This window comes from Megalobrama amblycephala, linkage group LG14 (genome assembly GCF_018812025.1).
Source record: "Megalobrama amblycephala isolate DHTTF-2021 linkage group LG14, ASM1881202v1, whole genome shotgun sequence".
Taxonomy (NCBI): Eukaryota; Metazoa; Chordata; class Actinopteri; order Cypriniformes; family Xenocyprididae; genus Megalobrama; species Megalobrama amblycephala.
Window position 1 is genome coordinate 29,379,470 of NC_063057.1, and position 119,706 is coordinate 29,499,175.

Here is a 119,706-nt window from a genome sequence, read left to right on the forward strand (position 1 = left end):
TTTAGAGGAGGCCTCAGAAAGTGATGGGCACATATGGGGCACAGAGCTCTGGGAGTGAAGTGAGCTAAACCCGAAAAAGGGCTCAAGAGTGAAAGCTTGAGCAAAAACTCTAGCTCCAAGGCAAAAAAGTCTGGGCTCAGCTCTGGAGGAATGGAGGCCCCAACAGGAAGAAATTCCACCAGAGGGGCCTGCAACACTCGACCCCGTGACTTGATAATAATCAAGGAGCTTTGGGTGGAGAGATTGCTCCAAGCTCAAACTAGACAAAGCTACTACCAAAGCTCTAGAGAGCGGAGACCTCAGCATAGTGCTTTCCATTCTCTAAATGAGAGGAAGTCTAACAACGCTTAAGTACAATCACAGGGGAGGCTTTCAACAAAAGCCTACAACACCTGGCTATTTGTCTGCCTGACACCACTAGAGAACTGAAGCTCAGCAAATCGCTTATACTCTAATATCAAGAGGAGCCTCAGCTCAACCTAGGCAAATTGAGGAGGCCGCAAGGCCTGCTACTCGCATTAATAGCCTAATACAGAAGGCGGCCCCCAGCCGGGGGCGACTCTCACAAAGAGAGGAGGCGTACTACGATCACTAGCTGCCAGTCTCAAGCTGGAGAGGCTCTTCTAGGAGTAGCCTACTCAGAGCTACTGCACGCTAGGAGGCGGAAAGCTACAGCCGAACCGCCTCTGTCTAAAAGACAGGACTTAGTCCAGCGCTTGAGGACATCGACTACCTGGAGCTCAGTGGAGCAGAGGCTTCAATAAAAAACTCTCTAAATGAGAGGAAGCCAACAAAACATCAACTACCTAGAGCTCAAATTGAGCGGCAGCTTCGAATAGAGACTCTCAAACAAGAGGAAGCCAGCTCACTCATCACAGGGTGATGTCAAGATGGCCCAGAGAGGGCCGACACCTACTTTCATGATCTATCTGGAGCTCGGGGAAGTGGAGGCTTCAGGATATCGCCTTCTACTTTCTCAGCAAGAGGAAACCACTTCACTCGTCCTACCGAAGGTATCAAGGGGGCCTAACAAAGGCCAACACCTCAAACCGTGGCGGTGGCTTCAGCAAAACGACTCTCTTCAATGAGAGGAAGCCAACTCACTCAACCAGAAGGATTATCAGGGTGGCCCCGGAGGGCCGAGCACCTGACATATCGACTATCTGGAGCTCAGATGAGCGGCAGACTAGAAAACCGTCTCAGAATGAGAGGAGGTCATGCCATTCACTACAGGTGATATTTGTTCTAAATGTTACCCACTACATAAAACCTCACAAAGAGAGGTGGCACATAGTTAGGGTCTCACGATAACCTTCCACAGAGCGTAATCTGTTGCCACGTATGTCCTGCCATATACGAGCAGGACCAGAGCTTTCAAAACCTGCATAAATTACACGCTGATGTAAACAGATACGGGACCAAAACAGATTCTTTCACACCCTGTCGATCTTAAAGCAGAGATCAAAATAGAAAGGAAGGCTCATATATGCAGGTACAGATAAACAACACGCGACTGGGGTTGCCATGGGAAACACACAAAGCTTTGAAATTGAAAGAACTACTTTCAATTTTTGAACCACTTTTTATAAATATGAACTTTGCCGTAGATTTTAGCGTACACACACTCTATGATCTAATCTGTGAATATGCATGTTTTATAATTGAGGGAGCACTTACTATAAATGCTTCAATTCAGTGTTGTTCAGTCCAAAGTCTGTTCAGGTTCTGATCTGAAGCTTTTACTGCAGGCCTGTTTAACAGCCTGAATGTCATTTGTGCTTCTGCACGTGTCAAAAATATACTTTCATTATTGATTAACCACTATATAGTTTATGGTGGCTTATACACCCTGACGGTACCTGAAGAAAAACAAATAAAAAATAATCTTTCAACATAACAAATTCAGACATGTCAGTCTAGTAGATGTCAATGTACACATTATCAAAAGTGGATATAGTTGATTCTTCCACTTTCCCATAACTTAAGAAGATATTCTTGCATGTGAAGGAAAACCACAAATATTTATTATTTTTATTTATTATAGAAATGTCGGAGGATTTTGAAGGAGAAGCTTGAGTTTGTGGCCGAACCCTGTTTGTTTGAACCACGAGAGGCGTCAAAGCTACTCTCTCAAACCTTACAAAAACAAGTCCATATTCAGACATGTAATTCTATAACTAATGTCGAGCTTGAAGAAGTCATTCAAATCATTTATTACATAGAAGGATAAATATTGGTTGATAACTCATTACACATCTCTCAAAGCATATACATCTGAAGTGGCAATGGATTTCAGAATCCAACCCTTCATTGCCATGCCTAAATATTTATTGTTTATTTTTTTATATACATGTATATGTTGATTATATGATATATATATATATTTATATATATATTTTTTCTGTGCATTTTCTTGTACATTTGTTATCAGTTACCTCTTTTAGACTTAAATGGACCAATAGTGTCAACGGAGTTACTATCAATACTAGTCACTCCGTTTGTAAGAAAAACACAAAGTATTGATAAAAAAAACTAAACCACTTAGTGATTTTGCACCATATGAATCTAAATAAACAGCAATGGCAAACAAAGGGTAAAATATGAATAGGAAATAGATGTGCACAAACAAGCAGTAGTATTACATATAGTGCAATTTTAGATAGACTACTCTGCACCAAGTATATGAACCGAGAAGGACTCTTAGATCTTCTGACTCTTTTCTTCTAAAGGTACCTCATAGTAGAACTAAAAGATTCGGTGATGCTGCTTTTAGCTGTTATGCTCCTCACCTCTGGAACAACCTTCCAGAGAACATAAGATGTGCTGAAAACATTAATAGCTTTAAAAATAAATTAAAAACATATCTTTTTAGTCTGGCCTTCCTGTAAAATCTTATAAAACCTTTTTATATTTTGTGTTTTGCTTTGTTTTTATAATGTTGTATTTTATTTTTCATATTTTGATTTTTATTAATTTTATTCTTTTTATGTATCTTAAGGGTTCTATTTTACTTTTTTAATTGTTCTTTTAATTTTATTAATTGCTGTATCCTTGTCCTTTTCCTTGTATTCCTTGTCAAGCACTTTGAATTGCATTAATTTGTTTAGAAAAGTGCTATATAAATAAAATGTGCTTGCTTGCATATGAATGTTTATTTTAGATGCCTTTTTGCAACACATATTTAACTAATTTATTAAATATAATACATTGCATACAAAGAAAAAAACATTACACCAGAAAAAAAACATTACTGGTGTGAATCTTGAGACAAAACAAGGGTACTGATTTATTTAAAAATATGTCAGTGTGAGGTGTTTTCAGTTAAAACAGCTCAAACATACATTTTAGTCTAGGACTAACTTAAGCCTTGTCTATGAAATTGGGGGATAGTGTGTTAAGACTTCACTCAAGAACACACCGCAGAGAAGTCTTCTGACCAAACTGTAATTTAAAATGCTTATAATTTAGGCCAGAATCGACTTACTTTATCTAACCTGAGAATAATAAATAATAAGATAAGGTTTTAAGATCAAAACACACTCTGCGAAACAACAGCTCATATTATGGTACCATAAAAGTTATTGTAAACTTTATCAGAAGTGCATAAATCCAATTTCCCATAATCTAGGGCATTCTTACGGGAAAAGTTGTAAATCAGGTTAATAATTATATTTATTGTTTTTATACATGTCATTAAATTGATTTAACTTGACAAGTTTTGTGTTGAATAATTATAGTGATTTTTATTTCTTTAGTATATTTTGTATATAATTATACAGTAACAAAAAGGAAAGAATGAAATTGATTTTGTCCTCAAATTACTTTCTTTGTAATTATTAATCCATGCATTTATTCAGGTTTATATCTTGTTGATAAAAGTTGCTTATATCTTGTTGTTGCATGTGAAAAATAACATTTAAAGGAATTTTGTGGATTCAACACAAGTTAAACTCCGTCAGCAACAAGCTTCAACATATATGTAAAGATAACTTACTAATTTTTTTTCTGTGTACATTCCCCCTTTTTTTGTCATAACATAAAGCAGGTAAACCTGGTAACTTTTGTAAGATATTCTCATGGATAACAGAGAGTGGAGTGACCATCTATATCAGAGATCAGAATAATCAGTGACACGTGACAAAAGCTAATGTATTTAATTTAAAAAAAAGCCACTCACACATGGACGTACATTTCGAGGTAATAATTCCTCAGTCACACAGCCTGTTTTAGTTAGGTGCTATAAGTACTATTGAAGTGTAAAGAGAGTTTAACCTGCGCTAGCGTGCAGATCAGACGATCCATTCACATTGAACGGAGGTTTCTGCGATCCAATAATATTCTGTGATTTATCACTCCGCGTCCTATAAGGTTGCTGACTGCTGATGTACATAAATAAAAAGAAAAAAATTGAGAGATCATTCAAAGTTAATTTCTGTTGATATCAGCATAGTGCCACAAATGTTGTGAATAAAGTTAAACATCTACTGAACCTGGAACATCCCTTTGATTATCATTAACTATTAACTTGAACTACTGTTTTATCTGAAGCAATGTAAATCGAGTACAAAAGGCAGGAAATCAGGACACTATAAAAGGAACATGAGAGGCTGTGAGGATGACAGAGCAAGAGCTGGAAACAAACATCAGTGAAGAATGAAGGCTTTAGTATGTATACTGCTGCTGTTGGAGACCTTTGTGTTTGTCGTCCAGCAGCAGGTAGATGGAGGACTCAATGAGAATGAGATCAGTCAACAGATCAGCTCTGAGGACGGAAGACAGAATCCACCTCAAACAGACACTTTGAGAGCTGAAGCTTCAACTGACAGACAACAATACTGTGATCTGGGCATCCCTGACATCCATGCAGCACTGAGAGAACTGACCGCCACCGTTACAGAGCAGAAAGGAAACATCAGAGAACTGACCGCCACCGTTACAGAGCAGAAAGCAAACATCAGAGAACTGACCACCACCGTTACAGAGCAGAAAGGAAACATCAGAGAACTGACCGCCACCGTTACAGAGCAGAAAGGAAACATCAGAGAACTGACCGCCACCGTTACAGAGCAGAAAGAAAACATCAGAGAACTGACCGCCACCGTTACAGAGCAGAAAGAAAAGAACAGAGCTTTAGAGACACAACTCAGGGAACAACAGATGTTTATCCTGGAAGAGCTGAAGAAGAAAAATGATGGTACCTCACAAAAACATTTACTCTTTTATCAATGATCCTCAAAATAAAATACCAAAGTAATACATTAAATAGTGTAAATGTTAGTGTAAAGTTGAGTGTATACTGTGTAAATTGTGTTCCCTTTCAAAAGGGAACTCCTTCTGTGTTGATTAACGCTTTGGGGAACGTCACGTGTCTCGGTCAGGTGTCTGAAAGCAACTATCCAATAATTCCAATCCCTATTGGCCAGCGATAGCCTATGACATAATATGACGCGACCCGGACATATAAAAGGAGCGCCTGGAGAAACAGAAGACATCTCATCGTCTTTCAGTCCTGTTCTGTCTGATAGCGACTATTTTGACTCCAGTAGGGTTTTTATATATGCCTTACAAACATTCAAGAGAGTGTGTTCATCCGTGTCCCAGGGTTTGACACTTGATATACACATTTTCTGGGCATTTTCTGTCTGGAGAGGAGCGCGCATAGACAGTGCTTGAGGGCGCTGTCTGTGTGTTTGTCTATTGTTTACTGCCCTATGGGGACTCTCCGTTCTCGTTTGGCACTCTTCTCGAGGGAAGAGCTGTCTGCATCTGTGCCTGGTGATTCTCGACGAGCGGTTCCTTTCTGTCCATTAATGCGGCAGCTTCCATGACTTTCCATTCCTTTCTGATCTCTGTGTTTGAGATGGGGAGGGCATGGAAAAACCCCTAGCCGTTCAGATTTATATCTGAACCCAGACAGACGGGAGGAGGAAGAAGCGAGAGTGAGGTGGGTGTAAACACCATTGCGTTTTTAATCGATTCCCCAACTACATAGGGACGATTTATATCTACCCTCTCCTCTTCTTCTTCCACCTCCTGTATATATATATATCTGTATATATATAAATTTATATAGTAATTGTTGGCCCGCTATTTCTGTTTGATAGTAAGAGGATCTTTTAGGCTTAAAAGAACCTTAGATTCTATCCTTTCATGTAAAAAAAGGAGCATTAGGAGTCTTCGGTCTTTGAGCCGCAGGACGGTCTATATTTGAGATAAGGCCTTATTTTCCTGTATAGTATTTCTGAGCATGTAGTCAGAGAAATTAGGGTTTTTTTTTGGGCAAGTTGATAGATTGGCTAGAGTATATGTTGTGCAGGCCACAAAATGGCCGCCTCCTAGCCATCTGTTTAGAGTAGCTTCTCATCTGCTGTTTTCTAGAGTAGTTTGAGTTAGCACTTGTCACTTCAGTTATTATGCATGTTTAGGTCGGCCTTAATCAACCGCCTGACATTGTTTGCTTGTGAGCTTCACTTTCTTTCTCTTATCCATGAGATTTGGAGGTGAGACCCAGGTTTCACTTTGCCTGGCAAGTCCAGAATGATATATCTTCTACAAGATATATCAGTCTGGTCAGTCCGCCCTCCGTCGCGCCTCGAGTCAACTCCAAACCGTACTGTGCAATCAGATTTGTTTATTTCGGTGACGCAAACAGCGTCACTCTAGTGCGGCGAAAGTCCCTTCAATATCAACAAAGGTTGCGCACGTGAGACCCGAGAGTTTGTTCTATTCAGCCGTGAATTCAGTTTTAAAGGTCCCGTTCTTCGTGATCCCATGTTTCAAACTTTAGTTAGTGTGTAATGTTGTTGTTAGAGTATAAATAAAATCTGTAAAATTTTAAAGCTCAAAGTTCAATGCCAAGCGAGATATTTTATTTAACAGAAGTCGCCTACATCGAACGGCCAGTTTGGACTACATCCCTCTACTTCCTTCTTTAATGACGTCACTAAAACAGTTTTTTGACTAACCTCCGCCCACAGGAATACACAAAAAAGGTGGTCTTGTTGCGCTCCCACGGAGAAGAGCAAGAGTTGCGTTTGTAGAGTGTGTTTGTCGCCATGTCGTCGAAACGCTGTTATTTTCATCCCGCAGTCCAATCACCTTTGTTTGGCCTTCCCAGGGACACTGTACATAGAGGTCAATGGTTACAATTTATGTTTAACTCGGTTCCTGAAAATTATAATCCACATGTAAAACTATGTGCAGCACTTTCCGGGCAAGGTGCGCTAAGCTGCTGTCGAATCACAACACAGGAACCGCTGGCACAATCAGAACTCATTACGTATTTCTGAAGGAGGGACTTCATAGAACAAGGAAGTCATCAGCCCGTTTTTATGACAGTGGAAACAGCGGTATACAGATAAGTAAATTATGTGAAAAATACTGTGTTATTTTTACACGCGAAACATGAACACATGTTGTATTGCACACTATAAACACAATCAAAGCTTCAAAAAAACCACGAAAAACGGGACCTTTAAATGACCAAAAACACATTCATTATTTACTTTTCGCTGTTGACTGTCTTATCGCTTTGCTAACGTCATATCCGCCCTTCTCTGATTGGTTTACTCCGCTCCCTGTTTGCTCGGATTTGCTCCTCTCTAGAAATCGAATTGATTCAATGGCGAGCAGACTCATCCACTGGTACAGTGGTGAGGCTGCTGGATTTTCCAGGCAAGGTTTCACTAGGCTTGTGGCCCTGTAAGAAGGCCCATAGCTTATCGGCCAGGCTAGAGCTAGGTTAGGTGTGTTATTTACTTATAACCCTATGTATACTATGTATACACCCTTGTCAGGCTGTATAGTTCCTAGTTCTGGCCTCCTCCCGAGGGAGTTGTTAGGCCGTGTGCCCATTTTCCCCTTGCTATGTAGGTGCAATTGTTGAGTTTAACAGCTAGGTTGTAGACTGTTTTTTAGACTCCCTGATGCTGTTATCTCAGGTGGTAGGCCCGTATCTTTGCGTAGATATGTTCATGCTGTGTGTATTAGGCCCCACTTTCTAGAACATTTATGCTATGGAAAAATGTGTTTTTCCTCTGAGCTACTTGTTTCTTTTATCAAGTTTGAGTTGACGTTGCTAATGTTTAGCATCCGTCCTCTATGGCTCAGTACAGATTTGAGAATCTGTAGGGAGAAAATTATTTTCCTCTTTGAAAATACCATATACATCAAAGCGTTGTGTTTGCTTTGAAGTTCTGGACCTTTGCCCTACATTATATGTGAGCTTTCTTATGCTGCCACAGGTTAGCACCTTTTCTCATAATAGCAGGCTTTTTCATGTAGCTGCTATTAGAGACATTGGTGACCTAATATTTCCCATTTGTAGGTTTATTGGTGTTACTGAGTGCATCACCTGTTGGATTGCATACTCAGGGTAGTATAGAACCACTTTTTGAGAAAAGATGGTTTCTATTAGCTCCCTTTTTGTGATCTTGTTAACAGCTATATTGCATACAACTTTGAGTGTAGGCTCTTATGGTTAATTAGCCTCCTTCTAGTTAGCAATTGTATTTCTAACAAGTGCTGTTAGCTGATCATGGTTGCTCACATAGTTTACACAAGCTGAAGCCACGTGTCATTGGAATGGTAGGCCTAACAGGCCTCCTTTCTAGTTCACATGTTGGCACAGTTTGTTTTATATGGACAAATGGGCTGAATGCCACTTGTTGCTGAGATTGTAGGCCCTATAGGTCTCCTTTTTAGCTGACATACTGGCAGGATGCTTGTGAATCCAATACCACCATCGGCCACGCCCCACCTCTGTTGAGTAGGCCTTAAGCAGGCCTCTCTTGGAGTATGGGGCATAATATGCATTTCCCTTTAGTAACTAAATCTTGAATGCATGGCCTGATGGTTGGTATGATTATGGTCGCCAATAGCTGATGCCACATGTTTACTAGGGTAGGCCCTATGGGCCTCCTGTGCAGCATGTTGGAGTTCAGTTATGTACTCCTCTCACCTGAGAGTAAAAAGGTGCTTTTACCGAGTACTCTTCTGAGTGGTTGACCTCTCAAGGGAGAGTTTTTGTGGTAAAACCTTACTGAAGTTTGGTTTTAACTACATCAGCCTCCTTGAGTCTGGGAGCTAAATAGCTACCTAGTATCTTGGTTGGTTCTATTTTTTGCTCCTAGAACCCTAATGGTAAAGTAACACTGCCACGAGCTGATGCCACGTGTCTGCTGAGGTCATAGGCCAGTCCTTAGCGCGTGTTGGCGTATGTTGTACTCCCCTTTCTTTAAAGAGTAAAAAGGTTCTTTTACCAAGTACACTGCTCGTTGAATTGTGTTAGGTAGATTGTTATGTGGGCACTTTACAGTTTAACTACTGTTACTAAGTCATATGTAACCTGCGCCCAGCAAGGCAGGTGTTCAAGGTGGCCCTCACAGGCCACCAGTGATTGTCCTTCTAATGTGGCGAAATGTTTTTTGAACATGATTATGTGCCCACAGTATGGTCTACCTGTTAGGATGAGCTTTGTACTTCCCTGCTAGGGTTGTTTGTGTAATAGTGCTTAGCTCCCTAAGCTGATCATGGGTGGTAGGCCTCCATAAGGCCTCCTCCTGAGGTTCAGCCCTAGGCTGGTTTGTGCTTTTCTAGCGCACAGCCTCCTCAGTGCAAATAATCAAGCACTGAGTAGATCCTAGGATGAGCGGATTATACTCCCCTCAATACGAGGATTCATGGCACTCAGCTGAGTTCTGCTCTCCAGGATGCTAGTCCTTACGTGGCCACTAGACTAACACCGTATGTTTGCAGGTATTAGGCCCTCTGGGCCACCTTTTGTACATGCTGGTGTATGTAATAGTGTAGAGTTTCAAGTATTTTACTGAGTACATTTCTGGTTGGCCAGGGCCCCAGGTGATAATTTAACCTCCTTATGGTACGGTTAGTTGTCCTTCCTGGTGCTGGAAACACTGCCACGAGCTGACGCCTCGTGTCTGCTGAGGTCATAGGCCCGTCTTTGGGGCCTTCCTTAGTGCGTGATGGCATATGTTGTATTCCTCTTGCTTTAAAGAGTAAAAAGGGTTCCTTTTACCGAGTACACTGCTTGTTGGATTGTGTTAGGTGGACTGTTACGTGGGCATTTTTACAGTCTCATTTTGCTGTATACTGAAGTCATGTTTCTTGCTTCCAGCAAGATGGGTGTTCAAGGTGGCTTTCGCAGGCCACCATTGAATGCCACATAGTACTACTAGCATGAGTAGGCCCTTTCTGCCCTCCATGGTTATATGCCCACAGTATGGTCTACCTGTTAGGTCGAGCTTTGTACTTCCCTGCTGGGGTTGTTTGTGTAATAGTGCTTAGCTCCCTAAGCTGATCATGGGTTGTAGGCCTCCATGAGGCCTCCTCCTTAGGTTCAGCCCTAGGCTGGTTTGTGCCCCCTTGTATCAGGGTTTCTAGCGCACAGCCTCCTCAGTGCAAATAATCAAGCGCTGAGTAGATCCTAGGATGAGCGGATTATACTCACCTCAATACGAGGGTTTATAGCATTCAGCTGACTTCTGCTCTCCAGGATGCCCGTCTCTACGTGGCCACTAGACTAACGGCGTATGTTTTACAAGTATTAGGCCCTCTTGGCCACCTTTGAACATACTGGTGTATGTAATAGTGTACTCCTCTCACTGAGAGAGTTTCAAGTGTTTTATTGAGTACATTTCTGGTTGGCCAGGGCCCCAGGTGATGATTTAACTCTCTGGAGTCGGGTAACGCGCCGGCGCGTTTTGCAGGATTTTTTTCACATTGCAGCAAAACAGACTTAAAATACTCCGTCATTTTTTGTCATAGAGACATAAGTAATAGATCAATTGAAACTATAGTTTGTCTTCTTTTATTTGTGTACACTCAGAGTAAAAACAAAATGTTGTGCTTTTTGTAAAATAAAGAAAACAAACATGATGCGTGATCTCTCGTCTCCCTGTGAACAAAGTCCAATCAGATAGTTCTCAGAAAATGAACTGTAACTTTGTGAATACTAATCACAAAAAAATTAGACTAATGTCTAAAAAAAAACATTGAAATGTCAGGTTTTAAATCGTGTAAGTCAAATTGAAAACAAAAATACTGTGTTTATGTAATGTGTATGAAAAGAGAGCCATGTCAGAAGTCCGTGATTCAGCTCATTACCAGCTAATGCGGCCACGCCCACGGAGCCAGCGCTATTCAGACGCAAATTCTGAGTCAATACTTTTATACATCGTCTCAATCGTATATTTATTGTCTTGAAAAGTGTTTATCTGGATGTTAAGCCATGGTTAGCGATCTCTAGAACAGTGTTTCCCAACCGGGGGTACGTGTACCCCTAGGGGTACGTGAGCAGTCCCCAGGGGGTACGTGGGATGATTCTCAAAACATTATAATAATCATGTTATAATATGGAAACCATTCAGTTAAGTCACCCTGTCCTTCCCCCCAACTGATTCTCAGCTCGCTTGTCCGTGGCCGCGCGCGTGCTGCCGGGCGGTAGTGTAACCATAGCAACAGGCAGAGAGTCTAGCTTTGAGTAAAACAGAAAACACTAGCTAGCTATGGATCAATGGCTAAAAAAACGCGCCGCTCCAAACAGCAGCAGTGCTAGCGGCAGCTCAAGTGAACCAATGGAAAAAAGAAAGAAAGCTGATAAGTCAAAGTACCGTCAATTTCATGAACGGTATGTCGTTTTCGGTTTTACGTCCACATCTACTGAACCGCCTCAGCCGCTGTGTTTCCTCTGCGGGGATGTGCTCTCTAATAATAGCATGAAACCAGCCCATTTACAACGACACCTAAATACCAAGCATCTTTCCTGTGTCGGTAAGACAGCAGAGTTTTTTCAAAGAAAACTATCGGAATTTAAGGGAAGTCAAGAAAAATTAAAAAAAGCGACTGCAGTGTCAACCAAAGCATTGGAGGCTTCATATGCTGTGTCGCTACTTGTGGCTAAATCCAAAAAGCCATTTACTGTTGCTGAGGAGCTAATTTTGCCTGCTGCTGTAATTCTTGCAGAAACAATGATTGATAAGAAAGCAGCTGATGCACTGAAAACGGTACCATTGTCCAATAACACAGTGTGCCGGAGGATTGATGACATGGCCGTTGATATTGTCGATCAAGTAGTGGAAAAGTTAAAACTGTCTGGTTCATTCGCGCTGCAGTTGGACGAATCAACAGATGTTAGCGGGGAAGCCCAGCTTATTGCGTTTGTGCGATACAGAGACATTTCTGAAATTAATGAGCACATTCTATTCTGCAAGAAGCTAACGGGGAGCACTACCGGTAAAGATGTGTTTCACGTTATCGACACCTTTTTCTCAGAGCACAATCTGGATTGGAAGTCCTGTATTCATGTGTGCACGGATGGTGCTGCATCAATGACTGGGAGGGTGAAAGGATTAATAGCGCAGATTAAGAAAGTAAACCCCGACGTTCAGTGGAATCACTGCATCATCCACAGAGAGGCACTGGCCAGTAAGAGAATGAGTCCCGAGTTACATGAAGTTTTGAATGACGCAGTGAAAGTGATAAACTTTGTCGAATCGCGGCCTCTGAATCACAGACTGTTTGAAAGGCTCTGTCATGACAGTGGCGCTGAGCACCAACAGCTACTTCTTCACACTGACGTACGTTGGTTATCGAAAGGGAAAGCACTACAGAGGCTTTTGGAGCTGCGCAACGAAGTAAGCGCTTTTCTGGCAGAACACTCACATCCCCTTGTTGTTATGTTGGAGAACACAGACTGGGTAGCCCGCCTTGCATATCTCGCTGATTTTTTTAGCAAACTGAACAACCTGAATTTAACTTTGCAGGGTAAAGACACACACATCCTAAACATGTATGATAAAGTGTGTGGATTCATGAAGAAGATCAAACTGTGGGAGAGTAAATGTGAAGATGGGGACACAAGTTGTTTCCAGCAGCTCAACAGTTACCTTTCTGCAGGTGATGTTGACAGAGCTCCTATAGTGCAACTAGTAAGCACACATTTATCCAGACTCAACAGTGAGTTCAACCACTACTTCCCTGAAATTGAAAGCAAGTCTGCCAAACTTGACTGGGTCCGTAATCCTTTCATGACTGAAAGTACGGATAACAACATTCCAACCAGACTACAGGAAAATCTGCTGGATGTGTCCTCAGACCGTGGACTGAAGATGAGGTACTCAGAAACAAACCTGTCACAGTTCTGGTGTGATGTGGAGAAGGAATATCCTGATTTGGGTAAACATGCACTGAATGAACTCCTGCCATTTGGATCTACATATTTATGTGAAGTGACATTTTCATCCATGGCCGTAATCAAGTCCAAGCACAGGAACAGACTCGACTTGGAGAAAAGCCTGATAGCTGCTGTTGCCACACTGCCCCCAAGACTGACCAAGCTTATGAGTGAGAGACAGGGTCAAGTTTCTCATTAATTGGCGAGTCCTTTTGTGTCATACACAGGTCTAAACATATTTAGAGTAGGCTGCTACTATGTATATAAAATGTGATCTTTGTTTTTGTATAATTGGTCTGGACATGTGAAGATGTGAAAATAAAAGTCATACAAATATTGAACGAAGACAAGTATGAGTTATTATAGGAAGTAAAAATATTATTATTTACAGGTAAATTAGATGTTACACTGTGCAAACCTAAAATTTACACCAAATCTAAAAATCACACCGATCACATGCGCTTGTGGGGGTACTTCAGGAAGGATAAAGTGTTTTGGGGGTACAGTCCCCTAAAAAGGTTGGGAACCACTGCTCTAGAAGACATGCCGTTAGTTCCTGGTTCCTTTTCTTCTTTATATGAATTTGTGGCCTGAAGGTGCACAGAGCGCCCTCCGGCTGCAAGTATGAATTGAAAACACAGTATCCAGCACTCATAGTGATGACAATAAATATTGAATAAATATTACTCCTCTGTATAGAAAATTGACATAAACATATGAGAATCCATCAATATTTCTCCAAATGTGCATGCTTTTAAGCTAAAAGCCTATATGAAATGCCAGAGAGGTAACATAATTGTTCAGACACTTTGCATCACAGAAATACATTATATTTTAAAGTATATAATAGAATACCATTATTTTAAATTGTAATAATATTTCACAGTATTGCTGTTTTTTCTGTATGTTTGATTTACACCATGATTGCTTGAGACATGATCACAGAGGGTTTTTTCACAGCCTACCGGACTGAAAGGCCTCATTATTATGCAAGTCATCTCAGGTCATTATTTTGTGATTCTTTTGTCTTCTCAGGTGTAAATTATTCATGATGATTCACGCCTTCACGCATACTTTGTTTCTTGACAAAAAGTGTCTTACAAAAACTAAATCATTATATTGTTAGTAGGCAGCATCATTTTTACATCATTCTGAAGCAAAAACTCTAGTCTACAACCTCCAATACCCAGAAGTCTTGTGAACACAGATTTAATATACTTTTTTGGCCTTATTTCAGTGACTTAAGTTTTTTGTTTTTTCAATAACCACGCATAAACTTTATTCCTTCAAAAACACAAACATGTACATACATGTTCCTCACATATTATTGTAGCCTAGTTTGTGCTGAATACAGTGTAATGACACTTTTTCCATTAATATGTTTATGAACAACTGAAAAAAGCACAAATGTCAGGGCATGTCAAAACTTCTCCAGGCCCCATATCAGCCTCAGACTCCAGAGTGTTAACCTCCTCATGGTTCGGTTATTTGCCCTTCCTGGTGCTTGAAACACTGCCACGAGCTGATGCCACATGTCTGTTGAGGTGATATGCCTGCACGGGCCTTCCTCGACTATGTGTTGGCGTATGTTGTACTCCTCTTGCTTGAAAGAGTAAAAAGGTGCTTTTACTAAGTAGACTGCTCGTTGGATTGTGTTGGGTAGATTATCATGCGGGCGCTTTGCAGCCTCTTATGCTGCCATTGAAGTTGTCTGTCTGCTAACCAGCAAGACAGGTGTTCAGGGTGGCCCCTCCAGGCCACTTTCTGAATATACTTCTGTATCATATTCAGTTACTTTCATGCTGTAGGCCCTCTTGGCCTCCATGAGTATGTGCCCTTTGCATGGTCTACCTGTTAGGTGAGCTTAGTACTTCCCTTTCGGGTTATGTATGTAATAGTGCTTAGCTCCCTAAACTGATCATGGTGGTAGCGCACAGCCTCCTCAGTGTATTATTAAGTGCTGAGTAGATCCTAGGATGAGTGGATCATACTCCCCTCAATATGAGGGTTCATAGCACTCAGCTGAGTTCTGCTGTCAAGGATTCCCGTCTCTACGTGTGGGTTTGAGTTGCTCCTGCCCTTTTGCAGTCACTTTTACCCGCTCTCTTCTGTGAAGGATGCGTCTTTGAGGTGTTCAGACAGGGATTGGCCAAGACTAAGCTTGTCTTATGATAGACCAGGCCTCCCTGGTGGCATTGGGGGTGACTTCGTTCCCCTCTAGTGACTAGTCGGGGTTCCTTTCGGTTCCCTGGCCTCATTACCTAGAAGAGACCACTTTGCTTTTGAAAAGTTGGTCTCAGATGCTCTAGCGGTCTTATTAGTCCTTCTCTCTCTATAGGTAGGCTCAGCTTGGGCTGTTGGCCATAGGGAATGCCGTCACTGACAGCCTGGTGTGACCCGAGGGTGAGTTGCTAAGCGTTTCCTTCGAAAGTGCTCAATGTTTGTCAGCCATATTTTTTGGCATGCACTCTCCTCAAGCATGGCAGCGTGGGTATATCGTTCTCCAAATCGTTAATCAATGCAGAGCGAGTTCCCTTTCGAAAGGGAATGTCTCAGGTTACGTATGTAACCATAGTTCCCTGGGAACCAGGGAACGAGACTCTGCGTTTCCTTGCCATGCTTCGGGTTACCTGCCTGCAGAACAGTCCCTCAAGATGATAGATGTCTTCTGTTTCTCCAGGCGCTCCTTTTATACGTCCGAGTCGCGCCATATTACGTCATAGGCTGTCGCTGACCAATAGGGATTGGAGTTATTGGATAGTTGCTTTCAGACACCTGGGTCACGTGACGTTCCGCAAAGCGTTAATCAACGCAGAATCTCGTTCCCTGGTTCTCAGGGATCTATGGTTACATACGTAACCTGAGATGTTTTCTATTACAATAAACAGTGTAAATGTCATTTAACAGAATCTTTATTCCTTCACAGAAATTTCAAATCTTACTCTGAGTCAAGTGGAGGAGTTGAAAAAGGAAAATAGAGGTGAAGTGTGCTTGAATGATGTTAAATTCAGTGTATACATTCTCAGTGTAATACAGTAATATATCACAATATTGTTTTTCAATAACAGACAGAGAAATAGCTTTTTCAGCTGCACTGACACAATCAAGCACTGAATATATTGGTCCTTTTTCCACTGAAATCACACTAACCTACAAGAACGTCATCACCAACATAGGGAATGCCTACAACCCAATTACAGGTAATTATCAATGAAATGGAGTCATAAAACTCAGTTTATAGTAATGAAAACCCTTCTGCTCCATTCAGACCTCTCTGCAGTTGTGTAATGTGTATAAGAGAATTGAATGATCTGCCATCTTTCTAAAGTATTACACAGTGTGTTTGGTAATTGAGCAATCATACAGGAAACAGCTGATTCTTTGTCTTGTTATTTGATTTAGGTGTTTTCACAGCCCCACTGAAAGGAGCGTACATGTTCAGAATCTATGTATTTGGTCACGGCCCAACTGCAGCAACTGCATCCATTTATAAGAATGAACAGCGTGTGGTTATAGCATACTGTTCTCGGCCTCAGAGTGATTTAAACTCCTCTAATGGAGTTGTGTTGATCCTGGAGGTTGGAGATGTTGTCTATGTGAGACTTTGGCGTAACGGGAGGTTGTATGATGACCAGAATAACCCCAACACTTTCAGTGGTTTCCTACTGTTTCCTTTAAGATAACATGAGCTTTTGAAGAACCTTCAGGATATGATTTAAGATGAAAATCATGAAGAATCATTAACATATGAACTTGTATTAATGAGGAATAATGTGTGTTTGACATTTGCAATAGATTACTGTATAAAGTCAGTATAATTCACTATACTCACAAGTTCTGATCTGTCTATACATGTAAGTTTATATAATGAGTTTCAGCACTGGTCCAGACAGGACCCATGAATATCATATGTGACCCAAAAGCAGGGCTGTCACAATTCCTTGATTAAATTTGAGTACTCTGTTTTAAGAAAATACTCGATTGCAATTTACCTGTGTTAAATACGCGACAAAATACCAGAAATGGTGCATATCCTTGGACGAGAATCCACGAACTGCATTATTAAACCGTTTTCTAAGGGCTCGTTCACAAAGAAGACGTGGGCAGTGGAACGGGAATAAATCTCAAGATGCATTTTTTAAAAGTTGAACTGATTTTAACTTGAGCACCGCATTTTTTAGAACACCATGTCATGCGTGAGCTGCACAAGACACGAGCGCAACAGTTTTACACATCCGTCTAGCGCGTGTTTACATAGAAAAGCAATGGACAAGTAGTGCATTGGAAAAGATCTCATTTTTTGGGGCACTTTATCACAGGATTTTGTTGTACAGTATGTAATATTTCTGTAATATTCTTGCAGCACTGTGTGGTATTACTGTCATATTTCTGCACTATTTACTACAGGATTTTGTGCTGTACAGTATGTAATATTACTGTGATATTATTTTGGTACTACTGTCATATTACTGCAGTAATACTTGGAATTTCCTGTAATAAACCTTTGGTCCTTAATTGTGTTATGTAGTATTCTGTGGTATTCCTGTAACCTTTTATTTCTAAAATATTATGGTAACATTATAAGATATTCCTGCAAGAAAAGTGTTTTTTGTCCATGATAAACCTGTAAAATTATTTACATAATAGTCATAATCTGTAAACATACAGTGTGTAGTACACATGCAAGACAAGGCTTTAGTGATCACAAGTTGATATACAAAGTAATTACTATGGGAGGTCATGTTAGAATGTGACATACCATATACACTTGTGTTATTACATTTTATTATTTATTCACAACACACATTGCATGTTCACAAACATCTTTATTGCCTACAAACTAGGGTAAAAGCACAATGACTCAAAGAATCAAAATGGAACTATATATATTGAGACAATACTTAAATAAAATGAATACATGCTAAGACCACTAATCTTTCTCTCATTTGAGAGTTTGTTGTGAGCTTCTTCTTTTAAGCACCTTGAGTCCTCATCAGGGAAATCGCATCTCATCTTTCCTGTGAGGGAAATTAGGACAGCTTAGCTGAATGCCACTGCATAGTTTAACAGAGGAATAAATGGTAATGGGTCATTGAATTAGTGAAATACTCATTTTCAGTAATTATACAGTCTGAAGTAATTTATTCCAATAATACCACACCATTTTAGGTTTATGTCAAAACTTTTTTCTAGGTTTTTGTCCCTAAAATGGCAGGTCGGAGCACAAGCTGTTGCTGTTATAGCCACTAAAGAAGCTATTTGTATGTGTGTTGCGAGTAATACATCATTGGATCACAGTAGTAGGTTTTTTTTTTTTTTTTTTTAAAGCTAGATCATCTTGTATGCCCTCTAAATTGAGGTCATAGCGTCTGTTTGTTGTTCTCAGGGTCCTTTTTGCAAGTGTTAGGGCAAACTGAGTGAGAGCAGTCACCTTAACGCAGCTCTCACAAAAACCCCTCGCTCTTTGAGCCACTGTTGCTTTCAGATCCAGTCACGTCCTTGTCTAATGCCCAAGTGGGCTTGAAGATTTCTATCCTGGCCCTGGTAATATTTTAATTTACTTTGTACATACTGACACCTAGTGGTGACTTTAAGAACTCTACTAATTTTTAGTAATACAGCAGCCATATTGGATTTTCAGAGCTCATGGTGCAGTGTAGAGGTGCATCCACGTCCATCCTTGTTGTTTTGCTCTTGAAAAGGCACAATCTGTAAGTTTAATCTATGCAGTAACATATGATTGTTTATTTTTGATAAGTTGTGCCATTTTGCAACTTCATCTTTGTCAAAAAATCCTAACGGATTCCAATAAGAACAATACAATATTCAAATGATTAGTTCACTTTCAAATGAAAATTAGCCCAAGCTTTACTCACCCTTAAGCCATCCTAGGTGTATATGACTTTCTTCTTTCTGATGAACACAATCAAAGAAATATTAATAATATCCTTACGCATTCGAGCTTTATAATGGCAATGAGCGATACCAACAAGAATGAGCTGAAGAAAGTGCTTCCATCCAAACGCTCTGGGGGATTAATAAAGGCCCTCTGAAGCGAAGCAATGCATTTTTGTAAAAAAATATCCATATTTAACAAGTTATGAAGTAAAGTATCTAGCTTCTGCCAGACTGCCTTCCATATTGAAGTTACGAAAATGTAAACTGGCGTCGCATCAGTTACACTTTTTCCGTAAGTGGAATGGGGAAGGTGTAGGACGTAGCATAAGCGTTTTGAACTGCAAGAGTTTTACACTTTCTTCATATGTTGAATACGGAAGGCAGTCTGGCGAAAGCTCGATATTTTACTTACACTAGTGATAAAATAGCACCATTTAACAATTTTATAGTTGTATGATTTAACTGAAATAATTATATTACGAACGCTCGTAGTAATGCTATAACATAATTTTCAACACACTTAAATGTATCTAATATGATAAACAGTGTTGCTTTACCCCACACACGTTCCAACATCATTCAGTCCTGCTCTGATTCATACTACAGTAACGTTAATAATCTCATCCATGAACATGATTTCTGCTCAAGTCCCGTCCCAATTCTTTTACACCGGCTGTGAGGTGAAGACCACATCCCCCATGATTTTGAGCTTAATCTCTGCATTATCAAGCTACGGCTTTATTTTGAATAGGCGACCTCTAGCGGTGAAAATTTACATAGTGTGCCTGTAAATGTTGTTAGAAATTTATTCAGGAAATTCCTAAACACTGTTAGTTCAATGTCACTGTGTCCACTCATGTGTGCTGTCGACTTTCATCAAAATTTCAATGCTGATCCAACACACTTTAAACATTGAAACAATCTCAACCAAAATGATGGTTTGGATTAAAACAGACATTGTATCAATGTCACCATGCTATCTGGTCACCACCAGCCCATGTTTCGGCTTTCTGACATAGAACCTGAAAACGCTGAACTTCGTTCACTACAAACAGTTCAAATTGTTAAATAAAGTCATTACTTTTGTTTTGTTTTTGCACACAAAAATTATTCTCGTCGCTTCATAACATTAAGGTTAAACCACTGTAGTCACGTTGACTATTTTAACAATGTCTTTAATACCTTTCTGGACCTCAAAAGGTGCAATGGCATTGTTGTGTGGATCAGAAACCCTTGGATGTCATCAAAAATATCTTAATTTGTGTTCCGAATATGAATGAAGGTCTTACATGTGTGGGGCGACATGATGGTGAGTAATTAATGACAAAACTTTCATTTTTGGGTGAAGTAACCCTATAAATCGCAAATGATCTTGAAATTGTGTGCAGTTTTATGGTTTTTTTTGTTTGTTTTGTTTGTTTCCTGGTTACAAACTTTCAGCAAAATATCTTCCTTTGTGTTCAACAGAACAAAGAAATTTATACAAGTTTGGAACAACTTGAGGAGGAGTAAATGAAGACAGAATTGTCATTTTTGGGTGAACTATCACTTTAAGGTAAAAGTCTTTTTAGAACTGATAAGAAAATATAGAGTAGGGAAATTTACATTTAAAGACCCAAGAACCAGATATGATAAATGAAGACTAGAAGTCAGAGATGTAGGCCGCTCTGTTTACAGTCTCATTTCCACAGCAAATATACCTTAACACTATGTCATTATTCAGGTTGAAAGATTCTGATTGGTTAAAGGATTAGTTCACTCAAAAATGAAAATTACCCCATGATTTACTCATCCTCAAGCAATTCTAGGTTTATATAATTTTTTTCTTTCAGACGAACACAATCAGAGTTATATTAAATAATGTCCTGGCACTTCCAAGCTTTATGATGACAGTAAAAATGAGATTTTGAAGCATCAAAAAAGTGCATCAATCCATCATAAAAGATATCCACACAGCTCCAGGGGGTTAATAAAGGCCTTCTGAACATCTGAAATGTTTGTGTATCTCTTTACGTGCACATGAACTTTAATGACATCTCATTCTTAATCCATAGGGTTTAATATGGAGTTGGTCCAGCCTTTGCAGCCATCTTGGTTGAGTTTACTGGAGTTCAAGGACATGAAAAGGCAGACAGCTGAAGAGTCGATTGCCTCTTTGGAAACTGATACATCAATCCCTCCGACTCCTAGAAGCCCAGAGCTGACTACACCTTTGATTCAAAGCGTGATTGTTGAACTTTATACTTTGATGGTGACATTTTATTTGCCTTTACATTTTTGTTTATTATAAGAATAGTAACCAATTAAAAGAAATTTAACTGATTACAAAAACTGTCTAGCGAAGCTTTGATCTACTGAAGACTTTAATCAAGAACCAGAGAAGTCTTCTGACCAAACTGTAATTTAAAATGCTTATCATTTAGGCCAGACTCCACTTACTTTATCTAACCTAAGAATAACAATAACAAGGTTAAGGATGATAAGATCAAAGTTTACACCGCAAAACAACAGCTCACATTATGATACCATAAAACAAGTTATTGTAAACTTTATCACAAGTGCATAAATAACACAATTTCCTAAAATCTATGGCATTCTTGTACAGGAAAAGTTGTAGATCAGGTTTATAATTACATTTAAACGTGCTAAAGAGGATGTTTTGTTTTATACATTTTTGCAATATTACTTGAAACTGTCTTTACTAACTGATAAAAGACTATTAGGTGCACTGAAAGGAATAATATTAATATACATCATCTGTGCACGAGGTAGGGCCTTAAAAACATCAGCCAATCGTTTACGCGATCATCGTGTAAACGATTGGCCCTCTGGCTTGTCAATCACTGCTGTGACGTTCCTTGTGAGAGACGAGCGCGGCTGCGCGCTCCAGTAACTTTCCACACTCCACAGGCGCCGCATGCAATGTTTTTGTCAGGAGACAGGAGTAACAACTGCAGATTATGAGTTACCTGCGGTGAGTCCGACATAATGAATGAATCCAGTAACACGACACAGCGAATGCCGGTGGTAAACACTCGTGTTCTAATACGAGTGTTTACGAGTTTTGGGAGGCGTTCCTTTGAAATGAGCTGTGAAGGAGGGGGGATGTTCTTGCGCATGCGCTCAATTCAAAAACTCACTAACAGTCTTTGGTTTCTCAGTCGACGAAAAGATCCTCTTTAGCATCTTTAATGCTTTTATACATGTCATTTATTTTATTAACTTGACAAGTTTTGTGTTGAATAACAATATTGAGTATACCCCCCAGTTTCACAGACAAGGCTTAAGATAGTTCCAGATTAAAATGCATGTTTGAGCTGTTTTAACTGAAAGTAAAAGTGTTGGCTACTCATCAACTCACACCACTCTGCTGTCGTTTGCTGATCTTCGCGCTGCTCCATCGGACCTTCTACATAGCTGGCGGGTGAGTCTCCACTCCCTCGTTTATCTATTGTGGACAGTATTTTGGATGGTTGGTAACCCCCCCGCCATTCAATCTGACTAAAAAGGTCCCCGTACTGCGCTGATCGTGCTCAATTAGCGACAAGAGTGCTGTGGCTCTCTTGTGTTTTACTGCAAGAGAAGTTTGTTCTTCAATCACCGGTGATGTTGTGTTGTTACTTCCTGTCAGTGATGGTAGTGCCTACCATCGCTCGCAACGTCCCAGTATCTGCTCTGCTTAGAGTTTTAACTCTGGTCCTATTATTCAGCTGTGTCGCAAACATGACGCTCAACTACTCACTGTCTCAACTGCGTAGCCTGAAATCGCACCCCTGTCTCGACCCGACTACATGCAGGCTCTGTTAGGAGCTTGGGATTGCTCAGCGTCCGCGTTATGTTCATTGTTCTTGTCGTCACTATTTCCATTTCTCGTCATCCTCATCTGTTACATCAAATCTTACTTCATTAATTACTGTATCCTGTGATTCACCTCTGACTGATCTACATACACGCAATGTGTGCGAGTTTCATCCCGCATTTGCGTTGTTTAACTGTCGTTCTCTCACAGATAAGGCCACTGCGCTTTCCGCGTTACTAACAGAAAAAAAACCTTGACTTCCTGCTGCTCACTGAATCATGACAAGTTCCTAACGACTATTTCCACCTAAATCTCCTCACTCCATCTGGATACAGCTACCTGGCCAAACCTCGTTTAACATCTAGAGGTGGTGATCTGGCTGCTGTCTAACACAGCAATATCCCACTTAACACAATTGATCTTCATGTGACACTAACTTTTGAATATCTAGTAATATCTGGTACTTCTCCATTGCTTGTAGTTCTCCTGTATCGTCCACCCAAATCAATGTCTAATTTTTTCAGTGAACTGCATGAACTGTTAACCCTTACCTGTGCCATGTCTCCTTCAGTTATATTGGTGATTTCAACATACACATTGATAGTGATTGTGCAGATTCCTGTGAACTCATATCAGTGTTTAAATGTTTCAATCTCGTACAGCATGTTGATTTTCCTACACACTTAAATGATCACACACTGGATTTGGTCTGTACTGCTGGTTTACGTAATGTTTCCCTGCTTGGCTCTCAAATTGGACTTTCTGATCACTTCTTCATTGAACTAAAGTGTGTAATTCCTCTTCCCCGCCTTAGGGTGAAATCCACCATAACCTACTACCATAACCACAATTCTATCAATCCATTACTGTTTTCTGAATCTGTACAAACACATCTGTCCAATATTACTTTACAAACTAGCGCCCCTGAAATCCTTGCCAAATATAATACATGTACATTACATTTTTACATTTAGTCATTTAGCAGACGCTTTTCTCCAAAGCGACTTACAAATGAGAATAGTAGAATCAATCAAATCAACATGAGAACAACAGTATGTAAGTGCTGTGTGAAGTCACAGTTTTGTCAGTAAAGTGCTCGTAGCAAGGATTTTTATTTTTTTTAATATAATAAATACATAGATAGATGGAAAAAGAATAGAAATCAAAGTAAGTGCTACTATTGCTGGGTCAAGTGCTGACGAAAAAGATACGTCTTTAGCATTTTTTTGAAAATGGCTAAAGACTCAGCTGCTCAGATAGAGCGTGGCAGGTCATTCCACCAGCCAGGAACAGACCCGGAGAAGGTCCGTGAGAGTGATTTTGTGCCCCTTTGGGATGGCACCACAAGGCGCCATTCACTTGCAGAACACAAGTTTCTGGAGAGCGCATAAGTCTGAAGTAGTGAGTTTAGGTATAGCGGTGAGAGAGCTAGCGGTCATTCTGTAGGCAAACATCAGAGCCTTGAATTGGATGTGAGCAGCTACTGGCAGCCAGTGCAGACTGATGAAGAGAGGTGTGACATGCACTCTCTTCGTTCGTTGAAGACTTGCTGCAGGATTCTGGATCAGTTGTAGAGGCTTGACAGTGCATGCTATAAGGCCAGCCAAGAATGTAAGTGATTGGGATAAAATTTTGAAGGCCATATGGTCAGCCATCAAACACTGAACTGGACTAGATCCAAAAAGCAATAGTATGAACAAAGAGGTCTGAGACCACATTCCTACTTAAGTGGACCAAAAAAGGATCTGAGTCCTCTTTCAGGGACAGTGTGAACGTAAAGAGAACTGGGTCCTTTTTCACTTGGTTCACCTCTTGGTCCACTTAAAGGGGCTGAGTTCAGTTCTTTCAAAGAGTCACACTCAAGTGTGAAAACATCTTCAAACTTCATCTGTGTCTGCTGTGAGTTTGCTTATAACGTTCATCTGGGAACACAATGTGCACCATTTCATCAGATTTGTAATGTAAATCATTTATAAACCTACACCAACACAGGAGAAATATGCAAACTGTTCATCATGATTTCAAAATTAAAGTTTAAACCCTTGTTGGGAGTTTGCTTGTTTTGATGTCCACATATTCTTGCAAGAAATGACAGTGGCTGTTGCATTTCTATCGTAAAGAAGCGGCCAAATGTTAAAGTTTAAGTGAACATTTTAATTAAATGTCATTTGGCCAATATTAAGGGGCTACTGGGTAATTACAAAGAATATTACAGGAACATTACATACTGTACAACAAATTCAGAACCATTTATTTACTTCACTGTTGAACAAATCCAGCCGTTTGAATGAACTGAATGAATGAATGTGAACAACTTAATCATCAAGACATTTACCGCCACCTACGGGCAGTTTTAGTTTCTTTTTTAGAGTAATTTTAATAAATAATAATAATTTCATATGTCCATTTAAAAAAAAATAAAGGTATAGTTCACCCAAAAATGAAAATTCAGTCATTATTTACTCAACCTCATGGTTCGAGAGTTCATGTGTAATAATTTCTATGTTGAATTGAATTAAATATTTCTCTCTGAAGCTACTTTTGTAGTGTCTATTTGATGCTTTACAATAATGACTTCAAAGTATCTTTTGGGGGTAATTTCTCAGCCGAAATTGATGTGTGATTAAATTCATGTAATTAATTAGATTAAAAATTGCAATTGCTTGACAGACCTAACTAAAAGAATTCTGGAAATTGTCACCACAAAATCAAGTCATTTTGACCGAAAAAAAAAAGGAAAAAAAAGGGGTCTGATAAATATATCATGAGTCCTTCGAAGCAAACATTGTTGGGGAAATATTCATGAAAATATGAGGAAAAGAAAATGAGAAAACAAGATACACTTAAAAAAGTATTATCAAACATAATAGCTTTACTGCTTTAACAAAACACTTTTCAGTAAGACTGTCACTAATGATTATTTTGGTAATCAGTTGATTATTTTGACAATTAATCAAATAATTTGATTAAAAAATTGTGGTAATAAAAATAGACCAAGCAAACAATAGCCTTTAAAATGACATAAAATACATAATAATAATAATGAGGGGAAAATATTTGGTATTAGAAGCAAGTAGTCATATGGTTTTATAGAACAACACTTATAAAAAACATAATATAACAATCAACTTTTGTACATTAGTCCTGGGACACACTAGATGATTTTCAGATCTTAACCAATTTTAAAACTGTGGGAGAACACAGATATAATCAACAGATTTTTAGCATTAAAGTCTAGATGAATCGACCGGATTTCGAGTCACACCTGTTGACTGCAGGAACGATTTCACAGTGATACGAGATCTTACTGGTACTCGCGAGATCAAACGAATAAAAACAAATTGACGTTGCCAGCAGGCTTTCCTGTCACAATTTCTGCTTTACAGTGAAAAACAAAATAGAAAAAAAAAAAAAATACAGGTGATCTTCTTTCTCGATACTCTACTTTCATGGCATGTTCGTGGCTGGCAAGTTTCAGCTAAAGAAGCACGTAACATCCGGTATGTGACGCTTGATCATTCTCATTGGCTGTCGAGGGCATCAAGAGTCGTAAATATCAAACATGTTTGAGATCGGCATCGCTACGTCTCCATCCGGAGCAGTAAAATAATTGTAATGACACACCACACAATAGAGGATTTTTTGGACAAAAAAATCATTTGCTAAAGGCCTCAAATCAGACCACACCCCTCTGATCATTCGAGAGTGCAAATTAAATTTAAAATGTTCAAGTGTGTGGGCAGCATTATTTGGGGTTGCTGCAACAGGTGGACATGAACAACAAACCGCGGCAACAGTGTTAAAGTAGCCCAATTCAGTAGTCCAATCCACGGACTTGGCAACACTGCACGTAACCTACACGCATGGAAATAATTAACCTCAAGTAGCACCAAGACGGTGAGTGACCAGATTCAATCCATCCATTGTGTCAAAGTTCCTGTTAAAATATTCAGTGACAAGAATTCCATAGCTGTTGAGGGTCTAATAGATTCGGGGGGCTGCTGGCAACTTCATTTCCAGAGAATTCGCTGACAAACATAACCTTTCCCTAACAACATGTACTTCTCATTTGGCAGTGGAGGTGCTAGACGGTCGGGTGCTCGGGGAGGGTCGAATTTTGCACATCACTGACCACTTTCAGATGCAAACCGGCCTGCTTCATCATGAAACCATCCAGTTCTACATCATCAACTCACTAATTCACTCACTCATCCTGGGATTACCTTGGTTACGCCGACACGATCCACACATTGCGTGGAAAGAGTTTCTGTATAGCATACTCACAATAATGATGTGATGTCAGATCGCTCTTTCAATAGGAAAAAATATCCCACCTTTAATAGTCAAACATATTTACAGTACAAACCTTGTCAGTGAGTGAACTATGAGGGCAAAAAAAAAAAAAAAAAAAAAAATGAAACAAAATAATTGTTCATTAATCGTAATCGAGGTAAAAAGTTCAATTAATCAAGGTTTTGATTTTACGCCATAATCGTCCAGCCCTACTAGGACACATTTCTCAATATTTAAATCACTTTTTCAAAACTCTTCACACAGTTCTCCTAGCCAACTTTCAGCTTCACAGCAGTTAATTTCACATTTAAAACTACCAAAACACTTCATTCATGTCTCAAATCAACTCATTCTTCCAGAAGGTTTCACACAACAAACACACTTTGACAATCATAAAACACAGACCTAAAAAACACTAACATCATGTGGAATTATACAATGTTTTCTTTTTCTGTACAAAACAAGAATGACATTCTCTACTCCTTATATGTTGCATGGATGAAATGAAAATTGAAATTGAAAGAACCCCTTTCAATTTTTGAACCACTTTTTATAAATATGAACTTTGGCGTGGATTTTAGCATAAACACACTCTAAGATCAAATCTGTGCATACGCATGTTTTATAAATGACGGTTCACATGAGGACTTACTCTAAATGCTTCAATTCAGTGTTGTTCAGTCCAAAGTCTGTTCAGGGTCTGATCTGAAGCTTGTACTGCAGGCCTGTTTAACAGCCTGAATGTCATTTGTGCTTCTGCACGTGTCACAAATATACTTTCATTATTGATTAACCACTATATAGTTTATGGTGGTTTACACACCCTGACGGCACTTTTTATGAAGAAAAACAAATTAAAAACAATCTGACAACACAACAAATTCAGACATGTCAGTCTAGTAGATGTCAATGTACACATTATCAAAAGTGTCGATTTTTCCACTTTCCCATAACTTCAGAAGATATGTGAAGGAAAACCGCACATATAATTATTAACTCAGTGTAAGACTGGAAGAGTACACTTCTATTTTGAAACAATAATAAAAACAAAAAGCAGTTGAGAGATGATATGTATAATTCCATTATTTATCAGACTCTGAACTGATAAATTTACATTTAAATTTGCAGTTAAAGACCCGAGGACCAGACATGATGAATGAAGACCAGGAGTCAGAAATGCAGTCAACTGAAGAAAATTTTAGTTTCATCAGCAGAAGTCAACTTTAACACTCAGAAAGGAGTTTGTAGGTTGCTCTCACATTGAAAGTTTCTGATTGGTTTAAGGGTTAGTTCCAGGATTATGTCTTAGTTCAATTGGGGTTAAGTAGTTTTTATAAACATGCCCTAGAAAAACATTACTGGTGTGCATCTTGAGACAAAACAATGGCATTGACATATTTCAAGATATGTCAGTACGTCTACAATATGCATTTTAGTCTAGGACTATCTTAAACCTTGTCTGTGAAAGCAGGGGATTATGTCCCGGCTAATCCAAGCTTTACAATAGCAGTAAATAGAGGATGAGATTTTGAAGCCCAAAAAAGTGCATCAATCCATCATAAAAGATATCCACACGGCTCCAGGGGGTTAATAAAGGCCTTCTGAAGTGAAGCCATGCATTTGTGATATCCATATTTAAAACTATTTTACAAACTAAAAGAACTAGCTTCTGACAGACGGCCGTACGCATCGATTTACAGCGAAAGAGTGAATTCTGACCCGACACATGACATAATGATGTACGTGGAAGAACAGAGGAGAGAGCAAAACAAAACACCAGTCACGAATTACAAGTGTAAAACAAAGAATTTTTAAATAGAGAGAAACTTGAGTTTGTGGCCCAGGCCTATTTGTTTGAACCGCAAGATGCGTCAAAGCTTCTCTCTCAAACCTTACAAAAACAAGGCCATATTCATGTCACTAATGTCAAGCTTGAAGAAGTCATTCCGATCATTTAACACGTAGAAGGAAAAATATTGGTTATTAATATCTTGATTATAAATCACTCATTACAAATCTCTCAAAAGGATATACTGAATAAATTCAGATTCATAAATAATGAACTATTTATTTATTTAGTCATTCTTTGTGTGATATGAATCAGTGTGTTCAGGGTCTGATCTGAAGCTTTTACTGCAGGCCTGTTTAACAGCCTGAATGTCATTTGTGCTTCTGCACGTGTCAAAAATATACTTTCATTATTGATTAACCACTATATACTTTATGGTGGTTTACACACCCTGATGGCACCTTTTATGAAGAAAAACATAAAAAATATAATCTTACAACGCAACAAATAACTTATATTCTTGCATGTGAAGGAAAACCACACATATATTTATGAATTATATATATTAGAATCAGTGTGTGTTCTTAATACACTGGCTTCAGGAATTGGACCCTTCAATAGGAAAGATTCTCCAAGCATTTAAAGCAGGCAAAGTTGTTTACTAAGCTACATGTTTCAATATACAGACAGTAGAATGGAAAAACATACTGTATAGAAAAAATTAAGTGTAAAAAATAAACAATGCCTAAATGTTTGTTGTTTATTTTTATTTTTTATCTTCATGTATATGTTGATTTTGAGCATTTGCATATGCTTTTTGTTTGAGGGGAGTTAGGGGGACATTTGTTGGTCGCTAAGGACTTTTATTTTGATGGGCCAGCCCATAAGAAGAGAACGGTGGCCATTTTGAAGAGGGATGTGTGTGTGGTGAGGTGGCATGCTTTTACTACTCTAACTCCAGAGTATTGGTCGAAAAATCATCTCTAAAAAATGAGTCATGGTGTATTAAACTTTTGAGCTGTTGTAAGATAAAAATTAATTGGAAATCAAGTATTTCGAGACGATCTATTCAGGTTGAGCGATCTAGCACAGAAAACAGGTACATTATACCTGGGTACCACATAAACACATAAAGTTCAGTCATGGAACACAGTTTATTGTCCAGGGGTACATTATATAAGAAGAATATAAGAAGTGAAACTGACAGCTCAGTAACTAAAGTACAAAAAGGTAAGGGATGCATCCTTTTTGGATGTACAGAGAAAGATCACATGATGTCTGAAGGAGACAGAGCACATGATGTTCTTAGAATCTCACAGCTGTTTTATAGTCATCAGGCTATCACTTTTTTTTTTCCTATGGACTAAAGGACTGGTGTGTTGCAGCCAACGAGCCTATTCATGGACTTTCAATATTGGGACTATTTTGTTGGTGTTCATAAAAAGGTCAACAGTTTCTGTTTTGTTTGGTGTTACCTTAGCAAAGGGTACAGATGTGTCATAACACCCTACTTAAAGGGATAGTTCACCCAAAAATGAAAATTGTCATCATTTACCCACTTTAAAAGCACATTTCCCACCATTCTCAGTTATCCTAAAGCAGCCAGGGTGGCGGTGGCACCAGAGCTTGGGCCCGTCATTGCTGCTTGCAGCTATTTTTTTTTTTTTTTTTTCTGTAAATTTCTGTCATACATTTGTTATCAGTTTACTGTCAATACTCCTAACTCCATTTGTAAGAAAAGTATTGTTAAAAAAAACTAAACCACTTAGTGATTTTGCACCATATGACTAGAATCTAAATAAACAATGGTAAACAAAAGGTAAAATACGAATAGGAAATAGATGTGCACAAAAAACAAACAAAAAAAAACAAAAAAAAACAGCAGTATTACATACAGTGTAATTTTAGACAGACTATTCTGCATATGAATGTTTATTTTAGATATACACATATTTAACTAATTTATTTAATATAATGCATTGCTTACAATTTTTTTTTTTCATTTCTAAGAAATGCCTCATACTGTATGGACAGAGATGTACAGTAATTATTAGTTATGTATGTATGTGGCTACCCATGAGAAGGAGGAGCAGAACTGGACTGCCAGTACACAATAGTGTGTGTGTTCAAGGACACAAAAGTTGTGTCCCAAATGACACACTATGCACTTATGCACTATGTACTTATGCATCATGCATGTAGTGCATGAATTGTTTAAGGTTATTTTGTCATTTAACATCGGAGTCTGACAGCCCTTTCCCCTCCGCTATGTAATTCAAGCTGCGACAGTTGAGTGCATCAAGTGTCCAACGTTCCACACTTCATTTTTTCCGTTAATTTAGTGCATCATCCGGGTATTTAAAGTGTACTTTTTCTTTTTGGAATTTTCAGTGTGAACGCACTACTTGGACTATTTATACTTAAAAACATCGTAGAATAGTGCATAAGTACGCAAATTGGGACACACCTAAAGAACTGTGGTTCTACTCCTTGCACATTAATAGGAAATCGGCCATCTTGGTTGAGTTTACTGGAGTTCATAGACATGAAAAGGCTGAAGAGTCGATTGCCTCTTTGGATACTGATACATCAATCCCTCCGACTCCTAGAAACCCAGAGCTGACTACATATTTGATTATTGTATATTGTATAACAGTGGGAATATTGTACTTTATACTATAATGATGACATTTTATTTGCCTTTACATTTTTTTATTATAAGGAATGTAACCAAATAAAAGAAATTTGACTAATTACAAAAACTGTCTACCGAAGCTTTGATTTATAGCGTTTTAAGACTTTAATCAAGAACACACCACAGAGAAGTCTTCTGACCAAACTGTGAGTAATTTAAAATGACTCGACTTACTTTACCTGAGAATAATAATAAGGTTAAAGATGATAAGATCAAAGTATACACTGCAAAACAACAGCTCACATTATGATACCATAAAACAGGTTATTGTAAACGTTATCATAAGTGCATAAATCCAATTTCCCAAAATCTAGGGCATTCTTGTTGTAAAAGTTGTAAATCAGGTTAATAATTACATTTCATGTTTTTAGATGTCATTAAATTTATTAACTTGACATGTTTTGTGTTGAATATTAATATTGAGTTGTACACATAGTCTGATATCTTCAGTATATTTAGTATATATTTATAAAGTAAAAGCAAGGAAAGAATTAAATTGATTTTGTCCCCAAATTACTTTTTTGTATTTATTAATCCATGCATTTATTCAGTTCTACTTCTTTTTTTCTATGTAAATTAACATCCAATTTTTCTTTTTCTTTTCTTTTATCTTTTTGTCATAACATAAAGCTGGCAAACGTGGTAACGTTTGTAAGATATTCACATGGATACCAGACACAGGGTTCATGCAGGTTTCAGTAAGTCAAATTTAAGACCTTTTTAAGACATTTTAAGACCATAAAGATTGAAATTTAAGACCTACACGACGCATTACCAAAAAATATTCAAATCAAAGAAATTCTGAAAAAATCATTTTATTTCAATGAATTCAGTCATTGAAAAAGCATTAATTTAATTTACAGATAAAGCAATCACATTAGTAACCTTAAACACACAACAACGTGCCAAATGGGCAGCCGCCCACCCCTTTTCCCCACCCCTCTAGGGGTCAGCCAGCTGTTTTTTCGTTGTTTTTGTTTTCCGTTTATATATATATATATATATATATATATATATATATATATACAGAATCTGAATTAAAATGTGTTTGATTTAAGCCTAAATTTCAAAATTTTGTGTCATAAAATTATATCGTGCATACAGCTCAACTAACGCGATCGTTATAAAGGTGTTTAAACAACAATACACTTCCACTTGCATGTATTTGACAATCGGAATATCAGATATTTCATGCCATAGCTAACACATTTGTGAATATTCTGAATAAAAAAGGAAAAATGACATAAAAGCAGATCATCATTCATTCAGCGCTGTTGCTGCTGCGGTGTGTCACGTAACAAGCAATGACGCGTCACCATGGAAACCATAAAATAACGGTCGCCTATAGGCCTACACTACACACTGTGATCTAGCCATGTCTCGTTGAAAGTACACTTTCCCATTTTCCACACGTAGCCGAACTTTAACAAACTCTGAGGAGACGCAGACGTATCTCGCGGGCAGGTAAGTTATTGCATTTATCATGGGATTTGTAGTTTTATCAACGCGTATACCAACACCAATATACCCCAGAAAGAACTACGACTCGCTACTTTTTTGCTACTTTGTTGCTACTTTGTAATAACTTTCAGCAGGTAGCGTTTCTGGAAATGGGTTGAAAAATTTTTAGACCTGACTAAATGAAATTTAAGACCTCGGATGAAAATTTGGCCGTTTTTAAGACTTTTTAAGGCCTTAAATTTAAAGTTCAGAATTTTAGACTTTTTAAGACCCCGCGGGAACCCTGCAGACAGTGGAGTGACCATCTATATTGGAGGTCAGAAATATATCAGAGATCAGGATAATCACTGACATGTGACAATAGCTAATGTATTTAATTTAAATAAAGTCACTCAAACTTGCATATGGGTACATTTTGAGGTAATAATTCCTCATAGCCACAGCCTGTTTTATTAAGTTAGGTGCTATAAATACTATTAAAGAGATTTTAATCTGCAGATCAGACGATCCATTCATACGACCAGAGGTTTCTGTGATACTGTGAGTCTTCTGTGATTATCACTTCGTGTCCCATAAAGTTGCCGGCTGCTGATCTATATAAATTAAAAAATAAACAACAAACACAACTGAGAGATGAGTCAAAAGTTATTTTCTGTTGAGATCAACATTGTGACACAAATGTTGTGAATGGAGATAAACTTGCCTGGACACCTGGAACATCCCTTTGATTATGATTAACATGGTAAAAAGCTTTCTTATTCCCCAAGTATGCTTTATAGGTTCCTGGTCATGACGTCACCTGCCTATGACTGTCACAGACTCGCCAAGCTCCACCATCAGCCAATCACAGCACACTCCCTCACCAGAGTTCTAATCACATGCGCCTGTTCCCCATCAGCACCTGATCACACCAGACATTTAAGCAAGCCACTCACCTCAGTGAATTGTCTGGTCTATATGTAAAGGACTTCTCTATGTTGCTCTCCAAGATTACTAAGCTACTTACCTGGTCTCCGTGCTTCGTTATCTGTGTGTGAGTCTATCTACCTCCAATGTGTGTTCACTCCATTGAGAATCAACCATCCATCAAAGATCTACGTTTCTGTAAGACAAAGGACAGTATCATTATTCAGTTACCTCTCTGCAAAGTCTACATTTCCAGTTCACTTACCTGCATCACTGTGTTCACCTTGCTGTTTGTTCAATAACTCCCATCTATGTTTGCATCTGTGTCTCTTGTCCCTCTGTCCATAACAGAAGACCGGACAGAAGAGTTCAACAGACCCATTTCAAGAGCTTGTGGATGGTCTTCGTTGCGTTCTTAACACCAATCCACCTGCACCCACGCCAGCTCTCACTTCCGTCACCACCGCATCCACTCCTTCACCACCGGTGTGCGCCAGTCCCATGGCCAAACCAGCGCCCTTGCCCAGTGCCCTCTGGCTCGGCGGAGGACTGCAATGGATTCCTTCTGCATTGTTCACTGGCCCTGGAGATGCAGCTGCGTCTATACCCTGACGATTACTCTAAGGTAGCATTTATCATCTCTCAGTTGAACAGACGAGAACTCAAATGGGCAGAAACCATCTGGTCACAAGCTGGACCCATTACCCAGTGTCTGAATAACTTCATCACCCATTTCAAGGAGGTTTTCGGCAGACCAGCAGGTGATTCATCTGGGGGTGAGCAACTCTATCACCTACGACAAGGTTCGGCAGAGTCGGCTGACCCGGGGCTCATGTTTGTACTGTGGTGCAGCAAGGCATGTCTTTACCACATGCCCTATTCATCCTCAGGGTTGGGAAGGTTACTTTTAGAATGTATTTCACTACAGATTACAAAATACATGCTTTAAAAAGTAATCTGTAACGTATTTCGTTACATTACTCAAGTTTAGTAACTTAATCTAAATACTTTGGAATACTTTGAAACAGGGCTCTGAACCGGTTTAAGGAACGAAAACGAAAACCGGAAACGAACGAAATTTTTACCGGAACGTAACCAGAAACGGAAACGAAATCAAATTTAATCGTTCTGAACAGAAACGGTAATTTGAAATGCCCATTAACCGGATAATAACGTTATTTTATCGTTCTGTTTAATATTTTGATTTGGCAGTCAACCAATCACGAATTCAAATAGTACAGCCTGTGCAAACGTGATGCTGACGCATCCAAAGTGTGTGAAATGCCTGCGCTCATGCTCTACAGTGAGATGCCCGCGCTGACGCGCTCAGGCTCAGCTGTCAAGTCATCATTGGTTAGGTAAGTCACAATGGCAATGCTGGCATTAGTTTTTCCAATGATATATGTCACCAACCGTCAAGTATTAGGCCTACATTAAGTAAAAATTAATGTCAAGGAATATGCAGCTTGTTGTACCAGCGAGTACAATTTTCAACGTCACATCACGATCCGCAGCGCTTCTGTGAATGGAGAAAACTATAGGCCTACCTATATAACACACATAAAATAAAAGGGAATATTTAAGCCTATAGGCTACGCGAAATATTTCACTTAAATAATTAGGTCTACAGATTAACAAAGCGAAAGTGGTTATTTGTGGCGCACTCCAAAGATCTAGAAAAGGAAACAGACATTCTGCTTGTTTTCGTTATTTGTGTCTTTTGTAAATGTATGAATTATGTCTTGCTTTTACCTGTATGACCATTAATTACGCAGTAGACCTACAGTTTACTGTCTTATAGAAGGAAAACAAATCCAGTGCTCGCGCCGGCGCCTCACGCGCGCGCACACTAATTTTTGCATTGCTTACTTGATATCGCAGCTGTTGAATATTAAAATAAAATAATCAACCAAAAGTTACACTGCTCAATTCAATTCTGTAATATAATCTGCCGTTTAGCACCCGTGACCACCTCCTGACTGTGCTGTTATATGTGAAGAATGATGTTTTACATCGATAATGTGAGTGAAGTACAAACCCAGCTAACCAAAATACGTGACTGTTACGTAACTGCAACGTAATTTGGTGACCAAACTTTCATCGTGGCAACCGGAAAAGTGAAAGGTGCCTATACGTCGCCACAACGTAACTTTGTGACGTTGCCAGTTAGTAACTGCGACGTCGTGGCAACGTTGTGTATCAATAGTTGTGTGTTGGTCATCAGTTGGTAATTCTTATATTTATTTATTTTTCTATGGGTGGACATGCAGTAGTTTAACCTAATTTATGTCCTCATTTGCCCAAACTAATGTAAAGGCTATTCCAACAGCTGTGAACGATGAATGCAGACTCAAAATGAATTAAATTAATTTATTTTGAAAAACACACAGAACATGAACAAAACTCCAAATAAAAATAATAAAATACACTCAAACTATAAATAAAAACATATAGCCTACAGCAAAACATAAAATAAAAGCATTCAAGACGTTTTGCTCTCAGTATCATTAAAAACATATGCTATGCTAACGTACCATTTGCTAACATATATTTCAGACGATCAAGGAAATCACAGAGGTAAAAATATTAACAAAAGTACTTAAAGTAGACTGTGGGTAATGTCACTTAACCAATCTGACGCAGTTGTTGAACTTTATTGCTATAAAACTGACGAGAAACACGTACGGAGAAACGTTGACGCTGTCCTCTCCAGCAGCTTGAATGTTTTCCCGGTTGCCATGGCAACTCTAACGGCCACCAGCACTAACGTAAACATAACAATAAAAAAAGGTTTTGCGTCTTTCCAAAGTTAACTTTATACATTTTTATAAAAGCCATTTATTCGTTGTCACCTCGGAAAAATAAATTCTTCTCTCAGAAAAATTAACTTTACACTCTTATCAACATACCGTGGGCACGCGCGCACTCCATTTGTGGAGGCGCGCGCTGTATGTCACATCAAAAGCAGTCATCCATACTCTGATTTGGTGAAAAGAAAAAAAAATTTCTTAAGGGACATTTCAGTCTTGTGTCTGACATTTAATTACACGTTTTATATTGCAAATTCTGGTAATAATAACATATAAAGAATGTGTAAATGATGGTAATGAAATTACGAGCACATGACGTTGCTGTTACGTTGCCAGTAAGTCATGGAATGACCATTATATTACGAATAGAGGACGTATCTGGAACGTCCTTGGTAATCTTGTAACGTTAGGAGAACGTACTGACGACGTTCTGATATGGTAATTTGATGGTAATATTATTACGGGCATACAACGTTGTAGTTACGTTACTAGTAAGTCATGGAATTACCAATATATTACGAATATAGGACGTATCTGGAACGTTCTTGGTAATCTTATAACGTTAGGAGAACATACTGACGACGTTGTGAGATGGTAATCTGAAGGTAATGAAATTACTGGCATGCGACGTCGTAGTTACCCCAGATAGCACACGTACGTCTGCAAGATGTCTGTTAAAGATTACTTAATCTGGAAAGCATCTGCTGTTTACAAACATCTGATAGACATCTTTAAGATGTCAGTTTTACACAAATTCTAAATCATAAACATCTTAAAGACATCTTCTAAACATCTATTTGACATCTGACAGGAAACGTCCTATAGACGTATTGCAGATGAGCAAACACTCTAAAAATTACGTCTTCCAGACGTAAACACACACATCAAATAGACGTCTCCGAGATGTACGTTTGCTATCAGGGACGTTGTCAGTTAGTAAGTCATGACATTACCAAAAAGTACGAATACATTACGTAACTGTTACGTCGTGTGTTAGCTGGGAAGCTCATAATAGTTTAGCATTCGTCTCGAAAATGAAAACAGTTGGATTCATGCCGAATGAGAAAGGTAGGCTACATTCACTTTAAATTAATTCGTTTTGCATCATATTTAGTTTTATTTCCAATAAATAAACCTGTTTCTCGCCTTGAATATAGCAATAGAAGCTGGAATGGCGTTAAAAAAGTAAATATATATATTTATATATATATATATATATATATATATATATATATATATATATATATAATTTTTTTGTTGTATGTAACATTAAAAATTTATCATAAACGCCCAATGTCACATATATGTAACATTACAGATCTTTGACAAGGAGTGGTTGTATTTAAAAAACAACTGCAGAAACATGTTTTAAGTGGTCCATTTAGTCTGTTTTATATGCCCCATAATTTTCCTATAAGGGGAAATTGGTCCGGGTTCTTATGGGTTAATTTTGTTTTTGCTTGACGTTTATAGCCTAGCCTGAATAGTCCAACTGTTAATTTTAGAGGTTTTGTTGTGGAGTACATAAATAATATAGGGCAGTTTTGTTCATAAAGGTGTAGGCTAATAATGTAATATAATAAAATGCGGCCTATGCAACTTTTTTCCTCTCAGGAATAGTGTCGGTATTTATAACCAGCAACATTAAACATTAAACCAGCAACATTTTAAACATTAAAATATCTTGAAAAAATACTTTAATTTATAAACCATTGTTTTTCCTTTCGTTTAATAGGTTTACATTTGGACAGAATCTTGTTATAAAAGATAATTGTAGGCCTACGACGGCAAATACACTATCTTTGTTTTTTAATAAATAAAATGCAGTACGTGTTATTATTATTATTATTATTAAGTAGGCTACACGCAGAAAAAAATAAAATAAATAAAAATAACGTTATTAACCGTTATTTTTTCTTATCAAACCGGTTTCGGAACGTTTATAATAGGAAGGAACGCTGGAACAGAAACGTTAAAATACCGATTCTGCTCGGAGTGGAACGATTGAATTTTTTTTTCGTTTTTAAGCCTTGCTTTGAAATACTTCACACAAAGGACCATATTACAGTTTTTCTCCATTGGTTTGGCTCATTTCTTGAAACAGAAATTACATTCTCAAAACAACATGGACAAATCTCCAAACCCCTTGGCAATTGTTCACAACAGAATTGAATTTCTCATTCATTTAATCAAATTGCAAATGTCTAAGTACATGTCTCAATGTCTCAGTACATCTTTGCAAATGATTAATTACAGGTAGCCTACATTTAGCACAATTTCCAAGTGAATAGAGCTTGTTGATCTAAACTGATTGTTGATTCTCAGTCTAATGGTTGTTCGCTCCAAAACGTGTCAGCATCATTTCATCTCTCTCAATCCTATTGAGGAGTTTTTCTCTGCTTGCAGGTGGAGAGTGTATGAGCATCGGGCTCAAGATCAGAGGTCCCTGCTCCAAGCAATGGACACTGTGTGTGAGGATATTACAGGAGATCATTGTAGGGGATGGTTGCGACATGCACACCGTTTCTTCCCTCGTTGCATTGCAAAGGAGAATATACGCTGTGATGTGGATGAGAATCTGTGGCCAGACAGACAGCAGCATGTGGATGGCCAGGAGGGTGAGGACGGTGACCAGGAGAGGGAGGGTGAGGACGGTGACCAGTGAAGAACTGTTAGTTGTGAAACTCCAGCTTTGTTTACAGCACTGTAGGCTACATATAATTTTCATTGTTTTTTGTTTGTGTGTTTATATTACAGTATATTATGCTGTATACATTTTCTTTTTACTCTGATGTATGGAAGTTACTTTATGTGTGTGAATGATAATGGTTACAATTTCCTTGGCAGTATGAGTGCAATGTGTGATGTCAAACCTTGGAGGCTACTCTTACCCTAAAATCCTATTTCTTTTTTTCAGTTGTATACACAGTGCATGTCACAACCATCCCCTACAATGATCTATTCTAGAGTATGAGTTGTGTGGATGAGAGTAAAAAGTGAAATCTCTGTCCCTAGGATACAGAGGTGTCAAATAACGAAGTACAAATACTTCGTTACCTTACTTAAGTAGAAATTTCGGGTATCTATACTTTACTGGAGTAATTATTTTTCAGTCGACTTTTTACTTCTACTCCTTACATTTTCACGCAATTATCTGTACTTTCTACTCCTTACATTTTAAAAATAGCCTCGTTACTCCTATTTCATTTCGGCTTGTCATTGTAAAAAAAAAAAAAAAAAAAAAACCTATCCAGATAAATCGCGCCATCCCGATAGAGTGAATTTGACTGTGGTTGGATGAGAAGTATAAACATATACCATTCCCACACCCTATTGGTTTGATATCCATCACACCTGCACAGGTCACAAATCACGTCACACTCCAGCAAGTTACCCCCAACATTGAACAGACATATGTAGCCAAGTAGAAAGATGTCCGTGGCAGAGACTGATAACTCAAGTGAAATGTCCCAACCAAGCACCAGCGAGGAGGTTGGTAGCCAGGAAGACCTTATACATCCCTGGCCGTACCTGGAAGATTTTTTCGAAATGGTTGGATGCAAAAATATGAAGGTAAATCAGTAGCGAAACCCAAGAGGTTGCTGATTTGAATGTGAGAACTTGTCATATTAATATTTGTATTTGTAAATTGAAATTTACACTCACAGCCCTGATGTGAAAAGCTGAATGTTTCGATTTGCACACGAGGACAACAATCAAAACACAAGTGTTACGAAGTTGTAGTTGCAGATTAATAGTTACAAATGTGTAAAATGGCATTCACATAAACAAAATGACAGACACAAATGTGTGAGACATATTTACTGTTGCACTTTACAGTTTCGCTGTACAGCTTCAAGTCGACGCTTACAACCTCTCAGATCTGGCAGTACAAGTTCAATTCCTGGCGCTTTGACTTTTGCTACTCTTTTTGCGATATTCCTGTTGCAAAACTGACTTGAGCACTTGAAAGCAGATGTGAGAGAGCGGAGAGGGGGTGGGGGGGTGAAGCCGTTTTATTGGTTGATGCCTGACCAATGAACAATGCCAGTGTACGCACTGTGCATGTACCATGAGAGGGCGCTATTTTTATTTAATTTATTTTTTAAAATCGATTATTAAAATCTATCTGCGTAAACTCATTACATATTAAGAGAGCAAGACAGAATGAGAATAAATAAAGGTGTGCGTTTGTGTGTTGTAAGGGCGTGAGGGATATGGTTGAAAAGAAATCTGATTGGATATGACGTTACAGATGGTTAATGTTTAAAAAACAAGCTCAAAATGAGTAAACGCTCAATAAAACAGCACAATTCGACTGAAACATTTACAAAAAGGCCTAAAACCATTGAGTAGTGATGGAAAAATGAAGCCTCTTAAATGTTTGAAGCTTTTCTCTAAACATTTTGGGAAAGCTTTCAAAGCATCAAAAGTGTCGAAACAGTGCCATCTTATGGCAGGTAAAATTTACAGCAGCCATAAACCTGAGATCGCAGCTCCGTAGTTTTATCCATTAAACACAAATAAAAGCCTGACGACGCAAAATGTGTTTATTTCAATAATATAATTCACATCTTAAAGTTTGGCAATAAATGAAATGGATCAACAAAAAGAATAACAATTACTAATAATACATAGCCTACTGAGTTGTTTGATGCAAGTATTGTGCTGTTATTGTAGCCTATATGACAGAACATATGATGATGTAATATAGGCTACAGGCTTATATATTTAAAATGTTTAGTAAATGGACTTACTGGAACTTTCATATAGTAGGCTGGCTAATGGTCTGGGTTCAAACATTCTGAAACGCAAAGTGTAGCATTCACGTGACTGTAAACAATGTGAAGCTTCGTTTTTCGTTAATCACGTTTCTCTGAAAACAATACGCACATTTTGGGACAAAGCTGCTCAGAGACCAAAGAAAAAAAAAGAGGGCGGGGGGGGGGGGGGGGGGGGGGGGGGGTAGCTAGTTCTGTGCCCTGAGTTAAAATCCCTGTTTCCATTAAAATATCATTAGTTTTAACTGAGTTTTATATTACAGTAAAAGAGTAGTAAAGTCGTTTATTGGTTGGAGTCAGCCAATGAAATGGGATGTTTTTGTATGCAATGACGTCACTACATAGAGCAGATCGCGCCGTTTTGGTGGGCCATGTAGCAGCCACCCAATTAAATGACTTTACTACTTTTTTACTGTAATATAAAAAAAAAAAACTGTTAAAACTAATGATATTTTAATGAAAATATTGTCTCATACATATGCAATTATTTATTGCAGCATGCCAAGTCGCACTGGATGGCATTGTTCATTGGTCAGGCATCGACCAATAAAACGGCTTCACCCCCCCATCCCCTCTCCGCTCTCTCACATCTGCTTTCAAGTGCTCAAGTCAGTTTTGCAACAGGAATATCGCAAAAAGAGTAGCAAAAGTCAAAGCGCCAGGAATTGAACTTGTACGGCCAGATCTGAGAGGTTGTAAGCGCCGACTTGAAGCTGTACAGCGAAACTGAAGTAAAGTGCAACAGTACATATGTCTCACACATTTGTGTCTGTCATTTTGTTTATGTGAATGCCATTTTACACATTTGTAACTATTAATCTGCAACTACAACTTTGTAACACGTGTGTTTTGATTGTTGTCTGCGTGTGCAAATCGAAACATTCAGCTTTTCACATCAGGGCTGAGAGTGTAAATTTCAATTTACAAATACAAATATTAATACTACAAGTTCTCACATTCAAATCAGCAACCTCTCGGGTTTTGCTACTGATTTACCTTCATACAAAAACAACTCCTTTCGAATGCGCTGCAAGCTCTGCGCACCAAAGTACCACGAACTAATGGCTTTCAAAAACTCGCCGTCTAATTTGAAAAAGCATGTTGAGGTAAGCTGAAATTTTGTTATTATCAGTTGATTATTGACAAATTTGAAATTCGACTTTAGCAATATTTGATAATATTCTAGTGACCTAGTAACGTACTACTACCTAGGTAGGCCTACATGCCAAGACATGCCATGGTTTGCTTGCTAGCAGTAGGCTATGTTTCAATGTTGCAAGCTCTTTTGGTGGGCTGTAAGATGTGAAATTCGACTTTAACCAAATGTTATCTGAGCTTATTTTATTACTATATGCAATATTTTTAAGTTTATTGTGCAAAGGTATAGTCTACAGCTTTCTGATAAAGCATGTACTCCCAGGTGAAATAAAGTGCATTTAAAAAAAAAAGAGCTTAAAGTGCTCTATTTTCGCACACTAATTTTGTCCTTAATATACATTCTTCTTTAGTACTTAAATAATCTTAAGAACATCTAAGTGTACTCAACTATGCTATTTTGAGACACCATGAAATAGGAACTTAAATGTGCTTTTAATATACTATCTCTGTGTTTTAAAAAATATATTTAGATACCACTTTTAGTACACTATGGGGCCAAATGTACTATAAGTGATATCTAAATATATTTTTTTTAAACACAGAGATAGTATATTAAAAGCACATTTAAGTTCATATTTCATGGTGTCTCAAAATAGCACAGTTGAGTACACTTAGATGTATTTAAGATTATCTTAAGAAGTATTAAGTAATCGCATAGACCAGTGAAACTGCTCCCTAACTTGTAGTCTGACCTTCATTCATGAACTTCAAGCATGACATTAATACAGCGGAAGTCCTAGATAGTCTGACTTTGTGGTTTGAGATAAATAATATGTATCTCAATCTGTGCCTGTGCATTCATTTTCTCCACAGAAGAAACACCCCACTCATCTAGAGAGGTACACGCAACTTACTTCAGCAGCTCTCAAAAGGAAATCATCCACTGAAGGTTCTTTGGCCCCACCCTCCAAACAAACCAAGCTGTGGGAGACTCGAAGAGTGTCCCAGGCAAGTGTGGATAAAGTAGTCCTCCAATTTGTTGTTCAAGGCTTGCACCCACCACACATTGTTCAGCAACAGGGCTTCATTGATCTTGTGCAACATCTTCAGCCAAATACAAACGTCATGACACGCAATACTGTTGTAAACAAAGTCACAAAGGCCTCTGTTGAAATGAAAAAAAAACTGAAAGCTGCCCTTAGTGAAATTCAGTTCATAGCAACAACAACAGACTGCTGGACGGCACACCGTCACGGTTTCCTTGGTGTCACTGCGCACTGGTTTAACCCTCAGACCATGCAGAGATCCTGTGCTGCCCTGGCATGCAAGCAACTTAAAGGGTCCCATACCTTTTCTGCCCTGGCTGGTGCCCTAAATGATATTCACACAGAATTCAATATCAGAAAGAAGATCGTACGCACAACAACTGACAACGGATCAAACTTCCTGAAAGCCTTCAGAGTTTATGGGCAGACTGACGAGAACAACAATCCTGAACCTGTAGGAGAGGGTGATGGAGAAGAGGATGATGGTGGCCAAAATGATGATTATGATGAAGAAGAGGAAAGTGTTGAGGGTATTGAATTTGTTGATGCCGGAGCCCTGTTGGACGAAGATGACTACTTGGAATTCCAGCTACCCAAGCACCATCGCTGCGCGTGCCACCTCCTCAATTTAATTTCCACAGTTGATGCTTCAAAAGCAGAGGTCAACCCATTGTACAAGCATGTGTCAAGGTCCACATTTGCCAAATGCTCTAGCCTGTGGAACAAAAGTTCAAGATCAACCATCGCATCTGAAGTAATTGAAGACAACTGCAAACTCCAACTCGTAAGGCCTGTTGCTACACGGTGGAATTCACTCTTCTCAGCCGTAGAAAGAATAGTGAGAATAACAAGAGAACAAGGTGAAGGAGCCCTTGCAGCTGTCTGCAGTGAACTAGATACACCTAAGTAAGTGCTTGTTTTTCTGCCTTTCACTTAATGAAGTGATAAACAATTGATTAAGTCATAGTTTTATACTTTGAATAATGTAAAACACATGTATGCACTACGCCAGTATACAGTCCCCATTTTTACTATGGATGTGATTTTGTAGCAACACAACTACATTTTTAAAAGTCTCAGATGGCAATATTTTTCCTTTTTAATTATCAGTTCCTCCAGTTGAAGGTCAAGTAGGCTAAATGTTCCATGTTGTGTTTTTCTTTTCTTCTTTGTACAGGTTTACTCCAGTGGAACTTGCATTTCTTGCAGAATATGTGAAGACAATGAGCCCAGTTGCAAAGGCACTGGATGTTCTTCAGGGAGAAACCAGAGTACAGATGGGATGGTTGGTCCCCACCATAACTCTACTAAGGACCAAGCTCCAGGACCTTCACGTCACCTCCAAGTTCTGTGAACCTTTGATTGCTGCACTTCTTTCAGGTCTTGAAAAACGCTTTGGCGAGATGCTTGCAGATCCAGAGCTGATAGCCGCAGCAATTCTAGTTCCCAAATTTAAGACCTGCTGGACTAGTGACGAAAATATCCTCAAACTTGGTAAGTGTCTCACTTCTTAACTTCCCGTTAATACGTGTAATTTCTATGGAGACAGTGAAATGAGTTTGAAATGAACACACACACACACACACACATATACACATATATACACACACACATATATATACACACACACACACCTACACACACACACATATACACACACACACACACACACACACATATATACACACACACACATATACACACATACAAACATACACCAATTACAATACTGTCCTGATTTTTGTTTTTTATTCCACAGGCCTTGACTATATCAAAAGCCACTTGGACTGTCAGGCTGAGAATCACATCAGCGAAGGCTCCCAATCATCTGAGGAAGAAGACTTCTTTTCCTCCTTGAAGAAGACTGGCCCTCTTGAAACGACCCAGCAGTTGGATGCCTACCTGGGGTGCCCAGGAGACACAGTAGAGGTACTGAAGTCCTTCCCAGCTGTGTGCCAGCTATCACTTAAGCTTAATACCGCACTCCCTGCCTCAGCAGCCTGTGAAAGACTGTTTAGTGTTGCAGGGTTGATCTTCAGGCCAAGAAGAGCATGTATTGGCTCAAAGAACTTTGAGAACCAGCTGCTTTTGCGGCTGAACAAAGCCTATTGGTAACTCTTTGTTGCATGTTCTGTGCTTAACTGATGTAGATTCTGATGTAGATTGCCCTGTTGTTGTATATACAGGACTGTTGGTTACATCTTCTAGTTAAATGTGACATTGTTGCTATAGAATTGAGCATAGTACATACCAGGAAGGTATCAGGTTTGAGTTATTTTTTGATTTTGATTTTTTTGATTAATCGCTTGGATTAATCATTCATTTTGAAAGCACTAATGTTTGTTGTATATAGACAATCATACAAGGGTAATTGTTACTAAGCCTGCCCTGGGTATACCAATTTTGTCTGTTGCCCTCTCAGATTCCTGCAGCTGAGCTTGGATGTACATTTACATTCAATAAAGGTTACTGATGACATGCCTCTGAAGTTTGACTTTTTGCACCATTACAAGACTTGTAGGCAACTAGTCATCATATCTTCTGCTCCATGAAACACGTTAATGCTTAGTAGTACACATATATGGTTTTTTAATGTATTTGTACTAAAATGCGTTCATTTTCAATGGGCATATATGCGGCTGAAACAGGTAGCCTAGTGCATCCCAAATTTTTCAACATTAACATTTTAATATAACAGTATAATCATTATGGCCTTTAAAAAAAATTTGAGGAGGTGGAGTGCACAGTATGCCCCTGTGGCGCTGCCTAAGCTTTTGTCCTTAATGCCATTTTTTTCCCTTGCATTACTTTTACTTTTATACTTTAAGTAGTTTTGAAACCAGTACTTTTATACTTTTACTTGAGTAAAAAGCTTGAGTTGATACTTCAACTTCTACAGAAGTATTTTTAAACCCTAGTATCTATACTTCTACCTGAGTAATGAAGGTGAATACTTTTGACACCAGTGCTAGGATATAGGTATCTCCAGATATCAATCATCCCTAATTCCACACAGTTGTTCTTCAAGGCCTTACTCATTATAGAAAGGGGTTTATGCAAGAAGGGATTTGTATCTAGTGGGATAACACACAATTGAAGTCACTTCCCATAAGCAGCCGCCCTTGAGACTTTTCATTGATCAAACTGAAAATTTTATTCATAAACTTGGTATTTGTCTCATTGGGTGCATGTATGTTAAACAATGATATCATAACCCCAGACAAAGTGCCATTAATTAGAATAAATCGCCCCTCGTTGTCTGCATATTTTGAACATACACTGAATTGTACTGATTTATGAAAGAGTATTGCCACCCCCCTCCGACGTCCTAATGAGTGCGAGGAAAAAAATACCTGTGAGACCCATGATCTAGACAGTTTCTTATGTTCATTATCTGAGAGATGTGTCTCCTGTAGAAAAACAATTTGACTATTCATTTGTTTAAGCTGGTTAAAAAAATTCTTTCTTTTTTTAGGGCTATGCAAACCCTTGACATTATAACTCACTATCTTAACCGTAGTCTTTAGCATGAAAAAAACTGACGTGTCTTTGGGTTGCCAATAGTCAAGTAATTCAAAAGGAAATAAAACATCCCATCCGCTGATACATAGAACACTTCGAACAACAATGAACAAATCCTAACTATATGCAAAACAAATTTTTCCTCCTTATGGACTTCCAGACTTCCACAAAAAGAATCCACACTGTGGGTTCTCTCTGCCACAAACAGTTTTTCTCCCATAAAGAAAAGCAAGCACATTGACAGTGCTGTAGGCAGAGTTTGAAGGTGAGTCCAGACCCTAATCTTTCTCCCAGACCAGGTAACAGTGACCAATGAAGGCAGACTCATTCATGCTTAGTATATATAAGTCAGCCCTTAGGATAATTTAAAAAAAAAAAAAAAAAAAAGGGAAAAAAAGAAAAGGGCTTCATTTTCTAACTGCTGAAACACTTATTTATAAAACACAAAAAACTTTCAACTTCTATATATCAGCACATTGAACAAAACTTACATCCGTGTCTCTATATTCCTTGCGTCTGCGCTGAATATCTAAGGAGTAGTCATTGTCCAGAGAGATAATGTTCCCCTTCGTACTTTAGACCTTTACCAAACTGTGCTTCTTCTTTTCTTTTAAACTGTTAGCATTCTTATCAATCACTTAAACATTCAATAAGTATTTTTCCAATAAATGTTTTGCAGTTGTTTTTTTTTCTTTTTATTAAACTTATTATTATGTTGCATGTTCTAATGAAGCAGGATATTGATTGATCGATCTCTTCTCGATGAACTGCTGACGAACTTATAAAGCCGCAAGATGCGTTATATAACAGTAGATGGCAGTAATGCACGATTTTAGTTCGTGATCTGCAGACGCTGTGCTGCTTCATGAATGAGCTCGTCAGAACCATAGACATTATGTCTATGGTCAGAACGCAACACAAAACGGAATGTAGCTTGTAGCTTTTGGTCGCGCTACACCGATACTTACTGGAAAATGTAGTTAACTACTGGAAAAGCTACACTGTTTTAAAAGTAGCTGAACTACATACAAGCTACTAAAAAATTTAGTTAAACTAGTAGCGCCGCTACATGTAGTTAACTACTCCCCAACACTGCCAATTTGTTATTGGCTGAAACGGTGTCATCCAGCAAGCTGTTTCAATTTGCAGCCAGTTTCTATGTAGGTAGCGGGCTATTTGAATAAGACTGCTGGTGGACTAGCATAGACCCCACCCTGAGCAAGCTGTACACGGTCCGCCATGTTCTCCAGGCCGGAGCAGCTGTAGCAACAATGTCTCGTAAGCAACTCGGGTGTTTTGTTGTTCAATATAAGAGTGAGATCCACAGTGAGCAGGAAATAGTAAGTGCTCCTCAGAGTTAATGATGACCATGACATTGCCTGATTTATTCAGAATTATAAAGAATAGAGAAAAAAAACTATCCTGAAGGAGTTGACGCAAAGTGAAAACTTTGATAGGCATTTTAAGGAAAATATAATTTAAGACTTACTTTTTGTATTGGTTTATATATTATAGATCTCTGCCTTTCAATTTAAATGTATATTTTTGTTCATTTGTTGCATTTTTAAACACTTTGTTTGGCAATTTTACATTGTGACCTCATATTGAGGACAGGTTAAATTATTTTTTCCAAGTATAGAGCATGTATTTAAAATAATACTAACAAAATTATTTTAAAATAAAAGCAATGAATGTCCCAACTATCCAGATTTCCTTTAGATGTAACTTTACGTATTTTCATTTTGATGAATTTATTTTTAACATAAAGAGGGCTTTAGTGTGTAGGACATGTTTTGTCCCTTATCCCAAGAATCAATGAGCTCTAAATGTGTGTTGTGCAATTAAATGAAAGATAAAATTTGATAGAGCAATAGAATGAACAGTGAAAGTAACAGAAGCTCATACAATACATATTAGCAGGCTTAATTAAGCATTAAAATAACTAAAGGAAACATTTGCTGAACAAATTATTTAGTATTATTTATGACTTATTTAGTGATGGCCGATTTCAAAACACTGCTTCATCAAAGATTCGGAGCACAAATGAATCAGTGAGTCGAATCATGATTCAGATCGCGTGTCAAACTGCCAACGGCTGAAATCACGTGACTTTGGCGCTCCGAACAGCAGATTCGACACACTGATTCATCTGTCCTCCGATGCTTCCTGAAGCAGTGTTTTGAAATCGGCCATCACTAAATAAGTTGTTATTTTGTTTTTTTGGCACTCCAAAAATATTCTCGTCGCTTTATAATATTAATATTGAACCACTGTACTCACATGAACCGATTTGAATAGGTTTTTAGTACCTTTATGGATCTTGAGAGAGGAAGTATCCATTGTGTTGTAAGCTGACAATGATTGGTTGTCAATATCATGTCGCTGCTTAAAATTCGCAAACATTAATTTATTGCACATTTATTGCAAAGTCTGAATTAATCAGAAGTCCGAATGTGCGAATATAAAACCAACGTCTTACCCAAGTCCTAAGGAGGCCTCACGGAGCTATCGGATATCAACTAAAATATCTTAATTTGTGTTCCGAAGATGAACAAAGGCCATGAGGGTGAGTAATAAATGACAGAATTTTCATTTTGGGTGAACTAACCCTTTAAGCTTTAAAGCATGTATCGAGTATGGAGCATAATTTCCCATGAAACTCAGTGCCGGAGCGCATATTGTTTTCAGAGAAACATGAGATCAACAAAAAACGAAGCCTCACTTTCTTTCCAGTCACGTGAATGCTTCACTTTGTGTTGTAATGTTTGAACCCAGATCAGTACTCTACGGGTTTATGGAAGTTCAAGTCTGTTTACTAAGATTTTTTATATGTAGGCCTATAAGCCTATAGCCTACATAATCATATATTCTGCTATATAAATTGTACAAAAACCATAAAATAATTAGAGCATCATTTACTTGCATCAAACAACGCTGTTGGTATTAGTACTATTATAATTGTTACATTTGATTTATTGCCACACTTTAATATGTGAGTTATATAATCAGAAAACTAAACACATTTAGCGTTGTCAGGCTTTTGTTTGTGCTTAATGGATAAAACAACAGAGCTGTGCTTTCCGGTTTACGGCTACTTTAAATTTGACCCGCCACAGGATGCAGGGATGCAAACACATCAGGGGTGAAAAAAAAAAATATTATAGCTATATTTAATATTCATATTGACTTACGCGTTGAGTATGTGCGCTAAAGATGCGCAGATTACATAAACTTCGCCAGCATATTGACTGAACATAATTTGTGAAACACAACCTGTCAAATTGCCTAGCGTATTAATTTGACATTGTTTTACCTGCATTTTACAGGTCTTCATTTCAAACCCTGACATTATGAAATTGCACAGAACATCTTGTGTGTGTAAAAGCAAACTGTTTCATTACGTTATGACAATATAGTTAAACTAAAGTTGTATTTGTTGGCAAAATAGCAATGTCATTAGCGTTATACAAATTGTATTTGGAATATGTAGTGGAAATTTTAGAGTGTGCGTGACTCCTCTGAAAAACATGTCCTAGGTTGAGTTATGTATCCTGACATATAGAACCCCTGTGGATGACATATTGATATGGTTTAACACAAGAGGTATTCTTTGAATGGTTTAAATAAAACAGGCCATAAGCCTTTGGGGTCATCACAATGTTCGCTAGAGGTAAAATAAACCATAAGGAAAACATACAGTAAGTCACATGGATAGTGGGACAGAGTATCTCTTGTGGGAAGAATGTGTGTAATACTAAAGTGTGACCTTGTAACAGGGGTCTAAGTACACCAGAGAAAGAGCTGTTATCTATCTCTTCACTCTGCCTGCTTTCTGAAGCTCGTATGACTGAACTGATCTTTCTTGCAAGAAATAAAATTTTAAAAAGTTTGTTTCTTACACGGTGAGTTGTGTGAGTTGATTAGTTTTGCCACAACAAATAATAAAAAGTATGTTAGATTAAGTGGAAATAATGAAACAGTGGAATCACAACAAGTCAGCTTGTCAGGCTTATTTACAGTCCCAAGCTTTACACATCGATACTTATCCCAGGAGCGTTGAACGTGGTGTGAAGCCAGGATGTTGGAGTTTTTTTTTGACAACCGAGAAGGCGTGATTCTCATGATTTCATTCACCGTGACCCTGTCCAAAGACTGTCCTCTCAGACCTCTTTGATGGTATGGCCATAGTCTGTGATGAGTGCCCACTGGTGGACAACCAGCGCACTTCAGCTGGTGACTGTGACAATTATGATGCTTAAAGGTCCCGTTTTTCGTGTTTTTTTTGTAGCTTTGATTGTGTTTATAGTGTGCAATATAACATGTGTTCATGTTTCGCTTGTAAAAAAACCACAGTATTTTTCACATAATTTACTTATCTGTATACCGCTGTTTCCACTGTCATAAAAACGGGCTGATGACTTCCTTGTTCTATGAAGTCCCTCCTTCAGAAATACGTAACGAGTTCTGATTGTGCCAGCGGTTCCTGTGTTGTGATTCGACAGCAGTTTAGCGCTCCTTGCCCGGAAAGGTCACGCCTCTTACCATAACGTGGAGATGCACGCGCTCAGTGTTATTGTAAACATGTCTTTAATTTTACCCTATCGATTTGAGCCGGAATCAGACCCGGTGATTGGACTGCGGGATGAAAATAACAGCGTTTCGACGACATGGCGACAAACACACTCTACAAACGCAACTCTTGTGTATTCCTGTGGGCGGAGGTTAGTCAAAAAACTGTTTTAGTGACGTCATTAAAGAAGGAAGTAGAGGGATGTAGTCCAAACTGGCCGTTCGATGTAGGCGACTTCTGTTAAATAAAATATCTCGCTTGGCATTGAACTTTGAGCTTTAAAATTTGACAGATTTTATTTATACTCTAACAACAACATTACACACTAACTAAAGTTTGAAACATGGGATCACGAAGAACAGGACCTTTAAAGATATGTTTGAGGGGTCCTCCCTTCTGTCTTTTGAACAGTTGTCAGCAAAATTTAATCTGTCAAGACTTAATTCAGGTATTTGCAGCTAAGGGACTTTATTGGCAAAAAAAAATTTGAAATTGATAAAATATTGTTAAAAACAAAAACTCTAATTTTTATGTTATATCTGAGTTTGACCTTCCCAGGAGAGACAGAAAATCTTTGACAGATATGGGAAAATGATTTTGCAGTAAATATCTCCAGCGAGGATTGGGATTCAGTCTGGGATCATGCTAAGAGAATATCATTGTGTAATAGAGTATATGTTATTCAATTCAAAATAATATGTTGGCTACATATCAGTCCTTATATCAGAAAAATATTTGCTGCTCAAAATGCAAAATATCGGTTGGTAATTATATTCCTTAGATCTGGTCTGTCACAGAATTCAGTTGTTTTGGAAGAAAATTGCTGACCACATTGGCAATATTCTGGGTATGAATATAGATGTTGATCCTTGTTTATTTATTCTAGGTCTGCCGGCTGGTTGTATTTTGAATATGTAATCATAAGTATGTCGTTCAGTATGTTAACTTTTAGGGCAAGAAAGGACATTTTGATGTTCTGGATAAATGAGAAAACTCCTTTAATCAAGAAATGGCATAACCTTGAGAAATAACTCATCCCAGTGGAATTCTTGACATAAATATTACTTTATTCTACAGACGTATTTCATCGGATATGGACACCCTGTTTTTTCTGTTGGAACTTCATTAACAAAAATATTGATAAAAATATTTAATAAAAAACAACAATGGAAAAATTAAAGTGTTATCAAATAATTAAAGTGGTAATTTATTCCTGTATACAAATTACATATTATTCTTTTAAAACTAATAAAACAGTGGCAATCTCTATTCAGCATACAATCTAACAAACAACATCCCATGATTTAGTCCACAATGGCAGAAATTGCATTCAACCTCTATAAGAAATAAATTAAGTAAACATAAGTAATCTAAGACCCCATACATTCTTAAGAGTACAACACGTGTTTAGGCCAGCTAGGTGTTAATACACTGTGTCCAGCCCAGCTACTTTTCTGATCTCTCGAGCAGTATTTGCCAGTTCATTTAATCCTTCTGTCAAGAAGTATTGAGTAGAACCAAAGGTCAGTCCTGCAGAAACAGCACTGCCCACCCCTGGAATGAGACTCAACAAATCTGCAATGGTAGAAATCGTTACAGCCGCAGCACAAGCCTGTATTGTGGTCACTGCTTTGTTTTGGATGGCATTAGCAAACTTTGATTTGGCCCGATATTCCAGCAAGGGCATGTTCACTTTTTCTGAAAGCCTTTTCAGTGATCTGTCATCCAAACCAAATGCATAATAGCACCTTAAAAGGAAAAAAATTGCAATGGCTGCCTCACCAGCTACTGATGTGCCAGGCGCAGGGACCGCTGCTATACCAGCAGTAGCAAGAGATGCAGCCCAGATCAGTTTTTTAAAAAACTTGATCTTCTTCTCAAGAGCTGCAGCAGAGCACACTGGCCACGCTTGAAGAAGAGCAGACTGCTTATGGAACGGAAGATCATCTATGAGTGTGTTTTGAAGCTTTTCAAAATCATATTTCTCCAAATCAACAGACGATATCAAGAAAACTTCAGAGTTTCCCAGTTCATTCAATTTTATCAGACAGTACTTTCTTATTGTGTCAAGAACTCTCTGCTCATTAAATCCTGCTTTCATTTGCTCTGAATAGATGTCATTGTCAATCTTGGAACGAACAAAGTAAAAATGTTTCTTCTGCTTTCTTATTTCTTTAGCCAGCATGATATCATTCTCCGTGAACCTCTCTGAGTTCAGGATAATGAAAAAATCATAGGTTTTAAATTTAACATCTTTAAGGTATTTATTTGCTTTGAAATTCGGACTTCCTATTCCAGGCAGGTCCCAGATTTTCACATTTGGCATTGTAGGATGCTCATACATGGTGCGCTCCATTGTAGTTTCTGTGACACCAGTAGGTGCTGCTCCATCATCATCGTCACGTAGGCCTAGGATACGATTTACAAAGGTGGATTTCCCAGATCCTGTCCTTCCAGTCACAGCGATGTCCAGTGGGACATTAAAAAACTGGTTAATTGTTTCTTTCGCTTTTGCTTTAGCCCTTTTCAGGGTGGACTCGCCTGATGCTTTTATTGCCTCAACAACAGCACGGTCTTCAGTTGCCATGTTTTAAACTGCAAAAATTATAGAAATACCTTAAACATTAACAGTATATTATATTTATCACAGTAATCAACAGTTTGCTCTTTGTTTAACATATGGAGTCAACAGAAAGGCCTAGAAGCATTGTTGCATTTAAAGGCAGATAGTGTTTTGCCTAAAGGGCCACATAACTTTATTACAATTAAAGTGATCAAACAGACATAGCATTTGATTGTCACAGTGTTTTATACTGACCTTTTGTTTGGAGAGCTTTCAATGTTTTCTTTCCTCGTATGTTCCTCTGCCCTGTCAGTGGACATAAAATCACACTTCATAAATTAGACAACATTGATAACTGGGGTCAGTTTACTTCAACAGCATTAAACTGCTGAATAACATAAAGTTAAGGGAGACGGGTGGATTAATGTTGTAGTATACTCAAAACACATTGCAGAACCAGCTTGGGGTCCTGATCCCCCTGTCAGGGTTTAGTTTACATTTTTTGTGTGTGTGTAATCAGAAACTTTATCCATTCTGTAGTGCTTTAAATTATAACTGTAATGTGGTGTCAAATACTGGCTACATAAAGAAATGTTGAAAGTGACAAATCATACAATTATTACAAGTACTTGGTTGATACTCTTGACAAGGGGCATAATACTTATTGAAATAATGTTGTTCAATAATGTAAAAAAAAATTTTCAATAAAGAATTATAATTACCTTAAATTCTTGGTTTCAGCAGTTGTGAGACACCTGTATGATGACGTTTTGTGTTTCTCTTTAGTTACAAGTGAGGCTTGAGAAAACAGTTTACAAGGAGATATAGAGTCTGACAATCCTTTTAATTGAGCTATGAGCTGCTGTAAAAGTAATAAAAGACAACATAAGAATGAAAAAATATTAAAAATATATCTAAAAATTATTGGTCATGTAGTGTGGTGCATTTTGAACATACCTTTTTCAAGACGTATATATGATTTCCATAAACCCGTGTTCTGTAACAATGAAAATGTAATAATGCCTTCTTTAGTTCCTGCTGCTGATTTTTACCATGCGGGAACAACTCAGCTGTAGTCTGGAGATCTATAAAAAGGGAACAGGGCGGGCCGTCCACCAACGGTTAGGGCTTGGCAAAGCTTTATCTGTTGTAGGACTTTCCAGGGGCTTTAACTGCTCAATGAACTGACCTACTTCCTTGTCTTGTAACAAGTATTATTACCAGAATCGATGAGATATATCCAGCTGCAGCCCCACAGTGCCCACACACGTTTCAGGACACACAAACTAGGAGGCCAGAAGTGAAGACAAGAGCGTGTTTTGCGTCACCTACAGTTTTATAAACAAATTTTTCTTTTGTTTGATGTAAAATACAAGCAATTTGATGGATATATCTTGGATTTGATAGGACTTATATACAGTACAATATTTAATAACAATACCTTAATTACTAAAAATGCTTGATTGACTGATGTAAATATGTACTTTCAGTTCATATTCAATTCATTTCACATTTATTTGTATAGCACTTTTCACAATACATCATATCAAATATGAATGTATCTTAATGCAAAAATATATGCCATTTTACAAAGATAAGGTGTTTTGGTGGAATCATTCACATATATATATTTATATTTCTCAAGTGGATTATATTTATATGTATATATTTATGTTATTGTAAATGTATAACCATTGTTAACCTTATCAGTTAACCTGACAAGCAAGCATGCAACTGTGGTGTCATGAGCAGTTCATTACTATCATTTACAAAGTCTGAATGTATATATTTGTATCTTTTCTTTTGTTCTTTTTGTACAGTTTTTTGTTTGCCTTTTTCTTACTTTTGCATATATCTTTGTTTATTTTTCTACTGTTTTTGTGTGTGTGTGTGTGTGTGTTTGTGAACCCAGTTTCACCTGACAGCGGGCCTGTGAAAAACCTGTTGTCTCAGCGCTTCAACACTGAATGAGCATGTCCCTAAAAGAATAAACACTTTGTGTCATTCCACAGCCATGATCGTTGATGAGTCTTGTACCCACTACTGGAAGGAAGTAGCCACTGGATCCTTCAAGAAATCCAGACACACTGAACACATGAACTCATCCTGAGAAAATCTGGCTTCTGACATTTTTTCTGCATGAACACAGAGACACAAACACACAACAGCTCAACTACACTTCAGTTCCACTTTCTCTGAACCCAGCTAACAGGGAACGTTCCCATAACTTTCACTAACATTATGTAAAAGTTATGTAAATGTTAGAAAAAATATTCCTGAAATAATGTTTCTGGAACAGTCTTATAATGTTTTCATAGTTAAAACAAATTATCATAATCTTGAGAGGAAACATTCTTAGAACATCATTATTGGAAGCTTCTAATGTGTTATTTGTACTTGACTGATGTTCTCATAATGTTGAGAGAAAACGTTCTTAAGATAACATTCTAAGAACATCCTTTTAATGTTATTATTTGTTGAATGTTTTCATAATATTATTAAAATACGTTCATAAAACGTCCTTATGATGTAATTTGTACTTAATGAATGTTCTTGTAATATAGAGAGAATATGTGAGAACAATGTTCATGGAACATCCCAGAGACTCTAACACAGTTTAGTGTACTACTACAGCAAAAATGTGAATCTTAAAGTCATGTCTGTTATTTTTGTATTCAAATATTTAATGCACTTACTTAATACTCCGGAAAAATGTAAACACTCTGGAAACATGAATGACAAGAATGACGTGCCCAGAAAAATTATTTTCACAATTATAGTCACAAATACGTCATTTCCCGTTTGTTGCTGCCACGCTGTTTGTGTTAGAGCTCCGTCGAGTTGATTCCTAATTGCTTGTTTTTTCTCTTAATATCAAATTTATAACATATCATTCTCTCTTTTACGGCGAGGGAACACATTGCTGACATTATTTTATATAAAAAACACTCAGATTGGGGCCATTGTCTCTTGTCTGCATGCCTTGTTTCATGTTGGGAGCGTGGCGTTCGGATCCCGGCACTCTTGTCTAGTTTGGTTTTGGTTTTGTGTCGGGATTCGGACACTTGCGCTCCCAGTCCTGTCTTTTTTGTGATCGCACGGTTGAGTGTACTTTCACTTGCCGTGCGCTCTTGTCTTGTGTTTTGTGAAGCGCCTGGTCGGTTCTTCAAGTCTGTATCAAGTCCACCTGCCGTGTGCTTTCATGTTGTTTTTTGTCTTGTGTTGTGTAGCACGCAGTCCGTGTTTCACGGGGTTCGTGCTCTCATGTTGTCTTGTTTTGTGTGAACACGTGGCTTATGAGTTCTCAAGCCTCGTTTATACTGCACGCGTGTGCGTTGCATTACGGCTTCGGCAAGGTTTTGTTCCGTCTTCTGAGCGGTGTCAACTCACACCAGAAGCATTTCGGAAGCGAAGCGGCTGGATTCCCGAGACCACGAGATTTGCATTGATTTTTTTCGTGTTTTTAATGGCTAAATTGTTATATTTTGTCCGGTTTTATTGTGTTTATTGCTATGCCATACTTTATTTTGCTGTAGCCATACAGATGAAGTTAATACACTTAAAATTCCAGTTATGGACAACAAAAACAAAGAAATTTCAAGTTTTTCAACTTCGAATCTCTTGTTGTCAGTTTCTGGCATCGTAGTGATGCGAAATATGACCAGGAGTTTACTCAGGGTGATTATTTTGACTTTATTTTGTATTTGAGCTGCGCGTCTTTGACGCGGCGTCCGTCAAAAATAGGCGAGGCGCCTATCTTTAGCGAAGCGGCGCGGCGAGCCGCTTCTGGGACGCTTCTGAAACGCACGCGGCGCGGCTGGTGTAAACACGAGCATTGACTAGAGTGGCCGCGTATCAGCTCCGGTGGCCGCGTCGCAGCCGTAACGCGCCGCACACGCGTGCAGTGTAAACGAGGCTTCATAGTTGCGTGTTCATGTCTCATTTTGTGTGAGCACATGACTTGTCATGTGTTTCTTTGTGCCATGTGCTCTCATGTCTATTGTCTTGACCCCGCCCACCTTGTTACCTCATTATTGGTTGATTTGCCCCACCTGTCCTCCCTCGTTACCTGCCTTGTTTGCTCTCCTATTTATTCTCCTTGTGTTTGCAGTCCTGTGCTGGATTGTTGTCATTCTATGTTACCTTGTGTGTTGCAGTTGAGTCAAAGTCAAGTTTAATTCAAGTCTGTTTTCCCCCTTGGGGTAGTTTTTGTTGTGTTTTGTTTTATTTTTTGTTATTAATAAAAGAGCTCTTCAATCTGCATCATTGAGTCCTCGCTCCTTCCACCACCCAATAACCTGACAAGTACAGTCTATAGAAACTGTGTCTATTCCCTGAATAGTGAGGTTTAACAATAAAAATAAAGGATCTAGAAAAAATCTGATCGTAATCAAACCAGAAATTCGCAAAATTACTGAACAAAAACAATTTCTAAAGCTAGGGCTACTAAACATTAGATCGCTGACACCTAAGGCGGTTATTATAAATGAAATGATCTTCTTGACCTGGAAGTGAAGACATCAGCGTTGTGTTTACAATTACATGTGTGGAGGTGAGCGTCTGTAAGCGGCTTCTTATTTCATTTTAGTGATGTAAAGATAGGCGTTTTTATTATTTTATCTGTAGCTGCTGCTACTATAGTGAGATGATTTCTTAGGCCTAGCACAGACGAATGATATAATCATCATTATCATCAATCATCGTCGTTATCTGGATACTCGCGGTAAGTCAGGTATTTTTTACGTTTACAAAATCAATATAAGTAACATTACTTGCTTTAGAGCTCATTTAGAGCCCACTTTATACAGCAGTGTTGTCTTGATTTAACCCAATCATTACAGGATCTGGTTATGTAACGTTACTGTACATACAGCCTTGGATTAGATTATATTTAAAGGGGAAAAGGTAGTCTTTAATAATAATACATATAAAGTACTGTGCAAAAGTCTTAAGGACACCATTAGATGTTGTTTTAGCAATGGTATAGTGACCATATAATTTTTTTCAGACTTCTTATTAGAATATGACCAGGAAATACTTTAAATTTGTAAGCATTATTAAAAAACAGAAAAAAAGACTTCTACAGGCTAAAGTGGCAAGTATTTAGTGACCTCTCCTTACACTTGAGTAATAGCGAGAACCTGGCTCTCTCAAACCTAAATGGAATGGAAAATAACTGGAAGGCCAAGAAAACTTTCAAAATCTGATCAGAAGTTTCTCCTTTGAAAAAACTGGAAGTCTAGGAGGTCATGTTAAATACTGATTTTTGCTTATTTTTGTGTGCATATTTCCTGTATTTTCTGTTTGCATTGTAATAAAGACCAAAAAATAAACATGGGTGGTCATTAAAACATTGCTAAAACAACAAAACTAAGACTTTTGCACAGTACTGTAGGGCCAAATGCAAAACCTAATACATGAAAGTAATTATGGCTGAAATTATATATAATTTGTTTGAAATAAAAATTTTAAGTCTGCATAATTTGTTATGTGGGAATTCAAAGCAGTTTGTATTGTAAGATTATATAATACATCTGATTTCTTATTTTCCAGGGAGTGGAGCAACTTTTCCATTAACAAAATTGTGATGCTGACCCAGAGGAGGGAGTGGTAGCCCCAGAGATCCACTGTCCCCATCAGACAAGAATCTTATTTTGTTCAGACACATCACCTCTTGACTGACTGGGATCTTGATCTTCAGACACTTGATATTATGCAAATATTTTAATTTTTTTGGAGCTCTACATTAAAACAAGACACAGTTCACAAACACACAAGAGGTTGTACTTTATTATTACACGCACAAAAAGACACACATGTTTTATTATAATAAAACCATGGGTCATTTTTGTAAGGGTTGTTTTTAAAGGTTTGCTTGTGTAACGGAGGCCAGCTAGTAGTTGCTGTGCGAGTAAACCTCACTCCTCTGATCTCAAGAGATGCTCTAGCGACTGACGCTAGAGGTTGCAGCCTTTAGCCTCCTCGTTAGAGCGTCCGACTCCCACACCGGAGACCCGGGTTCGAGGCCCGCGCAGAGCGGGGCGAGTAGGACCTGGGTCAGGCGTTACATTGGTGCCGTGACCAGGATGGGAGTGAGGTTTAGGGGGGTGAGTGTAACGGAGGCCAGCTAGTAGTTGCTGTGCGAGTAAACCTCACTCCTCTGATCTCAAGAGATGCTCTAGCGACTGACGCTAGAGGTTGCAGCCTTTAGCCTCCTCGTTAGAGCGTCCGACTCCCACACCGGAGACCCGGGTTCGAGGCCCGCGCAGAGCGGGGCGAGTAGGACCTGGGTCAGGGGTTACACTTGGATTATGTTAGGTATTTATGCTTTTATTATTGCCTTATACAAAAATATATATCATCTGACAATCTGTGGTATTAATATTCATTATATATTATGTACAGTGCCATACTGTCACGGAGTCAGTTCCCACCACCAACACTCAACACACATCGTCACCGGATCTCCATGCTCCGTCCACTCGTTCACAATCACCAGAGTACTGATCAACGGCACCTGCACCTCATATGTTTTGAGGCATGGAACGTGGTTTGAGCTGGTTTATACTGGTCCTTACCTGGTCATGAACTGGTTTAAGTTGGTCAAGTGCTGGTCCTAAGCTAGTCTTGACCAGTTTAAACCAGATCATGAGCAGCTAAGGACCAGCTCAACCATGTTGAGTCTATTATCATTGGTATATTTAACTATATCATAATAATATATTTATTTTAAAATTTCTTCAAAGTTAAAGCACACTTTTATTTTGGTGGTTTGTTGTTAAGTTTTTCCCAAATGAAACAGTGAAAAACAGCCTCAGAGCAGTTCTGGAGATAAAAGTTAATGTGTTCATGTCCTCATATATTGAGAAGACAGATGTTGAAAACACTGTAAGCATAACTTTTGTTTAAGTTTGTGTAGTAGAGGAAATACGCCATTTATTCACACCGAGACATGCAAAACATGCAGACTTATAAGTGACGTGCTTTGACTAGCTGTTAATTTCTGCAGTGAAAGCCTTGAAATCTCTGCTGTTGGTGAAACTCGCGTAATAGTTTGTGGTGACATCAAACGTGCCCCCATACTGTCTCTCCTCCATCCTTAGGTTGCCAGGAATTTATTTAAAGCATACTACACATTAGTAAAAGGATACATTTTCATTTCCTTTGTCTACAGATAAACTTTTCGGCAGCCGCAGTACATTGCAGAAGTAGCCCAAAAAAACTGCAACCCGCAGCACAGTAATTTTTCCCACGACTGCATTTTCAAAATAGCCCAATTGGCAACTATGAGTGGCGCTGGTGCCACTAAGTTCTACTGAAGGTGGCGCCAACACCTAATTTGTTTTTTTTGTTTTTATTAAAGGGTATGTGTAATTCATGGGTAATATGGGTAATTTAATCATATTTACTATTGTTTTGCATTAATACGGTTACTGTTAACTACAGTTACTAATAATATTACATGTTTATTAATTAGAATTTTGACAGTAAATCACTGAGCTTGAATTGAGATGCAGATAAAATTAACCTATTAGCAGTAATGTGCAAAAACATTTTTATAAGAAAAACATTATATTCTACTCTTATCAGCTGTACCATACTGAAACTGGCTGACAGCTTCTGTGATTACAAAAGGAGCACTCTTTACTTGCTTTCAGTGTGATTCAGTCACAATTTTAAAAAGTTTTTGTTTTTCATGAGACTTTGTGACTTTCTACTTTTCCATGTATTAGGGAGTCAATAAGTGCTTCTCTGCCGCCATCTAGTGGAAATTTCATGTCTTTTTAAAGTGTTTGTTTGCCTAGAAGTGTTAGTTTTCCTTCATCTTTAAACTTTATTTTTTACAACTCATTACATTAAAATTACATTATAATTGGAAAATATTTAGAGCTTTTATGTGCTGGAAAAAGTACAATGGTTTTAGTAAGCATTATGACATTAAATCCATGGTGATTTGTGGACTGGAGTGCCTGAACTTGTTCGTGGCACAGTGTTTCTCCTGGTTTCCAGGTCTATTTGATTTGATATCTTTGGTTTACAGCAGAGAAATTACCCTTCGATGGAAGTTCGATTGACGGGGGGTCTAACCAATCAAATGTCCGACAAAGCAGTCAGTCATTTAGTAGGCTAAAGTCCATGCAAAGTCAATTCTGAGAATTGTTTCTAAACCCAGTATAAATGTTACAAATGTATTGCTGAAACACATTATAAAGACTGATCTCTGTAGTACTGAATTGTGACCGTTAAACAGTTTTTCACCAATTCTGTGTTCAGGATTTTTTGGGTGGGGCTAAAACGGTGCCCTTAACTATAATAACTGTTGATGACATACTAGAGTCACCTGAGCATAGCCCCGCCCCTAACACTACAGCGGCTCGCCCGCCCAATCGCGAGTTACTGTCGTTACCATTAATTACTACAGCCTACATTTTGCTAGTTAGCTATGCATTCATCACACAAAAGCATATTACCTGGTTGCGATAACAATACAAAACAGCTCGGTCTCCTTATTTAAATTTCCTAAAAACGATGATATGAAGAAGAGGTGGATTAATTTTGTGAAGAGCTGTCTTGATGGAGAGCTGACAATGACCAACAATACCCACCTCTGCAGTGATAAATTTAGCACTGGACAGTTTTACAATGTTTCATCAGAGACAGCTGGGATTCACTGATAATCCGCTGTTATTGGTGAATGGGGCTGAACTGACTGATCTCCTGCCTCAACATTCATCCTCCCGTCCCACCGACAGCTGATGATATGGGGCCAGGATCGACTATCTTCCATCCCAGCCTTCATCCTCTCATCTCGCGGCGCTGACATCAGGTGTCACAGTCAGCAGTACATGCCCACCAATGAGTGTAAGTTGTCTTGTGTGCTTATGATATAATTAGCAGGTAGTCCACAGTAACTCTACTAAATTTTACAGCCCTTAAACATGATTCTTTTTTTATATGCATCAGTATGTTTGACTCATTAGACAAGTAAGTTGAGAGAGATGGCATCTTTCTCACAAGTAGGTGTGGTTTCAGCCACAACAGCGGACACGCCCCCAGTGTTTGAGAGCAGAGAACACTGCTTATGTTTTTTAAAATTTTGATAACTTATTTCATTTACTTGGCAGTAGGACAATATTAATATTGGATTGATGGATAAAGATGTAAATGCAGTTGAAGTGTGTGGACCAAGACAAAAGGCTAAAAGTATGGCAAAAGGGGTTGGTGCAGTTCCATCTGTAACCCCCATAGTGCAGTTACAAGCAGTCAGTACCACTCTAGGTCCTGAAGCCACAGAAAGACTTGCTGAGAGTTTGCCATCAGTGCAGAGTTCAGGAGAGTTATCCAGAAAAATGAAGCTCTATGATATGTCCCTAGCTAAAGTCATAACGGAGCACCAGTTCGCACATGGTTTGATGGTCCTGTAACAGAATATAGAAATGCACTGCCTTACTTAGACCTCACATGGTCAAATAGAACTCTGCAAAACAATTTAGATAGGTTAGCTACTTGTGAAAGAGACTCTGATGTCAAAGCTCTGATGTCAAACTTTAAGGTCAACACTGAGAATCAATTAAAATGTAAATTACTAAGAGAGAGGGCAGTTGTCATAACTGTGGTAAAACTGGGCATTGGATGAAAGAACTGTCTGCTTGCTACTTGTCATTAAACTTTAAGGCAGACTTGACCTACTTTACCTAATCTGAGAATAATAATAACAAGGTTAAAGATGATAAGATCAAAGTACACACTGCAAAACAACAGCTCAGATTATGGTATCGTAAAACAAGTTATTGTAAACTTTATCATAAGGGCATAAATCCAGGGCTCTTGTACAGGAAAAGTTGTAAATCAGGTTAATAATTACATTTAAATTTATTAACTTTTGTGTTGAATAATAATATTGAGTTTTACACACATAGCCTATTAGCTTCAGTATATTTTATATATAAGTATACAGTAACAGCAAGTCAAGAATGAAATTGATTTTGTCTTCATATTACTTTTTTGTATTTATTAATCCATGCATTTATTCAGTTCTACTTCTGTTGATACAGGATGTTGTATGTGGGGGGAAATAACCTTTAAAGGAAATTTGTGGATTCAACATGTTAAAACTGCAGTCCGTAACTTTCTTTGGTTAAAAATAATCCAAAATCAATTTTTGAGCAAGTACATAACCAGCCAGTGTTCAAAACTATCTCCTTACCTTAGCACAATGATAAGCATGTAATAATGTTTTTTAATTTGAGTGGTACTGGTAGGTTTCCGTGGGAAATACGAGTTTGCCTTTGCATCATTATAGCACGGCATTTAGATGGTGGACTGTAATCAAGAACGGTAAAGACGACTATCATCGCTGTCACGTTTTCGTCTACTGCTGCTTCCTTCCACTCCCCATCAGAGGTCTCCGTTTCACCATTAAGATGTTTTCATTGCACACACGGTCACTTCACTCTGGACTACATTTCCCACAATCCCTCAGCTAGGCACTAATCACACTTACACCAGTTTCCCATCAGGTTCCCTTTATAAGCTGCACTCCTTCACACACACATTGCTGAGTGTTGTTTAGCCTTGTATTCGACCTTGTCTCCATGTTCCTTGTTCCTTGCCTTGCCTGTGATTTTGACCCTGGACTGTTTCTTTGTTTATGATTGTTTGCTGCCTGCCTTGACACTTGCCTGTGATTGGATTAGTCTTTTGCCTTGCCCTCTTGTATCTGTTTGCTGGTGTTTGACCCTCTGCCTGTACGACTACGCTCATCCTGTTAACCCTCAGGGGTCTGAGGCTGATTTGGGGCCTGGAGAAGTTTTGACATGCCCTGACATTTGTGCTTTTTTCAGTTGTTCATAAACATATTAATGGAAAAAGTGTCATTACACTGTATTCAGCACAAACTAGGCTACAATAATATGTAAGGAACATGTATGTACATGTTTGTATTTTTGAAGGAATAACGTTTATGCGTGGTTATTGAAAAAACAAAAAACTTAAGTCACTGAAATAAAGCCAAAAAATATATATTAAATCTGTGTTCACAAGACTTCTGGGTATTGGAGGTTGTAGACTAGAGTTTTTGCTTCAAAATTATGTAAAAATTATCATTCCTACTCCTTCATATAAAACAATAGAGAGATTTAAATTTTCTAAAACATCTTTGGTCAAGAAACACAGTATGCATGGAGGCGTGAATCCTCATGAATAATGGGTGATTTACACCTGAGAAGACAAAAGAATCGCATAAAAGAGCTCTAATGACCTGCATAAATAATGAGGCCTTTCAGTCAGATAGGCTGTGAAAAAACCCTCTGTTGATCATGTCTCAAGCTCATCATAATGTAAATCAAACATACAGAAAAAACAGCAATACTGTGAGATATTATTACAATTTAAAATAATGGTATTCTATTATTATAATATAATGCATTTCTATGATACAATGTGTCTGAACAGTTATGTTACCTCTATGGCATTTCATATAGGCTTTTAGCTTAAAAGCATGCACATTTGGAGAAATATTGATGGATTCTCATGTTTATGTTAATTTTCTATACAGAGGAGTATTTATTCATTATTTATTGTCATTACTATGAGTGCTGGATACTGTGTTTACAATTCATACTTGCAGCCGGAGGGCGCTCTGTGCACTTTTAGTCCACAAATGCCAATGCTAAAGAAGAATAGGCAATCCAGGAAATAACTGAACTAACAGAGGCCAGAGATTGCTAACTATGGCTATTCAACACTTTTCAAGACAATAAATACACGATTGAGACAATGAATGCATGTATTGACTGAATTTGCCTCTGAATAGCGCTGACTCCGTGGGCGTGGCCGCATTAGCGGATAATGAGCTGAATCAAGGACTTCTGACATGGCTCTCTTTTCATACAGATTACATAAACACAGAAGGTTTTGTTTCGATTTGACTTACACGATTTAAAACCTGACATTTCAACGTCTTTTTAGACACAAGTCTAATTTTTTTGTGATTAGTATTCACTAAGTTACAGTTAATTTTCTGAGAACTATCAGATTGGACTTCGTTCAGAGGGAGACGAGAGATCACGCATCATGTTAGTTTTCTTTATTTTACAAAAAGCACAACATTTTGTTTTTACTCTGAGTGTACACAAATAAAAGAAGATATTCCACAGATTAAAATGGTGTATAGCTCTTAATTGTATGTGCAACATTGACGGAGTATTTTGAGTCTCTTTCACACTGGTTAGAAAAAAAACGAAAAAAAACGGCGTGACCGCCGACCCGAGGGAGTTAATTAAAACCTGCATGTGGATCTCCAACTCCGTTGTCCTGTCCCAACATTACAATCACTGACACCAGTAGTAAAAAGACTTCGGACTGCGGAGTAGCTCACAGCAAAAAAGGGAATGTGACCGGGCCTTTGCGAAAACAAGAATAAAAATATCACTAGGGCTTTTGAAAGGTGGCATGAAATTGTTTTGAACGGGTTCAAATGAACGGTATGCAGAGATCTCTTTTTTTTCTCTGCTGGACAGGTAAGACATTTTAATTGTTTATTGGGTAGATAACGCTAATACACACTAAATACACATTTGATGTGACATGAGCTAACTTTTGCAATTGTTAGATTTAATCACCTTTAGATTTATTGTAGTTTTTTTTTTTTTTTTTTTTAGTTGGTCAAAACAAAAGTGGCAGACATGTTACTAGTTCAAATGATATTTTCCAGTGAAACTAATTATTTATTTGGTCATACTTCCAAGATGTAGTATCTGTAATTCCAAAGTACAGTATCCACACTGGTGCTGTGACTGACACCACATATTCTCCTCAAAACATTAGCTTCATCTGCGCTGAAGAGCCGTACCGATGCACAACCCATGTAAAGATGATAATTCCGCAAATAACTGCAATTGCAGGTTTCAAACAGAGATGGCAACAAAGAGGCAAAACTTATGGACTGCAGCTTTAAACTCCATTAGCAACATTTGTTTCATTAGTATAAGGCTTCAACATTATATGTAAACATCACTTACTAATTTATCTTTACTTTTTTTGTCATAACTTAAAGCTGGTAAACCTGCTAACTTTTGTAAGATATGCACATGGATACCAGAGAGTAGACTATATCAGAGTTCAGAAATATATCAGGGGTCGAGATAATCACTGACACATGACAATAGCTAATGTATTGAATTTAAATAAAGTCACTCAAACTTGCATATGGACGTTCATTTTGAGGTAATAATTCCTCAAAGTCACACAGCCTGTTTTATTAAGTTAGGTGCTATAAATACTATTAAAGTGTAAAAAGATTTTATCCTGCTCTAGCGTGCAGATCAGACTATCCATTCACGTGACCAAAGGTTTCTGTGATGAAACAATCTTCTGTGATTATCACTCCGCATCTCATACCCAGCCAGCAATGACATGTGGGGCCCAGATGAGGGCTTCATGGGCGGCAAATGTGGGCCCCATTATGGACTTGCACCCGGGATCCACATTGGGGCAAGCCGTGGAAGCCCAGACGTACTAAAAGTGGGACCTGTAAGGGTACTGCATGGGTCTTAATTGGGCAATTCATGTCAGACCCATTTGGGCCCCACCTGCCCAAAGGGGTCCAAAGTGGGCTTTGCAACATGGCTACACAGATGGGCTTTAAATGGGATCTGTAAGAGTCTTATGTGGGTCCTAACTGGGCAATTCATGCCAAACCCATTTGGGCCCCACCTGCCCAAAGGGGTTTAAAGTGGGTTTGCAACCGGGATCCACATGGGGGCCAGCCGTGGATGCCCAGATGGGTTTTAAGTGGGATCTGTAAGGGTCTTATGTCGGTCTTAACTGGGCAATTCATGTCAGACCCATTTGGGGCCCACCAGTCTGAAGGGGTTTAAAGTGGGCTTGCACCCGGGATCCACATGGGGGCCAGCCATGGATGCCCAGGTGGGTTTTAAGTGGGATCTGTAAGGGTCTTATGTGGGTCTTAACCGGGCAATTTGTGTCAGACCCATTTGGGCCCCACCTGCCTAAAGGGGTTTAAAGTGGGTTTGCACCAGGATTCAACCGTGAATGCCCATATGGGCTTAAAGTGGGTTCTGTAAGGATCTTATGTTGGTCCTAACTGGGCAATTCATAATTAATGGTAATTCATAATTAAATTCATAATTGGGTAAGCCCAACCATTCATTTAAGGAAACAATCTAAGAAAAATTAAAAACGAAGAATGAATGTAAGTACAAGATAAATACAAGACACTTGATGCTTTGAACTGCAAGAAATATATTAAATTGAACAACAAAAATTATCTTTAATAATAATAATAATAATATATTCCAATATCCAAAGATCGTGACACATCCCTAATCTGTGATGGTCTGTTTAAAGGAGTCATATGTAAGATTGTGGCCAGAACTGATACTACAATCATGTTTAATTGAGCAATATCAGGGTTTTTCCTTGGCCAAAAAAGGAGAGTGGCGGTAACCCCTCGCGGAGCACGCGGCATGGTGCGATCATAGCTACGACGGTGGGGGGGTGCTAGCGTAACTGTAAGATCCAGAAATAGCATGGGTCGCGCAGAATAAGAAAAACCAGCGCACCCGACAGACAGCGCTTGAAGTATTTATTTTTGGATTTCCTCATCGTGAGGCGGTGGCGGCAAGAAATAACGTGGTGGCGGCCGCCACCGAAATCTCTATGGAGGAAAAACCCTTTGTGTAAGAAATTGATAAAAATGGGCAAAATGGGTTAAATAAAATATCCACCCAAGTTCTGAATACTTTAGAGCCCTCCTCTCCCTGATTGGGAACTTTCATCAAATATCAAATGTAATATCAGTTGTGGGCTGCACCTCTGCTTTTGAAATGAGAATATCCTGGTTAAACTACTGTGATATAAGTCATAAGCATTTGAAATTAACATAATTTGTCAACGTCTTGTAACGTATCAGGAGCATTTAAAGGAAACTTTAAAGTCGATGTATGGAAACTTACGCCATATTTATGAACAACAGGGTACACCACCTCCTGTCTGGCTGGCTCCTGTCTGATTGGCTCCTGTCTTCTGGCTGGCAAGACCTTAATGAAATTAGACAAAAATTGAGCAAATCAGTGTTCAACAGGAGCTTTCAATAAAAAGATAAGTAACCATTTAACATCAAATAACCAACTTACATGACACTAAGTGTGTGTGTGTGCGTGTGTCTGTGTGCATGTGTATGCGTGCAGAGCACACAGGGACATTAGTGTGTGCAAGCGTCCACGATAAGCAAGGCTCACGTGTCACTCAGCAATATGCGTATTATTCAAATGCGTATATTCAAACCCATGCCCACTTGGCCCATAAAATTTCTATGCAGGACCCATATGTGCATTCCCAGTTCAAACCCATGTCAACTTGGCCCATAAATATGCCATTCAAGACCCATATATGTGTTCCCAGTTCAAACCCATGCCCACTTGGCCCATAAAAATTCTATGCAGGACCCATATATGTGTTCCCAGTTCAAACCCATGCCCACTTGGCCCATAAAAATTCTATGCAGGACCCATATGTGCATTCCCAGTTCAAACCCATGCCCATTTGGCCCATAAATATGCCATGCAAGACCCATATATGTGTTCCCAGATCAAACCCATGCCCACTTGGCCCATGCCTGTCCCTTATGGGGCCCATGTAATCAGCTCATATGGGCTTCCTATGTGGGACTCATACTACAAAACCTACATGGGACCCACTGATTTCACCCAGCCAAAGCCCATGCCCACACAGTACCCATGGAACCCGTAGTTAACCCATCTGGGCCCCACGTGTCATTGCTGGCTGGGTAAGGTTGCCGAATGCTGATCTATATAAAGCAACCCTAAAAAAAAAAACAGAGAGATGAGATCAACATAGTGTCACCAATGTTATAAATAGAGATAAACATCTACTGAGCCTGGAACATCCCTTTGATTATGATTAACAATTAACTTGAACTACTTATTTATCTGAAGCAATATAAATCAAGTACAAAAGACAGTAAATCAGGACATTATAAAAGGAACATGAGAGGCTGTGAGGATGACAGAGCAAGAGCTGGAAACAAACATCAGTGAAGAATGAAGGCTTTAGTATGTATACTGCTGCTGTTGGAAACCTTTGTGTTTGTCGTCCAGCAGCAGGTAGATGGAGGACTCAATGAGAATGAGATCAGTCAACAGATCAGCTCTGAGGACGGAAGACAGAATCCACCTCAAACAGACACTTTGAGAGCTGAAGCTTCAACTGACAGCCAACAATACTGTGATCTGGGCATCCCTGACATCCATGCAGCACTGAGAGAACTGACCGCCACCGTTACAGAGCAGAAAGGAAACATCAGAGAACTGACTGCCACCGTTACAGAGCAGAAAGAAAAGAACAGAGCTTTAGAGACGCAACTGAGGGATGAGATGAACAAGAAAAATGAAGGTACTTTACCAAAACATTCACTCTTTTATCAATGATCCTCAAAGTAAAACACCAATGCAATACATTGTATAGTGTAAATGTTAGTGTAAAGTTGAGTGTATACTGTGAAAATTGTGTTATCTATTACAATAATCAGTGTAAATGTCATTTAACAGAATCTTTATTCCTTCACAGAAATTTCAAATCTTACTCTGGGTCAAGTGGAGTTGAGAAAGGAAAATAGAGGTGAAAGTGTGCTTGAATGATGTTAAATTCAGTGCATTCATTCTCCAGTGTAATACAGTAATATATCACAATATTGCTTATGTTTTTCAACAACAGACAGAGAAATAGCTTTTTCAGCTGCACTTCTGGAATCTGGCAGTGGACACATTGGTCCTTTTACTACTGAAATCACAATAACCTACAGGAAAGTCTTCACAAACATAGGGAACGCCTACAACCCAATTACAGGTAATTATCAATGTAATGGAGTCATAAAACAGTTTATAGTAATGAAAACCCTTCTGCTCCATACAGACCTCTCTGCATTTGTGTAATGTTTATAAGAGAATTAGGAGCCGTTTACACGAATACCAGTTTCAACTAAAAGCGGTAAACTTTGAGATTTTTGTTTTGGCCATTCATTTACAGGACAACAGTGTTTTAGAGACTGGAAAAAAGTTATTAAACTCTTGATGTCATGCGTATTACATGTTCAGTCTATAGGCGTGTTTCTTTATAAAGTGACATCTCCAACTACTGGTCTGGCAGCAGAATACAGTGTTTTTGAGTTCTTTCCACAGATCTGTGTGAACAGGGATCACTTTGACAATGTTGTCATTACACAAAAAATGCAAAGAAAAAATGTGTCTTTTTAGGATATCGCTATCGTATAAACATGAAATGATCTGATCTGAAATATTCTGCCATCTTTCAAAACTATTACACAGTGTGTTTGGTAATGAAGCAAGCATACAGCAAACAGCTAATTCTTTATCTTTTGTTATTTGTTTTAGGTGTTTTCACAGCCCCACTGAAAGGAGCGTACATGTTCAGAACCAATGTACATGGTATTGGCGGAACTCCGGCAACTGCCGAAATTTATAAGAATGGAAAGCATGTGGTTATGGCAAATGCTAATGTGCCTAACAATGATTTAAACTCCTCGAATGAAGTTGTGTTGATCCTGGAGGTTGGAGATGTTGTCTATGTGAGACTTTGGGCTAACAGGAGGTTATTTGATAATGACAGAAACCGCAACACTTTCATTGGTTTCCTACTGTTTCCCTTAAGATAACAGGAGCTTTGAAGAATATGATTCCAATAATTCTGAAAGTTCAACATACACTCACCTAAAGGATTATTAGGAACACCTGTTCAATTTCTCATTAATGCAATTATCTAATCAACCAATCACATGGCAGTTGCTTCAATGCATTTAGGGATGTGGTCCTGGTCAAGACAATCTCCTGAACTCCAAACTGAATGTCAGAATGGGAAAGAAAGGTGATTTAAGCAATTTTGAGTGTGGCATGGTTGTTGGTGCCAGACGGGCCGGTCTGATTATTTCACAATCTGCTCAGTTACTGGGATTTTCATGTACAACCATTTCTAGGGTTTACAAAGAATGGTGTGAAAAGGGAGTCACCAGATCTCAACCCAATAGAGCATCTTTGGGATGTGGTGGAACGGGAGCTTCGTGCCCTGGATGTGCATCCCACAAATCTCCATCAACTGCAAGATGCTATCCTATCAATATGGGCCAACATTTCTAAAGAATGCTTTCAGCACCTTGTTGAATCAATGACACGTAGAATTAAGGCAGTTCTGAAGGCGAAAAGGGGTCAAACACAGTATTAGTATGGTGTTCCTAATAATCCTTTAGGTGAGTGTATGATTTAAGATGAAAATCATGAAGAATCATTAACATATAACCTGAATTAATGAGTACTAATGTGTTTTTGCAATAGATTACTGTATAAAAGTCTGAGCTGTCTAAACATGTAAATTTGTATAAAGAGTTTTAGCACTGAGACAGACAGGGCCCATGGATATCACGTCACCTCTGACGTTATCTCGGTGGGGCTTGAGCTGTGCCCTCTTCAATCAGTCTTTTACAAACTGCTTAAGGTTGATATCTTCTTCCTCAGCTAGGCTCACCTTTTGCCATAAAGTACTTAACTGAGGATTTTATAGACTGAATGGAGCTACAAATGACTCATGAATCAAATGACAAATGAATCATCTGGAAGATTTATTTGTCTGGTTCACCCTCAAATCCTACTAAGTTAAAATTAAATTGTAACATAAATTGCTTTGGACTAAAGCATCTGCCAAATGTTTAAATGTTAAATTCACTCTCTGACAGAACCTATGAGTAATTAACAAGTAATAATTAACAAAGGTAAAAACAACAGCTCACCCGTATGGTACTGTAAAAAAGTCAATGCCAATGTTATCATAAGTGCATAAATCTACTTTCCCATAATCTAGGGCATACTTGCTTGTGAAAAGTTGTAAATCGGGTTAATATGTAGTGATCAGCAGGCAGACATGAGGGAAGACTCCCCTCACCATTTGTGCAAAGGAAGAAAGATGACATTAGCATGTCATTGAGCATTGTTCACCTCAGTCCTTAGACCTGGTGTGAACTGGACTCCACTCACCAGACAAGTTTTGCTATGTGACTTGAAGTCACAAAGGACACAAAATAGACACACAGTGGACAAAATGGAGCAAATCTTCTCCATTTTTATTATCAAGAACTCTATATACTTCATGAGTGTTGTTTGTGTACATGCAAACTATACAAACTTGCCTACCAAGGTATACATTAATGCATGGGTAAAAGGTCAATATAACTCAATGATGTTTGGTCTTTATGTTTTCAGCACAATGCCTAGGGTAATCTGAAATTGGTTTGGAAAGTGAATTATGCACAGGAAAAACCTTAAAGACATTGTTCTAAACGTGAACTTTAAGCTATGCAAATGAACCTCATGCAAGAGGAGGGCCATCCAGTGGCCACCTCTGACAGCATCAGCCAATCAAAACAGTGCATCTGAAAGGTGCAAATTTGCATTTCCCTCCCTCTCAGGACAGGTTAAAAGACTTGTTTCTGGGACAGATAATGGTTCCAGTTGGGTTGCTGCAGTTCCCGTTCTGGTTCCAGGCTCCAGTTCTTGTTCCTGTCCCGGTTCAAGGTTCTGGTCCCAAGATGTGCTAAGCTAAGTCCAACTCTACAGAGTTGTGAAGTTGCTCTCTCAAGACTCTGAAGCTCTAAAGAGAAACAAGGAAGTTCTGCAAGAAGTGAATTCGGGGAGTTTGAAAACTGCAACAGAGACAACGACTACAAGCTTAGCCCCCCCATCTTCAAGATATCTTCTGTACCCACTTCAATCCTCTCATCAGAGATCCTCCAGATCTGCGCGTTCCGGATCTGCACTCTACTTCAGAATCTAAAGATCCTTCCGTCTGCGTGTTCCAGAGAATATGGATCATCTGCACAGACATCAGAACCTTCAAGGCTTCTTCTTCTGCGTGTTCCAGGAAAAGACCTTCTCTGTGCTCCAGGAGTTCAACGTTCACAAGTACTTCGTGTTCAAGGCTGTAAAACGGAAACTCCTTTCTTCCCACTGCAACGCTGCTCAGCTCAACAAGTGGAAGACGTCACCTTCGGATTCAGCACGACCAGGCAGATGTAAATATCGCTTACCAAACCTCTTTCTAGAGACCTTGGCATTAGTGTATACTGTCAGTATATGATTATCTAATTTGCATTAGATCTTGCATAGCTGATATCAATTGATAACAAATAATCTCTCGGTTTATTTGTCAAATTCAGAATAAGGTTTGCCTTATTTCTTCTAGAGAAACTACAGTTTATCTTTCCATAAGATTAACTTGTAACTGCCATAGTAACATTCAACTCATCCACTTGCATTTATTAGTCTTTTTGCACTTTATCCATTCAGTAGTTGTTAGTTACTCTTGTCTATCCTTTTGTTAATAAAATTCATTTATTACACTTGTGTCTTCCTTGTGTTGATAATACAGTAAGAGGCTCTACAAGTTAACGATATCTCACAAATCCTTCAGATTGGTCAGATGATGAACTTACTCCAATTCATATAATTGTAATTCAGTCAACAATCTTCCATGATTGTTCTTTATTGTGAAGGTGAAACTTGACTGGTGCCCCGAAAATATTGGAAGGAATCATCTGACTCAATATTAATATTAATACAAAATATTAATATTAATATTAATATTTAAAACCATAAACCACTAAATCTGTGGTACCCTTGGGTGAGGCTAGTCCAAAATCACTACATACAACATAAATATACAGACAGAATGTATTCGGTTACGAACCATTAATAAGCAAGTAAGTTCCCTTTCGATACTTTGCTCATACTGTGTATGGGGAATGAATACAGTAACGACGTGCCATGGGAGGGAATGGATGAACCTAGGGCCTAGAGATAAGTAGGAAGGCAAAGCTGTAGCACCCTCATAGTTACACATGCTTAAGACGGAGCTAGCTCCCATGAGATAACAGCACAACCGATGGGCTACGTAGAGGCCGTCAAATCACCCTGAAAGGACCAGGGCGTGTAATGCCGGGACATCCAGGTTATAGAACCTGTCAAACGTGGATGGCGAGGACCAGACAGCCGCCACACAGATGTCTTTAATGGAAACACCACTAGATTATCTTATCAGCTGTTCAGCAGGCAGCCCAATGCATGTCTAGGAAACGCAGAATCTAGTTCCCTGTTCTCAGGGAACCATGATTACATACCTAACCTGAGACGTTCCCTTTCGAAAGGGAACTCAATTCTGCGTTCGAAAACGCTATGGGAAACGGTTTACCCATGCCGCCATGCTTGAGGGGAGTGCATGCCACAAATGGCTAGACAAACGTCAAAACTAGCAGCTTCAAGTGAAGTGCCAGAACCACTCCCCCTACGGATCATACATAGGCTGTCAGTGACAGCATTCCCTATGGCCAACAGCCCAAGCTAAAAATCCTCAAAGAGGCCTTCCTCTGACCTGGTTTACTTTTACAGAAACCTCCTACTCTTCAGAAAAGATATCCAGTAAGAGTGACTGCAAAGAGGCAGTAACCAACTCAGACCAGAGCGTAGAGATGGGCTTCCCGGAGAGCAGGAATCAGCTTAGCGCTTTTTACCCCTACTAATGAGGGGAGTAACTTAGCGCGTGATTATTGCACTGAAGAGGCTGTGCACTCTAAAGGAACCCAACAAGGGGAGTACATTACCAGCCTGGGGGATGATCCTCAATAGGGAGGCCTCAGAGAGGCCACTGACCAGCTTAGGGAGCTAAGTACTATGAAGGACAACCCTCAAACGAGGGGAGTACAGAGTTTAACCTAACAGATAAACTGTACCATAGGCACAGAATCATAGAGGCCCCAAAAGGGGCTTAAAGTGCGACCTGTGAAGGCCACATACCTAGAACAGCTTGCTTGCTGATAAGCAAGATTCCACAAACATGGAACTCGCCCAGAATGAACCTAGTTTAACTAGAAGATAAGACTGTAGAGTGCCCACATATTACAGTCTACCTCAACACTACAGACATTATGTGTGTAAGCAACACCCGCCTGACCTGCTGCCACATATAGAGCATTGGAGCTAGGGCTGGGCGATATATCGCATGCGATTGTCACGCGCATTTCGTCAGTAAAGCCGGTTCCCTGATTGCCGCTAAATCGCCATCATCTGCTTTCAAATGGAGTGGCATTTAATAGACAGAGCCGTAGATCACTGACAAGCGACGCAATATCGCGTTCATTATAGAAGGCGATTCATCTGCGATAATGAACGCGATATTGCGTCGCTTGTCAGTGATCTACGGCTCTGTCTATTAAATGCCACTCCATCAGGGAACCGGCTTTACTGACGAAATGCGCGTGACAATCGCATGCGATATATCGCCCAGCCCTAATTGGAGCCTACCTATATCACAAGATAGTTCCACTCATCTCGTCAGTAAGCAGCGAGAACGTGAACCCATACTCACTCCATCAGCATCAGCGAATTAAACTGCTGATGCTGATGAATGCGAGCTGAATACAGGTCCTTCCATGCCTTCTCAATCTTAGTATGAAGATCAAGACAGAATGGAAAGCTTAGGGTGGCTGGAGGATTATGGCAAAAAAGGAACTGTTCGACAAACCGTCCGTGAGCGGTTTCTTTCTAAACTGCTCCAATGGCAGCTGCAGTCTGCCAGAGGCACATTCCATAATCTCAAACAGCACTACATACACGGGGACAGGGTGGATTTGAGGATTCAGAAGGCTCACCATTTCATCCTCATCCTCAGGCTTCATCCTCATCAGCCATCTCCTGCTCTCTTGTTAGGCTTAGAACAAGAAGAGCAACTGCTACTGAATCTAACAATGTCATAGACAACACATCATCATAATCACACAGCTCTCTCCCGTCACCCATCGAAGGTCGCAGGGAATTTCACCCCTTAAACTGCCTGTACATGCTCTTTTGTTCTCATAAAAAATAGCATTATAAATTATGTATGTGATCAGATGTCAACACTATGGGATACGGATGCACACACTTCCTGAAGAAACATCAGGAAGGACGACAAACGTCAGACATAAATTGTCTTACCTTAATATTGGTTTGATATCGCTTCAAACAAACAGTCTCTGAAGACGAAAAAGATACTGGCTGGTTCTCTAGGCACTCCTAATATACTTCTGGGTCATGCTATGATGACGTCATAGGCTGTCGCCGACCAATAGGATTGTCACGAGTTGATATTGTTTTCAGACACTGGTTCATGCGGAGGCGTTCCCCATAGCGTTTTCGAACGCAGAATTGAGTTCCCTTTCGAAAGGGAATTATTGTTAGAGGGCTATTGTATGGAGAACATGTAACGTTTTTAAATATACACTTCCCACCAAACTTTGCTGCTGAGCCTCTAACAAAAGCTTTTTTGGATTTGTTAGAGACTTGGATTTGTTAGTTAGGATTTAATAAAGGATAGAAATTAGAGAAAACAAACAATGTATACTGTCACAACAGCAAAGATCACAAACTCAGAACTCACGGCTCAAGATTGCAATATAACCGAGAACTGAAGAGTTCAAGAGTGAAGAGTCACAAAAGAACTGAGAGTTGGTGACAGTAATACAAAAAAATAAATCAATACAAAAAAAGCAAATTAACCCAAGCAAAATGATGACCACAAAAGAAAACAAATATCCGGCCCACTGGACCAAACGTGTCGACGACCCAAAGCAGCAACGCGGCCCAGAGCACCGGTTGGAGAGAGAGAAAGTGCAATGCAATGCCTTAATGAGGACCCTTATAATTAGACGACGTGACACTCACAACCACACACACGCACTCACAACAAGTCATATAGTAGCTCCTTTAGTTGATGGGTTAACAGCTGGCACTCCGACCTGGCTATTGTGCTGCCCTGACGCACAGGTGGGCACCCTGTAGACGCACCGCACTAAAACACACAATCACTACAGAAGGAAAAGAAAAATATATATTTTTAGGTAAGGGTCTGTAGGAGGCAGTTGAGTTTTCAGCCTTTCTTGAATACAGACAGGTTGTCCAGCTGGTCGCTCTGTGAAAGGATGGTTGAAAACAACTTGATCAAGTTCTTCACTCAAGTAGGGCTTGACACTGCAAGGACTCCAGTTAAGTATGCAATAGATAGCAGGGCTGGGAGAATAAATCAAGATTCATCTCGATTCATGGATCAATTCTGAGATTTCCCGAATGCATTGTGATTCTCTCTTGAATCATTCTGAGCTCATTTTTAACAGCAGATGGCGCTCTTTGGCTGGTTTTTAACCACACACACAAATGCTGACAAAAAAGAGTGCTTGTGCATTTGGCTATGTATCAGACACCCTCTACCACTGTTTCCAGCTGACTAATCACTTCTCCTGAGTCTAGAAAAAGTGGTCAGACAGATGAAATATTCCTCTATTGTCCCTGGCTTTTTAATATAGCACGTGCAGCACACTTCAGTGTGTTCAGGGTCTGATCTGAAGCTTTTACTACAGGCCTGTTTAACAGCCTGAATGTCATTTGTGCTTCTGACGTGTCACAAATATACTTTCATTATTGATTAACCACTAGGGCCTATATAGTTTATGGTGGTTTACACATCCTGATGACACCTTTTATGAAGAAAAACAAATAAAAAATAACCACAACACAACAATTGAGACATTTCAGTCTAGCAGATGTCAATGTACACATTATCAAAAAAGTTGATTCTTCCACCCTTCCCATAACTTAAGAAGATATTCTTGAATGTGAAGGAAAAACACACATATAATTATTAACTCAGTGTAAGACTGGTGGCTTGTGCTGCTATTTTGAACCAATAATAGAAACAAAAAGCAGTTGAGAGATGATATGTATAATTCCATTATTTATCAGACTCTGATTGATATATATATATATATATATATATATATATATATATATATATATATATATATATATATATATTTTTTTTTTTTTACTGACAACAGTTACTGTCAATACTACTAAACTAAACCACTTAGTGATTTTGCACCATATGAATCTAAATAAACAGCAATGGCAAACAAAGCATAAAACACAAATAGGAAATAGATGTGCACAAACAAACAGTAGTATTACATACAGTGTAATTATAGACGACTCTGCATATGAATATTTATTTTAGATGCCTTTTTGCTACACAGATTTAACTAATTTATTCAATATAATGCAATGCTTACATTATTTATTTTTGTTGTTTCTAAGAATTGTCTTATACTGTATGGACACAGATGTACAGTAATTGTTAGTTAGGTATTTTTGTGACTACCCATGAGACGGAGGAGCAGAACTGGACTGCCAGCACACAATTGTGTGTGTGTGTGTGTGTGTGTGTGTGTTTATGTGTGTGTTCAAGGACACAAAGAACTGTGGTTCTACTCTTAGAACCTTAAAAGGAAATCAGCCATCTTGGTTGAGTTTATGTAAAGGCGGACCGCTTGCATCTGTAAGACCTTGAAAAGGATCTTAGGTCTTGGGAAAGTTACAGCTTACATAAATCAAGAAGATTATAACCTAACTTCAGTGGTAAACAACAGGATTAGACTCGACTTACTTTATCCTAACCTGAGAATAATAAATAACACGTTTAAAGGTGTTAAGATCAAAGTTCATACTGGGAAACAACAGCTCACATTATGATACCATAAAACGAGTTATTGTAAACTTTATCAAAAGTGCATAAATTCTAGTGCATTCTTTTATGGGAAAAGTTGTAAATCAGGTTAATAATTACATGTAATGTTTTTATACATGTCATTAAATTAAATTAATTTAACTTGACAAGTTTTGTGATGAATAATAGTGAGTTTTACACATAGTCTGTTATCTTCAGTATATTTTGTGTGTAATTATACAGTAACAACAAGCGAAGAATTAAATTGATTTTGTCCTCAAATTACTGTTATGTATTTATTAATCCATGTTGTTAATCCAGTTCTGGGGGGGGGGGGTTGTTCTGTGTAAATTAACATCCAAATATCCAATCTTTCCTTTTTTGTCACAACATAAAGCTTGTAAACCTTGTAACTGTTGTAAGATATTCACATGAATACCAGAGAGTGGAGTGACCATCTATATTAGAGGTCAGAAATATATCAGAGATCAGGATAATCACTGACACGTAACAATAACTAATGTATTTAATTTAAATAAAGCCACTCAAACTTGCATATGGACATACATTTTTGAGGTAATCATTCCTCATAGTCACACAGCCTGTTTTATTAAGTCAGGTTTTCTAAATACTACTAATAAGTGTAAAAAGATTTTATCCTGCTCTACTGTGCTGATCTATTTAAAAAATAAAAAGTAAGAGTTGAGTCAAAGTTATTTTCTCTTGAGATCAACATAGTGTCACAAATGTTTTGTGAGATAAACATAATCAAAGGGATGTTCCAGACTCAGTAGATGTTTAACAATTAACTTGAACTACTTATTTATCTGAAGCAATATAAATCAAGTCCAAAAGACAGTAAATCAGGACACTATAAAGGAACATGAGAGGCTGTGAGGATGACAGAGCAAGAGCTGGAAACAAACATCAGTGAAGAATGTCTGTCGTCCAGCAGCAGGTAGATGGAGGACTCAATGAGAATGAGATCAATCAACAGATCAGCTCTGAGGACGGAAGACAGAATCCACCTCAAACAGACACTTTGAGAGCTGAAGCTTCAACTGACAGACAACAATACTGTGATCTGGGCATCCCTGACATCCATGCAGCACTGAGAGAACTGACCGCCACCGTTACAGAGCTGAAAGGAAACATCAGAGAACTGCGAGATGAGATGAACAAGAAAAATGAAGGTACTTCACCAAAACATTCACTCTTTTATCAATGATCCTCAAAGTAAAACACCAATGTAATACATTGTATAGTATAAATGTTAGTGTAAAGTTGAGTGTATACTGTGTAAATTGTGTTATCTATTACAATAATCAGTGTAAATGTCATTTAACAGAATCTTTATTCCTTCACAGAAATTTCAAATCTTACTCTGAGTCAAGAGGAGTTGAGAAAGGAAAATAGAGGTGAAAGTGTGCTTGAATGATGTTAAATTCAGTGTATTCATTCTCAGTGTAATACAGTAATATATCACAATATTGCTTATGTTTTTCAATAACAGACAGAGAAATAGCTTTTTCAGCTTCACTGATGGATTCTGGCCGTGGATTTATTGGTCCTTCTCTCAGTGAAATCACACTGATCTACAAGAACGTCTTCACAAACATAGGGAACGCCTACAACCCAATTACAGGTAATTATCAATGAAATGGAGTCATAAACTCAATTTATAGTAATGAAAACCTTCTGCTCCATTCAGACCTCTCTGAAGTTGTGTAATGTGGATAAGAGAATTAGGAGCTGTTTACACGACAACATTTTCAACAAAAAACAGTAAACTTTGAGTTTTGTGTTTTTGCCGTTCATTTACTATGGGGGTAGGATTGTAGCAAAATTTCAAATAAATAGATTAAGATCCACAAATAAATGTATAGATATTCACAAAAAATAATCACATCCACAAATTAATAGAATGAGATTCACAACTATATGTTAGGAGTTTCACAAAAAATAATTGAATTCACAAATAAATAAAATGAGATTTGCTAATAAAAAACATGTTCACAAATATGTTTTTATGTCACAGGCACAACTCTGCCTGCATTCATTTGTGAATCACCACCTGTACATTTGTGAACTGCTTTCTGTGCATTTGTGAATCTCCTCACACATTTGTGGATTCTGAAACAATTCTAGCATCAGGATCTCCAATAAATCCACAAATAGGTCGACTCCACCCACCGACTACTCAAGCCAATCAGATAACGACCACGTGGCGCTGACCAATTACAGCACACTTTCGCTACAACCAATCATGTTTTGCTTTACAATCAGGGCGGTCTCGTCCTGCATTGAGGGTTCTTAAACAATGTTACAGTAAAAAGAGGTTTAAAATGTATATTTCGTTAAACCATTAGACTGTGTCTCAAGCCAAGCCAAACTATTATATTTTATGTGCCATTTAAAAACGCTCTCTTATGGGAACAACAATGGATACAGATGCGTTATGGAAGCGTCACGTTATTAAAGATTGAACAGCCTATTATTAGCTAGTAACTTATCTAATCGGATAACCTTGTGATAAACATGCGAGTTTGTAAAATAGATTAAACTGTCATCACATAACAACAGCATTTCCCAGTTTATCAATCAAACATCAAACCAGCTATTAAACAGTAACAGGCCCTTAAATAATATTTTAAACGTTAGTTAAATGTTTTAGCGTTACCATTGTTTTTAGAGAAGATAGACTTTTTAAATGTGACAGTTTATTGCATTACATAGCCTAGATTATGCATTTCCTTTAAAAGTAAAATGTCCAGCAGTCAAACGATCACGAAAATATTTCAGATGAATCAGACTTAATATATATATATATATATATTATTGTAAAAGTTATTTAGAAAACGTTATTAAAAGTTTTTTTTTTTTTCCTTCAGCATTGCAACCTCGTCTTTATTTGCATTATCCAAATCCATAGCTGCAGTGATGCCGAGGCTCGTAGTGTTCGAGTGTTTATTTACTAAGTGACATCGCCAACTACTGGACTGGCAGCAGAATACAGTGTTTTAAAGTTGTTTCCATGGATCTGTGTGAACGGTGATCGTTTTGAAAATGTCATTGTTGGTACACGAAGAATGCAAAGAAAAAAACGTGTCTGTTTTTAGGACATCATTGTCGTGTAAACGTAGCCTGAAATGATTTACCGTCTTTCAAAACTATTACACAGTGTGTCTTTTAATTAATCAATCATACAGGAAATAGCTGATTCTGTATCTCTTGTTATTTGATTTAGGTGTTTTCACAGCCCCACTGAAAGGAGCGTACATGTTCAGAGTCTCTGTATTTGGTCGTAATGGAATTGCAGCAGGTGCCTCCATTTATAAGAATTTAGAGCGTATGGTTTTGGCATATGCTAATCAGCCTCAGAATGATTTAAACTCCTCAAATGGAGTTGTGTTGATCCTGGAGGTTGGAGATGTTGTCTATGTGAGACTTTGGCCTTTGGCGAAGATATTTGATAGCGAGGATAACCACAGCACTTTCAGTGGTTATCTACTGTTTCCATTAAGATAACAGGAGCTTTGAAGAATGTGATTCCAATAATTCTGAACCTTCAGTGTATGATTTAAGATGAAAATCATGAAGAATTGTTAACATATGAACCTGTATTAATGAGGACTAATGTGTGTTTGGAATTTGTAATAGATTATAAAATTCTGAGCTGTATATACATGTAAGTTTGTATAAAGAGTTTCAACACTGAGTCAGACAGGACCCATGAATATCACATGATTTAAAAGTAGGGCTTAGGGCTGACCGATATATCGCATGCGATTGTCACGCGCATTTCGTCAGTAAAGCCGGTTCCCTGATTACCGCTAAATCGCCATCACCTGCTTTCAAATGGAGCAGCATTTAATAGACAGAGCCGTAGATCACTGATAAGCTACGCAATATCGCGTTCATTTTCGCAGATGAATCGCCTTCGATAATGAACGTGATATTAGGTAGGGCTGTCACGATTCCTCAAATAAGTACAAGTATTCTCAATTGCAATTTACCTGTGTCGAGTAATGCAGAGTTAACACTGCACGATTTTCTGGGGGAGCATTATATCGCTGCTGTGTGCACATTGCATGATGGATCAGCGATGGGGTAACACATTGCATGACTTTACAATAGGAAGAATCATCAACACCTCTGTCTGGTCCACAAATTATGTTTTGAGCCATTGCACCAAATGGGCAACATTTCTGTCCCCAGGACATTGTATGTATAAATATGCCACTTTTAGGTATACCTGCTGTACATGGAAAATTTAAAGCAGTTTATTTCATTTGCATCTGTCTTTTATTGTATTTGTCCTTGTTTTTTCTGTGCTGATGTTATCATGCCTTCTGTAATAAAAAACATGATTTAAGGAAAACAATTCAAAATAAATGTTATTTACAAAGATGGATATGTGATATAGAGCAAGAATACAGAGAAATATTGCAACAAAATGTATATTTTTGTGCAAAAGATAAACAACTTAAGCTCATTCAAGAGCATTTATAGCAATGTCGTTTTACAAAATAATAATTAATAATTATAATCTTCACAAACAAATTTCTTGGTTAGTGAAGTACATACAATGTAAGTGAATGGGATCAAGGCCATAGAGTCAGTGTTGTAGGATGGTCATATTTAGGCATCAAGAGGTTGATGTTATAGCACATTTAAAAACAAGGAGAGTCAAACTCAAGGATGATGGGACTTTAATTTTCCCAATTAAGGCCAAAGGCAAAGCAAAAATCCATTTAAAGACATAACAAATGGCTAAACCTTTCTAAACAGAAAACAAAACTGACATGTGCGTCAAAAAAAAAAAAATATATAAACAAAAATAAACAACTTTCAAAATTACAATATACAAAATTGGCTTCTTACTAGCCAGTAACCAAGTCACTCAGGTGACCAAGACAAAGTATGTTTGCTTTTTGCAACACTAAACAGCCTTCTTAAAGCTGCAGTCCAGAACATTTTTGGTTAAAAAATGTCCAAAATCAATTTTTGAGCAAGTACATAAGCAGCCAGTGTTCAAAACTAACTCATTATCTTAGCTCGATTCACAACAGTAAGCTTGTAATAATGTTTTATAATAAGAGCGATATGGTGGATTTCCATGGTAAATTTGAGCATGCAGCAGTTCGTCTGTGCGTCATTATGTCACGTCCGTAAACAGAAAGGAAGGAGTCCAGGCTAGTCAGTTTTATCATGTGAGATGCTTGTTGTAGCGGATCATTTATAGCCTGAAATAATTAAAATTTTCATTTTGATGGCGGATTGTAATCCAGAAAGATCCAAATGAAAATCATCAGTGACAACTGGAGATTCACCCGTAGACAAAAAGCAAAAGACTTTGAACTGTGGAGTGGCTACAGAAATTGAAATCTACAGGTAATACACTAATACACATAGTCACGCAATGCTGATGTTGTTAACATTAACAATTTGAGAACAATATAACAGTAATAATAATTTGCATGGTTTGACGTGATCCGAGCTAAGCGATCATTAGATTTAATCACCATTGTCAGCGCGATTTATTGTAGGCCTAATGCTTTTTTTCTCAGTTGGTCAGAACAAAAGTGGCAGAAATGTTACTTACTTGTTCAGATGATATTTTCCAATGAAAATTCTTATATTGGTCATACTTTCAAGATGTAGAATCTGTGATTCTGAAGTACAGTATCCACACCGGTGTTACGGATCAACTGGGGATAATGTCGACTTGGGACATGCGCGTGCACGCAGATAGTTTTACCTGACTTTCCAGCAGATGTTGGACAGTGCTAGATTTGTCACAGGGAATTTTCTACGGAGGAGATTTAAAGGCTTTCCACATTATTTGTGAATGTTTGTATTATTATTGGACTTTGTTGTTTCCCCTGTCGCTCTTCGATTGTATCAGACGCTGTTTAAGGGAGGTTTTAATGCATTTTCATGTCGCGTCTCACAGACCACGCCCAGATTATTTTGTTTACATTCGTTTCAATGGAGTTTGTTTCTGACAACAGTTTTGTAGGTGCATTAAATAAAATAGCTATTTAAGTTTCTTTAAAGCACTAGTGTATATGTTTTTATTATTATTGTTATTTTTGTTTTTAAATATTGATTAATTTGCCTCTTAATTTGAGCAGCAATATTTCTATGGTTTAAAAATAATGTCAAGCATTTTTAAAAAAATATTTTAAATATGCTATATATTTAAAGGTGCCCTAGAATTAAAAATTGAATTTATCTTGGCATAGTTAAATAACAAGAGTTCGGTACATGGAAAAGACATACAGTGAGTCTCAAACTCCATTGTTTCCTCTTCTTATATAAATCTCATTTGTTTAAAAGACCTCAGAAGAACAGGCGAATCTCAACATAACACCGACTGTTACGTAACAGTCGGGATCATTAATATGTACGCCCCCAATATTTGCATATGCCAGCCCATGATCGAGGCATTAAACAAGGGCAGCCAGTATTAACGTCTGGATGTGCACAGCTGAATCATCAGACTAGGTAAGCAAGCAAGAACAACAGCGAAAAATGGCAGATGGAGCAATAATAACTGACATGATCCATGATATCATGATATTTTTAGTGATATTTGTGAATTGTCTTTCTAAATGTTTTGTTAGCATTTTGCTAATGTACTGTTAAATGTGGTTAAAGTTACTATCGTTTATTACTATATTCACTGAGCCGTCGCTATTTTCATTTTTAAACACTTGCATTCTGTATAATTCATAAACACAACTTCATTCGTTATAAATCTCTCCAACAGTGTGTAATGTTAGCTTTAGCCACGGAGCACAATCAAACTCATTCAGAATCAAATATAAACATCCAAATAAATACTATACGCAGCATGCATGATGAACATTTTGTAAAGATCCATTTGAGGGTTATATTAGCTGTGTGAACTTTGTTTATGCACTGTTTTATAGTCGCAAGCTCAGTGGGCGGGGATTTAAAGGGGCCGCAGCCTGAATCGGCGCATATTTAATAATGCCCCAAAACAGGCAGTTAAAAAAATTAATTAAAATAAATCTATGGGGTATTTTGAGCTGAAACTTCACAGACACATTCAGGGGACACCTTAGACTTATATTACATCTTGTGAAAAATCGTTCTAGGGCACCTTTAATTTCTGAATCAATTTAGTACGAGATACAAAAACAGAAGTAATCAGGATGGGTCAAATACTTTTTTCACAGCATTGTGTGATTGTATCACTGTATTCTCTTCTTGTCTTCACTGTAATCTTCACAATGAAAAAAAGAAAGAAAATTCAACACAATGAAAAAAAGAAAGGAGAGTTTGAGAAAACAGTTCAACACATCAAGGTGAGGAAACAGAATCAAGTAATTTTCAGCTGTAGGATCACTATTATGATCTGATATATTTAATATAATGGAGTCCAGGGTATTATTTCTGTAAATGACGAGCAGCGATCTGCTTCCGGATCCGTTATATGTCGTATCCGAGTTTTTCTCTGATATGAATGATGTGAAGTGTTGATGTGTGTCGATTGAGATGATTGAAGTGAATGTGATTTGATTTCAGTCTCAAGCTGAGCACACAGAGCGTCAGATTAAACAGCAGTTTAAGAGGCTTCGTCGGTTTCTCGGAGATGAAGAAGCAGCTACAATCACTGCACTGAGGGAGGAAGAGGAGCAGAAGAAGCAGAAGATGAAGAAGAAGCTGGAGGAGATGAACAGACACATCTCAGCTCTTTCACACACAATCAAAGACATGGAGGAGATGATGAAAGCCAATGACGTCTGCTTTCTGAAGGTCTGATTTCAGATCATTGGTTGATCATTGGTTCATTGATTGAGTTCTTGATGATAAATGGTGTGTTTGTTCTGCAGAAGTTTCCAGTCTCAAAGGAAAGGTGAGTGATCTGCTCCTGTCTCTGGTCTCTCTGGTTCTGATCCAAAGCCACTGCAGTTCTGACTCCTGAATGTTCTTCCAGAGTCCAGATCTCACAGCCGGATCCACAGATGCCTTCTGGAGCTTTGATTCAAGTGCCACGTTACTTGGGCAACCTGCAGTTCAGAGTCTGCAAGAAGATGCAGGACATCGTCCAATACAGTGAGTCTGACTGCAGAAGATCTGAGCTCAAACACACACACTGGAAATGATGGATATAAAGGAGTTATTTAATTGAGTCTGTTGGGTTTCTGTCTGTTTAAATTAGGATTTTTGTCAGTTGGAGTTTGAACAGTTCATCAATGAATGTCCATGGGATTTTTCAGAGTTTAGGAAAACTTAAAAAAGTCTGATCAGATATAGAAGATAAAGCAACAGTCAGAAGAACAGTCTGAAGGTCTGAGGCAGATGTTCAGAGTTACAATGAGAAAATTTAGTCTCATAAAAATAATAATAATAATTTCTCAAGACAACATAAGTTAAACAACAGACAGTAAGAATAAGCTATTGTAAATCAACACACAGACTATAAGAGCCAATGAAATGAAGATGATCAGATTCTGCTGAAGATCAGACACACACTTACAGTTTTTCTTCTACAGCAGAAATCTCAACAGATACTTTCCCAAAGTATCATTTTCTATTGAAGGGAAACACAAATCATACATTTATTGTTTGTAGTTGGTTGCATGCTGATGATAAAAATGAGTGTGAAAATAATAACAGCACTGACAGTGATTAGAGGAACATGTGTTTGATCAACAGGACGAGTGTCATAATTCATAATAATCTGTGTTGGTTCACTCTTGATCATTATATGAACATCAGAATAAAAGCATCTGTTGATTGTGTCTCATCAGCTCCTGTGATTCTGGATCCAAACACTGCAGATCCATTTCTCATCCTGTCTGATGATCTGACCAGTGTGAGAAACAATGGATACTATCAACCTGTTCCTGATAATCCAGAGAGATTTAACTATTCCTGTGTTCTGGGATCAGAGGGTTTTAACTCAGGAACACACCGCTGGGATGTGGATCTTAAAGAGTGTTCAGACTGGAAACTTGGAGTAACTACAGCATTAAACCCGAGGAAGGGAATGGGTTTCTATAAGACTGATGTCTGGAGTGTGGAGCATGGGTGTGTTGTTGAATCTGGTTTTCGTGTTGAACAGGATCTTGATCGTGTGAGAGTGTATCTGGACTATGACAGAGGAACGGTGTTGTTCTCTGATCCTGTAACTCACACACATCTACACACATTCATAACCACCTTCACTCACACACTCTTTCCATTCTTCTGTTGTTGTTTTAGTTCTTCCTCTCTGAGGATCTTTCCAGTCGATAATCGTTACACCTATAGGTCTGGATCTTCCTGCTTTCGTCATGTCTCCAATATTTAATCCAGATCACATGACGAAGAGTACTGTTCGTCTGAATATCATTCAATTGTATTTCATAGTAAATAAATGTATTTACGATCATTCCTATAGCACGTAAAGCAGCATTAGTCCTTAAAGGGAAGCTGGCGTTTTGAGTGGCATTTGTATATACTGCCATGCTAGTAACACGCCACTGCATTAGACATCTTGCAGCATTAAGAGGATAGTTCACTCAAAAATGAAAACTGACACTAATTACTCTCACGTCATTCCAAACCTGTAAGACTTTCATTCGTCTTTGAAACACAAAGATCTTTTTGATGAAATCTGAGAGCTTTTTGTCCCTCCATTGACAGCTACGCAACTACCACTTTGACGCTTCAAAAGTTCATAAATTGATTGTAAAACTAATATGAATTGAACCGTTCAATTACAATTATTGAATTTTAATGAATTGTTAACATGGTCTGAGTACTGTGAAAGTCTATGAAAAGTGAGTTTTAGATAAAAAATAATTAGGTATTGAGTATGATTAACATAGGGTGACCAGACGTCCCGTTTTTCCCGGGACAGTCCCGTATTTCAACTCAAATTTTAGTGTCCCGACTTATTATGAAAAAATCATGTTTTGTCCCGTATTTCATCGTTAATATATATATATATATATATATATATATATATATATATATATATATTTTTTTTTTTTTTTTTTTTTTTTTTTTTTTTTTTTTGCTGAGTGATAGCGTGAGTACTCTTCTCATACGGAATAACCTAATAAAACTAGCAAATCACCTCATAGTATATTTTAGAGAAAAAAAAAAAAATTCCATCCAATAAGAGAAGGCAGAAGGACAATTCCATCCAATCACAATTCCCTTAATCAACGTGCAGTTAGTGAAGGCGGAATCCGACGTCACAGTTAAGTGTACAGTATATGAGATGAGAGGACGGATAAGCTTGCCTCAGGTGCAAAGATGTCAAAGAAGCGTGCGTGTACATTTAACGACGATCTTCAAAAAGAGTTTAAATTTCTCAAAAGAGAGTCACTATCAGAGGCAAGTAAATTAAGATGCGACATTTGCGGGGCTCGCTTTTCCATTGCTCACGGAGGGCGAGCCGACATTACGCAGCATATGCACACAAAAAAGCACATGGATGCTGCTAAAAGTAAGTGTGCTACTCCAAGTGTCAGCGAATTTTTTGTGAAGCAAAGTTGCGAATCTGATAAAGTGCATGCAAGTGAAGGACTTTTTGCATATCATTCTGTTATTCATGGCCATAGTTTTCGGTCAGCTGACTGCACTGCAAAATTGATTAAGAAATTGTATGATCCAAAATTTTCTTCCGCTCGCACTAAATCTGAGGCTATAATATGACGTGTTTAGTGAGATGGGGAGCAAGTCACTCAACTTTGGAGTCTTATCTTTGGCTGTGGAGTTTGTTTTATGCCTGCCTGGTACATCTGCACCTGTGGAGCGTGTGTTCTCGTTAATGAATGCATCATGGACGGATGAAAAATCTCGACAGAATGTAACAACAATGAAGGCAATGCTTTTCGTACGAATTAATTTCGGACTGGACTGCTCCGCATTTTATGATAAACTCTTGAAAGACAAGCGCACGCTGGCAAAAATTGGTTCCAGTGAAAAATACAAAACAGCAACAGTGAATGATGCTGTTGCACCATCTTGTTCCCACTGATCTGCAATTTTATGTAAGTCTACATTTATTTTTTTACATAGCTAACAATAGTATTAAGTGTAAATACTTGTATGTGTGCAGTAGGTGTTGTGGGTCTGTGGGTTCTGTGTCTGTCCCGTATTCCACTCTGAGAAATCTGGTCACCCTAGATTAACAGTAATATAATTATATAAAGATACATGCTGAATAAGATATTACTGAACTTGCTTTGATACTTATGTCATTTTGATGTGTGTTTTTAACATTAACAAAGTTCAGGTTGATGTTCATTTATGGTTCATGTTTGATCATTTCACTTCCTATTTGGAATGAAATAAGAAGAAATTAAAAGATGGCCAATTTATTCGTTTGGTCATTTAGTTTAATAAAACGGAAAATTAGATTTTGGCTCAATTTGTAATTTTTGTGTTTGTGAATCACAAATCGGTTTATGGCTTTGATATTTCATTCGCACATGTGGGCGGTGCTGAAACGCCCCTTCATCTGATTGGTCGAACCGTGCCGTCTACGGCAGTCAGTGTAGTTTAATGAGATTTTGTCACCACGTGAATCACCACTCACTGACGTTTGAAGCAAAAAATATGTTGCTGGGCACATGATTGCTGCTTCGAAGCTTGCTTTAAAGTATGACACTTCAGATCACAAGCCATACAGGAGGATGCTGACATGAAGTTTAGTGTATAATTTATGCTTTTGTAGTAGGTTCTAACTGTGTTTCCACGTCAAATTCATAAATGCAATGCAAATAGCTGCGTCTCTCTGGATAAAAGTAAAATATTTTACTGTATACTGTATGGGCGACAAGGATTGGGTGTAAAAATAAATGATAAACATGACCATGATAATATCCATTACATTTCCCATTTGCATTTTAATAAAACACTAGGATTTTTAACAACATTATATTATTAAGTTTTAAATATTTTCTTATCGATAAATGAATAGTTGTAAGAATAAGGTGGGTATTAAATCTAGATTTCTCTCTCAACTAAATATCATGTGATATTTTGTCATCAAATGAGATATTTAAATGACTAATTTAATTGCACTGGGTGGATGAGAAATGCTGTTTGAGAGGAGTACAAATAAGCTAAAATACTTCTCCAGTGACTGCTGGACCCAGATAAATTATGAACAACAAATTCATTTGAAAAAAAAAAAAAAAAAAAAAAAGAAAAGAAAAAAAGGAAGAAGTAGCCTAAATTTACAGGAGCAGTTATCATGATTTTCCTGTGATAGAAAATAAAGTCACTTAAACTTGCATATGGATGTACATTTTGAGGTAATCATTCCTCATAGTCACACAGCCTGTTTTATTAAGTCAGGTTTTCTAAATACTACTAATAAGTGTAAAAAGATTTTATCCTGCTCTACTGTGCTGATCTATTTAAAAAATAAAAAGTAAGAGTTGAGTCAAAGTTATTTTCTCTTGAGATCAACATAGTGTCACAAATGTTTTGAACAGAGATAGACATAATCAAAGGGATGTTCCAGACTCAGTAGATGTTTAACAATTAACTTGAACTACTTATTTATCTGAAGCAATATAAATCAAGTCCAAAAGACAGTAAATCAGGACACTATAAAAGGAACATGAGAGGCTGTGAGGATGACAGAGCAAGAGCTGGAAACAAACATCAGTGAAGAATGTCTGTCGTCCAACAGCAGGTAGATGGAGGACTCAATGAGAATGAGATCAGTCAACAGATCAGCTCTGAGGACGGAAGACAGAATCCACCTCAAACAGACACTTTGAGAGCTGAAGCTTCAACTGACAGCCAACAATACTGTGATCTGGGCATCCCTGACATCCATGCAGCACTGAGAGAACTGACCGCCACCGTTACAGAGCAGAAAGAAAACATCAGAGAACTGACCGCCACCGTTACAGAGCAGAAAGAAAACATCAGAGAACTGACCGCCACCGTTACAGAGCAGAAAGAAATCAACAGAGAACTGAGAGATGAGATGAACAAGAAAAATGATGGTACAGTACCTCACCAAAACATTCACTCTTTTATCAATAATCCTCAAAGTAAAACACCAATGCAATACATTGTATTGTGTAAATGTTAGTGTAAAGTTGAGTGTATACTGTGTAAATTGTGTTATCTATTACAATAATCAGTGTAAATGTCATTTAACAGAATCTTTATTCCTTCACAGAAATTTCAAATCTTACTCTGGGTCAAGAGGAGTTGAGAAAGGAAAATAGAGGTGAAAGTGTGCTTGAATGATGTTAAATTCAGTGTATTCATTCTCAGTGTAATACAGTAATATATCACAATATTGCTTATGTTTTTCAATAACAGACAGAGAGATAGCTTTTTCAGCTGCACTGAGGGAATCTGGTGAAGGATATATTGGTCCTTTTAACACTCACATCACACTAACCTACAGGAACGTCTTCACAAACATAGGGAACGCCTACAACCCAATAACAGGTAATTATCAATGAAATGGAGTCATAAAACTCAGTTTATAGTAATGAAAACCTTCTGCTCCATTCAGACCTCTCTTCAGTTGTGTAATGTGTATAAGAGAATTAAATGATCTGCTGTCTTTCAGAAGTATTACACAGTATGGTTTGTAATTGAGAAATCATACAGGAAACGGCTGATTCTGTATCTCTTGTTATTTGATTTAGGTGTTTTCGCAGCCCCACTGAAAGGAGCGTACATGTTCAGAGTCTATGTACGTGGTGATGGCGGAACTGCAGCAACTGTATACATAAGTAAGAATGGAAAGCAGGTGCTTATGGCACATAGTGATCAGGCTCAGGGAACGTTAAACTCCTCAAATGGAGTTGTGTTGATCCTGGAGGTTGGAGATGTTGTCTATGTGAGACTTTGGTCTGGTAGGAGGTTATATGATAACGAGAATAACCACAACACTTTCAGTGGTTATCTACTGTTTCCCTTAAGATAACAGGAGCTTTGAAGAATGTGATTACAATAATTCTGAACCTTCAGCGTATGATTTAAGATGAAAATCATGAAGAATTATTAACATATGAACCTGTATTAATGAGGACTAATGTGTCTTTGAAATTTGCAATAGATTATTGTTAAAAAGTCTGATCTGTCTATTCATGTAAGTTTGTATAAAGAGTTTCAACACTGAGACAGACAGGACCCATAAATATCACATGTGACTCAAAAGTGTTTTGTTGAAGTAATAAATCTAGAATGTTAAATAATACCTTTCTTAAGTGTAACTTGTTATTGATCCTTGTTTTTCTTGTTGATTAGTTCTGTGATCAGTTATGTCTTGTTTGCCTATTTTATGTTATTGTCTCGGGTGTTTGTGTTCATGTTTTTGATTTCATGTCTTTTATTTTGTAGTTTGTTTCATGTTGCTTGTTTGTGTCATGTTTCCCTTGCTCTTGTTCTCCCTTAGTCCATGTGTCATGTTCTGATTGGTTGTTCATGGTCATGTGTTTTCTGAGGTTATTCTGTCATTGGTTCTCTTGTTCCTTGTGTCACTTCCCCATTGGTTGTCCTAGTCATGTGTTCCATCAGTTCTTGTATTTATAGCCCTCATGTTCCATTGTTATCTTGTTTAGCTTTGTTTATGTAACCTGCTGTTGGTGAGTGTCAAGTCAAAAGTCAAGTCAAAAGTCAAGTCAAAAGTCAAGTCAAAAGTCAAGTCAAAAGTCAAGTCAAAAGTCAAGTCAAAAGTCAAGTCAAAAGTCAAGTCAGTCAAAAGTCAAGTCAAAAGTCTGTTTTCATGTTCCGGTTCACGTTAGTATTTTGGATTTTTGTCAATAAACTACACTTGGGTTCTAAACTACGCTTGCCTCCAGTGGACTCCCTACGTTACAGTTATATTGCCTCTAATATTTGAACCCCAGTGTTTCTTGTGTTCTTTGTCGAGTCTTGTTCTACACGGATGTTATGTTTGGTGCATTCATTCTGTTCTCTGGTTCCTCAGTTCTTCATGTTGGATTTGTTATTATGTTTATACTTATATTAAACTCACTGCATTTGGATCCAGCTTTCCTTTGTTTTTGGATTCACCCCTTATAACAGCCTGCTTTGAAGCACTAATGATATCATATTTATCAATCAAATTTTTCAATCAAAATAAGTTTTATTCCAGAAATTTATTTGCAAAAGATTGATGATGTTTTATTTATCTTCAATACAGCACATTTACCAGTTTATGTATTATATTAGATGACAATAGTCACATTTGACAAAGGACAAACAAAATGCATAAATCATGTTTATTTTGGTCATTCCAAATTCTGATATATTTTAACTTTAAAACAACATATGGACATTTTCTTTAGACGTGGAAAGGGGGATGTTGAGTGCGATGAATGGGCAATATGACCAAAATCTATAAGCTAAGCAAACCACATCAAAACAAATACTTGCCTATTAGTAAAAAGTACCTAATTAATAAATAATCAAGTAAACAGTCAGTAATAAAATTGGAACAAAGAAAATGACAATAAGATAAATAAATACAACATATAGATAGAAACTGTGAAAGTTAGCATGAAATCAAAATTGACCCTGTTTACTTTGTAAGTGCATATTACTAGTCTTGTAGTGAACAATTAATCTGTGCAAGTTAATACACAGAAAAAAATAGTTTGTTGTGGTAATCTTTAATCAAAATCTGAAAAGTTGCTTACGGTCTGGAATGGTGTTCCTTCTCTGATGACGTCAGTTTGACGGCTTGGGTTGAAAACGCTTAAACCACTCCCCTCCAACCATTAGTCTGCTATGAGCGAGAGATGGAGAAGAGGAGCGCTAAAGTAAAACTCTGCCCTCTATTCAATATTCCGTTTCACTTCGAAATACTTCACAACACTGGAGAAAAGACGTTTGCAACTTCCGGTTCACGGGGACTTTAAGTTTAAATAGCTACTGTTTTTTTGTTGTTTGATTAACATTAACTACAGACAGCAGCGACTATATTAGGTTGCTTTCACTTTAAGACCTAGGGTGCTTCTCAATATCCCTCCTCGTTTCCTCTGTCCTCCATCCTATGACCCGGAAATTGATCGAACTCAGCCATCTTGAAGGACATCTCAATTCTCTAATTGCACTGAGGAGGTGAGGAAGCTTCCTGAGGAGTTATGAGTGAGGATACACAGGTGCTTTATTTTTTTTTTTTTTTAAATAACCAAACTTTAACAAGATACGGGTAGATCCCTCGAGCGCAGTTCGCAAGGAGCCCTTCTTTTGGCCACCTTTGGTTTTTTATTGCCAGCCACAGCGAGGTCATGTTTAGGGGGTCAGCCCTCCTCTTGGGCCGCCCCTGCCCCAACCTAGGCAGACGTTGTCAACCTGTTCCGACTTCTTCAGCAGTAGGTGTTGACTACTTCTGTTTCAGCCTCCCTTGCTAGTTGCTCGGCTCATGTTTGCCTCCCCTCTCATCAGGGTTGCTTCTGGTCAGGGGGGCCCGCCTTCTGCATTAGGCTAAGATAAAAGTAGCAGGCCCTGTGGCCTCCTCTCCTCTGTTAAGGTTGTTTCTTTACTCCATTGCTACAGAATTTTTAGCAATGTTTGAGTATGTGGTTCCCTGGTGGTGTTTACCATTAAGCAATGTAACAAGCGTTAGGTTGTCACACTGCTTAATGCAGCTCCTTTGAGTCTCTCTGAGATCCCTGGATCTTTCCTTTCTATATGTTCAAAGCTCTATGCCCCATGCATGCTTTACACCTATATTACTCGGGTCGAATGCATTATTCTCCTTCCTGTTGGTAATTGGATTTCGCTCCCCTAGAGCTCCAGCATTGGTAACCCGGGCCCATGGCCGTGTTTATTGGGAGTAGCAGGCCCTTCATGAGGCCTTCTCTGCATTCCATCAGCATTATGTTGTGCTTCCCTTTATTTAAGGATAGATAAGCGATATGCTGAGCACATGGCTCGTGTTTGCTGTGTGAACGAGTATTCCAAGCTCGCAATATATATTCTCACAAGTGGTTGGCTCCTCTGAGTCTCCTTGTGTACATTTATCTAGAGATTTCACTTTCTGTTTACCTTCATCTCTGAGCTGTTCAGATTCTCCAGGCTCTTCTGGGAATCTTCACCATTTTTGGTGCTGTTTCTTTGCTCTTTGTTGTTCAAGTTTGGTTCTGCTTGTCCTGTTCGAGCTTAGTTCTCACCTCATGTTTAGAGGGGAGGTATCACACAATTTATGCCAATCTCATGTTAATCTTGAGTACCTATAGAGTGCTAGTGCATCCTTCATATCTCCAAAATGTTTAGTCTTATTAATTTTATTAAATCTTTAGTTTAAATCTTTAGTTTAATCATATTTATAAAAGATACATACGCTGTACAGAGTCATTCCGAAAACAGCCGAGTGCCTGGAGGCGTGTCCTGTGAGCGGAGCTAGAGTCACGAGCACGCACAGCTTTTGTGTAGAGACCGTCTACAAGCTATCAATGGTCAGCTAAACAACTGTATTTAAACACACAATAGACCATCGCATTATCCATGGATAACTTCTGAATCACTATAATGAACATAGCGTATGAATGATGAATAATGAATTTATGAATTCACTACATTCGTGTTGTTTACATTATATGCACCTATTGTCAACAAAACAGACATTTGAAGCAGTTTTACTCACCACCTGCTGTTCTGACTCATGACCGGGATCATTACCACTGTGACTGCTCCATCTCTCAGTTTCAAACGATCTGTAAATCCAGAGTTGAACTGGGCCTTGTTTATGAAACCATAACTGCGGATCCTGAGGGCTCGAACAGCCATGGAAAAACACAAGATATTCTCCCTTTATTTTAACCAATAAAAAAGTGATTGCAACTATCAGTTTCTATGGTTAATTTAATAAGAAATATCGAGAGCACATCAGTGTAATGCATGAGAACAAATCTCTCAGCTCCACTGAACACTGGGTTCTTTGGGAAGCAAGGTTATCTTTCCCTCACAACCAAAACCATGCTTCTTTGGTGACATTGTTGATTTTGTGCAGTCTTGTGACCAGGGGCGGAGCCAGGGGGTGGCCAGGGGTGGCCGTGGCCACCCTTGGCCTAAGCTTGGCCACCCCTTTGGCCACCCCGCTCACAACTGCTATTTCTCTCTCCTTTTTTTGTTGACAAGAATTGCGTTTATTTAAACGCAGAATCGTCTCTTTAAGACCACAGAAAACGGGACACTTTTCAGACGCGCACTCCAACTTCGCCTCAGTGCCAGGCGCAAGTCAAACGCGCACGGAAATGATACAGACCGAATTAGCTTCAGCAGAACAATAGTGAAATGTTTCTCAACTGGTGGGTTGCAAGACCGCGCACTTTTCAATCACGAGCAAATACGGCGCACTGTGTATTATTCACTATGAAGAAATTACGATCATGCAACGTTGTAGTTCTGTCATCAGTTAAGTCATGAAATAACCAAAAAAGGCGATTAAAGCAGCTTTAAAACTGTACATGCATGTATGTAGGGAAGCCTAGTTGATATATATGTGTCACATGTCTCTGTACTAAAATATTCTGCTATGTGAGATCACAATATAAGGCACAAGCTGATATGTAATTTTTTAATGCATAAATAAATGTGAGAACTGTGCATTTGAACTAGAAGATGCTAATTCTGTGTTAATTTATAAAGTGCAAACTAAAATGTATCACATTTAAATGCATAAAATAATTAATTTTACATTCTGGCATTTATGTGCTGTTGACTTCCGCTTCACATCTTGCAAATGGGATTTTTTTTTTTTTTGTACTGAGTTTAATTTAGGTATGATAGAACTGTTGCAATTATTTATTTTGACAATATAGAAAGTTAAACATTTAGTGTTTACTTCTTTGGTTAGTTTTTGAAACAGACAAATTGTTGAAGAGTTCATTGATTATACATGAAATTCAATGAAGGCTGAATAATCTTTGAACTACAGTATCTGCTGCACGTCTCATCTATTGAAGATGCAACAATGGAGAACAAGCTATTGGGGGTTTTGAGAACCAGAACAAGCTGACTGAACAAGTTGAAATAGCTATAGTGAAAGCCCCTTTATTAATATAGCCTACATTATAGTTAGACTCATTTTTATGTTGAAATAATGAAGATTTCTGTGCCACCCCAGACCAGTTGCTGGCCCCTGCCTGGCCACCCCTATGAAAAAATCCTGGCTCCGCCACTGCTTGTGACCTGTGCAGCACTGCTGATGACATCCGTAAACCCGAATGCGCGTTGATGGGTGTGCTCTCGTGCTCTCGCTCAGGTCCACATGTGCGCGCGCGCCCTTCCGGGAGAAGTGTCTGCACAAGGAATTCCCTGTTACTCAGGCTGATACTCAAAAAAAAAAAAGAATCCTGTGACTATATGGAAGAGAATTTTTGGAACAGAAATACTCCTTCATACGTCCAACTTAAAGGTGCCATTGAATGGAAAATTGAATTTACCTTGGCATAGTTGAATAACAAGAGTTCAGTACATGGAAATGACATACAGTGAGTCTCAAACTCCATTGTTTCCTCCTTCTTATATAAATCTCATTTGTTTAAAAGACCTCCGGAAAACACTGACTGTTACGTAACAGTCGGGATCATTAATATGTACGCCTCCAATATTTGCATATGCCAGCTCATGTTCAAGGCATTAGACAAGGCAGTATTAACGTCTGGATCTGTGCACAGCAGAATCATCAGACTAGGTAAGCAAGCAAGGACAACAGCGAAAAATGGCAGATGGAGCAATAATAACTGACATGATCATTGATGACATGATATTTTTAGTGATATTTGTAAATTGTCTTTCTAAATGTTTCGTTACTAATGTATTGTTAAATGTGGTTAAAGTTACCATCGTTTATCACTGTATTCACGGAGACAAGAGCCGTCACTATTTTCATTTTTAATGATGGCACCTTTAAGTTTTGAAACTTTGGCCATGTTTAGCATGAGAATCCAACTCTTTAACAGAGTAAATAAGTCAGAATACATTAAATAGCATTATACCCCCCCCCCCCCCCCTTTAAGGTCATTAGGACTTGCTCCCGAAGATTGGTTGGAAGGTAGAAGGACTCTTGTGAGACCTCCTTAAAGGATCGGTATTAGGCTGTGGATACTCCCTTACTGTTTGAGATTTGGAGTTTTTCTGTCTCCTACTATATTCCAGTCTTTGTTCCTCCCGTGGCTTAGGTAGAGTACCCAGCCTCCAGAGTGCTTCAGTCTCACTCTGTAGTTCCTAGGTTGAGTAGGTTGACCCCCTCTTTCAGGGTTTAAAGCAATTTGCTGAGTTCTACTCCCAGGGATGCCCATCTCTGATTCGGTGAGTTCAGTACTGCCTTTTTGCAGTCCCTCTCATGGGATTTTCCTCTCTGTGGAAGTTTTTAAAGATTCTGTTCTTTCAGACAGGTTGTTGGTCTGACTAGCCCTTGGTTGGGCCAGTTCGGCCTCCCTGGTGGCCCTTGGGGTTGACCTTTTCCCCCCTAGTAAGTGACTGGCCGGGGTCCTCTCGGTCCTCTGGCCATTCTCCCTTAAAGGAACCCCTTCTTTTGAAGCTGTTGGTTCCAAGCCTTTGTGTGGCCTTGGCAGGCCTTTCACTCTGTGGAGGCCTCTTTGAGGCTTTGGGAAATTGAGTTCTTTAGACTGGATAAAAGAAGGCGAAATGTGATTAAGGTGGACTGGACAGCATTGAAGAGAGAGCACTGAAAGTGCTTGTGTAAAATGAGACATGTTCGTTCCATCAAAAGAGAACTCCTTCTTGAAGCACTGCACTGAAACGAGACTTTGAACGTTACCGGTGACGTCATTTCACTAAAACAATACATGATAAAACGATATGGAGCTCCAGCGGAAAGGACCTGACATTCTCGACACAAGCTTTGAAGCCTCGGTATCAGGCGTAACATCACTATTAAAGAACTGTGGGAACCATGGACGAATCAGACAAATGAATCACTCAGATGACTCTTTCAAAACATAATTCTAATTCAGAATTGAAATTCCGACTCCAGCTCATCTACAGAGAATCCTTGCTTAATTATTTTTACGACACCCTATGCCTCCTGACAGCAGGAGAAGTGACAAACCAAATGGTCACCCAGGAAGATAAATAGTCTTTGATCTTCAGATCAGAAGAAACAGAGAAAACAATGCAGGCCCCATTTGTTTCTCTAAGGAACTAAAACTTTACAGGAAACCCAATGAAGACTGTTCTGCAACAAAAACTGCATCAAATGGACTTATCAAACATATTTTAACTGCATACATTTTAAATTGTGTCCACAGGTACTACTTGTAACCAGTTATGCTTTAGAACACCCACAATCCATGTAAATGTGTTAACTCTTGAATGACTGACTGAAAGTATGCCTTATTTGGACTTAATTTGATTCTTTCCCCCTTTCCTATATCCTGACTTGAATGAAATCTGTTTAAAATGTATTGTATTCCATTTAATAGAAATTATGTTAAAATGACACTCTCTGCTGAAGCAGAAACGGGATGTAACACCTATGTTTTATTGGGGGCAGAGAAAAGCCCTTTTGAAACAGGACAATATCTGATTGGCCAAAACTCCTCAGAGGTGTGACAAACAACTAAGTTTAAATTGTCATATTGCAAGGTAGTGAACAAGTTAGGTTAGTTCTGTTCAAGAAAAGTCAAGAAAACAGAGCAACAGAAGAAAGAACCGGTCAGCCATGACCAGAGTAACCAGAACAATAGAGTAACAAGAAGAACAGACAAGCCGCTCATTCAAGCCATCCAACTTTCATTCACTTTTCTTTTACTTAATTTTCTTTTCCGTTGAAAGTCTCGTGTTCTAAGTTTTGCCGCAAGTTCAACCAATGACTTCTGCCGCTTCAGCTTTAACTCCAGCAACAAAGAGACTTCACTTCATTTTTCCAGCAGGCTAAAACGTGATTGGCTTTTACCTACTACCTGGACCTGAAAAGACAAATCATCGACTTGGAAAACCCTTCTCTGCAAGCCGACGAGGGAAATTCACATTTAAAGTCGACGCAAGCAAGTACCCCAGATTAAAACTGAACTGGTGCATAAATTAACGATTCATGGTTCGTTCAGGTCGGATCTTCTGAAGAGCATAAGTTTGCTAGGAATTCATCATATCACACTCTCTCTCTCTCTCTCTCCTAAAACTCTTTCTCTCTCATTTTCCTTTCTTACTGCAACGCGTATGAATGAATGTATGTATGTATGTGTGTGTTTGTGGTAGATTAGTTTGTGTTAGAATAAATAAAGTCTTGTAGATTTTTAAAAGAAAGTGTCTTGTATTATGTGCTTCTAAATTTAATGTCTTAAACTGTCGATCTTAAAGTTACCGTGCTCTAATCAGTGTTTTCACGATTGTTGGATATTTATATCCGCTACAAGAGCTTATTGCGGCTTGAGCAAATGAACGCTGGACGACTGAGTTGCCCAGTCGTAATCTAAACAACTCTTTATAATTCCCTATAAATATTTAATTTGAGCTAATTTTACTTCCTAGGGTGTTTTCCCTACAGAACATTAATGCTAAAACGCAGATATTTTCCACATCAGAAGAAGAAGAATAGGGATATTCAATCGGGAGGCTCACAGAGTTTCGTCAACATCCTCCTCGGCAGGACATTCGAGTCAGCCTGAGGTAAGTTTGTTATATCTAGATTTTTTCTATTTATTATACATTTTATTAATGTGCAGAATGCAACAGTTGTGTCTTTATTTAGATCGTCACGTATAGATTTGTTATTTACATGTCTGCAGTGTACTTATGTTACTAGAGGTGCTTAGGGCCTGTTTACACCTGGTCACTTCATGCGTTTTCTCTGATTGGATAGCTATCCAATCGTGAAAAGACCAGGTCTAAATGCCCTCCGAAATGCATTCGAGACAGATATAAATCTGATCGCTCAAACCACTTCAGGAGGTGGTCTGGGACACATTCCAGTCAAAACTGAACAGGTCTAAATACATCTGGTTTTTGAAATCACAAATGTAAATTTAACTCCTCCCAAAAATACTAAAAAATAAATGTCTGAGAGAGTGTTATAGGCTAAATAACATGTTATAGCCAGAAATTACTGCATCACACATCGCCACAGATGAGCAGATGAGTATCTCTTCAGCAAGACAACAAGCAAACTGCCGCAAATCAAACTGAAAGTAATTCTCAGGTGCTCAAAATACAATCAATCTTCACAATCATCTATTTTTGCTGTGAACTGGCCAGCAGGCTGCCAACTGTGCTGAATATCCACTTTTGATATTTCTGAATACTCACTTTCCTGAAGTGTTCTGGTGGTTCAACTTTGACTGGGATGTCTACTTGAAAGCTTCTGCACATAATCACTAGTCCGTTCAGCTGTGCTGAGGGTTTGTTCTGGGACTTGGGGTTCCTCTACTAACTCTCCACTTTCAACTACTTCTTCATAAGCTGCAGCCTCCTATTTCTTTGGGGAAACCATGCTTTATATTGTCCCTTTACAGGATGAATTTATCACCCCTTTCATCTGATGCCCAGGAATTCTCTTTAATGCCAAAAGCTGAATGCAAGAAATGCTTTATAATGATGCCACTGCATTTTCTTGCCCTGCATGTCAGGGAATGCGATGCTTGTGTGCCAATGGCACGAACACATTGGCACACAGCTGCGCCCAGGGCCTGCGCAAATACACATTTCCCCCATTGAGCCTACTTGCACAGACACTGTGCAAGGTCAGGGAGGACAAGGAGCAGGTCTTGATGGTTGTGTCTCACTGGCCCACCCGGATCTGGTTTTCGGACCTGATGCATCTTGCAACTGATGCATCCCCTCCTGGGATCTCTCTGGGATCCTTTCTGGTCTGTAGAGAGCTCCCTTTGAGCTGCTTTAGTCTGTTGAGTTTAAGATCCTGTCTCTAAAGCGCACCTGATCTTGCTCACTTCCTTCAAGAGGGTGGGGTACCCGCAGACATTTCCGATCAGCGAGTCCTGCCTTGAGTTCGGAACGGAAACATGCCTGCCTAAAGTTCCCACCACTCCTTTTCGGGGCCAGGTGGTGAACTTGCAAGCGCTTCCCCCGGAGGAGGCAGACCCAGCCCTTGCATTGCTGTGTCCCGCTCATACCGTGTATCTATGTGGACCGCACATAGAGTGAGATTCTATGTGGTTCATAAATGAAATTCAACCACTGGAACCGATTGTTTGGATAGAGTTTATGATTTATGGGGATAATAAAAAAGGAGTAGGTGGATTTTTACCATGATAGGCTGGTTGTTAACACACACTGTAAATAAACATTTGTGTTCAAACACCTTATAAAAGTGAATTTTGCATAATAGGTCCTCTTAAAGGTCACAGTGCCCAAAGTCTGAGTTCCTATGACTGAGAACTGGAATTCATATACACCAGATATCTGGCAAAAGAACAACCCTGACATTTGATTATAATGGTTTTGTCCATTGTAAATTTCAATTTATTTTCATTTCAAAAAGGCACAGTGTACATTAGTCAACATTTATGAATGTAAATATACACAAATTAACACAAAGGCTAGTTTTCATTGGTAGTCCCTTTACCAAAAACAACAATAATACAACCAGAAACTATAAACACTCTGTAAAATATAGTTAAACAATAAGTTATACAAAAAGACAATTTTATGTATTATATATATATATATATATATATATATATATATATATAGAAGACAAAAGAGTACAGAAATCGAGTAGTAATGACAAGGTCACTGCATTCATGTTTGTCTTCGGCTACAATGCTCATCGCTGCAACCTTTGATGCAACAAGAGATCTAAATATAATTATATAAACACTTTTTACAATTAGTTAATCTTGACAGCTGTAATAGTAAAAAACATAGTAAAAGTTTTCCAGAGAGTTGCATGTTCCAAAAGACAAAAGTGCAGTAAGAAGATAAAAAAATAAAGTATTGTTATGGGTTAAATAATAATAATAATAATAATAATAAATATTGCTGCAAGCAGTAGTTATTGTGGCCAAGCACAAAGAGCATGATAAACCATGCCAACATGGCTGGGAGCATCAGACCAGCTGCAACAAGCAAGTAACAACATTTTAAGATGATTTTAGGCAAATTGGCATCATGCCTAAAATATGTTGCTACACTATACAAAAACAGTTTTGTCTATCGACATGAAATACAAACTTTTTTGCCGGCATGATCTGAAGGTGATCTGACTCGAATTTGGTGAAAATTACTAAATTTTACTAGGGACTAATGGTCCCTAATAAAGGGAGCAACATCAATGTTCACATTGTTGATTATGAAGAAGCCATTTCCTAAAATTAAACTTAAATGAGTCAAATGAAATGCATTCTCTAATTGATTGTGGTATAGAATTCCACTGATGTGATGCTCTGAATAAAAAAACAAAGGACCAAACTGAACACAATCACTTTAGCAGAGACAGGAAGGGCGGTGCCAACAGACGCAGGTCCTGGAGGTCCAGGAGGTCCAGGAGGTCCAGGCGGGCCTGCTACACCTTGTGGACATGGAAAAATTAATTATTAAAGGGAAAAAAATTACATTGATAATATACAAAATATCTTTTTTTTTTTTGCATTAGTTGTAATCTTGTTCTGGTCTCTGGCTTTAAAAGAAATGTTGGCGGCTTTGTGCTAAAGGAATATTTAGAGGGGATGTTTGAAGTATGACTGGCTTACCAGGTTCCCCTCGAGGTCCTTGGAAGGACTCTGTATCTGAGGAGTAATGCATATATGTTATATGTTTGTACTTTAAGCCTAACTGTTCACATCAAAGGAAAAAAAACATTTTAAATGTAAAAGAGGCCCCAAACCCAAGCAAATCCCCATGAAGCAAGTGAAAGGCAGAAAAAAGGACTAAAAAGTTTTTTTCAGAATTTCCCAGTTAGAGGAAGAAGATTTATATATGACCACATAGCACATAGCAATATAAGAGCTCTTACTGTATACTACGGTGCCGTACCAGTTTCAATCCAAGGGTTGAGGTCTAAGGCTGGGATATCCCCACAGTTAACGAAATTGGCAGAACTGGTGAAGCGGAAAGGGTCATTGGGAACTCTGCTGATTCCAGTGTTGTCACAGATAATGCGGGCAAATGACACAGAGGCCAGTGATGCTTTTTGCTGGGTGGTAAACGCTCCTTTGTTCTCCCACCATAACCTGAACACACCATGCCATATAGCATTAACACCTCAAACACATACTAGTTTCATAAACTAAATCAGGGGTATCCAATCCTGCTCATGGAGGGCCAATGTCCTGCAGAGTTAGTTTCCAACCTGCCACAGTACATTTACCAGGCGTGCTTAATTAGTGTTGGAGGAGGATAGTGGCACTCCAGGAGAGGGGCTGGATGTCCCTTGACTAAATACACAAAAATCTTTACCTGTCTCCCTCACGAATGTGCTGGAACTGTGTAGAGATAAGGCAGGCAAAAAGAGCACCAACACGACCACCAGGAACAAAAGGCTCAGCGACGCCTCCCAACCAAATGTCAATGTTCTCAGGGGTGCCATAAAGCTCAATCAGCCTGTGAGCCAATTCAGTGTTGTTCATCACCACAGCCAATTCTTGCTCATTTTGAGGGGAGGACAGTCCACAGAACCGACGCCATGCATTATAGCCTTATGAGGAACAACATATGGATAGCAACATAAGTCTTCTTTTAAAAACACATGGAGTGATAATGTAGTATGAAGCTGAGCTGACCTTACATGGTTTGGTTTAAAGAGTTCCAAGATTTTTCATTTTTTTGTGTGTGTGTGAATGAGTCCAGAAATATGTACCTGGTATTGCATGGTCACGGCTTCTTTGCATGTTGAGGGATGCCAAGTCCAAAGCAATGTGGGCTGTAAAGGCAAATAGTTTCTCTCTAAGAGCATTTACCATCATGTGGTCCTGCGTATTCAATTTTGCCGGCCGGCCAATCAATCCACGGAGCAGAGGATCGATGCCCCCTAAGCAAAAAGCAAAGCAGAAATAAACTAAGATTGAAAGAAGACAGATTTATGACTCAGTAGGTATGCTGCAACAAGCCTGACAAACTCACCTTCGAAGATCACCCTCCATGGCGAGAAGAAGGTCTCAAACAGGGGCACGTTTGGAAATTGAGTATGGGTCTGATAATTTTCATCAAGACGAAATATGATGGGTTGGATGGCTAGGTGGGCAAAACGGAAAGCTGCAGTGGCAAAGACATTTGCAATGGTAGGGTCCACATTTTCATTGTAACCTGAATATTGTCCAAGGTGTTTATTGTAAGCATCAGGGCCCACAATTAACGGCAAGTATTCCTTAATCACCAAGATCTAAAAGAGAAAGTAGAGGTTGATCATGAATATATGTTGTACCCAGCAAGTAATTGCTTGTGTTAATGCATTTTTCATTGAGTGTCTTTACCTGATTGTAGGCACCCACAATTTTTCTTGCCTCCTGATAGAGAGTTTCACTACTCCAAGTTGGATTGAGTACATGGAGGGCACGAGCCAGTCTATTGTGCTCTCTCAAGAAAAGTGCGTGTAATGAGGTAAGAGCAATGTTCTCAACAACACGAACATCCCCTACACACATCAAGAGTACATTACCATTAATAGTAGGAGTATACCATACATTTTAGATGCTGCATTTACCAGTGACAACTAGGAAAATGTCTGATAATTGCATGTGAAAGCATAAGAGTTTCTAAGCATGAAAAAGTTACTGACCTGCAATGAAGCAAGGCACCTCTGTTAAAGTGGTGTCATTGAGGATTTTCCCACGCGTGGCACACATGTTGCTTTTTACACTGGTAAAGGGCAGGTGCTCTCGTCCATTGTCCTGGAACTGACTGTTGACACGTAGAAGACCACCATCATTGGTCAGGTCTCGTAGTTCCAGTGCTAGCCCATCCTCTGCCCCGTAAACCTGTCCAGCATCTAGGTAAGCTGTTAGAGCATTGATCTGTTCCCGAACTTTGGGGACCCCACCAAAGAGATAGGCAGTGTTTCCGGAACCACAGGCCGGTGATGAACGGAAGAAAGGGAGACAGGTTTCAGGACGCAGCCGTTGATCTCCTGGAGGGGCCTGTAATCAATAAGATAACGTCAAAGATGTCCATTCAAATTTAAGTTTGGAACTATTTTTCGACCATGACGTCCAAATGTTTGCAGGGAAGATTGGGACAATCTTTGACAAAATGACAATCTTTGACTGACCGGAATTGGGAAGCAGGGTTCAGAGCGCTCACAGCTCTCATCACAGTTGAGGCCACTGCTGAACGACCTAATGCTTGGTGAGGTGGGCGTAAAAGTCAGATCGTGGTCAACCCATTGCCCAAAGATGGTAAGCATGAAGGTAAAGTCATGATCACTCTCTATGTCTGCATCTGCAGTGCTTAGAATACGATTGGAAACCAGTCTGACCTGGAATCAATGATGAAGACAGAATTCAGACATTGTTAATTATTTGGTGGCCTACTTGTAGACTTCAGTAAACTATTCATAATCATCTCCATCATACCAAGGGCAGCGCTGCACCATTGTGCAATCTGTTGGGATCCCACCCCTCGGGCTGGGAGATGCCATCATCATAGACAGCAGGCAACCAGCGGGCAAATGGGGTGTTAGATGCACCAAGAAGTGGGTTCCTCCTGGGAATTATACATTTAGTTGTTTAGCTAGGTGAAAACTGAGTCTTTAAAAAAGACTACTGTGAATAAGGAGGACAAGATGTACCTGTTGTTGCAGATATTTGTGGCAGTTCGGTACTTGTTTATGAGGGGTGTGGTCCTACAAGAAGGGGGCCGGGTTTGAGCCGCACAGCCTGTCAGACGTTTAATCGTGTTAAGCTCATCCAGAGTGAGCAAATCTAGGGGAAAACACATAATGACAGTTTTTAGCATGGAACATCAGTCAGTGATGGATCTTATCTGAGCTTTGCAAGTTTTGCAACATGTCCTCATACTTGTAGCATTGATGGACCTCTTGTGTACATGATGGGCTTTCACACTGATCAGTCTAAGCGTTTGCGCCATGTAGTCTGCGGCTCTCACAGCCTCTCGTGTCTTTCGAGCTGGCTGTTTCAGTAGACGTAGCTTGTCAGAAGGCTTGATGACATCGCTGCGCACCCTAGCTAAACTCCTGGAAGTGAGGAGATTTATAAAAAATAAATAGATCAATGATTGATGATGGCACAAAAATACTGAGCAACATTCTTACAATCTTTACTCACTCATCACGAGAATACTTGTAAGCAGCATCTACTATTTTCTTTGCTTCTTCAATTGAATCTAGAATGAAATGTCCACTGGAACTCTCTTCTTCTGCTAAAAGAGAAAATGGTATTAAATCATGAGATTGCTCTAGATAGGCTAATAATGAGCAATTTTAGTGAAACGTATTTCAAACTTCTTTTTTCCCCTAAGTGAAGAATGAAAAAGAAATTCGCCATAAGTATATGAGGGACCTTATTTATAAAATTTGATGTAGATTTCATCCTAAAAGTCTACAGTACATTTTGTGTATGCAGTTTTCAGAGTTATAAAACCAGAATCTGCAAAAAAAAAAAAAAAAAACTTTTTTAAAACCCAGTCAGTTGAAGATCACCATATATGGAGCTTACAACGCCTAGTTTTACTATGCATAACCTCATCTGCATATCATTTCCATGCATATTCCCATCCACACCATCTTTAGCACCATCAAAGGTAAGTAGTTAGGGAAATATGAGACTATAAATGTCATTTGTGCCATACGCATTACATTGCTAAAATTCATCCAATATCCTCATGTTTTAGAATATCACTTAAATATTCATAAAAACAAAATTGTATAAAATACAGCATATGTAAGGATGGGGAAGGCCTTGGGTCAAAAATGAACAGGGGCTTGGGCCAAAAATGTACCTGAACATTTAAATTACATCTAGTAATAAAGTGAAAATGAACATTAAAAGAAAAGTGTCAATTGTGGCATTAAATTTAGATCTGCTCATGTTGCATCATTTTACACGTTTTACAGCTTTGCGCACTATAACCAATCACACACAACTGTGCTAAGCTTATGAACGCAATGGCAAATCAGAAACGTTAAGATTAGTAATCTCTGAAATGCTGGTGGACCTCGAGTGCGCAAAGAGAGCGTCGAAACTGATAAAAATAGGTTTTTCTAATAACAACGTATTTTGCAGCATTGAGCACTGTAGCCAGTCACAAACATATGATGATTTCTTGAAAGCAATGGCCAATCAGACTTGTGTAAGTTAGAATCCCCTCACCTTCACAATCAAATCCTTTCATTACAATTTAACTTGTAACAAAAATTGTAGACATTATGTAGGCTAAATTAGATATTCATTGTACAGTCAGCTTAATCAATTAGCAGAACTTTGTGTGATCACAATAAATTAAAATTTAGAATAGAGTTGATTCTTTCCTACTGGCCAAATTTTAAATGTTTTAAACAATTAAATTTATGCAGTTTTGTCAATAAGGTGAACATATCTTTTAGGATGTTTATAGGCTATTTTTAGTGGAAACAGATAGTAGGCATACTTATTTATTGCAGTGTAGTCTGACTCGGTGTGTCATTGACAAAGTAGCCTATTTTAAAAAGGAAAAGTTTTCTTCAAGTTGTATCCTTCAAATACATTTCATAATGTTGAGAAGATGCCTTCACACATGACATCAACACTGCAGCTGTGGTTGTACAGTAAGCTATGATCATTGGACCTATTCAAACTGGATAATGGACCGACAGTGTCTGGCATAATTTCGAAGTGTGCATCACTGATCATTGTTCTGCCTAGTACTTGCTGTTATTAAAAGAGCGTGTCACAGGAAAAGTGATCAAAAGTAGCACATCCACTACAAATAGGTCTATCTAAATTCATATAATTTTTGTCGAACTTTTGCGTAATGACTTTGTGAATTCAATGCTTATCTCCATTAACAAGTGTGTCATATTTAATATAAATGTGTAGCCTATATCAAATGTAAAACAGAGTTTAAAATCATTCTGTTTACTTCATTACTTTTCTCACTCCAGGAAAAAGAGTTCTTACGCATGGTCTACAGTTTCCGTATGTTACGTGCATATTTAAGTTTATTTTTTTATAAATCCTGTTATGTGCATGGAAAATTGAGTATGCATATTTCTATGCCCATTTTGTGCATACGCAATGTTAATAAATGATTTAATTGATTAACTTACCACCAATTGAAAGGGTACAACAGCACCCCACCACAAAAAGAAAGGTTGGAAGGTTCATCTCTGAAACACAAAGTGTGACCATATGGAAGATAAATTTCTCTTCATTTAAGTGAATAAAAAAAGATTTAAAAAAGAAACAATTGAAAAAACTTTTTTAAAGGTGCTAAGTTAGACTAAAATGTTTTTATTCTGTGTATGTTTTTATACTCATTTGCAGTATAAAATAGCATTTGAATTGAACTTAGCAGTTTTTAAACAAAATACATTTGTTTTAATATATTGGCATATTTCACATTTTAAGAGACAGGAAAAAGTAATACAGATTTTATTTGGAAAGAATCTAAAAAAATTGACAATTAAAAAAAAAACATTGTAGAGCAAGAAGTATCTATTAAACGTAACAAATAATTATTCAAAATAAATTCTTTGCATTTGCAATCAGCATAACAGAGTTTTAAAACAAAAAGTGCAATTAAATTTATATTAAATTCATTTTAGATGTGTTGCATTTCTCACCTGGTTCTCTGGTTCTAGACTCAAGGCTCAGATTGTGTTGTAGTGGATGGTGTGGATGTGCTTTTATACCGTACTTCATCTTCGCTTCGTTAAGCATCACTGAGGGAGTCTTAGGTGGGGCAACAGGTTTACTTCCTTCTTCCTTTTCACATTTACCATTTGATTTTGAAACATTTTGAGGTAAGTGTGACACTTAATTACTATGCATACAGGAATGTAAACATGTCTATATAATATTGTATGTAGCTTCAAACTGACACAAAATATTTGTTATATATAAATATTATAAAATATTGTTTCAGCATGATTTATGTGTACTGAAAAAAAAAACGGAAAAAAAAAAAAACGTACTATAAAATTTTTTATCATTTCGGAGATATGAACTATTTTTCAAAAAGTTTAATTTCATGTCATTTTATTTGCATTTTACTCTTAAAAGTAAAAGTAAATGCCTGCAGATTTTCAAAAGATTCTTTTTTTGTTTTTGTTACACAGAAAATTTCTCAAAGATGTTTAAAGCATTTAGAGCAGTGCTTCCCAAACCTGTCCTGGAGGACCCCCAGCCCTGCACATTTTGTATGTCTCCCTATTTCTGACATACCCATTTCAGGTCTTGCAGTTTCTACTAATGAGCTCATGAGTTGAATCAGGTGTGATAGATGAGGGAGACATACAAAATGTGCAGGGCTGGGGGTCCTCCAGGACAGGTTTGGGAACCACTGATTTAGAGGAACTTGATTTGTTGACTTAAGTGAAGGCAAACATAAAAAAAATTCAAATGAAACATTCAAGTTCAAGAACTTTTTTTTTTTTTTTGTCATGGCATATTAGTCAACTTACAGTTTAATTCATCATTTAAACAACTTTTGTCATTGTTCAAGTTGTGCAAAAGATGAGACGTTTCTTTCGTTTACCTGAGGTGATGTGATTTGATCAGATTTTAATAGTTTAATTTTAATAGTGCAGGCAGATAAAACAAATACATACTTTACACTCTATTGACTTTAGTTTATGAAGTGTCACAGATAAGGTACAGTGTTCTCAATATGTGCTCAAATAAAGTATATAAAAGATTATTAAAGCTTGAGGATCATATTTAACTAATGCAAATTTGTTTACTACTGTTGAATCACATTGTGACACAAATACAGACAAAAGTGACTAAACAGACAGCAATGCTAAAACATCTGTGGTATCTTATCGGAGTTTCCTGCAAAATATTTCATGCTAACAGGAATATATTTTTCATTCCTTTCTTTGAGTGATGTGATAAAGCTTTTAGATATTTATAGTAATACTATTTTGGCAGTTTGTTTCTTTTATATTGTCCTTCTTACACTGTTAAGCATCAATGGGTGAGTCTCAGGTGAGGTAGCAGATTTATTTCATTCTTCCTTTTCACATTTATCATGTGTTGATTTTGGTTTTGTTTGAACACACAAATGTTCTCTTTCGCTTATTCCTGTGCGTGAATGTTTGAATTGGCAAGGCTTAGATGAGAGTAGTAAGTATACTACACCAAATGTCAAAATGATTGATGATGACTCCTGACCCTCCCCTACTCGGACCTCCCATGTCTGTTTTGACCTTGGGGTATCTTCCAAGGATTGATGATGACCTTTGACAGTGCATATTTAGAATACCAATGTTAGCCTATTTATCTTGGTTATAGTCCAGGGGAACAAACTGGAGGAAAACAAATGACAAAGAACAATGATCAATAGAAATCTGGTCACATCTGAAGGTCACGTGTGCTGGCATTCGCATTCCATATCTATGAGCAAGTGACAAAAAATAAGATTCTAATGAGGAAACAGCCACATCAAAATAACAAAAGAATAAGCATGGTTTATTTTGAGAATCAGATTATGTTCTCACACACAAAATTGGATATATAAAAGGGAATAATTATTTTCTTTTAAAGATAATGGTAATAAATAAAATTATAACACTGAATAATAACAGTTACTAAAATGTACTGAAATACAGTGCATTATTATAGTTTTTAACTAAATACATTTCAAACCAATAAACCAGGAAAATTATGTTTATACATTGAATGAAAGGTTTCCAAAAATGCCAAAAAAGTTCAAGTTGCCAAATTAGTTCACTTCAAAATTAAAATTTCCTGATAATTTACTCACCCCCATGTCATCCCAGATGTTCATGTCTTTCTTTCTTTAGTCGAAAAGAAATTAAGATTTTTGATGAAAACATTCCAGGATTATTCTCCATATAGTGGACTTTAACACCTACCAGTGGGTTGAAGGTCTAAATGCAGCTTCAAAGGGCTCTACATGATCCCAGACGAGAAATTAGGTCTTATCTAACAAAATTATCATCCATTTTCTAAAAAAAAATTCTTGTTACAACTTTGTCCCCATCCCATAAACGGACATGAAAATCACATTGCTTTGATTGTGTTTTTCTGTTAAGGCTCTCATCAAAGACTAAACTATTACAAGTACCTAGTCCTCCGTATCAAAAGAGAGTTTTTGAAATGCGGAGCCAAACCATGTGTGCAAATGTACATGGACTTCATTGTTCCACAGTCAAAAGTCTTTGCAATTGCATTGTCAGGAAACATGCTTTACATAAACAAATGATCGTTTTCCTTCTACTTACGGAAAAAACGGAACTGGTGCTGTGTTCGTTCCGTAAGTAGAATAGGGAATACAGCGTAAGCTTTTTGAAGAATACGAAAGTGCGGTTTTGGCGGAACCACTTGGAATGCGATCATTTGTTTATATAAAGCATATACATTTACATTTTTTTCGAAAATGACAGATCAGTTTGCTAGATAAGACCCTTATTTCTCATCTGGTATCGTTTAAAGCCCTTTGAAGCTGCACTGAAACTGTAATTTTGACCTTCAACTGTTTGGTGCCCATTGAAGTCCACTATAAGGAGAATATTCCTGGAATGTTTTCATCAGAAACCTTAATTTCTTTTCGACTAACGAAAGAAAGACATGAACATCTTGGATGACATGAGGGGGATTAAATTATCAGAAAAATTTTATTTAAAAGTGAGCTAGTCCTTTAAAGGGACACAAACAAAAATGAAGTGTTTTTGCTCACCCTCAAAAAGTGACAAATTTAACTTGCTATAAAAAATGATCATTTTCTTCTGCTTTCTCTTCCTTTCACGTGCAGGAGACAGACATTATACACCATCATAAATGCCGTGAGGCCCACGAATTGTCACGTGAACAAGCAAATACAGTAAAGTTATTGTTCCTGCTGTGGCTCTAAGGTCAGGGTTGCCAACTTCTGGAAAGGAAAATAAGGCACAATCGTGGTTCTTTATAGGAAAATAAGGGACAGAATAAAGGACACTTAAAATATTTGTACTGTACCACCCAGTGTATGTCATTTCAGTATCTGCAGTTAAGTATATAAGTGTATAAAAGATGTATAAAATATTCTCAGACATAAACACATTTGGGTAATTTCGTGTCAAAATCAACTAAATTTCAGAAACTTTCCCTGCTCAATTTTTTTTAAATGAAGAAAGAGAAACATAAATGAAGAAGAAAGCCGAAATATTAAATGTAATGGATGTATATTTACCTGAGATTTGGAGTCAGATTACAGGGGGGTAAAATGACTTTTAAACATCATTATTTAATTTTTACACAGAGATTGGTGGCCTGTTAGTTAAATCTGTTGACGTTAGCAATCTGTTTCATTATATGCCAACAGTTGAAAAATGGCAAAAAGCACTTTTTTTGTTGTTTTTTGCCCAAAGTTTGCATTTCTGTAACTCATATTACAGATATCTTAATATCCTTTTAGATTATAATTCTTAACAAGCTTTTCTTTTAATTTTTAAGGCCCAATTTGGTTAATTACATGTGTATTGGTTACCTCATGTGAGTTTTATGTGACTTATCTGATGCAGTTTTAAAATTGGTGAAGAGTTGCTGGCAAATTTTGCAGGCCCATATAATGAGAAATATTTATTGAAGACACCTGACAGACAGAAAGGCCTACAGGTCTGCACATTAACCTGTTAATGCCTTATCTTTGCTACATATCTTCCATTGGGGCTAACCATTTTTCCTCTTTTACCAGTGAGGATAGATATGCTTCTTCACAAGTAGTTGCTGAGAGACATCTGAAATTCTGAAGTACCTGCTAATTTGCCAAGATTGTTATCTAATTTTTCTGCTGAAGAAAGAGTTCGTTGTTCAGTCTTTTCTGAGGAACTTCTGAGGAAGGAGGTGGATTACTCATTAAAATAAGAAAGAGATTTATTGTCATGTTTACGCATATGTAGCCTTTTGGGAAGAATGAAATAATTGTATTTTATTTTTGTACGATGTACTTCCTTTAAGTATTAAATTCCTACACAGGTCATGCAATGTTATTGTGAGCAGGAACTATTCACAATAGCATTATCAAAATTATCGTACAAATACGATAATTATCGTACGGCTGGCACTAGATGTAACTCACGCACTCTCCAAAAGAATTAGTTACATCTAGTGCCAGACTTACGATAATTATTGTATTTGATAATATTTATATATTATCAATAATGAAAAAAAATCCCATAGTGTACAATAATTTCAGAATTTTTTTGACACTTAAAATGATTGTCATTGTAATGGCTTCTGTACTCATTAACGTCGCTGTGGAATCCTACGTTTACCGTCATGATTGTGAGGAGAATGTGAACATGATGTTACATGTCTTCCATCTAATCTCGTGTTACGTCTTCTTGGCCAATCATTGTGGAGAATGACTCTCACGAGCACAAGTTATTGTTCCTGCTGTGGCTCTAAGGTCAGGGTTGCCAACTTCTGGAAAGGAAAATAAGGCACAATCGTGGTTCTTTATAGGAAAATAAGGGACAGAATAAAGGACACTTAAAATATTTGTACTGTACCACCCAGTGTATGTCATTTCAGTATCTGCAGTTAAGTATATAAGTGTATAAAAGATGTATAAAATATTCTCAGACATAAACACATTTGGGTAATTTCGTGTCAAAATCAACTAAATTTCAGAAACTTTCCCTGCACAATTTTTTTTTTTTAAATGAAGAAAGAGAAACATAAATGAAGAAGAAAGCCGAAATATTAAATGTAATGGATGTCTATTTACCTGAGATTTGGAGTCAGATTAAAGGGGGGTAAAATGACTTTTAAACATCATTATTTTATTTTTTCACAGAGATTGGTGGCCTGTTAGTTCAATCTGTTGACGTTAGCAATCTGTTTCATTATATGCCAACAGTTGAAAAATGGCAAAAAGCACTTTTTTTGTTGTTTTTTGCCCAAAGTTTGCATTTCTGTAACTCATATTACAGATATCTTAATATCCTTTTAGATTATAATTCTTGAACTTTTCTTTTAATTTTTAAGGCCCAATTTGGTTAATTTCCAGAGATGGGTATCTCAATGTGCCTCCATGAGTAAAGTGATACACATTTTCAATGGCCGCACATTTTTCTGAAGAACAAATAAATTTTAAAGTAAATGTATCTAATTTTTGTTCTATCAACACAATAGAACATTCCTGTCAGTGTGCTATAAATAGTATTTTTAAAGGTGCCATAGAACGTGTTTTCAAAAGATGTAATATAAGTCTAAGGTGTCCCCTGAATGTGTCTGTGAAGTTTCAGCTCAAAATACCCCATAGATTTTTTTTAATTAATTTTTTTAACTGCCTATTTTGGGGTATCATTAACTATGCGCCGATTCAGGCTGCGTCCCCTTTAAATCCTCGCACTCCCCGCCCCCCGAGCTCTTCATTTTCTTTTGTAATCTTCATTTTAAAGGCCCTATAATATGGTTCAATCCCATAGATTCACACTGTAAAACCCAATAAATTCAGAATACTCAAAACATTTGAGGAAACTTATTACCTCAAAACATTTAAGTAAACTAACTCATTTTTTTAAAGTTGGTAGAACTTAAAATTTTTGTGACAGGTGGGGCAGGGCTGAGAGCCATGGAAGCGGATCTTGGTTAAAGGTCCCGTTTTTCGTGTTTTTTTGAAGCTTTGAGTGTGTTTATAGTGTGCAATATAACACGTGTTCATGTTTCGCGTGTAAAAAAAACACAGTATTTTTCACATAATTTACTTATCTGTATACCGCTGTTTCCACTGTCATAAAAACGGGCTGATGACTTCCTTGTTCTATGAAGTCCCTCCTTCAGAAATACGTAACAAGTTCTGATTGTGCCAGCGGTTCCTGTGTTGTGATTCGACAGCAGTTTAGCGCATCTTGCCCTGAAAGGTCACGCCTCTTACCATAACGTGGAGATGCACGCGCTCAGTGTTATTGTAAACATGTCTTTAATTTTACCCTATCAATTTGAGCCGGAATCAGACCCGGTGATTGGACTGCGGGATGAAAATAACAGCGTTTCGACGACATGGCGACAAACACACTCTACAAACGCAACTCTTGTGTATTCCTGTGGGCGGAGGTTAGTCAAAAAACTGTTTTAGTGACGTCATTAAAGAAGGAAGTAGAGGGATGTAGTCCAAACTGGCCGTTCGATGTAGGCGACTTCTGTTAAATAAAATATCTCGCTTGGCATTGAACTTTGAGCTTTAAAATTTTACAGATTTTATTTATACTCTAACAACAACATTACACACTAACTAAAGTTTGAAACATGGGATCACGAAGAACGGGACCTTTAAATGTTACATAGCAAATAACACATGCTATTATAATTATCAGAGAGATTGTCATTACATACTTGCATATATGTAATCAAACAACATATGTGGTCTTAAATGTTTTGCAGCTCATCCTCAACCTAACCACAGGCTCTACTCTTCACCACAGTGGTAACCCTACAAAACTAACATAACAGAACCCCCCTGAATCCCAACATAACACAACATTAAACATTAACTTATATCTCCATATGTTAATCTTGTGCAAAAACACACAAAATAACACTTAATTTCAACAGTTATTTATATGGTCTGATGCAAAGCATGCTGGGAATTAGAAATCTGCAGCAGTTCAACTCAATCATATTAAGCTCAGCTTACTACAATGAAATTTTGAGTTCATGCAACTTTTTTCTATTAAGTACAATGAACTTTCATTATTATTTGAGTGAAACAAACTCATTTCATTTAATTAATTTCACTGTTCGGTTTTTTTCACTGTATGGCTCCATGTTTAAATTGTTGAATTTTACCCATTTTCTATATATAGCTACACCAATGGATATTGAACTTTAACCACTATTCAAAACTTAAAAAAAAAAAAAAAAAAAAAGTCAGGAAGACAGGCCTACATACACAGAACAAAATTATAAATGCAACACTTTTGTTTTTGCCCCATTTTTCATGAGCTGAACTCAAAGATCTAAGACTTTTTCTGTGTACACAAAAGGCCTATTTCTCTCAAATATTGTTCATAAATCTGTCTAAATAAGTGTTAGTGAGCACTTCTCCTTTGCCGAGATAATCCATCCACCTCACAGGTGTGGCATATCAAGCTGCTGATTAGACAGTATGATTATTGCACAGGTGTGCCTTAGGCTGGTCACAATAAAAGGCCACTCTAAAATGTGCAGTTTTATCACACAGCATAATGCCGCAGATGTCGCAAGTTTTGAGGGAGCGTGCAATTGGCATTAATTTAGTTTATTTATGTAAAACTTCATATTATCAAAAACGTGTGTACAATTTTGAGCTTCTGGTACGATACTTGGTCATTTCCATCTGGCTACACCGACCGTGAATGGACGCTGGCGAAGCAAGCACATTCTCCCTTCTCTTCTTCCAGTCACTATTGGTATGTCTAAAAGTATTAATTTGGTTAAAGTTCATTTAAATATCAATGATTCAAGTATACATGTGTATTGGTTACCTCATGTGAGTTTTATGTGACTTATCTGATGCAGTTTTAAAATTGGTGAAGAGTTGCTGGCAAATTTTGCAGGCCCATATAATGAGAAATATTTATTGAAGACACCTGACAGACAGAAAGGCCTACAGGTCTGCACATTA

At 38.1% G+C, this 119,706-nt stretch overlaps 7 protein-coding genes and 1 long non-coding RNA gene across 8 annotated transcripts; 5 read left to right on the forward strand and 3 right to left on the reverse strand.

The window, feature by feature from the left end:
- The first annotated feature begins 5,052 nt into the window (after positions 1 to 5,052).
- LOC125245154 (complement C1q-like protein 4) lies at positions 5,053 to 17,797 on the forward strand. Its single transcript, XM_048155648.1, has 4 exons — positions 5,053 to 5,194; positions 16,119 to 16,172; positions 16,261 to 16,392; positions 16,595 to 17,797. Exons 1-4 carry the CDS (start codon positions 5,158 to 5,160, stop codon positions 16,873 to 16,875), a joined length of 504 nt encoding a protein of 167 aa, XP_048011605.1. The 5' UTR covers positions 5,053 to 5,157; the 3' UTR covers positions 16,876 to 17,797.
- A 14,668-nt stretch (positions 17,798 to 32,465) lies between these two features.
- On the reverse strand, positions 32,466 to 37,461 carry LOC125245167. Its single transcript, XR_007179449.1, has 2 exons — positions 34,134 to 37,461; positions 32,466 to 34,028 (listed from the first exon to the last, which is right to left on the reverse strand). It is a non-coding gene; the product is annotated as an uncharacterized LOC125245167 (long non-coding RNA).
- Positions 37,462 to 52,661: 15,200 nt separating this feature from the next.
- LOC125245127 (T-cell-specific guanine nucleotide triphosphate-binding protein 2-like) lies at positions 52,662 to 57,461 on the reverse strand. Its single transcript, XM_048155602.1, has 4 exons — positions 55,381 to 57,461; positions 55,146 to 55,285; positions 54,679 to 54,729; positions 52,662 to 54,455 (listed from the first exon to the last, which is right to left on the reverse strand). The coding sequence occupies exon 4, from the start codon at positions 54,445 to 54,447 to the stop codon at positions 53,284 to 53,286; it is 1,164 nt and encodes a 387-aa protein (XP_048011559.1). The 5' UTR covers positions 54,448 to 54,455; positions 54,679 to 54,729; positions 55,146 to 55,285; positions 55,381 to 57,461; the 3' UTR covers positions 52,662 to 53,283.
- Positions 57,462 to 70,425: 12,964 nt separating this feature from the next.
- Positions 70,426 to 72,197, forward strand: LOC125245138. Its single transcript, XM_048155622.1, has 4 exons — positions 70,426 to 70,860; positions 71,035 to 71,085; positions 71,182 to 71,313; positions 71,859 to 72,197. Exons 1-4 carry the CDS (start codon positions 70,509 to 70,511, stop codon positions 72,137 to 72,139), a joined length of 816 nt encoding a protein of 271 aa, XP_048011579.1. The 5' UTR covers positions 70,426 to 70,508; the 3' UTR covers positions 72,140 to 72,197.
- An 8,762-nt stretch (positions 72,198 to 80,959) lies between these two features.
- On the forward strand, positions 80,960 to 95,057 carry LOC125245144. The gene is made up of 5 exons (XM_048155632.1): positions 80,960 to 81,211; positions 92,930 to 93,053; positions 93,233 to 93,283; positions 93,379 to 93,510; positions 93,714 to 95,057. Exons 1-5 carry the CDS (start codon positions 80,996 to 80,998, stop codon positions 93,992 to 93,994), a joined length of 804 nt encoding a protein of 267 aa, XP_048011589.1. The 5' UTR covers positions 80,960 to 80,995; the 3' UTR covers positions 93,995 to 95,057.
- Positions 81,310 to 83,657, forward strand: LOC125245156 (complement C1q-like protein 4). Its single transcript, XM_048155650.1, has 3 exons — positions 81,310 to 81,476; positions 81,572 to 81,703; positions 83,306 to 83,657. The coding sequence occupies exons 2-3, from the start codon at positions 81,601 to 81,603 to the stop codon at positions 83,584 to 83,586; spliced, it is 384 nt and encodes a 127-aa protein (XP_048011607.1). The 5' UTR covers positions 81,310 to 81,476; positions 81,572 to 81,600; the 3' UTR covers positions 83,587 to 83,657.
- On the forward strand, positions 87,085 to 89,712 carry LOC125245129 (E3 ubiquitin-protein ligase TRIM35-like). The gene is made up of 5 exons (XM_048155605.1): positions 87,085 to 87,395; positions 87,616 to 87,846; positions 87,924 to 87,946; positions 88,028 to 88,146; positions 88,845 to 89,712. Exons 1-5 carry the CDS (start codon positions 87,243 to 87,245, stop codon positions 89,384 to 89,386), a joined length of 1,068 nt encoding a protein of 355 aa, XP_048011562.1. The 5' UTR covers positions 87,085 to 87,242; the 3' UTR covers positions 89,387 to 89,712.
- Positions 95,058 to 104,411: 9,354 nt separating the features above from the next.
- Positions 104,412 to 111,257, reverse strand: LOC125245161 (myeloperoxidase-like). The gene is made up of 12 exons (XM_048155655.1): positions 111,200 to 111,257; positions 109,221 to 109,314; positions 108,954 to 109,129; positions 108,725 to 108,857; positions 108,510 to 108,639; positions 108,206 to 108,412; positions 107,717 to 108,074; positions 107,412 to 107,572; positions 107,062 to 107,320; positions 106,799 to 106,969; positions 106,399 to 106,636; positions 104,412 to 106,172 (listed from the first exon to the last, which is right to left on the reverse strand). The coding sequence occupies exons 1-12, from the start codon at positions 111,255 to 111,257 to the stop codon at positions 105,962 to 105,964; spliced, it is 2,196 nt and encodes a 731-aa protein (XP_048011612.1). The 3' UTR covers positions 104,412 to 105,961.
- Positions 111,258 to 119,706: the final 8,449 nt, after the last annotated feature.

What these genes read in the sequence shown, in the direction of transcription:
- LOC125245129 (XM_048155605.1), top strand. Translation starts at nt 87,243, where the DNA reads ATGGGTCAAATACTTTTTTCACAGCATTGTGTGATTGTATCACTGTAT. An exon ending in AAACAGTTCAACACATCAAG is followed by an intron (nt 87,396 to 87,615) that starts GTGAGGAAACAG and finishes ATTTGATTTCAG; the next exon opens with TCTCAAGCTGAGCACACAGA. An exon ending in ATGACGTCTGCTTTCTGAAG is followed by an intron (nt 87,847 to 87,923) that starts GTCTGATTTCAG and finishes TTTGTTCTGCAG; the next exon opens with AAGTTTCCAGTCTCAAAGGA.
- LOC125245127 (XM_048155602.1), bottom strand. Translation starts at nt 54,447, where the DNA reads ATGGCAACTGAAGACCGTGCTGTTGTTGAGGCAATAAAAGCATCAGGC.
- LOC125245138 (XM_048155622.1), top strand. Translation starts at nt 70,509, where the DNA reads ATGAAGGCTTTAGTATGTATACTGCTGCTGTTGGAAACCTTTGTGTTT. An exon ending in GATGAACAAGAAAAATGAAG is followed by an intron (nt 70,861 to 71,034) that starts GTACTTTACCAA and finishes ATTCCTTCACAG; the next exon opens with AAATTTCAAATCTTACTCTG. An exon ending in CGCCTACAACCCAATTACAG is followed by an intron (nt 71,314 to 71,858) that starts GTAATTATCAAT and finishes TATTTGTTTTAG; the next exon opens with GTGTTTTCACAGCCCCACTG.
- LOC125245161 (XM_048155655.1), bottom strand. Translation starts at nt 111,257, where the DNA reads ATGAACCTTCCAACCTTTCTTTTTGTGGTGGGGTGCTGTTGTACCCTT. An exon ending in TTGTACCCTTTCAATTGGTG is followed by an intron (nt 109,315 to 111,199) that starts GTAAGTTAATCA and finishes TTTCTCTTTTAG; the next exon opens with CAGAAGAAGAGAGTTCCAGT. An exon ending in ACAAATATCTGCAACAACAG is followed by an intron (nt 108,640 to 108,724) that starts GTACATCTTGTC and finishes TATAATTCCCAG; the next exon opens with GAGGAACCCACTTCTTGGTG.
- LOC125245154 (XM_048155648.1), top strand. Translation starts at nt 5,158, where the DNA reads ATGTTTATCCTGGAAGAGCTGAAGAAGAAAAATGATG. An exon ending in GCTGAAGAAGAAAAATGATG is followed by an intron (nt 5,195 to 16,118) that starts GTACCTCACAAA and finishes ATTCCTTCACAG; the next exon opens with AAATTTCAAATCTTACTCTG. An exon ending in GTTGAAAAAGGAAAATAGAG is followed by an intron (nt 16,173 to 16,260) that starts GTGAAGTGTGCT and finishes TTTCAATAACAG; the next exon opens with ACAGAGAAATAGCTTTTTCA.
- LOC125245156 (XM_048155650.1), top strand. Translation starts at nt 81,601, where the DNA reads ATGGATTCTGGCCGTGGATTTATTGGTCCTTCTCTCAGTGAAATCACA. An exon ending in CGCCTACAACCCAATTACAG is followed by an intron (nt 81,704 to 83,305) that starts GTAATTATCAAT and finishes TATTTGATTTAG; the next exon opens with GTGTTTTCACAGCCCCACTG.
- LOC125245144 (XM_048155632.1), top strand. Translation starts at nt 80,996, where the DNA reads ATGTCTGTCGTCCAGCAGCAGGTAGATGGAGGACTCAATGAGAATGAG. An exon ending in GATGAACAAGAAAAATGATG is followed by an intron (nt 93,054 to 93,232) that starts GTACAGTACCTC and finishes ATTCCTTCACAG; the next exon opens with AAATTTCAAATCTTACTCTG. An exon ending in GTTGAGAAAGGAAAATAGAG is followed by an intron (nt 93,284 to 93,378) that starts GTGAAAGTGTGC and finishes TTTCAATAACAG; the next exon opens with ACAGAGAGATAGCTTTTTCA.